The following is a 144,179-nucleotide window of genomic DNA, read 5'->3' on the forward strand; positions in this document are numbered from 1 at the left end:
ACCAAGTTCAATACCTCTTACCTGCAAAAAAACTGTTTACACTGTCTTCGACGCTGCATTATCATGAAAAAGAGGTGAAACACATGACCGTAACAACTTCTTTATTTTTAGTTTCCCTTACAAAAAGGTTTTACACTTTTACTAGGTACTTTTCCGACGTTTCGGTCAGTAGTATCAGTTTATAACGATTAGAAAGTTAACTAAAACATTTTATTTAGTAAAGTTGGATATTTAAGAAGAGAGAGTGCAACAGTTTCAAGTGTTTCTTCATCGGGAGTAGGTAAAGTAAATTGCAACTCTTTCCAACTTGTTGTTTTTTTGTCTGATATTGAAATTGTATAGACCTATCGCGTTTTCGCTTGACTTGATAACGATATTATGTAATATCATGTTAGTTATAATGAAAATCTTTGCAAGGATGCCTTTAAGATCGATGGGTCCAAGAATTGCATATCTACCATCAAGATTCGCAAGATAAGGCAAGTCAAGTGACTTAAGTAAGGAAGGAAGTCTATTTTTATCCAAATAAATGAGCAAATTCTCTCAAGACTTTATTCGTCATTTTTATCGGGTCCTAATCCAGAGACGTTGCGGAAATCGTTAGCGTAATAGTCACTACTGGAACCGACAACATTTTTCCATACAATTGAGCAGTTTTTTATTACAATTAACGTATGAAAAATGTTATTTAGATTTTTTTGGAACTTTATTGGTTTCCTCAGCATAAGAAAAGTTATTTATTGAAATAAATGACAACGCATATCCTTAACACGTTCTACAATAGGTAGTCTAGAAGACAATCACTGCTATAAAGTGATTTTCCACAACGATCGTCATTTAAATGCCAAGCCAATAAGAATTAACATGATCAGACAGACAAACACAACAACTACTGGTAAACATGTTTACTTCGTAATGACAATTGGTATTTGAGGCCTATTACCACATCTTAAAGTAAAACGATTGCTGTTGGAGCGAGATGGAAATCTACGCCAAGTATGTTCTGTCCTGCTTCCTCAACTAGTCCTCTTGCCCAGGTAGGCTTGATAAATTAAGTGTGAGATAAATTAGCAAAGTCACAGTCATACCGGATTCTCAAAAGTGTTTACCTTTACTCTGATACAGCTTTTACAATGTTTGTGTAACTGTAAGCAAGACTTTAACATAATAATTTGGTGTGAGGTAAACATTCAAGAAATTTTTCGCCGTCAACGATTATCGTCTTGATTATTACTTATTGGAGACAGTAAAATTGTACCAACTGGTTGGAGCTCAACCAAGTTCAATATCTGTGCCTTAGCAAGCTTATTAAACAATACATTTGATGTAAACCATTCCTCCAAGATTTAATATTTCCGTCGACTGTCATAATATAACTCATTACTTGACTCCTTATAAAAAGTATTTTCAGTTTTTGTAATCTAAATATATATATTATAGGAGTTATGCCGTACAAGAGGTCGCTGATTTGAAACTAGTTCACTACAATATGGAATCGCTAAATCACAGGAAAGGGAGAATAGTATTAAACATCCGTTCCTTCCCTGCATAGAAAGAGGCTAACAGTGGGAAATCTTCATGCGTTGGGCGACTCAGAAAGAAGGTCCCGGTCTAACAGAAATCTCACACATAAGGCTTAAAAGTATTAAATCATAAATTCAACATGTACACATTCATAATCAAAGCTTTTGCCGACTTATGGCCCAAAGCAGGACGTTGGCCTCTTTCAAATTGCTTTACGACGCTTGATCCCTCGAAGGGTTTATTGCTTGCTTTAAAAATAAGTCTCATGCCCACACGGCACCTAATACAAACCCACGCCGAAACTCGTTTTGTGTTGTGGGTTTACGAACTTTACATGCACTAACATGACATTGCACAGATATATCGAAGCAATTTAAAGGCCCACCCAAATATCGCTAAGTATAAAATCATGGTGAACATTCCTAAAAAATCAGATCCAATACAGTTTATGTCCCTGAAATTATCATGTTATCGCACGTATCCTTATGCATCACTCATTTCGAGCACAATAACGAGCAAAAATATTTATCCTGAACATAAATTGATATTTTACTGCCCAGATATCGCAAAACTATCACTCCTATCGGGCCCGAACGGACTATAAATTTTATAACAACAAAATCGAAACGAGTTGCCGGCTGCATCATCAAAGAACCTGTGATTTATATCACCAAAACGTTTAAAAAGCGCTATTATGTGATGCCAATGATGTAACATGTAAGAAAAATTGTGGCTTGAATTACGTTGAATTTCATTCTCTAGATAGGGAAGAACAAAAACGATTTCACGCAAAGAAAACCTGAGTACAAACAAGTTTGTTGAATAATCTGCGGCATAAAGGGCCAGTTTAAAAATATGAGGTCACGAGGAATTCGGCAAAGAAATTATTCTTGTAAAGTGGTGAGTTGTGGCATAAGGAAACTATTACGTACTGACTATAACCTTACGACAGTCAGTGTATATGTAAGTCGCATCTCAAAAAGAAGCTCATACAGTTAACGAGATGATTAAAATGTCCCTTACCTGTTCATGCTAAATGTTCTCATAATTGGCCGATTGTAGCACATTTATATCTAGCACTCGATCTTATATTTTATTGAACGGTGACAATTACTGCAGAGCTTCGATTCCGGCAATGTTTACACATTCTCCGCTTCCTGTTTAGATCGGAGAAGATATTTGTTCAATTCTCTCTTGTATAGCCCTCTTTCACGGAAGTAGGTTTCCCTCCAAACGAGGAAAATATTAGGTTAATACTAGATTGCTTACACCGGTCAGGTACCTACTTTATGAGTAGGTTTGGCATGTAGAGTGTTTTGCATCCGCGTGCCCAATGGATTCGCAAAATGTTTGAACTTTGAATACCAACAGAGGACCTCAATTAAAACCCATAAAGTTTACCTACTTGTAAGTATTTTAAGGAGGATACATTGCATGCTTTAGGTGTCTTTTGTCGTCCAAAACATGGCTTGGTAGTGTTGAGTATAAATTTACATGGTGGCGCCCACATCTCAGGAAGAAAACAATACATTACATGGTCCATCAAAAGATTTGGGGATACCTACTGATGGCAAGACAATAAGACGCCAATATACCGTGAAGGTGACTTGAAATTGCATACGTATACATGAATGGATAGTTTTCTTAAGACAAGTCGTTCTTCGATCGAGTCAACTAAAGTAGACTATTAACGCTAATAAACGAACTGAAATAAAGACGACTTGGGTTAGTTGGGGTGGCAAAATTACTTTGTAATTGAAATGATGAACTTAGCTACAAATTTAGTTTATTTACAGATGTTACAACTTGTTTATAAACGGAAATTGTGTTTTTCCATTTCTCTGAATGTTTACTTGACTAAATCTGATAAACTTAATTGAATTCAAAACTCCGATACCGCAAAATTTACGAAAGCATAACAGGCAACAAACTTAAAAATCGAAACTAACTAATAACAATCAAACGCATACTTACTTCACTTAATAGCAGTTGATTACAAAGACAATTTTTTGCTAATTACAAAGCAATACATTAGCGTCGAGACATCAAGTCACTATCAAAACTTCCGAAACAAATCAATCGGTGTTCTGTGCGAAATAAATTCGTATTTTACAGAATTGGTTAGTTTCGCACACAATTGCCAAACGTTTCATTTCTTCGGCCCCCCGTGCCTGGCCGGCGCTGCATGTTATAAAGTGCGGAGAAAGCACAGCGGTCGAACAGTCGCGCGCGTCCCGTCCGCCATTGTTGCGTTTAGTCCGTTTCGCGCCCTTTTCTGACGTGCAGTCATTTTAGTGTTGCAAAGTTTAACGGATAATTTTATTTGTGTATTACAATGGAAATGAGGTAAATATTATTTTTATTCTATTTAGTGACGAATTTATGTATGTTTGGGCATATCAAATATTATTTTCGTCCTATCTAAAATTAATAATTAAGTACTTATCAAAAGTTCGATTTTGCCGGTCAAGTATTTTTCCAATTTGAAACTTTTATTTAAACTCTAAATCGATATGTCATGTCACTTAATTTCTAGGTAATGATGAGAAATCAGTCGCTTTCTAGTCGCATTGGCAGTAATAGTGTAGAGGTAATGTTTCGTAGCTCACCTACGTGGTTAGCGTAATTTCTATAAACCAACCATTATACTTACGTTCTCGTGATACAACAGAGTGACTTGTAATTATAGAGTACACGCAACAATACTAGCTATCAATTTTTGGTCATTGCTTTGAAAGCTTACGAAAAACCTCCACAGTTGCCTGAAGTAAATCTCATTTCAATTCAAGAAATAAGGATTTAATAATATTTTTAATACCATTTTAGTGCTTAATACCAATTCGACATTGCGTAAAATATTCAGATTTTTATTTAATTAGTAATCCAATAAAGCAAATTCATAAAAATTCGGAAGAAATATTTTTTGATGCAAACCTTAAAAAGTGACTCTTAACATGATAAATATTTATTTCAAGCCTACTTAAGCTTAGTTCCTCAGCCCCAGTGAGGTAACAGAGATCAATATACATAACTATTCTACTTTCTAATTATTTCCTTACTCTTCGAGCCTGATAAACGTTTAAGATCGCTTACAATTAATATGCGGGACGGCAATATAGTTAGCATAACAGACTAGATTACACGTAACTAACAAATCTATTGATCTTCATTGATCCTGACGTAACTCGCTACCGGTTTCTAAATGAAGCTTGATCTAATAGCTACTGTATATAAATAAAAACGAATTACCTTGATTCCATATTAATGTCTAATCAGAGGACGAATTAAAAAAAAAAGATATTCTATGATAATAAATGTCTCATAATACGCCATAAATATGCATTCCATTTTCAAAAATTGTAACAACAAGAAAGTAGAAATGCCATATTTTTTTAATAGTGAAAACTCTAAGCGACTTATAAAAATGAAAGCTCAAACCTTTTTTTAACACTTGTATTTTAATGTTTTTCTCAAAGGCAATAAAAACGTACTTAACGTATAAAAATGGGTATTTCGACCGAGAAATTCGATATCATGTTACCTTTGTTATGTAATTATGGTCACGAGAGTTCGTGAGCTTCAAAAATCACGTGGCTTTGTTTGTGGTCGTCCACCTTACTGCTATTCAAGGATTTTTTGAATAAATTTGACTATAGTAACACTTATTAACTTACATAATAATATTTAAATGCTTATGAAGTTTCGATCGAAACTAAAAATAAACTGCCTAACGCTAATAAAAATACTTTTCTATTTATAAAGGAGAGCAAATTAAAAAGAAACTGACGAGTGACGACTGTCATCCGTTGCTGAAAGATTGATTAAATACTAAAATGATTGGACGTTATAGGTAATAAGTAAGTTTAGAGACCATTTACGTCCTTCAGCTTATAAAAATCAAAATAATAAAAACGGCTAAAACAGTAGCTCTGTGCCCTTCTGTCTTCTCTTTCCTTCATATTTTAATCTTCGATTGTACCTTCCTACCTAGCTAGACTAGGCAGACTCACATGAGTTCGTTGATACCAACTTCCTGTAGTTAGAATGTCTATAAGATAATGAGTTTCAACATTGTAATTGTCGATTAATAGTGAAAGGTGAATAACCCGTCGTTTGCACTTAAAGAAAACAAGTGAAAATCGCTTTACAAAACATGGAGACGATCAAAAAGTAGATCAATTGCCGTGAGCTGTCAAAAGTTGATCGCTAGCTTTATTTGCGTTAGCTAAGGTAGCCGAAACGTGTCTCTAAATTAATATTTGACGCTTTCCATTCAGCACGCATTAACACAGTTCAAACAGTATGACAGAGTCAAATAAGCTAATTACAACAGACAATAGAGAACAAATTAACATCGTTTTGTTGTCTCGCATACAAAATCGACAATAATAAACAAAGTGAAAGCAAATAACTTGTAATAACATTTTTAGGTCAGCCATTGATCGCTAGATTGAAGTTCTAAAAAATCTATTGTAGCATTATTAATTAGTTTGACGTTATTTGTAATAGTTGCATCAATATTATTGTAGCAATGAACTGGAAATATAAATAAATAGTATTAAGGATATTGGGAAATGGCAAGACTTAAAATATTATTATTATTTTATTAATATATGTCTATTCTTTTTATTTACTGTTATTATTTTATTTTTATAAGCCATCGAAGCACAAATTCAGGTCTTTAGGTATAACATAAGTTTATAGTTTCTTTTTTTAACATAACTTTTCGTTATTCCCTGAAAAGAGTAAAAAGCTAAGATTACAAATTACAAAAAATACGTATGCTAATCAATACTAAATTAACCCAAAAATATACCTATATATTCAGTTACTCAAAACTGACTAGACAAGCCGCAAAAATAGCCTCAACAATGTTTACAATTCAATGGCCTGTCTATGCAATGTTTCCGATGAAGAAAGCGTTTGCGTAACATCTCATAACACTTAACAAGTTCAACTTAGCATGTGCTTTGTATGCTAACGTACGCTTTGTTACGACTACTTTACACCGAACTGCGGTCATTTGCGTGTCATACAAGTGTCTGGGCCACACGACGTCACTTATAAACTTTAATTTTGTACGATTTAATTGTTTTATATGCAATTTTCATGCTATAGAATTAAGATTTATGCGATTATTTAGGTATGTCGCAGAATAGAGGAGAGAACTATCGGTAAAGGTTTTTGGACATTTAAAAATACTACATTAAAACGTGGTAAGAGTTTGGGGGTGCTATTACCAACTGTTAGGCTTCACAGGCATTTTACCAACTTATTTAAAGTAATGTCGTATTGTGTCCCATATTAACTTTACCTACTTAAATTAAACGGGTATGAGCAACTGAACGTACCATGTAGGTCGCTTTAGAACGGTATTTTACCATGGTATTCATATGGTGAGTAAGGCCCTTAACTACAGTATGTAGCCCACGTTCAACCATTGTGTCTACTTTGAGTATTTTACATACTGTTATAATCACATCTTAATGGAACTAGTAAACGTTAACACTTCGTCGAAATAACTTGCGGGTTTCTACATTGTTTTGAGGAGGTATTGTATGAAGAGTTATTTTGAAGAGGTATATAAAACCTTCTTCGTCTGTCTTCTTTTAAATCTATCTCGGTTGAGTTTCTAGGTATTGATTTCTGGACTACTTTTTCATTTAAAATAAGCAGTTAGTTAATCTTGTGGCTACAAGTAATCAGCAGAAAATTACCCAAATAGAGTCGTATTAAATTAAACAAAATTACTTTTCATAAGTCTTACTGCCTTCATTGTTCTTGAGTGTCATTTGCTTGGACGACTCGCAAGCAGGTCAGATCAATTAGGTTGCTCAAAGACATCAAAAGCCTCATGATTCTCGGGGACCATGCAATTCAATGATCTTGAGACCAAATTGTCTCGATTAATCTCCGACGGTTGCCGAATCGGATCGGTCATGTCCATTCGATTTATTCTGGCTACCTAACAAAGGATCGTCGTGAGGACATTGTGCGTAGTTCCTACAACGAAACGATTAGTGTTGTAATCGAGATGCAGCTCTTATCGATAGATGATGAAATCGATTAAGCGCTGGTCTTTAGTAAATCTTTAGAAGCTAATTGTGTATTTGTTAGGGTAATAAGTTTGAGCTTAATGAGGTTGCGGTAGGTCTTTTTAATAGATTTATTATGCTAAGTAAGTGATTAACTGTATGGTCTTTTATTTTCTCGTGTTGTAATTTGAATAAGGTTGTTTAGCAAATTGATAGTAAACTCTCCGTCTACTCTTGGCTGGCAGCCCCTTTTGTTCCTAAAAAACTTAGTGTAATAATTCAAGCTTTTACAAGTCAATGACAACTCGTATAGTTGCTATAGAAAATTACAGGAAACTCCATAATTATGCAGAATTTGGCATTCAGAATTGTTGAAACTATTTGATATCTCTGCATTAGTAGTTGTTGTAGTCCGGAAAATAATATTAACTACGTTTAAAATAATTACGGAATACACGCAACAGACAAAATGCTAGGAATTAGGAAGCTCATACACAAATTATTACTTCACTTTTGTAATCGATTTGTGCGATAATTATAATTGCGGACGAAAGTCATGAGTGTCATGTAACGTGAATTTATTACAAATACTTGAAATATAGCACTGTATTTTATATTTCTTTAAAGAAATTATGAAGCTCCACGGCCTACGCATAGGTAAAAATAAAATATCAGAATTATTAATTTACTTACGTGGCTTTTGTTGCTGAAGCACAGTTAGTACAGACTTTCGCCTTTATGGTTAAACATTAATTACCAAGAGGACTTATTAAGTAAATTACAAAACTAATTTTATTATCATAAAACTAAGCATAAAACACAATAGCCAATTGGACAGCAAGTACAAAAGCAGTATTATGGCATTAGAGAAACCGACTCACTTTCTTTGTAATTGGGTGCAAGTCACACTTGCCAAGAAGGCATAACATTATATATTATACAAGTTATTCACTCTATAATGTTCATAGGCCGTGTAAAGCACAGCGTCACAGCTTGGCGCAGATGCGGGGAGCTGTTACGCAACCTCTGTGTGAAAATGAAAACCGACTGGATTTACGACATCGGTAGCCCGACCAGTCTAGATTGGAGATAAAAATTAACGTGCGTGGTTAACTTGTAGAGAAAAACTACGGTTCCGTGATGTTGTGATTGTTTTCAAATGGAAAATTCGTTGAATGCTATCAAGTTTTTGTGTCCGCTTCCAAATTTTTGTACTTACTATTACCATCGACTTTCAGCTGCATTAAGCAAATGACTATGGAACCTCTATTAACCCAATTTCAATAAGTCAGTAATACAATTGCTCTGATTTCGTTGCAAATAATTATCTGGCTTTGTTGGAAGTGAAGGGATGGACGAGCGGTCGTCAATAATGAAAATGCATTTAACTACAGACTGGAACAATTAAAAACACTAATTTTCTTTAAGGTATTGCGCAATTGTCAGAAAAGATTGGCTCATTGGATATGCACAACAACAATTCTAATGAAAACGTGACAAGCCGATTTCTAGAAGACTAACCTTCAATTACAAGATAATTAATAGGAAATCTCACGCACATTAGACACGTGAGGAAATAGGATGCGAAACTGAAGGCGGGAAAATAGTTGAAAGCGAGTTCCGAAACTCCAAAACCTCGAGATTTAATGAGGATGTCGGAGACACGCGAAGCCAGGTAATTGTAGGCAGAAAACAGTAATCACTATTGGAAACAGGTGGAGAAAACTGAGTGACCCCGAGCTGATTGAAGAGCTCTTTGTTGTTCCTGGAAACTTGTTCAGAACCTCAAGGTTTATGTTTGATGATCTTTATAAGAAGTAGGTAGAAGGAATAGGTAGGTAGATAGGTGGTTAGGAGGTAGGTAGGACGTACTTACGCCCATCAAACATACTATTGGCTTCCTTGAATATTTCACTGGTAGAATATGCTAAGCGACATTGGCATTATTATAATCTACATACCTTGAGCATAGATCTACTTTCATTTTAGAGGAATAATGTCATCGGCCTTTCCAATAGAAATTACTTCAGGGTCATCTCATTCATTAGCTTTTAATGAGGCCAAACCGATACCACATCAACTGTCAAATCTTGCACCATCAGATAAATCATGGGTAGGTACTTAGTGAATTAAATTAACAAATTGGCTGATCAATTCATGGCCGATTTCACAATGGTCATGCGCAGTTGTAAACTAGGGCTGCATTTGTCAATTGTAGTCAGTAGGGTTGAGGTGACAACTGTTCCTTCTCATTTGAATATCAGTTACTGAAAGCTGACTTCCATCAGTTCCTCAACTAACATTTCGACCTTTAGGCATATGACTGTGTAGACTGTTGAATATTATACTCTATAACTATGTCTTATATTTTTGATGGTCACGCATTATTTTTCGTTGAAATCTTACCATGCCTTAAGTACAAATGAAAAACCCACAACTATCAAGCTTATACGGCAAGAACATTTCGTAAAGACCACTCTAGGAAACTTAAGACGGGACTTCGAAGCATAAATCCCATTTAAGTGAGGATGCCGCTCAGACCTTTGGTAACCCTGCCGGAGTTCCACCTGACCCGACGTCGTGACGACACTGACACACATGTCAAACATGTCACAGAACAGGTCCGACTAGATCCTCCGTGTGGTAACTCCATACGATTGTGCGCAAACATTCGGGTAATCGCTATTAATTGGATGATGTAAGTGTTGCATCAAGTTACGGGCTTGTGTGGTTGGACCTTGGTAGGGATTCTTCGAATTTCTAGCCTATTGTCTGGTAACATGTCAATAGACACCTGGTTATAATGCTACTTGTATCAAGACACTAAGTAATTGCTGTAAAATGAGCAATGATTTTGAAAACTGCCTAATAGTATGGTAGTGGCGATTTCTGTCATCGTACCCGTGCAGAATTATTAGCACATGTATTAGATTATGCTGTATCAAAAGTGTCAACTTTTATAGCTGTAGCACGACTCCTGTAGTTTCCACACGTTATAATGACCGGTTTCCATCACATAGGATGCAGATTACATCTTTGGCAATCACATCGAACCCCGTTTATTAAAAGCCACGCATCTTGGCTAATTCTATAAATCGCAGTTTGTATTGAGGGCAGTCGGCAAAATGCTAATATGATGGGAGCGAGTTTCCCGGAGGCGAGCCGCCGATGACTTACGTAACAGCGAGTGCAAGCCGATGCAGAGAAAACGCAGCTGTCAATGCAAGTGGAATAAATATGGATGAAATTCTAGATCGAAAAGATTGAGAGGAAAATACGTGTTACGCAATAGCTTGACTGAAAAAATTACGCAGTATTTTAGATACTCGTAACTTAAGGCAGAATTAAAGAACTCTATCACATGAGGCTCAAACTGGCAAAGCGTTAATATCAACCAACGCAGTCTGGACAAAGGTCTCCCCGAATTACGACACAGCTCATTCTACTCCTCCTCCGCCTTTCGCATCAAGCCCGAGCCAGCTCCGTTTTTAGGACAAGCGTCCTTCGGGCTGAACATCCATATTTTAAAAATCTAAATGAGACATGTATCAGACAGGCAACATGTTCCTAATTAGTACAGTAGTGATCACTGCAAGTCTAACCGGAATTTGCCTCTCACCCATTTCTCTAAGTGAACTTTATAGTTTAGACTTTATCGTAAAATTAGCGCACATTAAATTAAGGTCTAGTAAGTTGAAGGCAATTAAACGAAAATTATTAGTCACTTAAAATTTAAGATTTAAGCGTGTACAATACAGTGTAATTATGCTAAAGTTACACATACAACATAGTGAATATTTAGATTTAGGGTTGTCAAATCTAGTGTTAGAATATTATTCGGCTTAGCTTCATGTCACTTTATTAACTAAACTTTGATACGCGCCCACTGGAATGGGCCGTATATCAGTTAAGTATAAATATCCTATGACACTCACAAATAAAGTAGCTTTCTTTTAATAGAGGAAAAAACAAAATCAATTCACTATTTCTTGAGATTACTTAACTTCTTATGCTAGCATAGAATCGCGAAGGTTAATTTCAGAAAAACCTTTTATTACTATTATTTTTATACCACACAACACCAACTTGTATTTGTTCTATTATTGTCTTACTCTTGCTTGTAAGTAATACAAGGTATACATCGACTAACATCCACACTACTCCCAAATTAAGTTTCAGAACTAGTTATTATGTCACTGAATTCTTACGTGCGTTGTAGCTGATTAATTTGGCTAATGAAGCATCCGCACTGTATGTGAGGTTTGTGAGCATTCTAAAAGGTAACATTCTTCATAACTACGTGAGTGTGGCATGTTATGTGTAACACACTTTCTTTGTTTTCTCCAAGTCACAGTTCAATCAAGACACAATTGAAGCTTCATGAGAAAGTAACTAAGTATTTTGTTGGTTTCTATTGCTACGACTTGACGAAAGCTGATATTAATGAATAGGTACCAGGGCAGAAGGAGTCGACAGTACTTTGATAAGAGTATTTCTTAATTCAAATGAGGTAGGCATTGTTAGTAAGCCAAATTGTCGTTAATAAATTCCAAAACAAAAGACACACGTCTACAACGTAACCCATAGTAGACATGTTAATTAAAGTTCATACAAAAACTTCACACGCCAACGTATTATCACGTAATACAAAAAATCGTTACAAATAACCAGTTAATGACAAAAACGTAACGTGAACGTTATATAATTAACGGAACGTACAACCTTAACGGCTTGCCCTACACGTGCACATTCGGTGTTCACACTCGTGGGTGCGCCGGCGCATTCAATGCGTGGTAAATGGATCATATTAATGTCGTGATCTTGCACACATAGATACGTACATACATACGTACCTATGTATGTGTGTAGGTAGGTGTATCGTGTCGCAGTCGGCCGAGATAAACGAGATTAATCGACCTTTAGTGATAAGATTTGACATCGGCATTTGTTGCGATTTTGGCTGAATGTGCAATGTAACTAATGGTTTGAGATTCTTAATCGGATTGGCATATCTTAAGATTGTTTAATTCGCTGTGAATAATTTGACCACACGTGAAAGCTTGAATACTTTAGTTCAAAGTTACCTAAACTTTAACCAAATAATAACAATACGCATTTACCAAAGGGCACTCGAAAATAAGTTTAAAAAAAACTTGGCGAGGTACAATCAGTGCCAATTAAAAAAACTAAGTCTAGATTCATTACAAGGAGAAGAAAGAACTCTCATGTCACAACACATATTTAACATTTACTTAATTGTGGTTTAACATTATTATCTAAGTAGTTAGGTAATGACATTCTCTAAAATCTTTAAATTATACAATACATTTTGTTCGGAATACCGGAACAATTAACAGATGCAGTGATAAGTAATTTTCGCAAACAATAAAATTATTTTTAAAATAGCATTGTATTCGTTTTTTTAGATGGAAAGATTTAAACAGTTGCTCACATTTGCAAATCTTTGATCTCTCAAAGCCAGTTTTGTTATAAAATAAAATTAACAGATAAGTAATGATAATCCGGAACCGGTTATTTTAAATAACTTTTCTTTCTAAAATACATAGTTAAATTAGTGAAATGACACGAATCATCGCTGTTTTGTGATTAATGCATGTTAATTTGCAAAATTACACATCTATTTTCTTTCTCATTTTAAAATCTTCGGCTTATGCAAAACTATTTAAAACAGTTGTTTTGAAAGACATGCTAAAAGCTATTATGTCTTTAGTTCAATACTCTTTTATAGCTTTGTTTATTTTACGATATCCGGATGTAGGAAAACCTTATAAATTACTTTCGTTTTCCTTTCAATCAAGTATATCGTGGATATTTTACTTTTAAGTTTTAATAATTAATAGAGAAAATGACTAAGCTCAAGCGCATTTTAATAATTCAATTTCATTTATTTCATTGTTCCTGTGTTTTTCTATTTAAATGTTTTGCAAAATAAGGCTAGGTCCGTTTACGATAGGTAAATAATAAAATACTTGACTATTTTACGTGTATTACTTTACAAAGATTTTAGAATGGCAGTCATGGCATCTACAACCATATAGCAAATAGTAGGTACCTCAGCCAATACCTGTAGTAGACAAGTACTAGTCCCTTACGTAACAATGAAAACTCTTCGCCATGATTTATTGGCTTCCCTTTACCTGATCTACTCCACTTCTACACACGCACTACCGAGCTTAATTTCCGCGTACGCCTGTCACATTTCTTATAGCTAACAGTGGAGTGTTAAACAAGGAGGTTATTACACAATCGAAAGTGAAATCTTGACAAAATGTCATATCAGCACGCGATTCCACCGTGACACGCTTCTGTTTAATTAACGTAATCATGGCAGTGACCACGCAGATTGTGGGGACCGAGCTTTTTTGTAAAGGGCGCCTATATAAAGATGAGAGTAGGTACATTATGTCCAATAAGTCAATTACCTCATCATTTACTCAACTTTTAATAAACTACGCAAAAATGAGTGTCCAGAACAAAGTTGACTATCTTTGTTTTTGGTCAAATGAAGTTTGAGAAGAAGAACTCGATGGAGATAATTTAACAGAATTCTAAGGTACGATCCTACTAGCTAACACCTTAAAATAATTATAGATAGAGCTTAACAGTTATAGCTTCTAAGTGTCAAGAAATTAATACCTACAGATACTGCGCTCATTCACGCACCAATTTGAATTTTACTATATTCATAACTGACCTAAAATCGACTATTTAATTGCCTCCAATAGACATGTGAGCAAATATTAATGAATACAAGTATATGCGAACAAATAATTCATTGAAGTTGAATATAAAGGACCACTCCTGCGCGCAATTCATGTGTAGATTGTACTTACCGAATATTTGCATGTTAAAAGATAAATTACTGAATGAAATGAATGGGACACGTGTTCACGATCCTCGCATCCTGGTATGAAAACTGTTTGATACATAAAATATGAATAGGCAATGTTGTAATTGCAATAGCACTTACAGCATTGCCTATTCATGTAATGGGCAATGTTTTGTCCTTTAGCGCTCAGCTAATCTGTCTATTTTTTAAGTACACACTTAGTACGTGAGCCTTTACTAAACACCAATGAAACAGTCTTAGTTTGCGCTCAATATAAAGAAAATGGACCCACTTGAGGAATCTCCTTTCACACACCTGTTAGCTCGGTTTCGGCAGAGGCCAGTAGCCCAGCAGTGGACTATAACGGGCTGATAATAATGAAAAAGCTATACCTTCCTACGTACGTAGTTACACGAGTTTAAAAAAAGATAGTATATAAGTCACACTGCTCGCTCTATTCCCATAAAAACAAACATGTAGAGACTTTCTTTAATAACAATTACATACAGCAAAAGCTCTAATTACTTTTCCTACTGATGTAATACACCAAGTTTCTTTCGTTACACAAGTGTGTACACGCCTTAAAAATAAACGAGTCACCAGTTCTTTTTGTTGCGACATTTATTTCCGTAAGAGATTAAAAGCTGCCAATTCAGACTTAAGTAATAGAGCTTTTAATTTTTTGTTTCTTTTTTACAATTTACAATACTAAGAGAGAACAAACCAAAAGAGATTCTATCTCGTATTTCAGCACAGCCGAAAGCTCTAAACAATGATATATATATTTTGATAATTTGCTATTCATCTTATATCAACCCTAAGCTCCTGACAATAGCGGCTTCAAGAAAATAACAAACTCTGCTTTGCAATATTAGTATAGATAAAAGATTGACAGAAACAAACATTTATAAACCGCAATAGATTCATGTAACTCTCAAATCGTGATCAATTCACTTAAAATTGCTCCAAATTGCTTTACTGCTTATTTGCATAACGCGCAAAATATTTACAAAAATGGCGGAATTCAATAAAGCTGTTGTTGTCACGAAACATTGACGAAACTAATTCGTTGCGTACGTTACAGTTTACGAGACGTTGTGAAGTTAACTTGACAATGAAAGTGAAGCTCATGCGTCATTAGACTGCGCAGTGCGCGTGCGCAGCCTCTTGACCATAACTAGGTAATCGAAAGGAAAAGTGTTTGGATAACATAAATCAAGTTTACTGTCAGACAGAGAGTTTGAAACGGGAAGCTTTGCTTATTTAATGTCTCATATATTACTATAACTCGGTACGCTTTCATAATTATAACGATACGCGAGAAATATTTCAAATTATACAGAGAGTGGAATTCAAGAATTGAGCTGTATGATTAGAAAACTTGCAGACACAAATATTTACGTCAAAAAATAGCCTGAAATATACAAAAAGGACTATATAGACTTCTGATTGTCCAGGCAAAATATAAAACAATTAAAAAGAGCGTATAAATTAAGGTACCCATAATAGTATGTAATTATTACCGAGACAACTGACAGCCCTATATTAATTTGAAAACAATGAGTCATGTTACGCCTGCGCTTGCAAGCAATAGAGCTTTACAGCCTTCGATTAACGAAATTAACACCGGATAACATTGTGTCAGTTTAACTCAAGATTTTGCTTTATAGAATAACAAAAGCGGAACTCAATTAATATTAATGCACGTTTGTAAACGTATTTAAGATGGCGATCAATTTATAATTAAACGTTTGAAAGGCCACCTTTCTCTAAGCTTGAAAACCTAGTATCTAGTTTTAGACGCTTTAGACGGACTCGTGCTCGTTATGAGATATTATTATATTATGATTAGCATTGACTAGTTTTATTTAAAGGTTAATGTTTTTTTATAACAATCGAATCAAACTAGATTTGCAAAGAGATGAAAAGGAAAGCTCATTCATTTGTAAAGTGAGTGTCATGTGTTTTTTTTTATAGAATTGATCATTGGTATTACAATTTATTAAATATCGTATAAGATCCATTCAGTAGAAGATCCATTCCCGTTAAACCTTCAAAGTTTCTCAATTGCTATTTTTGTGGCAATTTTGATACAAATAACTCTTTTTCTGACGTAAAATTACAATTCTACTATAACACATAATTTCCTAATGACTCAGTGAACTACTTAACAGTAACCACAATCTACATCTCTGTATTACATTCTCAGATGAAGTTATAGAAGCGATTGCATTCTGCATTCCGCGGCAACACAGGGTGCATTAGCCAAAACCCGTCACGGCCCGAATGGTCAGCCATTGTTCGAGCAACATTTATTGCGTCGCGTCTGCAAGTGCGGTAGCTGCCAGCTGCCAATACGCAAGATCCCATTTCACGACTCGATGGTTTTGATCGAGAAAGCAGTGTGTTTATTTCCGATTGACAGTATTTCGAGAATATTTGGCAGTAATTGGTAACCACAGACCATAAAAAAGGCGTCTACATTTTCTTCCAGCGGTCAATGACCGGCATGAATGCGGGTTTAAGTATTACTAGCTTTACGCACGCGGCTTCGCCCGCGTCGGTGTTGGTTATATCGCGTTTCCAAGAGAACTCTTCAAAAGTCCGGGATAAAAACTATCCTATGTTCTTTCTCAAGGTCAACTCTATCTCTGTACCAAATTTCATTAAAATCAGTTCAGTGGTTTGGACGTGAAAGCGTAACAGACAGACAGACAGAGTTACTTTCGCATTTATAATATTAGTAAGGATTAGTAAGGATATGCAAAAGTGAACTTAGTTAGTAATTAATACATAAGTGAATTATTTTATTGGAAATAAAACTTAAACGAACTTAATTTTACTAAAACAGTTATAAGTCTCTTAACTAGCGTAAAGAATATCGACCAGCGAAACTGCAATAAAAATAATAAAAGAACACAAAACAATTGATTCACGTTTCTGCAATAAACAAAATGTCAAGTTCAAACCAATCAATATGAAAGTTAAATACAATTGTTAGCTTATAACAGTTTCCTTATTGTTTCAATTTATTGTTTTATTTGCAAAGAAATCAATTTATAACGACATACGTAATGTTATTTCACAAGTTAATGAACTGTCGAAAGTATTGTTATTGTTTGTTTTGCAATTAGGCAGTTTGAAGTGTGGCAGTAGGTTTATGATTGTTACTTGTTTTAATTAGTACAACCGCTATTTCATATGACTTATGACTTTCACTGTATTCATTTAACTCATAATTATTGGTGTAAGTAGTTTTCAGCCATTTGAGCTTGTTTGGTCCTTTGCTACGAATTGTGTAATAATTTTATTACAGGCAATCGCCAAAACCTGCTAACATCCATCATTAACCATGTGAGAAATTACGTAACAACATAAACTATCAAAATAACAAATTTTAGCAATGAACATGTTTCATCATACCTGCTTAATTGCATAAATAAATGCCAAAGGACCACACCTAGGATTACGATAAAGTAATGCAACTTTTCACTGTATATGTAGACATATCTGTCCCACTTAAAGTTCGGACGGTTATGTTCCCCGTATGGGCAACAACGATTCTTTTTCCGGTTATCGACAACTCGTTTTGGAGAATTATGCAATTCAGAATATGATACGTTAACTGACCTAAAAGGAACGAGATATTTTCCATTAACTCTGATATGTATTGCTACGATACTATATCCTAAGTGGTCGAGTAGAAAATGTCTACATATCAGGTAATAAAAAGAGCCAATGATTCGAATAACGACCTTTTTCAATTAGATCTTGTAGAGAAACGCCGATTGATAGAAGCGGAAGAACTCTTTACAACTAACATGACATCCTACAAACCATCTAGCACGAGGAAATCTTATCTATTACTTGAAGAGTTTAAAGAAACAAAACAAGATCCGACGCTAGAATAAATGTTCCTAGTCGGTCTCATCAGTTACGATGCGTGAATTCGAAAGTGCAAGTTTTCTACTTTTAAAGACATCGTCTGCACATAAACGTCAACGCTACATCCTAAACAAGACGCGGACAAGTTCACACATAAATTAATTGCAATACAAACTATCGGAGTTCTATCGGTATGTCTTAGAAATGCGAACCAGTTAGGACAGCATTCCGACTTTACGATAATTGTAGCTATTATCTTGTCAAGTGCCGTAAAATCCTCGTAATTTGGACTAAATACGCAACCTCATTGGTCTCACACCTGCTTCGTGCAAAATAGTTCCGCCGTCATCGAATGAAATCAACTTAAAGTTACACAATATGCCCACCGTCCACGGTGCAGTGTCCGTTTTGGAGAATTGTATTACATAACAGCAGCATGCTTCGCACTTGCTATTTAAAGTTTATAATAATGACGAGGAGAAATTTAATTTAATTCCATCTTCAGACATGATATTGGTGTGGTTAATTGTGAGATGAATGCAGGAAGAAACGAACTGGAGTTAGCATAACCACATGATTATACTTGTAGATTGGAAACGACGTGATTATTCACATTTTGATTATGAATTATACGTACCTACTTTCAAATACAATGTATTTGTGATATCGAACCTAGAAACTACCTAAAAATGTTTTCTAAATGTTTAATGCAAGTTTCATCTCAATCATGAGAAAAAGCAATGTCACCTGAACAAAAATGCAAAATCTATAATTTTTTGTCCTTCCTATCTGTCACTCTTTCTCCAACATGTAACTCGAGGCGGAAGAAGAGGATAAACACATATCTGAATGTCTAGATTTAAACCTTTACATTTGTTTTGTTTCAGGTGGAGGTATTTGTTGACGTTGCTCCTGCTCGCCGTGGCGTTCGCAGAGGAAGATGACAGCATCCCCGATGCCGGCGTTGATGACGACAGTGATGAAGTGTCGCTAAACCAGGAGGTAGGTTTACAACACATTTGTAAGATAGGAATAAAGCGAAGTAAAATCAAAAACTCAGGCTGACCTCTTAAAAATAGGTAATATAAAGAAAAAATCTAGTATCAAAAAGACTTAGTTAATTCATCCACAAAACTTTGTCCATAACTCCTTAACGAAATTAAAAAAAAAGAAGCCGTCCGCTCTCCGACATCCTTCATCTAGGTTCGCTTTCAAGCAATTAGAGATTCAAGATTAATCGATTATTAAGCATTTCATAATCGATAAATCTTACGATTTGGAACCTCCCTGATCACTATGCCTTATTTCCTAGCGCAGACCGCACTACAGTCATGCTCCATATATCTAGTTCCTCCAAAACAAAGCACAAGTAACACAAAATACAAGTGATAGTAATACTTTCTGTTTTATTCAAAAGAGTGAACGTTAACGTTTAATTTAAAAGATATCAATCACAGCTGTAGCAGCCATGTCTTATAATTAACAGCTGATCGAAGCGATCTATCAACAACAGCAAGCGGATTTCTGAGTCACGACTTAGCCTTGCTTCTGTCGCTTTTTTATCTAGAACGAAATCTGGACCTGAAATCTAATGACTCATTTCAGACATTTAGAAGCTTGATTTTGAATTTGCGAAATAATTTCAAATTTTATCTTTTGTAGTAAGGTCAGATCTATATTAGCTATTATGTGATCACCTTCATTGAGATTCTCATTTTTGTTACTGTTTATTTAAAATAAACTACAACTCAAAGTAGCTGCTAGTCTAGTATAAGCATCAGTCGATTCAGACTAAGTGGATCAGAATAAAAAACAAAGCACTTTGTAAGTTCAACGCCTTCAAGAGCTCCTTGAACTTAATACAAGTAGGTGCATCATTACAACGCTAGTTACGAAGCACATATAAATTCAATTACTCTAAAACAAATAAAAAGCGCAGAGCAATAAAAACAGAGAAACAGTAGCTGTAGCAACAGAATCAGTTTCCCCGCTTAAACGACAAATCGTGACCAAACGCGTTGAGTGTTACAAATCTAAAGCACTCTGTTACACGATGTTATTTTTATGCTTTATTTTATTTTATCAGGGTAATGTCCGTCTCACAAGGCCGTTGGCAACACTAGTGAAAGTCGAAAGTTATTCTATATTTTATTCTTTTTTTATGTCTGCTGTATCTATTGCCGTGCTCTTGCACATACGGGATTAAATGTTTTAATCAAAATTAAAAAAGAAAACTGAGGAAATTATTGTTATACTTCCAAAGAAATGCAAAATCGTACAAATTTGTGACCACCAAAATAGTGTCGCTTCACTCTGGAAATTAGTCAATAACCTTCTCATCCAAATACCTATAATTATTGTTGTAAGTAGGTACTATGAAAAGTTACGAAAAGTTGTCAACTTAGGATATTATGAGCATATCCACATATCGTATCGCAGTCTATTTTTTCTGCTTTCTTCGTATTCCATGACGAGGTCTTTTCGCTTGCAGTAGAAAGATAAGCTCATATAATTAAGGAAATTAATCATTAAGAAGTTACCTAATTCACGCAGAATGCTTTAATTTTTCCGGAAACATATATATCATCTGTTTTATTACATTCTCATACTACTTAAGTTCTCTTTTGTTTTGTGTAATCGCGTGGGAATTACTCAGAAGTAGTAGTCTGGTAGTAAAACAAAAATGTTGCTAACATTGGATGAAAAACCGTGAAATCGAACTTATGGAGCTACGTAATGTTGGTGAAGACGGTTACGAGTAAGTTTAATCTGGTAAAACTGCTAATTGTTCTAGTCAACCAATTTGTTTTGGTACCGTTAGTTTATTTATTTATTTTGTACTACACAAAGCTCATATCCGTCCGTGTCCGTTAGGTCTTTGGTGTCGAATACGCGAAAGCAAAATCATATATTACATTACATTACATGCATTGGCAACTCCTGACCCTCAATGTAATTGAACTGTTATAAAAGAACAAATCAATGTATCTGACTGAAAGTCTAATTAAGCATTAAAGAACCTCTCACCCGGATCCGTCTCCATGTAACAGTGATATAATACCCGATACCGACACATTGCCGTCGTCTCGCACGATCGCACTTCACCGTCATTTTTTCGCCGCCATAATATTACAGCAATGAAATTTGCACGCGTCGCCAACAATCGAAACTGTTTATAATACAAATTATACGTCGGTAATTGCGTAAATTATGTAATTTCACTATAACCGCTAGACTAACTTCCAGTTTTTTGTCGATTGGCTTCATAAAAACTGAATATTCGCAACTTTAATTGTCCGGAAAAATAATCGGTAAGTACGCGTTTTTTTGCCGCGCGTGATTGTATTGTCACATTAATTATACGTGTCGAGTGATAGAGTCCAAACACCTGCATTTAATTTTCAATTATACTATATGTTAACACGCAAGATCCTATCTGTCTATGGTAGTGGTAGATACTCTTTGCAAATTTCTTACATCATGACTCTTGTTACATTTCAGGAGTCCCGCAACCTTCGGCCGCGAGCATACACCCCCACAGCATATAACGCACTACCCAGCGGCTTCAGACCTACTGCATCCCTGGCTGAGCTAGCCGGCTACCAGCGCCAGGAACAGCAGGAGCAGCAGTACGTGCTCCAGCCTAGGCCGACGCAGCAGCAACAATATGATGAACCGAGACCGACACAGAGGGCACCTCATAGAAAGGTAAGACTTAATATACCAACATTAAACTAGCATATAATATGCATATCATAAACTAGCTGTTGCCCGCGACTTCGTCCCCGTGGGTAGATGATATATGTTATGATTTAGGTATACCTGCCCGGGTTTTTTCACACTTTCCATTATATCTTAGCTCCTATTAGTCGCAGCGTGATGGTTTATAGCCTAAAGCCTTCCTCGATGAATGGCCTATTCCACACAAAAATAATTTTTCAATTTGGACCAGTAGTTCCTGAGATAAGCGCGTTCAAACAAACAGACAAACAAACAAACTCTTCAGCTTTATATATTAGTATAGATAGATAACGAGACTCGAAAAGTAGTTGTTTAAAAAAAAATACAAATCTTAGATTGTGTATCCTTTGTGCCAACCCTGGACAAATCACGTCGCAATCCATCGCTCGATGATAATTTAATTACCATTAAATTTCCATCACCAGGACCAGCGCCCCGCAAGACTGCAGCAACAACCAGTCCAAGAAGTGGAAGAAGAGCTTGAAGATGAGAAAGAGGAACCAGACCGTCTGTCCCAGCTCCTGCAGCAATCCAAGTTCAACTGCGTGAGCAAGCCCAGCGGGTACTACGCCGACGAGGACCTTAATTGCGAAGTCTTCCACTACTGCCAGGACAATGTCAAGCACTCCTGGATCTGCCCTGAAGGATTCACTTTCCACCAGGTATTCATTGAGAGAACTGCTTGGAAATTTCCAAATTACATCGTTATTCGCGTGTAATTTAGAAAGAAAACTGATTAACCTGTCTCTACAAATCCAGTTGCTTAACTATGAAATACTACTATCATTATCTATATTATCACTTGAGCAACTCTACAGGGTTCGACTTATTTATCTGTCATCACTTATGCCATGTTCTCTTTTGGCACAACTCAACAAGACCTCATCTTTCACAGGTACATCTGATTTGCATGCCTCCTACGCACGACAGCATCTGCCAGAAGTCATCTAAGTACCACTTCGTCAATGAGTACCTGTACCGACCCATCAACGAGGAGGAAGTCCAGAGGAAGCCCAACGTGTCCCTCAAGTACTCCGACAGGTACTACCCCTCGGAGGTCTACAGGGATGACAGATACGACCAGGAAGATGAGGAGGAGGTAAGACACGTTTTATATATAAAATGATAAGCTATAAACCTAAAAGTTCGATGTTTGTGTTTAACTGTTAACATAAAGTTGACAAATTTAGCATTAACATGGCATAAGCTTACAGGAAGCTACAATAGAAAAATAACTGTGTAATAAATATACTTAGTACTGAAAATAGTAAGCATAAAGCTGCAGCTAAAACTTGCGAGAGGGACTTCATCTATTTTTAAAAAGGAAATATCTAAACTAAAGTTCAATTTCCAGGAGGAGGCACCTCGCCGCCAGCCAGCGCCCGCGCAGCTGCAGGCCCGGCCCGTGCAGAGGCCGCAGGGCGCGCCGCAGGTGTTCCGCTCCGCCGAGGAGGTCAACATCCCTCTGGTGCAAAGGCGCCCACAACGCCCCTACGACTTCGACTTCTAAGCCGCCTCTCCCTTTAGAAGCCATTGATCGTCGGTTATAAGCTCTATCGTTAATTTAATAAGCCATTTCTACTCAGTGGGTCTTTTCAAAACCAAGTATTTTAGGTTTTCTAAAAACTTTAACATCTTTAACACCTCATTGTGTTACTCTGCAAGAATCGATCTAAATTATATTTGTATACAATTATTTGAGATTGATTGTCGTCAATAAAAGCCACTGATACGTTATGTAACCAACAATTGTTGGAATACGCGGATTGACGCCTATTTAAAATGACTTATCATCACATTATGAAGTTAAGGTTAAGTTTTAATTAAACTTATTTATGTTTCTGTACAATAAGTCACAAATTAGTTGTAAGCTAGTCTTTGCGTAAACTAAATAAGTGAAATAAAAAAGTTAAAATTGTATTAGGTATCTTTTATTTTATATCCTTTCACTAGGTTGCGATCCAAAATATTGCCTCAATATAATTTTAAATGTCACCTTTTGTGTCCGTTACGTAACAAACACCATTTTAGTTTTACCTCGCTGTTCATCCATAGAAACTTTGGTTATCATTCATATCCACCCTTGAATTTATTTATATTTGTGGTTAATAATAAAATCTGTATTTGTTGAGGTCGTCTGATTGTGCTAAAAAATAAATGTTACTTGACTTATATACCGAAAGTAAACGTTACTACAAGAGACGTAAGATTTAAGAGTGTTTACCTCCTCTAACTTTTAGCTTCGTAGCACACGTGGTGCAGTCACAGTTTTTATCACAAACTGTTTCTTTATCAGCAAGTTCCCTGGCTACCATTCTTCCAAACTGGTCATCTAAAAATGCTTCATACTCTGCATCTACCATGTTATTTTCCATAAAGCTTATTTTAGTGGACGAGTATTGTGAGTTGCATTTTACGCAGCTTGAATTGGGGCCGTGCTGCGGTACCTTAAAGCTTTCGTTGCTGCACCTCGCACACGGTGGCTCGGGTCGCCTACACGGTGGCAGGGGCTTTAAGCATGGTGGCTGGGGTTGTATACACGGTGGCACGGGTTTTATACACGGTGGTAGGGGTTTTATACACGGTGGCAGGGGCTGTACACACGGTGGCAGAAGAGACCTACACGATGGCTGGGGCGACCTGCACGGTGACTGGGGCGACCTGCACGGTGACTGGGGTGACCTGCCCGGTGACTGGGGTGACCTGCCCGGTGACTGGGGTGACCTGCACGGTGACTGGGGTGACCTGCACGGTGACTGGGGTGACCTGCACGGTGGCTCGGGAGGCCTACACGGTGCCTCGGGAGGCCTACACGGCGGCTGGGGCGGTTTCATGCAAGACACCGGTTCTTTGGGCACACTATCGAAGTAAGGGCATAACACTTTTTTCACAGCTTCACACGAATGTTTACAAAATTCTTCGGTACTCGGTTTAGGCGTTATTGATAATTTGATACCCAGCATTTTTCTATTCATACTGTTTGACTGGCAAGGCCCCGAACATAGTGTGCTACTGTGATACTCGAGAAAGTCACAACCACTTCGTTTTATCGGACACTTTTTTGTACATGGTCCGATACAAGGTTTATTACCAAGATCTTCTAGAGATTCAGATGATTTGGAACATGACGCACTACACGAAGGTTTTTTCTCAACTTTCTTCTTGCAGCATGATTGAGAAGCTTTACAAGGATCAAATGAACATCCTGTATCTTCAGCGGACTTACAAAGCAGCACTGGAGAAATACATTCCTCTGAGGATTTTTTTTTGCAGAGTTTAGGGCAAGACTTGTTACTAGTTTCATTTGCGTGCTTTTTTAGACATTCTAATAACGAAATAATACTCTTGCTACTGCATGATGTGTCAGAAGAGCATTTAGAAACGTCTTTGTGCTTATAGCAAACAGGCATTTCATCCTTTTTGCCACTGCTTTTTGACCCTTTAGGCTCTAATCCTAAAGATTGTTTACAATGGTGACAAAGATTTTTATTTGAGGAGTCAGAAGGACAGTCTATTAAACAGACAGATTTACTTTTTGTTTTTTTACAGCGAGGGCATTCAATTTTCTTTTTTTCTTGGGTCTTAAGTACTGGCTTGCATGGTATGCAAATGGCCTGATTGGAATCTTTAGAGTGTTTGCAACATGTGGGCAAGCCTATTTTCATACAACGTGGGCAACATTCCTTTTTAGTCATGCAGCAAGATCTTTTACGGTTGCCAATGTTTTGAATATATGACCATGCCCGCTGTATTATGTTATCTGTGTCGGAAGATTTCTGAGGTTTCGGTGCAGAACAAGGCTCCTTTTTCTTGCAGCGATCACAAGTGCGTTTGTGCTCAGAAGTCAATTGCGTAAGATAAACCCGTGCTTGTTCAAATAAAGCCTCTTTGCAAGAAACAGACTCGTTTGAGCCAGTTGCGTTTAATCTTTGACAAGAGGGCCTTCGCGGAGGTGCCTCGCATCGAGGGCATTTGCTTTGGTGTTCTTCGGCAAGTTTTTCCAGATAGGCCTTCGCTTGTTGGAACAGGCCTTCTATACAAATACTAGTGATACTAGCATTTTTGTTGCATTGATTGCAGCGACCCGAACTCATTATTATTAAGCTCTTGTGGTTTTGAATATTTTTATCGTCTGAACATGCGCATGTGTTCTTAGTCGGAGTGTTTTGATCAGCCACTTTGCCTTGATTCCTTTTTACAATTTCTTTTTGCGCTGGCTTTTTGTCCTTGTTACAAGCAAGCACTGGACAATTTTTTTCACAGACCTTGAGCCCTCTCCACTCGCACCGTTCACAATGCCTTTTATTATCAGTCTTTGTTTTATGAAATATGAAACGTAAATTATCGCTGGAAGTGCTCTGGTCTTTGTGGCTGAATGTTTTTTCGATGCTTGGGGCAATAAATTTAGTAGTGATAGCTAAAAAGAAAAATAATAGTTAAAATCAATTCCAGTCCCAATAAACCATAGTAATGATATTTGCAAGCCGACGCGCGACGCTTCGTTACCTGGTTTCAACAATGTTTGAGTCGCTGTTTCACTTCGAGCTGAGTTGACAGCTGCTTTTACGATATTGGGCAATTTCCCGTCAGGTCTGGATATTGTGACGCTCGAAGGTAACTGGGCTTGTTTGGTTTGGTTATTTTTACTAAGACTGGTCGGAGTTTGAAAAGAATTCACTACCGTCGAATATGATTCAGTTTTGATGACATACTCTTCCTCATAGTATTGCAGTAGTTGATCATCATCATTCATCTCTCGCAAAATGAAATATCAGAAGCTATAATTTTGATTATTGTTCTGGATCAGTTCTATATTTTTAAATTTTCTATCAATGCTCCCCATAGTTGTTGCTATATTAGGATCATAGATGTACATTTTCTGTTTTCTGTTCAGACTACGCACCGCATGTAAATGAAGTTTCGCATTTCTGCTGCACGTCATGTTACTTGTTTTCAATATCACATTTTTGTCGTCAGAGGAAGAAACTGAAAATTAGACGTCAACAGAATTATGATCTTTAGCTAATAAAAAATAATTTTGTTATCCCTACTTAGGTATTTCATTTTTAGCAATCACAAACTTACGGAGCTGAGTGACTCGCATTACTATTTTGCATATTGTTAAAAACGCCGACTTAATCTTATCTAGAAAATACCACAAGCAGTTTACTGTAAATGATTTGGCAAGTTTTGTTAATTTACTTAGAGAATTTCGTTTCTCACATTGGTGCTGAAACACAAAAGAATTATGAAGAAATGTTAAAAATTTTATTTTAAGGTAGATATGCTTAATCTACCTAAAACTATGATCATACATGCTAAGGTAGATTGTTCTAGGTAAACCTGGTTGGTACCTACGTAAATATAGTCATCAACTTACCTCAATCAAATTGGTAGAACTGTCGGGAAAATTAGATTTTTTGCTTGAAAATAATAATAACACAATTAAATAAAGAAATTGCAGTAAATTGTAGTACTCATAGCAAGTAGAAATGCCAAACTGTGTTAGGTTGACAACAAGAAAATGCGCTAAGGTGTGCTGGAAAACTAATGAAAGAATATATAAATAGGCAATAAAAGCTCCTCCAATTATCAATAAAAATGTTTGACAGGCAAAACCATTTCCTAATGTTTTACATATGAAACTTTTAACTTTCCAATTTCTAACTATGTACTTCCGAGCAATCTGAAACTTTTTGTGTATTTTTTGCATGAAATATTAGTCTGTTTGAAAAATTAAGTCGTTATGGTAACTGATATGAAATTAACATGATAATTTAAATGGGTTTTATCCGTTTCTTTTGATATTGATAACCCATCGCGTTTTAAACAGGCATCATCTGTCAAACTGATTAAGTCATTTTGATACAGGACAGGCAAACAACAAGAAGATTGTTAAAGAATTTGTCTAAGTGTCTTCTTTATTAAGTGTTGTAACGAGCTTAAGTTAATAATATGTCTGTTGTAACAGAATTGGATTTCATTGTTGAACGAATTTCTTTCTATCAGTGTCATTATATCAGCTGAGTAGCTGACAGTGACACTCTATTGTTTTGGTTTTGAGGTTAGAAGTTATACATTGTTTATCAATGTTAACACTGAACACTATGAAAACGGTCAATTTTGTAGTGATACTGTGTTAGAGACTTACCTAATGAAGACAAAAAATATTTTCACGAACATTTAGTGCTGTAAGCTTTAGCGATGAACTCGACAGAGTATAAGAAGTACCATGAGTCGTTCATGCAGAATAACCACGGCTCCACAGCGGTGCACACCTTCCTGTGTATATTTTTCACCGTACAATGCACTATCTACATTGCTATTAAACAGAGATTCCCGATATGCTGCCAGTATGTCTATGAATACTTGGTATTAGTGCTGCCAATGATAATTGCTCACACAGTTATTCCCGAACATATATACTCGTTAAACATAATAGCATCTGTGATTTTGTTATTCAATCTTTTATTTTCTTATCAGAATGTGTATAAGAAGTTTATGCAGCAAAATGTCTTTCACAATGATAGGTTAGCTTTAATTTCATGTTTAAGAGGACTGACATACCTGATTACTGGGTTATGCATATTAGCAGTTGATTCCCAAGACTTTCCAAGATACTTGGCGAAAACTGAGCGGTTCGGATACAGCCTAATGGATACTGGTGTTGGGTTGTTTGTTATTGTAAGTGGATTAGTTCATAAAGACTTGCGGAAGGAAAGGTTAAGGAAAATTGTAACGGGAAATGTTAAAGTTATATTAATACTGACTATTCTTGGTGTTGGGAGGTTTGTATCTGTGAAACAATTGGACTATCAAGAACATGTCACAGAGTATGGGGTTCATTGGAACTTTTTCTTCACAATAGCAGTTTGTAAGATTATTTCAACAATACTTTTGTACTTCTCAGACCATACCCTATTATTGTGTATAGTTACCTCATTGTTTCATGAGTTCACTTTGTTCTTTGGTCTACAAAACTGGGTGTTTGGTGACAGCCCTCGAGATTCCCTAATATCAGCCAATCGGGAAGGAATTTCCTCCTCCTTGGGATATGTAGCCATTTACCTGTATGGAGTCCATGTAAGATCGTTACTATTACATAAAAGAGTCACTAAATATCACACTCAAATTCAGCTTGTAATTGAAACAATTATAGTATGGTTTTTGATGTATTTTGTGAATTTAGTCCGACCAACTTCTAGAACATTGGCTAATCTTGGATACTGCCTCTATACTGACAGTCTTTTAATATCAATGACAACTGTACTATATTTTGCTACAGTGCTGTATGAACATAAAGATGTATATTTTAGTGTACCATTATTACTTGCACATATAAATAAGAATGGATTATTATATTTCTTGATAGCAAACTTACTGACTGGTGCTATTAATTTATCCATGAGAACTTTATTAGTGCCTAGTATTTTAACTTTTGTGATCTTAAATATTCATATGATTGTCACACTGAGGCTCATAGTGTGTTTGAATTTTCTAGGAATAAGAATATAAATAAAAAAGTGAAGACTGTCGAAACTTCCTCCTCCTAAGTGTTACTTGTATTTAGTTCCGTAAGGGTATTTGAAATAAAACCATAAATAATAACAAATAAAATTTATTAAAATTAGCAATTGCAATTCATATACATTACAGAATACATTTATATAACACTTTATAACAAACTCTACTGACATAAAGTCAAGGCAAGAACAAAACGAAGGTATTAATGTTTATAATAATTAATATCTAAGTACATAGGACTAATATATTTTTAGTTTATAAATGCTTGCGTCATGGAATTAAATACATTCTGGAGCGGTTTATAACCAATGGCAATACAAACTACTAATATAACTGTGCTTGTTAGTGCACCAAAGAAGGGCAATTGAGCAAACAAGCAAATTCTTTCCTTTAATAGACTTCGAAATATATTGGATACATATTCTTTTGTAAACAAAGGAATTTGTAAACAAAACATTTTGGCGATGGTATGAGTTAAAATCTCGTGTGCAATGTGCATTCAAGTGAAGTGTACTGGTAAGTGACGTCACACAGGGTTACTTGCTAGCCCCTTGAATGCATTTAACTTTGTATTTTTTGATAGTGTAACTAATATGTATTAGTGGAGCGCCTGGTGCGTCAAAATCATAGAAACCTCAGACTTCAGTGAATGAATAATTTTTGGTAAACTTTAGTATAAGAAAGAAAATGCCACCTCAACCAAAAAAAATCATTCACTGTAGCAATTTGCCGAGGTCAAAACCCCCAGGCGCTCCACTGTATCCAAAGTTATGTAGAAATCTTTACGATAGATAAATATTATTTTTTTAACGTAAATATATTGCGCAAGCAGTCAAATTAGGCCTTCACCTTCTTTTGGGCATAAATTATCTGACCTGTTGTTTGCCAGAGACTATACAAGTGTAAGCATACATACATATTTAAAACAAAGTTGTTTATATAAAATTTGTTTTGCACATAGATTTGTTTGAACACACATTCTTTTTATAACTAGTCATAATCATAATTTATTTTCATGCTATTTTGATCTCAGTTTACAATTCCTAATATTTTCACAACAATTCCATAAATATTGTAAGAACAAAAAGTTCTCTTTTAACCCTAACCTACTTTAACATTTTATGAGCATTTATGAAAATTTAATCGTTTATCTATTGTGACTTTTCAAGATATTGATCTGGTAAATGCGTCGGCTTATAATTTATTGTATTACTGTAAAACTATTGTCTATACATTCCGTATTCTTGTCCTGTTTCAATTTTTATTATAATTTCAAAATTCATAAAAATATATTATTTTTTCTACTTACAGTCTTTTATTCAAAGTTCATTTTACCAATCCTGAAAATTGTGTAGGTATAATGTCCTTGTTCTTTTCTTAATAAATATTTTGCTAGGATTTTCATTCAGTTCTATAGTATTTTTTCTTGTGTTGCCAGCACTTGGGGAGGTATGGTAATACCAGCATGAGATAAATGCCCCACATAACATTTGGGCATTTTGATCAGGAGGCGGTGACAATTAACTATGATTTGTTTGGTTACTATTTGTGTCTACAATTAGTGTCATCTTAAAACCTTTATAAAGGAATAAACTGGATGTTTACATTACATTAAAATACAATACTATCAGCAGCCAAACACTCAATACAGGTATATAATTGAAGGTCTTAATATTACATGTTAAAAACTGTCCTGATAGTACAAGACAGACTTGGTAGATAAAAGCGTTTTTTTTTATCTTGCCCACTGTGTCCTACGGCTGACCAAAGGCCTACCCCAAATCTTTCTACGATTCTCTATCCTGGGCCCCGTGGAATCAAAACTATTTAAAGAAGATGTAGCTGATAACTGTATAAAAATACCAGTTACTTTTAAAATTGGTATATTTTAAGTACTGTCATGGTAATTCCTTTTTCTATTGTTTTTAAAACTGTTATAATCTGTTTATACTTGACTTTAGGGAATGTCTTTAAGACTTGTTTTGTTTTCCCTATACACATAGGTACAAAGCGAAATAAATCTGTTGGCGAAAATCCTGATATCGATTTTCCTGTCCTTTGAATTAAATTATTATTTAACTAAATTAAAATTCGAGTTATTAGACAGTTCGCTTGTCATTTTTTGGTTCTTTCTTTTCACAGGTTATTTTAGCCAATTAATTTATAATCAATAAAGAGACCATTTCTTAAAACATTAATTTAACAGCCAGTTCTAAATCTATTTTAATAGGTTTTTGTTAATTCCTTGTTAGTTAATTAAAGCTGCTTATTATTTGTAATCAATGGAATACCTAGATTTACTATTAGGTTTAAAGCAATTCCTTAATGATGGTTAGTAATGTAAATACGTATTTTAAAGCATCATGCATATTAGTCACAAGTGTTACAACCGTATTATTTGTCATGCTGCATGAGGCAGTTTCAGGTAGACATATATCTACAACCAAAAATTACTTTAACAACGCTATATAAAAAAAGTATGGTAAAATAATTTAAGTCATCTAAAAACGAATATCAAACCAATACTGTTATGCTACTAATATTACAACCGTGAAAGTTTGTATTTATGGATGTTTGTTATTCTTTCACGCAAAAACCACTGAATGGATTTAGACGAAACTTGGTACACAAATAGTTTATAACTGGGATTAGCAAATATGATAGTTTTTATCCCGATTTCATGTTACTGTGGGATCGTTTTTTATTTATAGCGGGCGGGCCCGCGGGCATCAGCTACTAGTTCAGATAAATGTTAAAAGTGAACTATGATTTGTAAATGTTACTCTTTTTAGTTAATTAAGTGTCTAAAATTACTACAGCGCAGTTTTTTTTACAATTGGTTTTGAATTCAATTCCCAAAAATTTTCTATTTTGTATAGAAATTAAGTCATCAATCATTTCAAGAGTCCAGTCTTATAAATACGTATTAAAACTATAGTCTATCTAAAAGAGGTGACATGTCAGGGGTCATGGTAAGATTTTTGGTTTGTCTGTGCAACAGTCGAGCGGCACAGAAGACCAGGCAGTAAATAAACAGTATGATGAGCATTACTACGTAAAGCATTAGGTAAGGGAACCTTGTTGAGGACCAGAACACTGTGTATCTCATGTGCTGGTTGTTGTTCTCTGAAAATAAGGGTTTGGCTTTATTAATGTTTGTGTATGACGTTAGTAGAATTTGTATGAACGTTGTATTGGAATGCCAAGCCATAAGTCACATATTCGAAGTAGTTGGATTCCCGGCACACATCAGTGGTTTTTCGATTTCATATACGTATTTTTTCGTAATTATTGCTAAAAGGGTGAGGGAAATCATCGTAAGGAAACCAGCAAACCTGTCTGACGTTACTTTTTCTAGAGTGTGTTATGAGACGGGAGATCCCTACGAGCAGTATAATCTCTAAGAGATTGTATATGAATCATAAGAAAATAAGAGGCACAAGTATAAATCATGCAGGAAACCAGTTCTTGAATTCTATCACATAATATCTGCCAGGGCTTCTTTTATTAAGTCCATTTAGAAAAATATATAGAATCCAACTTACCGAGTACCGCAGCGCCGTATCCAATGTAACTAGTCCCCATCCGGTAGGAGCACGTCGGGACATAGATCTCGTATAGTGTCTCCTCATCAAACGACATACTGAGGGTTGACTTCGGAGCGGTGAACCAGTTTGTGACCCTGTTGGTTAGCTCCTTGCTCTGTTTCACGTACTTTGACTCGTGGTCGTGAGCGCAGAAGAATATCTTTGGGTGAATGGCGTTGGATACCTGAAACGTTGAGTAAGAAGTTACATAATTGGGTTTGGTCATGTAAAACAAGTCATACCTGCATGATATAAGGGTGTTTTTTACTTTTACTTCGACTCTAATAATCGTAACTTAGACTTTTCGTTAGGAACTTGTAGCTGTTTGTTTGCGTGGAGCACTTAGAAAGTGGCAAAGGGCTGCTTGTCCCACAAAAAACACTTTACTTGCCTAATTTGTATAATCAAAGAGATTGTACCTTTTTTCCAAACATCTGTCTTGAAGTAACCGGGTAATGTGAGACAACAATCCTAAAGTTCTTCTGTGTGTCTTCATCCTCGTCAGTGCTTGATGGGAACGTGTGTGTGATAGCATTCACTTTATAGAAGGAAACATTCCCGAACGTTATCACGGAGGGTTGCTCGAATACGCTCTCGAACTCGGCTACCTTATCACCGCGAATTGGTTCGTTTTCACCGCCAATGTCGTTGTCGCCTGGCACCCACACTTGCTGGAAAAGTTAATTTAATTTTGTGATCTTAACGTATTTTCAGTTGAGTGCTTTTTTCCTTTTAAAACAGAAAGTGACTAACAAAATTAAGTATTGCTTACTTAGTTTCATGTCCTAAAATGGATGGGTTGTATCAAACCTTATAAGTAAAAACAGCTTGAATGTAGGTACCCTCCAAATAATTTTCTGTCTATATTATAATTCAAAAAATAGCATGGTATACCTGACATAAGTCACCAGAACCCTGACACAAAAACACCAGAAAGCTACTCAAGGAATGGTATAGTTTTATTTACTTCTTATTAGTTAGAGGAATACTGACCACAGCAGGATAATCCCATTCAAATATATTAGAGAGTCTTTTGACGTAACCATGGAACTGTGGCATTGTGGCGATGGAACCCTCATCCATGAGGTCTCCGAGATACACCAAGACATCAGGCTTGAAGTACTTCGCTACTACTTGGAATGTTGACTTTAAGTAGCTGTAATTTTAACATTAAAACAAAGAGAGTCATGAATGAACTGTTGGTACAATGATCTGTTGAAATTAACTAATTTGAATGGTTTAGCATATTGTTTAAATACTTATACCAGGGCTTTGAAGTGCTATGAAGAAGACAGTTTAACTTGAACCATAACAATATAGCTTAGGCGCAAATACTATAATATTCTTGTGTTCGGTTTTGAACAGTTACTTTAGGTAAATTAGATGTTTCCTCTATAGGGGTAATTTTGATCTGTTTCGTAAAAGTAAGTATGAAGTACATAATATTTCTCCGTACCGATCACTGTCCCAATTAAAGAGGTAGCTGAGAGGAGGAGGGACGGCCAAATCACCCTGTATCTGTGGATCAGCTATAAATAGTATCTTGGTACAAGTGGAGTCATGTTTACTGCACTCCAAGTCCGTCCAGTACTGCTGCTGAACGAGGTAGATGAACCATTCGCAGTAAATCACAGCTCCAAAAAACGCTGCTAATATGTACTTCACCGTCGTACTACCGTAAACAAAGATACATTAAAAATTATTTACGGTAACACAATTTAGTAAAAATCAACAGGTTCGGGACTAGAATTTAAGTCCGATAATCTTACCTTCGTCTTAAATACATTTTAAATAATTTTACGATCTATATCAATCTAAACTAAAACACTAATTCCATAACGAAAATTAAAAACATCCCTAAAAGTCTAGTCAAAACAACACGTGCGAATTTCATTTTACGTTATTCTTCATATACAAAATTTTCTTCAATAGCTACAAAGCTTAATGCCCCTGATATTCAAAAATGTGCTTAAAATTTTACACATGTAAAACATCTTTTATATGACACGACTTGAGCAATTTTACATAACTTTTTGTTAAGACTTCGATAACTTTATGCAATATAAAACTACTGAATGGCCAACGTATTGCAGCAAACGGAACGTACATGTAAAACGATTGTTGACATTGATATAGCTTCAATCATAATTAATGTACTGTAATTCGTAAACATTACATTATTTACCCAACAATTTAATATACCACCATCACGTTACTTCAGAGAAACATTTCCGAGATGCAAAACGTTAATTAAATTCAAATAACATTGAAATTCAGATAAGACTATGCTTAAAAATAAGGAGAGCCAGCGATAAAAAAATAATTTTGAACGCTACTCTATTGCGGCGATTTGACAGGTCAGCTTCGAGCCACTTTTTAGCTTTCCGAGTAGCGTATTTTCATTTTATTTTGTGTTATCCTTTCATTTACGCGTAATAAATAACATGTATGTAGTTGTAATAGTAGTGTGATTTGTTTATTAGACTATATATAAGTGCACTTACAGTGTTACATAAACAGTAGAGGGCTAATCGTTTCGGCAATCCTGATGCATATAACTACATAGTACGTCAGTGAACGAATGGTGGCATTAAGATAATGGATGTGGATGCTCCTAACATATTAAAAAGGTGCAGCAGTGCACCGTTAATCAATGAGGCAGCCTCTACGGTGGCCACATCGCCCACGACGAACGTAGCTCCCAGGTAAAGTAATATGTAAGGAACACGCCTCCTACGGAGCGATATAGTTGTTGCTACGCTGCTTACCTATTTTTGACAGCTGCTGAGGTCGCCAGTGGGTGCTGTGCCCGTATTTAGCGATGTTTGTGCATTATTCACAGTGTATACTATAATATTATCATTACTGGTTGATTGTATATTGTTATGGTAAAAGTGCTGTAGCTTGGCGTCATTTTTCAGTGTTGAGTTGCGGTGTATTGACAATGTGTAAGTATTGCACTTAATGCTGAGCTATCAACTTGATGTTGGTCTAAATATTTTGTGTGCTCCATGTTTTTAGTACTTAGCATTTTTTAATTGCCTGAACAATTACTGTTATCAAGCTTTAATAATTAAGTCCTGTTTGTGATAAGTGTTGGAGTATTTACTTTTATTTTTTGTGTTGAACTAAGTTTTTAATTAAAGTTTGCTCAGTGATTTACTGTCTAGGTATCTTGCATGACATAGTTAATTAGTATTTTTTCTCTATTTATAGACGAGCATGAGCATAATTAAGACATTAGTTTTAATTATTTTTACTGATTTTATTTGGACTTATGTTGATATAACATAAACAGGTTTAATCATAATTGTTATTTGCTTGCAAGTCCATCAATCATTATTAATTATTGGTAGGTCATTCTGTTCACAATGTAAACAAATGGAGTTTATTGCAAAAAAAAACAAGAATTATAATTGCAGTATTTTTAATGGAGTCTGAATAGGGAAGTATAAACAACATTGATATTAGAGTTAATAAATAGGAGTCACAAAAAGTAAACTGAAAAATCTTAATTGAAATGTTTACTTTTAAATAATGAAAACAATGATATTAATTTCCATATCATTCAAGAACAATTAAGCACTAAAATTCTTTAAATTTTTGCTCATTTCACCTATTCATTTGATTAAAAGTAACAACTTATCAATCTAGAGAATGCCGTCAAATTAACTATTGATAAATATCATATTCTGATAATGATGGCAGACATCTAAGAATTTGTCTGATAAATTCATGTAACTCATGAATTGTGAATAATGCTATGCATATTAATTTTACTAAGATACTCAATATTTGCCTGTATCCATATGCAATTTTCTGATAATTTTTTGATACAATTTGAAAAGCAAGAGCTGATTATGATTTGTCGAGTAAATGTTAAATAAATCCTGTACTAACCAACTAATGCTTATGGTACTAAAATACAGTCTGTAAATGGACCTGTGCTGGGCAAAAATCTCTTGTCTCATAGAAGAGTCAGTGAGGAATCAGTAGATAAATTTAAGTATTGTAAATACTCTATTTCTTCATTTATATTGTGTTGCATGTGAGACTTTCGTGGTTTACAGGCCAATGAGATACTTTAAATTCTGTCCTCATTTATAGTTAGCACCAATAATGGTACTAATACATTGATTAGATACATGTTAAATGATAAATCAGTTTTGTATGTGTTAGATGTGGCACTTGTCAAGAATGTTTCACAAGTTGGTGGTTTGTGGAAACAAGTAATATATTTTTATCCTACCATATTTTTCTCATGCCTAAAGATTGTTTGTGGTTTAAGCAAGAATTGCAGGGATATTAAAGTCTTACATCTTTATGTATTGTTTTCGACATTCATTCTACTTAATATTTGTCTGGCAAAACAATATTGGGTGCATGCCAGCATAGGTAAAGGTGTGGTTTGGCCATACTTGGAGGACATTATTTTAATCAGATTCTATAAATTTTAAGTCTACAGAATGAAGTGTCTTGTCTTTTTAACATTTCTTCTGCCCAATAAGTCTCAAGAGGTTTAACAAATAGAATAAAAAGCGGAAAATTGTTTTCTAGAATCATTCGATAATTTCTTATCAACCTTGTTTGCAGATTATTATTTTTTATTGTGACAAATAGGTGTTCCTAGATCTTTATATTGTTATTGAGATTTTTGACTTAATCATCAAGGTATAAACTAGATTTTCTCTACTTCTTCCCCCTTGTGTTCTTATGGTATTCTCTATCAGGAAATTAGGAGAGTACTAAGTGCTTCTCCCATTTGACGGTATGCGTATTGATAGTCTGTCAACAGAGTTATTTAAAAAAATAACTGAAAACCAATCTTTGTGCACGAAGATTTCACAGTCAGGTTTACAGGTAGTCTACATTCGTTGATCACCGCGTGACTTCACGCATGCACACAAGTGTCTCCATTCCGAGATCGTGACAGATAGCATGGCCAGTGATATAGATCGAATGGAATAGTATATTGTAAACATTGACTAATTGTTATTGCTGCACGCAACACTGTCCGTGTTGTTATTGTCCCACGACGCCGTGTGTTATGGTATCGGAATATACGTGTTTAATAAGCATCTAGTTTGTCGCTCTGTTTATTCAAATCTAGTTTAGAAAGCCATGTAAGGAGTAGTATGACATTAACACGCAGCGGATGGAAATACCAAGAGCTTCTATTACCACGATTTCCTTAATGTAACATTACGCAGTGCAGCTACGCTATGACCATCAGGACACACCGATTGGGGCGGCACCCATACGGCTGTATCCTGTTCCACGCTCTCATTGAATTTCGACGCGGAGATTCTATCTGACACTGTGTTTTTGCGTTGTTGAAATTACATGACCACATATCCAAAAACATTAGTTTCGTAGATCGATATGCATCATAGTTCACTTCACAAGTCATCAGGTGAACAGCTTGCCTATTTTAACTATCATATAAAACTAAAAACATAGGTACGTTTATTTGAAATTCTTTCCAGCCATAATGTAGAAACTCATTGTGAGGTAACTTTGGTGTTATCGCATAATTCTTAAGCGCATAAAACCGAGCCCTATTTCCCTGCGCCAATCGGGTCGACACAATTCTTTATGTTAATGTTCGTCGTAAAATATTGCATAAATATTATTTTAATTACGCATTAGTATACATGTGTTGTGCAACTGTTTTTGGTTTTTCTGGAAGCCTCGAAGTAGTTGAAAAATCTTACTTAATTTTGGCGCATTTTTTCGTAGAGGCTCGTTGTATATTCTGCACTTAGGCGACCTTAATATTTTATGGAACATTTCCGTATGGAGTTCGTCTACAAAAATGAACGTGACGCTTTATGTTACACTAAGGACTAATAAAAAAAATCGGATGTAAATTTATATGGGGGTACGACGCGGTCCGGATAGGATATAAAAACTTTGAGACCAGGCTTTCCTTGTATTTTACTAAATGGGCATCTCGAAAACAAAGGTTACATTTAGTCCATAATTTCAATTCGTTGTTATTTAAGTTAATTTTCGTGAATTTTCATTTCATTATTGAAATATCCTTTGATAAATTTGATTAGTAAGTATATCACCTTTCAACATTATTATTAGATGTACGTGTTTACAGAACGAACAATTGTACCTGAACAGTTTTCCAGTTTACGAATTCAGTGCATAAATTCGTCACTCATTCATATGGAAATACGAAATGTAGCACAAACTGCAAATAAATACAAATTGAGGCTCCCGTTCTCTGCGGAGACGTAAATCTAAATATTACTTTGTGTTTTTGTTCGCTGTTTCGCTTCGAGTTTCATCGTCTCAGAACTCTTTTCTACTCAAATAAAGATAACAACAATACGTGGAAAGTTTGTGAGTAACTTACCTCCTTGGAGAATATTGCAAATCATAGATTGTAGTTTATCATTCTGCTCTGGACCTAATCTTCAGAATCTTTTATTTGTTTTAATTAGTCTAAAATATCCTGTTGCTCGATTATTGAAACAATGTGGTTGTTTTCCTCCTAAGATTTCAGACAGCTATGAAATATAGATGTTAGTTATGTAGATAGTTCTATTTGCCAAAGTCCGATAGTCGATGTCCGATGTTACACGGACAGTTGCTTTGTAATCTAATTGAGTGCGCGTGGTTCAATTGTTAGCAATTCGCTCGCAGCTCGCTGGTGGTGTGCAAGATTGCACAAAATTACCCTCCGTCAATTGTCGTTGGCACCGGGTTCATAGTTCAGGGGCCGTGATATTAAGTATTCAGCATATGGCTCGTACACACAGTGATAGAGGAGGATGTACTTTTAAAGTAGGACTATCCTCTCCGGGACTTGTATGTAACAGGCAAAATTCAAAAATGTTTCATATTATTTAGGTTAGACTTGTTAACATTTAACAAGTTAGCTAAGTTAAATGTACAACCAAATAGCAATTGCAATAAATAATTGGGCAAAAAATGTAATTTTTAATATGTTTTAATTTACTATCAATGCCAAAAGACTCAGAGCAAAACCTATATTTAATGAAGGACGACTTGTTAGTGGTACTCGTTATAACATCGATAATCGAAATAAAGTTAATAGATAGGCATCAATATTATGATTGCGGTAAACGTGATACACATGAATATACTTCAGACACAAAAAATATTTTATCTATTTATTGTTTCAATAAAACCATTTTACAATATAGGAGTGTTCTCACAATTTCTCATGTCTTTATCACTTGCAAATGGACGAAATGTGGGTAGATTTGTTGTAAGATAAAATCGACTTAATAATTAAGAAACATATCAAGAATATGTTTCTCTCTGAATGTAATGAAAAATTAAGGATATGAAGTTGAGGTCTCTTTTTTTGGTTTTGTCTAGAACCAGCGTCTTAGCTACGAAAAAGAAGAACGAAATGTCTGAAATAATTAGGTACGTAACTTATAAATAAATATCCCTTGTTACAGGAATACGTCGATCTTCAGCATGTTCTCAAATAACAACCTGACGCGCACGCGCAGACATAGCGGCACTTTCGGACCTGTCACCTCACCAGTCAACGTAACGGTGAGTATAAAAAACCTTAGCCAAAAATAAAAGGAATGGATATTTACATCCATTTTTAGATATCTACTTTAAAACCTAGTATCGCATCTCAATTTATTCAGAAGGCAAAATAACTATTAGTTCTCTGTTTTCCCCTTTATACCGTTATTTTTCCAAATCAAAACTTAAGCCACCATCTTTCAACGGTAGACTTTGTTTACAGTACCTATCCTTTGTTGTCGTTGAACCTTTAGAACGACGAATCACTCACGTCAATCTTCATGACTAGGCCCCGATAGAAACTTATAGAGATTGACGTAAGAGCAGTTAGGTCACCCAGGATCGTAGAGCCTGACAATAAAAAAAAATAAGCTACCTAATAGAGCATTTTAAGAACTTTTGGTCCAGTAGTCCTTTTTCAGCAGTAAAATTTTGTAATGTTTATGTCATTTTAGTTCGCGTTTAATAACTACGTTAGTGATTTGATGTGTCTGCATGATTATAAAAGTGGAATGTTTGTAAAACAGGGTGGTTATTTGTTGCACACAGAGCTCGTGGGCGCGGATGGCTCCCCGCGTCAACCAGCTGCGCGCCGAGGAGTGCGCTGACGTCAGCAACACGCGTGAGGTCGCGCACGAGAGGGAGATCCATACCGCCATGCAGATGGGCCAGTCCTGCGAGGACCTCACCCTAGTGGGCGGACTAGCCAACTCTCCTACTAGAATACCTAGGTACATACTAATTTATGCTACATTTCTTTTACATACATACATTAATTTAAGAGATGACAAGCCTCAGTAGACCAAGATTACAACGCCGTTAGACTAATATCTAAGGAAGTGGTCTGCATAAAAAGTGGAGCAAGATTTTTTAGTTTACCCTAAGGTCAGGGTTTGTCTTCCTCACTAGACTATTTAATTTCGTCTTCACTCATCCCCACCGACAAAAGGCGCATGACTAGTTATAGTTTCGAAAACAAATACTAGGTACTTTCATGTTCGTAAATAATAGGTAAGTTATAAGATGACTTTTATCATTATCTGATTTCAAGCCCAACCTTTAAAACTTTGAAATGTATCTTAATACGCACTTACTCCTTAATATCGGTAATTATTATGATATTGATGCTATCAACGACACGTGAATACGAACAATTACATAAGATATCTGTTGTTATGCGACGAGGCCTACATTACTTGGTAGATTACAACAAGATAGCTGGTTATTTTCGGTAAAGCCAATTGAGGGAATGTTTTTACTCTATGTCAATGTCAGATAATGCTAACTTGACGTCGAGACTAGATAAGTAGTTTTGAAAATTTTGCTAATGCGACGCTAAAACCTTGCGATAAGTGACTATCAGATCGCACCAAACCATTATCAAGGAAACTGTCAATTGTACTTATTTATAAAGTTCTTTCTTCTGCCCTTATATTTTGTTATTAAAACGGCACATGGGCTTTTTTATGTATGCCAAGTAACACGTAATAAATTTTTATCTATCTATGTTTGTATGATGTTGGTACTTTCTTAATTATAATCTTAATATCGGTTTAAAGAACCAAGTACTTGAGCGCCGATAGACGTGCCCTGATATTCAGATGATTATCAGGGCACGTATCTACGTGTTCGAAACAATCCATTGCTATAGGAATGCTATCGCGAACTTGCAGGTTTTCTCCCGTGGTGTCGCCGTCGCCCACGCGGAAGTACACGACGCGGCGGAGCCTGTCGCCCATCGCGATCCGCGCGTCCAGCTTCAGCCCGGTGAGCCGGCCCTCCATGCTGCCGGGCAAGCGGCGCTGCGACGAGGCGGACTCGCCGCTGTCCAAGCGCATGTGCACGTCGGAGCGGCTGACGCCGTCCACGCCGGGCACGCCCGACTCCGACTCGCTGGAGTGCACGTTCCGCCCCGTGTCGCCGCGCGCGCAGCCCATGAACGAGTGCTCGCACGAGTCCACCGACGTCCAGGAGAACCACAAGTCGTCTAACCCTAGCTAATAGTGTCTCATCTGAGTGTTTCTCAGTTCGAGTTGACGGGTTTGCGTGAAGATCTTTTTATTATTGTATCGCTCTTGCCAACGTTCCCGGATTAACAGTCCAGTTATTTATAAAATGGATGTAAATCTTTAGCATCTAGACTTAGTAGCTTTTATAAATTTACCACATAAGATCTGGTTTTAATAAGAATATTTACGCAAAGTCGTCAACAAACCACGGGTTTTATTGGTTTACGATACTAAAGCATCTCTTAACAACGTATGTTATAGTATAGAAAGCGATTATAAACCTAGTGTAATGTTCATAGGGTTCAAATTTCGTGTATTTGTTCCGATACAGTAGCCTACCACGTTGGTTCCTAACGAACTTGAAATTATTAACGTAGTTTTATAGGAACGAACTGTAAAACGCTCTAATCGACACTTGGGTTATTCAGGGCATCACTATCATCATATTGGGCCAGTCACGTTAGTTGTCGTGTTCATCTGCTCTGAAACAAGGGTCGTGTGAGGCGGTCTTACGCGAGTGCCCTATTGTTAGCCAAAGCATCCAAAACTTTATTGTAAATATAATTAGATGCGTTCACATGTATAGAACGCGTAATGTATATAATTTATGTTTAAGTTAGTGTAGTTACACTCGAAGGCGTGTAGGTATTATAGCAGGACGCGATGTACTCGTGTAGTTTCGCTGTAGTCATTGGTATTAAGGGGGATATGTTCCGTGTATGATTACGCAATCTCATTCAATTAATTGATTTTTTTTATAATTCTTTAAGAATTACATAATTCTATCATATCATGTACATAATGTTTTATAGAAATTATCTCCTGGTAGCTTGTAATCTGTAGTCTCCTAAAGAAAGTAGGTAGGTGTGCCAGATATTCATAGGCAGTCTTTGATTAGTGATTTATAATAAAAATATATTCTGACAATAACTTGTGCAAGCATATACGGAACATATCTTTTGATAGCTTGATTTGCCCTTGTTGGCAAATATAATGCAGGTTTTAGTAGGCGAAGTTGTAAGCTGGTGTTTTGGACGATTCTGATGGAGCTTGTGTCGAATATTTCTGTGATTTGAGGGTATTTGTGAAACGGCTCGCATTACTCTGGTGACTCCGAAAATATTGATGATCTGCTAAAGAAAACATTTTGCCACTTAAAAATAGAAATAGATGGTGTAGACATGCCATTGATAAAGTATATAGGTTTTGTTTATATATCGAAGTGTGATTCTCCCGATATTTCATGTTATTTTGCACAAAGTTTTAATTGTAATATTTTGCGCTGGAAAATATGCGAGCTGGGTAGTAATGATTGAATTTATCCGCCGATTGTATTTAAGTTTAACCAAATGTCGCTATTACTGACGAATATGAGAACGTTCTTCTGTTACACTAAAGTCTATAAGGCAAGTCTGAAGGTAGCCAAACCGTTATGGTATACCAGAGAGGTCTTTCTATTAAGATCATCGAAAGTAACATTTTTACTACTGTTAACTTAAATCTTTTTAGTAGCTAGTCTAAATGGTCTAAGTCACCACCTTCGTAGATCCACATAGATACAAGTCAATATCAAAAAGCCCTCTAAAGCTGTTAAGGAACATGGCATTCGTGATTCGACTCAGGTGATTTCTTTTGAGATGCGCTATAAATGTTTGGTTTTTCAATGCTGTAATCCAGGTTAAAATACCTCAGTACTTCAATAGCCTATTCAAACAGTTATTTTCAATGTAAAAGATCTCAACTTTTCAAAGAGCTTGGGCCTATAAAGCTAATATTCTTTGGCCACTATTCGTATAGCAGCCATAGTAACTGTTTTGTTAACCATTACATTCACTTTCCACAAACCCTTATAAATTCGTTTAGATTTTAATTATAGGTGTTTAAAATTTGTAAATAATTAATTTTATTTATTCCGGCTGATCTGCCAGTTTTAGTGCAATATGTTTAGGCTCTGTGGTACATCTTAACGCGTATGGCCTCATATGCCTTATATAATGTTTCAATAGGAAATGTGATCTATATTATTTTAGCTATAGGTGGTCTAACTTCTATGCATCTTAGATCTATGCGAATTGTAATAAGTTCAGAAAGCGGAGAAAGAAACGACTGCTTCGAATCTGCACCGAAGTGGTGAAGGCACATTTATGGTGGAAAAGTTGTGATTTCAACACTGGTAATATGATATGCACGTCACGATTCAACGTAGTTTGAAAGTCAGTATAGATTTATTCACTTCAGTTTTACAGCTAGTACTGAGAAATAGAGAATAGTGTGTATGAGGTTCTGGGTTACTTAATAACTATGGAAATATGAACTTTTATATAAAGCAACTTTGGTGCAGATTTTGCAAACAGCCAGTAAACTTGTAATGCTTGTCTTTAAACAACGTCAGTGCTATGTTAATCAATTTAAGAAGGCGTCCACTGATATGATTCATCTCAATAATTGTAAATACGTTCAAATTGAGCCATGGCGACATGAATAATTAATTGAATATATATTGTGATAGATATTTGATGAATGAAATGTTATTTTTGTAACAAAACTAATTGCTAGTTGACGGAAATGAATCGTTTGTCTTGAATTACCTCACGGTTGCTATCGTGACCAAGGGGTGTTACGATGAGCTGAGGATTACCAAAGTTTACACTGATTTGTAATACAACGGCATCAAAACTTTTAGAAATGTCAAATTGAATTGCCAGCTTTTTGATAACCACAATCTGTAGGTAATGTAGATTTTTTTACTGAAGCCATCGTAAAGCCCCTGTTGATGCATTTTGTTAATATAGTTTGTGCTATGTATGTAAGTTATACCAACGTTTATGCCCGGCATCTTGTCCCACGAGCGTGTTTACCTATCGAAGTATAAGTAGGTATTGATTCGTAATTTTTTGTATGTATTAGTCAATACAGGTTTGACTACTGGAAAAACCATTTTGTTTTCAAGTGTGATTAAATCACAACATGAATAATTTACTTTGTTTTATTTGTTTGCGTTGAATTATTTGCAAGTACTTGATCTTGCACCGCGAGCCTTCCTATGATGACTATGACGAATCAATTTAGAATTTATGTGAAAAGGTGTTACATACCTACATGAAATTGTAGGGGCCTACGTATGAAATGATATGATGAAGTTATCATGTACAAAAATATTACGAATACTAATATCTTGATGCAATTTAAAGGGACGTCGATGGTATCGAGATCCTAACACTCACTTTGATAACGCAATCAGCCTTACATGACCTGCGCTATCTTATTATTGTTGCCTACGCAATGGTAATTAACAACTTATCCAGCATATCAAATTAGCATGACACATAAGTGACTGTCAAATCAAAAACATATTACCAAACCAAAATCACTTTTATTTACACGTCAGTTTACATTATCCTTGTATAATTAGACGACAAATGCTATAAAGAAGAAAACAGTTTTCAAAGTGACAATTATTCTAAAACTTATTATTAAACGAACAACATTATTATAACATTCCAATATTTTGTACTCTTTAAAATGTGATAAATTACAAAACATATGACAAATGATGCGAATAATCTCACAATAATTACTATGTAAATTAATTATATTAAAACATTACAAAATCCATTAATAATAATTATAATTAAAAGAGTAGCAAAGCTTGCCAAGAATACATAATATTATGTATAAAAACGTTTACACATCCGGCGCTAGTTGAACCTATACAGCAGTCGGGGACATAAGCGTGCCAGTGATCGCACTACTGTATACTCTTCTATCAAATCTACACACGCTATCTCCTTAAATACGATGGAAATATTTAAGCATCATTTAGTTCATTATGAATATTGATTTTTTGGTTCACACTTATGATCGCGACTGTACAGTCAAGGCTTACCTAAAGATTCTACAGATCTTAGTCGTAAAATAAATCTAAGGGTTGCATATTTATCGAAAAGCGTAAGTGCTCGTGTACAATATAAACGCTTTGACGTCTACCAAAAGAGTTACGCATTGAGATAAATAAATCTCTTCACTAAACAATACACATCAAAGTATCGTTGTTTGTACATTTGTGATAAATATACATTTTAATACATTTAGCCGATTAAAACCTATAATTCGCTATAGGAAGACAGCATTATTCTAATTAAATAACAAGCAGCAAGGTAATAAACAATATTGGAATGTGGATTTTAGGCATTGATTTTTGGTAAGATTCTATTGAGGTCAGACAGGACATGATGAGATTTTGGTTTTAGTCTTTATTGAATTTATTCAAACGCTCTTGTTTTATGGAAACTTAGTTTCGCCGTTCAACTGGTGTTATTTATTGAGGCTTCATCCTCTAGTCAATACTTCCGAGTAACGGGGTTGTTGCCATATCATTATATGGCACATATTCGACAAATATCGTGAGTCGGGTAATACCGACGCTCCATTCGTACATGTCAACAAACATTTCAGTCTTTATTATATTAATTTACCGAAAGTAAATACACTTCTCATAAACAACTCGTACTATAGTTTATAACACTTCACAATTCGTGTTTCACTTCACACAAACTCTTAATTGATCTAGATTTTCACTACCTAATCATTCACATACTGGCAGTGTCAACACTCGGGTCGGTTAACCCGAGGTAAATTGTCTAGTTTAGTCATACTACTTACAAATATCATGTAGTTCTAATGAGCCAGTGGCACCTTACATTTAATTTGTTTGTCGGACATTCGGCCCTTAAAGCTTGTTCAAGGATACATAGGCCCGATTCCTCTTCCTCTCATGAATGAGCTACGTGTAATATTGCGATCGTTCACACATCACAAACTGGACACGCATTACAAAATAATTAAGTAACACAAGCTATCAATTGCGATCTCTTAGTCTACGGCAGCGCGAACCGAGTTCAGTCTGACGCAAGATAACTGGCATTAATTTAAATTGTTAAAAATTCTAATCATAAAATAACTAAAAAAATATATTTAATCTGAAGGTCGAATGATTCACCTCCATAAATTTCATAAGACTTTTAAAACTGTGACAGTAAAAATGTTATTCAATTAAACCAGTTACTTTAAGAAAATACATTGACTATCACAAACAAAAAGTATAATACTAACAATGAAGAACAAGAGAATAATTTGCAGCACAAGCATGAAAATTAAACAACAAAATATTACATAAATATGAAAACAGGAAGCGTGAATTCTATATACATTGCAACTTGGGTCAGACATCTTTCGCCCGCCAGCCTCGAATTAATATACACACAACTTTACAAATTATTAGAAAATTTGGACCCACCTTAGAATAGTTTGTACAGCATGTAAAGCGCCACCGGACTTGCCTCAGCTGGAGAGAGCCGCGTCGTCGATCAGAGGTACCTTGGCCACTTCAAAGAAGATTGTGTGCGAGTATTTATTCCTAACTGTGCTGATTGCGGATTTGGGCTTCTTATGTAGAGTTGCGTTTTGGGCGAGCGCGATGGGGAGGATATCCTTAACGGTGTATCCTGTGTACACGACAATTAAATGAATATAATATATTCATATTATAATGAGAACCAGCATGTCTGAGCTAATCTTATACAGACTTTGACAAGAAGTCATTACATTGAATATGCAACAATATATCCGTTCAAACCAACGTAAAAAAAATAACGAACCTGTATAATACTGTAGTGTGGGCGTCCAGTTACCGATGGACTTCATCCTGAGCGCGAGGTAGAGTGCGGCTGCGGCCATCTTGCTGTCGGAGTGCTCCAGCAGGCTGTACTCCAGCAGGCACTGCTCCAGCACGAAGCGCGCCAGCGTCAGCGTCGGCATCGACACGCGGGCGCACTGGACAGATATACTCACTTGTAGAAATGTTTTATGCATAGTTCTTCCAGATTGTACATGAGGAAAAAGGTTGTGGTCGTTTATCATAATATCTTTACACATTTCACGAAAATGGCGGTAGCTAGGGTGTACGGTAGTTCGAGTAACCATTCAATAAACACATTTTTTATCATTTAATAATTTTTGACATAGTTACCAAAGGATGCTGAACTATCCAATAAAAGAGAGCTCAGATAAGCTTTTCCTTTCAGATAAATTGACATAACTGAATCTCAACACACTGGACCGAGTGTCGAAATTTATGGAATTAAGGTGCTTAATTAACAATTACGATAAATTTTGCAAATATATCTACAGATCTCTTACCCTGGCGTATCTCCTGAGGAACCGGTAGGACAGCGGGACGCCGAGATCGAAATCTACGACGCGCAGAATGTTCATCTCCATCTTGAGCAGCTGGCTCAGCGTGTACGCGCCGTCGCAGATGTACAGGAAGTCGTCCACGAGGGGGGGAATGCGCTCCTGTTATGGAACATCCATTATATTTGAAACCTTCCAAAGACTTGGGTCAAGGACATCAAATTAAAGTGCGAAAAATTGCGTTTCGTGTGAAAACCGAGTTATAGACGTAAATAATGAACAAAATCAGTTTTTTAGGTCATTTTATAAGTCAACTTACATCAAACTTGGAAGCAATAAACAATGCTGATGCCCCAAGCAGCTGCAGTTCCTCCTTCGTGAGGTGGTCCTTCTCTGGCTGCGTCTTAGAAGACCTGGTTAAGAACAGGTCGACAAGCTTCACAGCCAGATATAGAGTCTCGTGGTTGAGCTCAAAGCTCTCCTGGACCTCCACCATCCAGTCCACCAGGAGTGCCCGCATCCACGATGTGATCCCTTTCATCCGTTGCAGGTAATCGTCAATAGGGAACAGGTGCTAGAAAATGAAAGTGGAAACTACAACATAGTTCCAACTCAAATATAAATCAAGGCTTTTTACAACATCTTTCAACTGAGATTACTTTCTTACATTCAATGTTTATGATACTATTCTATTTGTCTGAGGGGCTGGATACAACAAGGTAAAACATGACTTGACTATCAAATATCAAAAAATACTCACCTCTCTGCTCTTCAAATAATTGAATATGTCCATAGCATAGTTTGACACCTGGAAAGTGTCATTCCAGTTCTCCTGGTCGAAGTCAGGAACATCAGAGGGTGGCTTGTGCGGTGTTTCAGTCTCTTCATCCAGGGACCGAATAGTATCATCCAAGTTGACCTTGTCCAACTTGTCACTTATTGTCTTGTATTCCTCCTTTGAGGTTTCTGAGGGGCTGCTGAAGACATAATACAGTTATAGACAAGCTATGTAACAATTGAACAAGTGTAAGATAATTACAGTGAGTATTTATTGGTGTTCTAAATGTGGACTGACCTACTTCAGTATGTTTAACTGAAATGTGTCTCTGTCAATTAAGACCATTTAAAATTTTAAACAAGATATCTATAATTTATACAAGATTTTTGTTTGGGAATTCAAATGTAAATGGTTTTTATGACAGAGTACTAATAAATTATAATTGATTCAAATCTGTAGCTAGTAGAGTGGGATGGTATTTCCCAGCTAAAGTTGAATAATTCAATACACTTCCTAATCTAAAGGTGTTTGAGAACACACAAGTTTAAACAAAAACAAATAGACTAACGTAGTTTCCAGAGCAGTCATGTACAGTGATGGTTCGGACACATCACTCCTTGCTGACTTAGCAGAGCTCTGGCTTTGATTCTGGTTGATGCTCTTGTCTTTTTTCTGCTCTTGCTGGTGAATGTTCTTCAGGATGCCATTCTGAGCACGAGTAGCCACTGGCTTGGGTGGATCCTTAGCAAAGTGCTTCTGTACAGCATCTAATGCACTTGTAGCAACCCTCTGGAATGTCTTTGCCTTGGAGGACTTACCATTCAAGGTGGTCTGTGGTTTGATACTCTAGAATAAAATTATATAGGTAATTATAAAATTGAAAACTCTAACCTGCCTATTAGTCTTAGATTCATTGACAACTCTTAATAAGTTTTTAGTTGTTTATGAGAAACCTTGTGATGTGATCCATAAAATAGAACAATCTTTGAAACTCCTTCACAGAACAAATTATTGTGAAAAGTGATGAATGAGTAGGTAAGACAAGTATTACTTTGAATCATTTAGCTCAAAGAAAAATACAGCTAATATTGCCTTCATTAACAACATGGAACAGTAGGTAATAAGTGGCACTAAAGAAAGGAAGATAAAAGTTGAAAACTTTGTTATCTCTCAGCTCAACATTTGATGACCTTGGCCTATTTTGTGCTCATGTTTGCAAAAATAATTAATAATAATGTAAATAATGTATAATGTAAATTTACATATTGATACCACAGGGCTCCAGCAATGCTTAAACAAGATGTAAGATATTAAAGAGCATGCATACACACTTGCCAAATTGGCACATTCTGCAAAAATCAGTTTTGGAGGGAAAGTTCATTGACCCATATTACATATGGCTAAATTTGTTTCACTAATATCTTATAAAGGGATTCTGAATTTTGCACACAATATAACAATAAACTATGATTATTTGAACTTATTAGGGCAAAAGTACCCTCAGATAATTAGTTGATAAAGAAAGTGATTCAAACCTTTACAGATGGAAGTATTTTGCTTTCCACGGTGACCTTCTTAAGCCCCAAGACTTTGTCTTTATCCTGGAGAGCGCTAGTCTTGTTAAAAGCGTTTGTAATGTCTCCAAATGCAGCCCTCTTAGCTGTAACATCTTTGAGAGGACTGTCAGCTTTCCTCTTGTTTGGTACTTTTAAACTGTCCTTGTGAGTTTTCAGAGAAGCTAATTGCTTACTCCTTGTCGTTATCCCATGCCCCAGTAAACCGTTCAAGTTCTCATTGACGCCGATCGGCTTCGATGCCAACCTGGTTGGCGCCATTATGGAGGTACTGAAACAATCCTACAATTATCACGTGCACTCATCTACGTGCTAAAAATAACACGATTTAAAATAATCCAACGCTTTTTAAATACAACAATTATAAAGTAAACGTAAACAAGCGTTTCAAACTCGTCACGTCTAACGACCAAAAATGGAGGCAAAACAAGCGAACATCGACACAGCGTCAAACGGTTATCTAACGTTTATTTCGTACTCACATTTATTAAACGGCTGTAGCCGTTTTAATTGAATATTGGTTACTTTAGAAGATGCACAGCTTGATATTGAATACAAAATGATAACTTTATCCAAATTTTAAGATAAAATTCAACAAGACACCGGACTGATGAAACGTCTTCAAAAACCGTTGAACTGCTTTAAAATTTTATTGGTCCAACGGTAAACCAATGGGAGGGAGGATGCAATTTACGTTCCGTTTGACGTTAGAGTGTCGGTATAGACTTAGGGAACTGTGAAACTGAGTTTCCTATGAGTAAATAAATTGTATTGATTCAAGTTATATTCAGAATTGATTTAATACGAACTTAACCACAATACTTAACGAAACTTAACCATTTTTTGTCATGGCTTATGTCCTTTAACTATTACTTTGAAAAAGAAACGTAGGTTGTCAATTTGCTATCGTTTTCGTTCCATTACTACTCTTAATTAGTATTTTAAGCATGACACGCAAAAAAAGTACGTGGAACAAAAATGTAAGTATTAGTTTTTGGATATCTTCTGGCTTTTTCGAGTTTTAGCTATGATTTAAAAACGTTAAAAATAGCTATAGTATTTTTTCATGGTTTCCGATTCATCCAATAATCAAAATATTTTTGGTTTTATGCTCAAGATTAGTAAACTTTGACAGATTCTAGCGAACTTCAATTATCAAGTTGTGGTCATACTACTTTGTTTTGGTTTTTAGTAAAAATAAATATTTAGTGATATCAACTTTTTAATTAAGGAGTTTATTCGTTGTTCGTAATTGTAGATGACGAATTACATTGCTTAACTTAAAAATGTTGGGTGGAGTAAAACTTAAAGTCACGTATGCCCATGAAAAAACTTGCTTCGCTTATATCAGTCCAAAGTACAGCACAAATAATGAGCAGGTAAGGATTAGGACAATAAAATAATAAAGTAATGCTTATAAAACGCTTGTAGATAAAATTATATTTTAATTGGCGTAAATTGTAATACAAGTTGAGGTTAGGATCTTGTTTACATAAAAGAAAATAATTTAATGAGAACAGATTGATTGTTGAGTGAATACTGATAAAACATAAATTACTTATTTGTAAATTTTAATCAATATATGCGAAATTTGTCGGCATTTTTAAATAGCCTCATATAATTTTAATTCAATTAGATGGAAATAAGCTGTATTTCATGTTGCTTTTGTTTCTTTTGAAACCCAAAAAAAAACTAGTATGTACACTTATTAATTTTAGTCATTATCTTAAAGATATTATTGACAGAGTTAAACAATATTTTTAGACACAATGCGTCCAAGTTCTATGCAGAGACAAGCAGATCCTCCTATGGGTGGTGTTCAACAGTGGCATCCAAGAAGGTTGTATAGCTTGCAATCCTATATACAGCCGTCTGGTGGGTCTGGAGGAGGGTGATGATGTCTTTGTGTCTCCATATGCTGACTTGAAGGTGCTGCCAGAGCTTTATGTGGAAACTGATAGTCCTGATGATCAGCAGATTTTGGTGAGATATTGAGAATGTTTGTTTGGCTTAAAAACTATGCTATTAAACCCTAGTGTTGCCCTTTGAAGTGTACTAACTTTTAAAACAATTAATAAAATGTAATTATGTACAATAATACCACCTACATTATAGATATTTGACATAAAGTTTTGAAATAATTTATAAAATAACAAAATTAACTATCTATAACTATATCTTGCTTTGTTATTTAGATCTTTATAATACAATTTTGATATCTATGTTTGTGTTCCAAAAAGTCTGTTACATGACAATGCACTAATAATTATATGTATGTAACAGACTCAAGGTCTTGTGATAAGTCTTGCAAATGCAATTCGCATACTGTTAGCCTTCCAAACATCACACATAGCTTAATCAATAGATAGATTCTACAGGGAATTTCTACCTACGTAATTTTGTAATGTCATCATCTTTGGGTTTCAGGAGCACAATGTAGAACTGCTACAATTACGCATCTTAGATCAATTGAGACTGGTAGTGGCTAACCAAAAGACGGTAGTCTGGATATCAGCATCACTCCCCATAGTATTCACTCCAAAACAAACCGGTATACTAGTGAACCACAGTCAAGTTATCGTAAAAATGGACGCCTTTAACAGCATACATGACTTCCCAACTTTACCAACACCTGCACCTAAAGAAAATGAACATTTTAAGAACATTGGTGCTATCAACAAGGGAATGCTAGCTCCATACATAAATGTACCAAAAAGATTAGTTCTAAGAGCGATACCAATAGACAGTGATGGTAAAAGAAACTTGATACATCCCTACACAGTATTCATCCATGAAGATTTCATTGAAGAAAATTATAAAGATTTGACAGTAATTTTGTCTACAATAACAAATGTACCGTCAGTCCTAAGTGATAATGATGATGATAGTGAAAATAATAATATAGCAATCAATGATGTGTGTGTAGAAATTGTTCCAATAGACAGCGTGATCTATAGAAGTCTGTGTCGTGAAGTATACAACAAACATATACCAGCAGTACTCATACCAAAAACTTTAAATTCTATAATCAACATAGAGAATGGCATGAGGATTATTTTGACTCTCATTGGCGAAAGCATCGACCAACCAGAACACATAGACATCATAACATATTCAGACCAAAATCAAACAGAGACTGATGTTATAGAAAAATTTAAGAACTGTGTTGTAAGTGGTACACACTCTGGAAAAAAGTTTCTAATAAATAATGGACTTATTAAACAGAATGTAGAAATCAGTACTGGCTTCATACAATTTAAACTAAAACCAGAGAAATTGAAATTTACGATGTTGAATTCGGAGTCTTTTAGAAATTGTACCATAGCTGCTAAGTGCTTGACTGACTCTGATATGACATTGCCCAAGCCTATAGTTTCAAAGCTAGATTATGACTACAAGAATTACTGTAGAACAATGAAATTAATGGAGTCGCTAATTGAGAAGGTAATGTCTCACGTGTATTTTGAAATACATCGAGAGGCGACGTTTAAGGGTGCTTCCGAAATTAAAAGTAATGTTTTGGTTACTGGTAAGTAACATCCACCTTCATTGTATTTTACTATAATATAATAGTCTATCTGTAAAATGGAAGAATTTTATAATATACTAGCTGACCCAGCAAAAGTTGTTTTGCCGATTTTTTTTTCTAGGTGTATGTATTTTTTAATGCCACATCATAAAAAAATAAAAACAAAAAAATTCGTCCAAAAAATAAAATATTTTTTTTAGTGTGGACCCTTGTCACTTAGGGGTATGAAAAATAGATGTTGTTCTATTCTCAGTCCTATCCAATATGTATACAAAATTTCAGTTTAAGAATCGGTCGAACCGTTTCGGAGGAGTACGGTAACTAACATCGTGACACGGGAATTTTATATATTAGATTATTTAGAATATTTTTTACCTGTTTATATAACAGTCATACAACAGTAATACATACATCAAACATGTGTCTTACAGGCATACTGATAAATCCTGTCGAAGTCATAACTTGAACCATTTCTCTGCAGGCTTAAGTGGCACAGGAAAATCATCAATCTGCCATATCGTCCAGAAAGAACTGACAGTTTGGTCTCATATTCTGCATTGCCGGTCTCTCAAAGGCCGTAAAGATATTCCCGAGATCCTTGGTAAGGCCATATTGATGTGCCAGGAACATAGTCCTGCGGTACTCATATGTGATGACGTGGACTCTTTGGTGCCGCCAAATGTTGAAGGTGCTTCGCCGCAAGATATAGCTTATTATCAAAGGTAGGTTGTTCTGCTGATAATGATACAATTTAGGGTGTGACATTTGATTTTACTTTTTGGTTTAAAGCTATAGTATTGTAAGAAGTCAAATCTCTGGCGACCAAACAGTGAAATATTAACCAATAAATTTTAACTGGAGTGGAGCGCAGAATTTATACAACCTTATTTCCTCAACTCCGCCTAGGAACTTCGCTTCCCGTCATTATCAGGCCTACACCTAACCATTGTTTTTTTTTGTTCAGATTGGCGGTAGTGATCAAGCACCTTCTACAGACGTGTTCGGGTGTGTGCGTGCTTATGACGTCAATTGACATGAAGGCGCTTCACCCCACATTGAGACAGTTCAGCGGGAAACCATTATTTACTGCCCATTTCGATATACCGGAATTAGAAAAGGTATGTAGAGAATCAAGAATCAATTGTAGATATTAAGAACAAATAATATTTGTATTATAAAGTATCTTCATTTATAGGGTGAAAGAATAGAACTCTTCAAGCACTTGCTGAACGACAAGATCCGGCAAGAGTTTGAAATTCTGGACGACGACGTCATCAAGCTAGCAACAGACACAGCCGGCTCTAACGTCAGAGATATCGCTGATTATCTCAATAAAAAAATATTTAAAGCTGTCAAGAAGAAAAGTAAGAGTTCAATTCCTAAATTTTCTAATTATAGTTTTCCAATTAACACATGCTAAAAACTGTTTTGTTGCAGAAGCTAGCCCTGACGATCCAAAACCACGCCTAGTTGAAGACGTGACGAAAGATTTGGAGAAAGCAAACGAGTTCGATATTTGGGGCCCCGTCGGAGGACTCGAGGATGTCAAACAAGAACTGACTGAGTGTATATTCTGGCCAATCATGGTAGATATCTTCTCTTCTTACATTGAACGATTTGCGGAACGTTCGTTACGATCTTCCTTCCTGATCCAACAGACTAAGGGAGACTGTGTTTTCGACCAGTGACATATTTTGATGTGTCAATTCAATAATAATATCGTTTATTTGCATAAAATGTTGTATAAGAGATGGTATAAAACTTTTTTTCAGAGCTAGACACATTCCGCGGTTATAAAACAGCATGCAAATGTTTGAGAAAACATCAATACATTTAAGCAATATATTTTTCCATATTCGTCCTTTTTAACATTTGTGATTATTTTCGCGTTGTGTTTTCCAAGACGGACAATTTCCCCTAGAAAACATCCGAAATGAAATGAAATGAAATTAAATGAAATGAAATTATTTATTCTGCAAAAAGGATATTTTTTATCACTTTTACATGTCTTTTTTGAGAACGATGGAGCCGACATTTCCTAGCTGACTACCCTAAGAAGAAATGTCGAAACAAACTCAGGGGTCGCAGTCTCTTTTAAAGTCCAGACAATTTTCAAATTCGAGTGTATAAACTAATGCAGAGTATTTCAATAAATTGATAATATACCTGCATAAGGTTTATACTTACAAACAAAAAAAAAATATAAAAAGATTTAAAAAATAAAAACGCAAATGAGTTGCATGTTATTAAATCAAATAATAATTAATATTAACAAAAATAAATTCATGCAAAAGCACAAAAAATGTCACATATGTATAAGATTATATGCAAAAGCACAAAACATGCCAATAATTATGTACACAAATAGCCGAGCCGAGTGATATTCGTTAATTTTCATTGTATATCCTGACTTATAGGGAAAGAGCTTTATTGCAATAATGACGGATCTATTAATAAAGAAGAATACCAACAATTTCTATTTTGGTACTCTTCTGTCTTATGTCTGACAGTCACCAACAACATTAAAAACCTTTTTCTTTTTTCTCCACCAGTACCCAGCGTTATTCCCGTCACAGTCGTGCGGCATCCTGCTGTACGGGCCGCCCGGCACCGGCAAGTCCCACATTGGCTCCTGCCTGGCTCGCCTCACCAACATGAACATGATCACTGTTAAGGGACCGGAACTACTCTCTAAATACATCGGACAGAGCGAGAAGGCTGTCAGGGATATTTTTGACAAGTTAGTGCACTATTCTGGAACTAGTTGTTTCTTTTTACGGTCTCTTTTTAATATATATTTTAAAACGCCTCGTATCTTTAAGGTATTTTGTTCAAAATTCTTGAAAAAAGAACCGTTAAGAAAATATGTTTCTAAAATTTCTTAATGTTTAAAAAGTAAAAATCTGTCTAGTATCTAAGTTGGATAATAAAAAGTTTTAAACACGTATCTTTGCCTTTTTTGAACAACAATTTTGTTCACTGTAACTTGAACAATTTATTATTGTAGAACAAAAAAAAATACGTATTCCTTATTTGCTTTAAACTACAGACGGACAATGAAAAAATGACATCATTCCTTTTGTTATACTTTTGTGTATTAGTTAAGCGCCTCGCAATAATCAAACGGATTGCCTCAAAAAGATGGTGGTTATGATTGGACTTAAACCATCCGGTCTTCGAGTAAAACCCAAAAAATACACATCGTCTTAAGTAAGGACTCCTTAAAATTACTTTTGTCATTTATAATTGATAAAATTGGTTGATTATAATTTAATAATTTAATGTTTTGTTGCAGAGCTGACATGAAGCGACCCTGTATCCTATTCTTCGACGAGTTCGACAGTCTCGCGCCCAAGTAAGTGACTATTGTAAGTGTCGGCGTCGCTTTACAGCCCATCTAAGAATGTGGTGAAATGCCCACAAATTGTTTCGAAAAAACTATGGAAATTAAGCTTCTTTAGAAATTATGCCAAAAAGGTGAAGTTTAAACAAACATTTGGACATTGTTGCCAAATAATTTTCAACGGAGTGGCTATGTATGAATTATTGTGGAAAAAACTCATAGTGTTTTCTACAATAATTCATAGTCTTCTGGTCATGGAAGTCTTAGTAAAGTAGCTTTAGTTGACTGTGTTCGACCCATTAGATTTTATATTTGTGTGTATCAAACCAACTTTGACCGGTCGCGATGGAGCGATAGTTGGAAAACGTTTACTCATTTAACGAAAAAGGGATTGATTATACAGGGTTTTTCAATAAGGGCTGGTAGATTTTGGAATGAAAAACAAGCTGTGTGTTAGGTTTTAACAAAACTCATATATGCCATTATGTATGGAAGATGACATTATACAAATGACCACCTTGATTTCTCTCAGTAGCACGGATACGAGTGGCCCAATTTTGATGACTTTTTCGCTTAGATACGGTTGAATTTGATCGACTCCTTGTGTTATGTTCGCCTTTAGGGATTGGTTTTATCATCTGTTCAGTCAGTCTATTAGCACTGTTCAGTCGTGAAACCTGCCGCGGTAATTGGGCATCCGATACTGAATAATAAAAAAAAGATGTCACCAAGCAAAATGGCCGCCACGGGCCTCCAAAAACTACCCGTCCTTTTTGAAAAAAACCTACATTTTGCACCTCGTGGATCTGGTTTAATGTCAAATAGTTACTGGATCGCGTCATAAGTCCAAAAGCCGTCATAAGACGGCTGATATTGACGTTGATGGCTGTTAATCTCAATAACATAATCGTAAAATGTAGTGATGGCAGAAATTTTGTTGTGAGCTTATGCGAAACTGAGATTAAAATGAGTTTAAAAGCTTAAAGATGAACGTTGCTTCTGGTTTCTGAAATCAAAGTTTTTGTATACGACGCGTACTCGAAGGTGTTTGGTCGTCGTTGGAGTTCAGGATTCGTCCGCGATGTTCTGATCGCGGGCACCAGATATAAGTTTGTGCGTGGTCTAGACGCGGCCACGACTCGACGGGCGTGACAGACCGCGTGGTGAACCAGCTGCTGGCGCGGCTGGACGGCGCGGAGGGCGGCGCGCGCGGCGCGGTGCTGGCGGCCACCTCGCGCCCCGACCTGCTCGACCCCGCGCTGCTGCGCGCCGGCCGCCTGCAGCGACACGTCTGCTGCACGCTGCCCGACCTGGTGAGTGCGTGAGGCCCGCGTGTCCACCAGCTGCTGGCGCTACTCCGAGAATCTGTATTATACAGAACGAGAACATTCAGGCCATGATTGAGACACCCCGCAACATCACTAGTCAGTGACAGCACTTGGCAGTAGGGGACGGTCCTAACCCGCACTTCAGCGTGAGACTGCGTGAGTATACTAGGTTATGACCAACGCAAATGCCAGTGATAGAGGAAGCAATGACACTGATGCAACCCTATATGGTATCTGATCAAAAACCCTTCTGAATTACGATTACTTTTTTACCATTAAATATTTCCATTTGTCTCGCAACAGCATGGTCGTTACGAAGTACTACGAACACTGACGAAGAATGTGCTCGTTGACGAATCAGTAGACCTTCAAGAGTTGGCGGAGAATACAGACGGGTACACACCCGCCGATCTCAAGTCAATACTGGTTACAGCACAGCTGACGAGGCTGGAAAAACAACTGGTAAGTCTAATAATTTGATATCCATTATTTATTTCATAAGAATTGCACATGTTATTAAGCGCTTTTTATTTTTGTTCTAAAATCAAAAAGTGAAAGTCATTTGTTCAATTTAGGCTACTAAGTAGCACTTTTTGAAAGTCAGGTATATATCAATGAAAATGTCTTTGGTTTGGTCGTTCACAGGCAGCCAATGAGGAAAAAACAATGGAGTCAGTAGTGGTATATAAGGAGGACATAGAAAGTGCCTTACAGGAGACGAAGCCGTCGCTGTCCAAACAGCAAATACAGTTCTACGATATGATGTGAGTATTATCCTTGCTTAATAGTCCACCCACGGCTACCCCAAATTCAACTCAGTAAGTCGCCTGCCTCTGTTATGAGGAAGAAAATTAATACCCGCATTAAATTCCTAATTTATTTCTTTTGTCTGTAACAAGAACAGCTTGACATTATATAATATGTTGCGCATGTGACAATTCAATGATACAATTCTTCCGGGCAGAGGCCTTAAGGAAAATAAAATAATTTCGTTTTTAATTTATTTTCCAGATACAAAAGATTCCGAGGTGAAAGTCTAACACCAGAACAGCAATCAATAACAAGTCAGCAGAAACAAAGAGTTACATTAGCTTAAATAGACAATTATATTAATTTTATAGTAGTTATAAGTAGAAAATAATAGCTTTGACCAAATTGTCGGCAATACACGTTTAGAGAAATTACGAGCTTAAATTACCACGCTTGTTTGCGGGTGCACAGTTTTAGATGACGATATCCTAGGCCAAGTACCATGAAGTTTTAAACCATAGCAATTTCCCAACTATGTTGGGTCCGGCTTCTAGTCTAACCGGATTCAGCTAAGTACCAGTGTTTTACAAGGAGCGACTGCCTACCTGGGCATGAAGTTTTAAACCTTTGGGCTTAATGCCGGCACTCGAGTTCTGTTTCAATTTAATTCAGATCGAGTTGGTTGTTTGGAACCCGATACTAGCGCCAATCCCTGCAGTGGCAGGAGGTGGAACTAAGCTAACAGTGAACGACGCATATAACACGGGAGAGCTACTCGATTTGGGTTCGGTACCATTTCAAAATCCAATCGAAAATTCGAAAACAAAAGCAAACTTCCTTTGGGAGTTAGCAAGAGGACTTTTTGTATGTAATGTACTGTCTCGTTTTCAAGACGCGTAGAGTCCTTTTTACAGCCAATAAAATTACGTGGTAAAAGTAAAGGGAGAATAAAAAGTTGGCTACGAATAGTATTGATTACAATACAATACAAAAATTATTTTATATTACAGAAGTTTGTACTTAAAAGCGTTCTTATGTATCCCCTCTTAATTTTTATAGTAGAACTAGTCGCTAAAGCTATTCGTCTTATTAACGTTTTAATCAAATATAAAATCACAAACTTTTATTGTAATTTTATGTACTTATAAGTATTTTATTTAGCCTTAGTAATGTAACAATGGCATATATTTTTTTAATTTGAATCGTTTGGCCGATTATTTATATAACATAAGTTCGTATGCCTCACAAAAATAATAAATAAAAATATATAGTGCTTTAAGCTTAAGCTGTGATTTTAAGGTTATTAGTAGGTGCTAGGGTAATATAATGAACACACTTAACTTGTATGGACTCTTCTCTATACAAAATGTTACTATAATAATGTCCGTTTCTTAATATATGTTGTTTAAAATAGCTTGAGCCTCATTTATGTTGGACTCATTTCAGTGTATAAATTCTGACTGGTACTCACTTCAATATTTTTTATACTTTAAGAAAAATAATACCCTGTTAGGGTCAATCTCTAGTGATAGGACAGTGGCTGTGAGCCGTGAGTGCGTGATCAGTGAGTGCTAGTAGGCTCTTGCAGCCTTCAAATGAATATGAACTTTGAACTTAAGTAGATAAGACTCAAAGTTATTTGTAATATAGATCCTTTAAAGACGCTGTCGGCCGTTGCTGTTTGCAGTTGTTCGTAACTACAAGTCGGGAACATTTAAAACAATACATAATTTTAATTTAAACTTCAATCAGTCAAGTGATAAATTCGTAATATTTTGTGTAGAGAAGTCTTCAAATGCGTAAGGTTCGATTTGTTTGTATATTTTGTTGCTATTTTGAATATTATTTAATTTTATTGAATGTTATGGATAAAATGGTTTTTATAATGCACTTGTTTTTATTTACTCTCCAACCGAATGTTTGTGTACCGAGTCTTTCTTATGACGGAGCAGGCGAAACAGGTAAGATGATGTGGAAGATAGATACTCAACTCACTATTCGACATAATATAAAAAAAGCAACTTCGTACTCACTTACCAAATCAAAATCCATTTGATTACACAATAGCACTTTTCGAACGTCATTTTTATTCTAGCCCACTGCTTTCCACTGTTGGGCAAAGACCTCCAACAACGAACGTCATAGAATCATATTATAGAGGGCACCCCGTAACGCCCTCCCTCCAGCCCTCCCCACCCACAGCAAAGCACGCTGTCACTTTTTGTTAATTTTTATGAAAATTAAAATTTAATTTTACTTTAATGAACCCAATTCAGCTGCACGAAGAGTCACCACAGATTATCAATAAAAAGCAACTTATCAAACAATACTCGTTCTAATTCCAAACTTAAAATACCCCTTCTGCACTAAAAACTCGATTCCACGATTAATATCAGACTTCCCGCCTAAAATCTCTTGTCTCTAATTATGTTGCCAGTTGATGAGCAAACTTTTATCGGAGCGGTAACAGCGAATGTAGGCAAGTGTTAATTAGTATTCGCAGGAGATTGAATATTGATAATATCTAATTGATAGCTCTCGGTATTCGTACGCGGTATTGGAACGCGATTAGTGATGTTACATCACTTAATCTTAACGGCTTCGACTTACAAATGACGATTGACGATGGTCGTGCCTGTAATAAAATTGTAAGCTATTGCGTTTAATTTTTCGGTTTTTGATTCAATGTCGATCTTTTTCAAGATTTTATATGATTGTAGGCTGTAGATACTCTGCCCTGTTTCATTCACGGTAAACATGATCCAATAGGTATCTACTATGTTATGTACGCATTAAAAACTTTTTTAAACCTTCAGTTCAAGTACCGTTCTTATTGCGATGAAAAACAAAACAAGAAAAAAGAATATTCTTTTAAAAAGGTGATTTTTTGTTTTATGTAATAATTGCCGTGAGGCGGATTTCGCTTAGAACCGAAACTTTCCGGGTTATTTCAAAACGCCAAAACATACAGCTCTTACATGAATAGGCAATCCATTATTAAATAACAGACTTCTGTCTTGTTTCTGCCTTGGTTTTTTTCGGATCGTTTCAAGTTTTAACTTACTAGGCATAATTATAGAATCATCTAGTAGTTACTAGATGGCGTTACTGTCCATGCATGTTGTTTCTACTTGCTGAATTTTGTGTCGCAGAGCTCACAGAGTTGTAAAAAAATATTTTCGCTTGTGCTTAGAAAACTTTCTCACTTAAACAGTAACGAAAATCTTCCCACAGCGAGTTTAAAAAGGTGAATTTAAACATAGGGCTCTTATATAATTACTCTAACAGTAGATAGAGTGCATTTCGATAAAATATTTCCAACATTAAACCAACGTAATATATATTTCCACGACTGTTTTCTTATCATTGTATGTGTGAAAATGTCAACATGATGTAGCCCTCAAAAACTTTTCTACGCCAACTAATTAGCTATTTACTTACGCCACCCCGCAAGATAAGCGTGTTTTATTGAAAAACTTAACTGCTGGCGCGCAGTTTTGATTAAGATTAGTTCATAACTTGCACAATAATTTAGATTGAGCGGTGATTTGGAACGCGCCGCGCTCGCGGGTTGGCGCGAAATTTCGCGGTACACAGATTATACATAATTTTTACTGGAAAGGCCTACAAAAGGCATTTCAGTATATACAATAAAAATGTCATCAGGAATACTACCTTGAAATAATAACGTTAATTTTTAGCAAACGTTAAATATTTTATTTTTTGTGAATCTTCCTAATATGACGATTATGTTTGTTTTTATTTGAAACATATCGTCCACCGTATAACTAAGAATTTCATGAAAAATATTTGACGGAGGTTTCTTAATTGCTAGGTAAATTTCTAGAACATCATTAATTTTATTGATAATTAAATAAAGTTTCCAATACGAACGATAGCCACATCCAGCATGACCCACGCTACACATCGCGCGATCCGTGTAACAACATCTTGTGAACTCTGAGCGCTGGTTAATAGCTTAATACGCGTTTGTAACGAGTTGTTTAATGAATTAAATCTGAATTTACTGGCTTCTCAGATTATTATATTTCACTTGCATACGCCTTCTAAGATAACCGACGCGATGTTATAAATTAGTGTTGCTAAACATTTTAAGTGATTTTCATTTTGTTTTGATCATTTAAATTAAGCTTCTGTGTTTATAATGAAATGGAAAAATAACTTTATTTAGATAAACACTGTGATTTTTTAGTCGTCTTACAAAAGCAGCCCAGTTTGTGTATCCTATGACTAGAACACGTTCATGATAAAAAAATTGGTGTTTATGAGATTTAAATAAATTTAAAATGCAATTTATTTATTCAATATTATGATGCAATTCGTAGTTTTAGAAACACAGCTCTGTTGCGGTCGGAGCCTTGTAACAATGGAGAGGGGCGCGGGCGGCAGCGTTTTTATCATTTTTAACAGGATTTTTCAGATTTCTCATGTTTCATTTCTCTTCGTACCTATTATCTTAGTTGATGATAAAAAAATAAAAATCGCGCCTTATGTCGTATACATGAACTGGGCTACTTTTGTAAGACGACTAAAAAATCACCGTGTATAGATATCACACACTGACATTAACACTTTGCTGCAAGTATGAACAGTACCTACATTTTCTTTAAAAACGCATTATCATGATTCATGATCTTAATGAATAGTCTTTTCCCCCATTGTTTTTGCAATTCCAATGAGAAACTCACAAAACCACAACAAAAGCAAAAACTCTGAGACCAATATTTTGGGCCATAAATATTAAATCTAATACAAAAAAAGACATAACTGTCATCTAAAACAAACAAGCTGAGTAGGTACAACATAATCACTATAAAGATCTGTATTCAAGAACCATTTCATAAATAAAAGAAAATAAAGCGGTCTTTGTAGGAAGGTCCAAAAGCAAGTTAGGAGAGGTGGCGAGGTGAAATTAGGGGCCTTGTCCGCGCCAAAGAAAGCACTTTTTATTCGGCTTAAAGTAATTATTGTGTTTTTGTGAAAGAGTTTGTTAGCGGACCATTCAGAGTCGAGGACACGGACGCTGTCTTCGTACAGGGACGGAATTGGACTGAAAAAGGTGTGTTTCTTATGAATGCATCTAAGTAGTAACAGGGGCTCTGCAGTACTCTCTTTGCTAATTTACGAAGTTACGACTAATGCTATTAAAGCACAAAACTTTAAAAGTAACTAGTAAAAACAAAAATAAATAGGTAATCAACATAAAAAAAATCATAAAAAACAAAAGTTGTATCAGAAACTGAAATAGGTATTTTTGGTAAGTTCGTAGAGTTAAAGATATGCAATACAACGCAGCAAATTTGTAAGTATGTACAAAAACGGATGTAAAAGAATTACTTGTTTAGAGTAAACAAAAAATAATTTTACAAACACCTTTTCCCTCAAAAGTTAAAGTGAGTTTACAGAAAAACAAAAAGTTTTTAATCAATTTTGAATTTTACTCCTTGGTCATAAGTAGAATATTATGATGAAACGACTTCCACCTTGTTACTCAATAAACCACTACCAGTCGATCTTCCTAACCTACATTTTAAGATATACTGATAAACAAATACAAACTAGACCTCCCAAATCCGTCCCCTTTCATTGCCCGGAATATTCTTGTTTTCCTCGAGTTTTCTCAGCTTTTCTTCGCGTTTTCTTTCGTTTGGTGCCTTAATTAGCTCATTCAGTGCCCCCTTCGCACCGCGTACCCCACCGCACCCCCTAAATTATCTTATTTATTGAAAGCACTTTTATATTACATTTTGACAACCCGAATGGTGTATTTAGTGAGCATTTAGGGATCGGTGGAGCCCAAAAAGCGAATAAGGTGATATTTTATTATCTAGGGCGATGAACTTTATTCATATTTTTTGAATAATCAAATATTTATAGGCTTCCAGTTTATGGATACGTATCTGCGGTATTTTTATTTGGAGTCGTTGAGCTGGTGCGAGTTTAATGTGGAAGATTGTTAATTCGTGTTCTGCTTGAAATAGGTCACTCCTTCCTTTTGCGGTGCATCTGCATTAGCTTGCCTGTAATAATATGCTAAATATGAATTTAAACCCGAGATTTTTTTTTATATCACTGAAAGTCATACTTAAACTTACCTTCTCAAAATTAGAGATGGAATTCTACAAGAGATGCTAAAATTCAATTATTTCTAAGTACGTAAATTGTAAGCGAAATCACAGAAAAGAATTAACAAATATAAGATTTTAAAGGCCTGTTGTTATTAAATACGAAACCGGTCAAAGATTGTGCAATCAATAAACAACACCTTTAAGAAACAGCACCTAAAAATTATTCTTCGATTCCATGAAACTGAAACCACTATCTCCACCTGAGCCAGACGTGACCGTAAAAGAAAAAGGGGCGAAGTCTTGCAGGAAGCGTCGCTGATAAGCCTCCATAATGGCGGCCGCTGATAACGGCGCTCCCGCCTTTTTCTCCCGCCAAAACAGGGCGCCATTGTCGTCACAATGGCGACACAAAGCCACTTCGCGACACAATGCGTTGTACTCACGACGTGAAGTAATAAATTTTTTGTAGTCTATTCAGAATTTTATGCCAGTTTTATGGCTGGTTTAGGTGAATTTGATTTTTCACACCGTATTAGGTGCGGTTAATAGATATCGAATGGTGCTAATTTTAAGCACACTGCCGTTAACGCTATGAGATATCTGTGATGCTTTTCGATCTTTTTTATTACATAACCTTAAATTACTGAAGTGAAAATATGTATAAATACTTATATTAAGATACAAGTATTTTAAAAAGTATGTTTGTCCATTTTCCAAATTGAATTAAAACTTTTACGATCTGTTTTCCACATTGTTACGGTATAATGATTGGGTGAGTAATTAATTTAAAAAAAATACTGGTATAGTAGAGCTAAGATAAGTGTACGTATAAAAAACAGCTCTACATTTTGAGTCGAAAGACAAAGTAAATAATGTACGTTTAGTAGTTTTGTGATACTAAATAAGACAATAACATGAATAATCACTCGTATTGAAAGCTCTTACAAAATAATATATTAGCGTAGCGCACATTATAATATCTACTCTCAGTAAGTTAATTTTCTTGGAAAGAACATAATAAAACATGGAGAGATTATTAAAATATTAATATAACCTTAACATACACACTCAAGGGTCTTCAATTTGTGGTTTTAATAAAATTTTAATTGACACGTATTAGGTTTTCAAGTAAATTATAAAGGAGGCAGAAGTGGCCGCTTTCCTTCGCCACTCGCGAACATTAGCGCAGGGGGTGGGTGCCGGGACAAATTTTTGTTTTTCACTCGCGTTAGAGACGGCGATAATAGGAACTCAGTGCGATAGAAAGAGACAACACCAGGTGCACACATTGCCTTTGTTAAAGAGCAAAAATAATAGAGAGAACGGTCGTTTATCTCTTTTTATGGCGGGAACGCTATCTTCCCGCCGACGCTATTATGGAAGACAATTTTGGCGCGAAAGAAAACTGCTTATTACTTCTTATTCTTGGTGGCTGGTTTGGCAAATTTTTCTTTTTTAAAAAACGTGGTACGGTGCAAGTGGGTCGTTTGAGTTCCGTTTTCGAATCTTTGTTGTTTGCACCTGATTTAGTATAAGCAATTATTTATATTCTTAGCCTAAAAGATTGATTTTATTCGTAATGTTTGGCGTGGTTCAATTTTTTGTTGCCATTTCTTACAGGATTTTTATTTGAAAGCATTTACGATGCTATGTTGTTTTTAAGGCTTTGGCCTAATCTTAGACTGTCCACAGTCTTCCCTTTATCCACAATTTTGTTTTTAATGTCTACAGATCCATAATAATCATTTATGTGTATACAGCTAACCACAATGTAATTTTCCTCGAACATATTTTCTTAGCAAATAACTCTACCTCGGCTACTGAAACACTTTATTTTCTTTGAAAACAGATAATTATTTCCAATAGCTTTGTCTCATTTCAGTTCGATGTTGGCTCTGTTCTCAATAAACCGAATTAATTGTTCGCTGACACTTTTGTGGTAACTGAACAATGGTCTAGGATAGCGTTTCATCTTGATACTTTAGCTTTAAATAAATAAATGCGGACAACATCACATACATTGATCTGAACCCAAAGTAAGTTGCTAAAGCACTTGTGTTATGGAATTCAGATACAACGAAGGTACCACAAACACCCAGACCTGAGAAAATGTAGAAATGAGAATTTTTACATTGACCCGACCGGGGATCGAACCCGGGACCTCAGAGCTAGCGACACCTTGAAACCGGTGCGTACGCCACTCGACCACGGAGGTCGTCAAGCTTTAGGGACTAGATTGTGTCATTGCTTTGAAAATGGAACAAAGTATTTTGATCAAAAAATGGTTGGAAAAAGCCTTTTGGCTAAGTAATAGAGCTTATGAAGTAACGGTCTTGTAGAGTAAGGGAGTTTATGTAGAGTTCAATCATGGCAGTTCATGAGATCTGATACAAGAAATCGATAATAAAGGAAACAGGATAGCAGAGAGTCCACAATTGAATTAATCCACTGGTATGAAATCCAAGTCACCGCATCTCCGTCGTCTCTCTCCGTCCCCGATAATTTTACATACGGAGAAATCATTATTTAGCGTTGGCAGCACTCATTGCAGTTTACCAATACAAAAACTACCTCGCAAGTTAACCAATAACAAAACCCAAAACCAAATCTCGCACCTACTTTATAAGCCGCAGTCCAATCCATCGTGTACCCATTAAATCAATTATCTATTTTCGAACAAATTTTTGATCACAATAACATCACCATACTCATCACTCAAGTATCAAAACATGTCGCACGTAGTCCCCGAGTCCGCCCGCTCCATTGTCGCACCATTCTTCTCATTTCTTATATCAGTGAATTAGATCGGTCCCGCAAATGGATTAAAACGTTAAGTATTTATTTATCGCGCGTTTTAATCTGAGATCGTGGCGGTTACACAAACAGACAGTTAAATTATACGCTTTGTTAATGTTAACGAGGGTTTACGCTTGATTTCGTTTGTCGATTTTTAAGTTTGTACAGCTAAGTGATAATGGTGGAGGTAATTGTGTTTGTTTGTGGTCGGGGTTGGTTGGTGACGTAGCGAGGTGGTAGGTACTACTTAGGTATATGGCCTAATGTAAGAGCCGGTATTATTGTTGTGCCTAATATTTTTGGGTTACTTATTCATTAGCGGTGAAGGATGGGCGATACGGGGCGCTGTCGATATAATTTATTGACATTCAAAACGAACCTGTGAAGACTTTAGAGTATAAGTTTAAAAAAAACGAAAAATCAGTTTACATACCTTCTACCAGAAAACGCTACGCTCAGCTTTAAAAAAAAATGCAAGCAAAAGAAACGAGGCAATGATTGGAGTTTCCCGTCACTTACCTTCCATTCACTCACTTGTTGACACGACCCGGTCATTAAAGACGAATCGTTCACCGGAAAATTGTCGGATAATCGTTTTTTAATACTATTACATTCGATTTTATTTGACACTTATCTGATTTTCCTCGTCAATGTACATTCGCGATCAATTTTATATTTAAGTCAGGTAAGGTGCTGTTGCAAGAGACTAATGTTGTTTAGATTTGAAACGTCTTAAGAAAGATGAAATTGTACCTAATCTATGTCATTTATCTCTCAATATGGAAAATCACCAGTTGGTTTTTGATTTTTGACTCTACTAAGTTGCATTGTAAGTGAAAACGCAATGTTCTTTTTCTTGCGCGATTCAATCGAATATTTTTTTTTCTTCAACAAGAAGATCCTAATTTTGGTTGACATTTGAATATTATATTATTATGTTATTTATAACTTTAAACAGTTCGAATTTCAAAGTCATCTTAAATGATGAGTGATGAGTGTGAGTAATGATTGAGTTTGTATGGAAACATAAGTGTGTACATAATATAAATAAAATAAATGTATTTACACTGTATATAGATAAAATAAACTGTGATTTGTCTGTTTACGCCGGCTAGGCATTTGGTTTCGGGCGGCGAGGTGTCAGATTGAAGTCAATTTAATTTGTACAAAATGGAAATACCCGTCTGCTCAATCCGAGGGGAGTGTGTTTTTTATTTAATCTTTTTTTATACGAAAATATTATATTTATATAGCTTCTGTAGCCGTGTCTACTGCATCATGTTTTAGGTACTTTGGTTTGTAGATTTGGTCGGCATGGAATAAGTTGGCTGTTAATAGCTGTTGAAGCAATGTAGTGGTGAGAAAGTATCTGTTGTTTCGCTTAGACATTTCCGTTCTACTGTCGGGCAAACCCATTTTCACTCTTTGTCTATCTCTCTCTAGCTATGATGAATCTTAGCATTGTCTGCGGCGAAGTCGTTTACGATTTAGAAGAATTAATTATTTGTTTAATATCAACAAATATGTACATAATGTAGTTAAACATCATTGGTTTGGAGGTTGGGGGCTAAGAGCAGGTATTTACGTATTGTCTATACATAAAAATACCCAAAAAATGCCGAAAAAACATTTAGGTTGTAGCTAAATGGAAACGAAATGTTTTCTTGACCTCTACTACAGGTAAGTCAAAAATAATTGAAAACGACTTTTCACATACTCTTTCAAAATCGGTATTTGTTCGAAGTCTTGCGAAAACACACGAGACAGAGAATCGATCGAAGCGTAATGTAATTTATAAGAAAACCTCGGCGTCTCACCGTTTTATGAGGAAAGCTTTACCACTTCATGGTATATTCAGAAGTGTTACTCTATTCAATAATTTATTTCCCACCCTTAACTATCCCAAGCTATTGAAGTCTACTAGTCTATTAAAATACAAAAATTCTTGAGGATTAAATTATCATCATCCAAGCCTTTTCCCAACTATGCGGGGGTCGGCTTTCAATCGAACGGGACGCAGCTAAGCTCCAGTGTTTTATAAGGAACAATTGCCTTTCTGATCTCCTCAAACCTGGGCAACGTGCATTCCGAAACACGGAGGAAATCAGTATGACACAGGTGGTCATCCATCCACGGGCCGACCGTATCAAGCGTAGCTTAACCTGTGATCGATGCAGTCTTAGTGCAGTTCTAGTTTAGCCACGAACTCTTGAGAAAGTAACTCAACAAAATAATTATATAAAAATAAATAAGATACGCACAGCACATATTAAATATTATGTTTTAAAAGTTTTAATAATTTATTGATCAAGAAATTCAAGTTTGTGAAAATCACAGAGAAACGAGTTAGTCTATTTTCAAAGTCCAGCTTTTAATCCATGATTAGTTTATTAACCTTCTGTATTCCCCACTCAACGGGAATGAGGTGTGACGTCGGATCAGACAGAAATCGTCTTTATCACCACAATTGTGGTTCTATTTTGCGCACGATTCATTTGAATGTTACACCAAGCACCGCAATTCATAACGCGAACTTCATGAATTGAATTTAATATATTTTTAGAGATTTTCACATCGACTTCATATTTTGTTTTTAACTTTCTCAAGGAATTTTTGATTTTATGTATATGGTTAAATGTAATAACTACTGTAAATAAAATAAATCTGTTCTATAAAGTTCTGCAAGGTATGAAAATTAAAAAATTGAATCTATTTGGCAACTTACTTTCATGCCAAGTCGCTAAATAGATTCTAATAATTAACCACGTTGTTTTCTCACGAGCAAGTAGATATAAAATGTAGAAAATAATATTTTGACATACTTATATCTGGCTTAGAAAATATTCTCTACGCCTTAAACTCAGTGCCCGACTGGCTTCGTGTCATAACTAAATTATTCGCATTCATAACCGTATTCTGATATAAACTAAACCGTGTCATCTAGAGACGACAGAATTACTAGCAGACAGGACACAATTTAGCCAGACCAAGCGGCTGCCTCCAGCGAAATTAAATGACGCTGCATTCGCAAAGAAAATGCAATCACGGCCCCGGTATATTCCCCGATGCAAATCTCAATTTCCGAGTCAGTGTGCCCCGCTATTCCTTACGCTAATAAAACGTGCACCAAACTGAGATGCTGTTTCGCTCGCTGATGAACGCCAAATGACGTTATGACAGCGCACGCCGCCATTTAACGCCTATTTGGTTCCAATTTCAAATCTCCCGCGCTCCCCTGCGGTTCCGGACACGAACGGGGCATTGATAATACCTTTTTGTTTTATTATTTCAAATTTTATTTCGACCAGATTTATTAAGATTTTGTAAAAAGTTATTATGCGTCCAGAAATTGAAACACGACATGACAAACTACATTTTTAATTAAAGCTGTGTACTCATCAAAGTTTGAAACATAAACCGCTTGCATAGGAGTTTTATCCAAATGAAATTTGGATAGACTGCGGTATGTGAATGGCGGCAAAATAGGAATAAAAATGGATAGCTTTGGGTGGAAAAAGAAAATGAAAGAAATCAATATGGCCGAAACAGAGAGGGGTAAGCCGGGACTCCGGGAGCTCGTCCTCCTGATACAGAAGTTATTTTTAGAAGTTAACATCAATGTACTTAGTTTGTTTGTGATTTTGAAAATATTTATGTCTTATTTGTTTTTTAGATTCCAGTTATGATAAGAGTAAATGGGATAAGATCTATCGCATAATCTGAGCTGAAAATTGGTAAACGTATTTATTTTACTTTTTTCTATAACTACATATACTATCATAATATTTATGAAACGTTTTGCATAAGAAGTCTGTCGATTACCTACCTAATATCTATAGTCTCATATTTGGACGCCGCTCGGTAGAATAAAATTGCATCGCCAGCTAATTTAGTGGAAATTTGCAGCAGAGTGCTTAATTAATAAAATTCAGGCGAGTAATGTTTCTAGAAATTATTTGACATTTATCGCGAACAATCTCGAGTCCCATGTTGGGCTCCAAAAGACAACGATCTTTAAATATTGAGTTTGGGAATAACTTGATCACTCGATTATCAGGCCATACCCACGCAAATAAGTTTCAAGTGCTCTTACGAAATCGAACATTGTCTATAGCGATTTCTTTTATTCGTAGCGTTGCGATCGCATTCCGAATCCCGATACACGAATATCCGTTCTGCCATTTTGGCGCGCGGGCGGCCGGAAACCCGAGGATATAAAGTTTCGCGCGCCTTTCTGCCCGCCATGACACTTTTCAATATTTTTACTCTTATTTACCGCTATTATTTATGTGTGCCATTCTTCGGGAGGGGAAACCGACCGTCTATATTGTCTGTTGCTTTTCTATCGCCGAGACTGTAATGTTTTGTTTTGACCTCTGTTATTTTGTTGGTTCGGTAAGGGCTTCGCAAAAAATGTTTTATAAACAACTTCGTCACACTTTTTGAAGGAAAAACGATGTTTCTTTTTATATTTACCTATTCTCAATCATTTTCATGAACAGTTTCAAGAAAGAAAAGAGGTATCGGCATCCAAAAACAAGGTTATTTGAATTTGAATGTGTTTTTCTACGATTCCCGAATTATTTAATAACTACAAACAATTTTGAGTATTTTACAGTTTCATTGACTTGCAGAAACTGTTATTTCTTTGGTGTTGCAAATACATCAAAATCTCATAGAGTAACAAGAAAAACGAATTAGCAAAAAAATCTTTTGTTATAATACAATAAGCACTACAGCCAACTGGCTACAAATCTAAATAAAGACATCTGTCAAGTCTGCTCTAAAAGATTCCCGCCATTCAAACATAATCGTATGGAGACTCAAAAAGCTAAGTTGCGTCCCCACACTGCCACTGCTTCAATACGTTTTTTATTCGCACAAAATGGCTCTTTTCACGTCCATTGCGGCGTAAGGTGGTCAGTTTTTGGTGTGGATCCCTGGATGTGGCATGAGCGTGGTAGGTGGTGAAAAGCGATAAAATATTTTCGTATTTTTATTGTGTTAGGTTTTTATTTTGTATTTTCAGACTTAGGTAAATAAAATTTAAGCAACGAAACGTCCTTGATGTTGTATTTACCCAAGTTTATTATAATTTAAGGATCTTAAATGCTGTATCAAAAGTCAGACATTAAAAAAGCTTTTATTAACGTTATTTGAAAAAATATCATAAAGCCTATGAAAACTTATAGGAAAAATGTTTTAATGAATTGTTTATAATTTTAATCATGTAGTTTTCCAACTGGTTCCAGCTTGAAACATTTAAAACATTAAGTTATTAACATTAAAATATTAAGTAGTAGTTTTAATTGTTTCGTTTTTTACTGTTGTACCTATCCCAACTGTCTTTTATTATACCCAAAGGTTGACTGGTAGATAATGCCTCGCGCCATTAAGTCCGCCTTATGTACCACAATTGTACGTAAAAGATTAAATAAATAAATAAATAAAACATCTCATAAAAATATTACTTCCAAAACATATACATCTTCGTCACAGGCATCGGGATACACAAATAGAAGAATGAGCACAAGACTTTTATACGTTCATCCGATTAGACTCTCGTATATGCTTATGAGCTCTTTGTCGTGCGTTTTTGTTGTCGCAGTTAATCGTACGATGACGGGCAGTCGTGCGACAACGCTTACCAATCCTCAAAGTGAGCACACAATGCCCGCTTTCTGTTATTTTGTATCGGGATGTTAGGATTCTGAAGTGATCACGGGTATTAGGATGTATGGTGAAAATATGTGAGGGACTTTCATTTGAGATTCAGATTATTTTTAGATGGGCGTTTTTTTTTCTGCTTTTGATTTTGGTTGTTATTTTTTTAGTGGAAAGAGGTTTTATACTGTCATCGGTCTGTTTTAAGAAGACTTGAAAATTTAATATTTGAGCTTGAATTGATTTTTAAGAATCACTTGGAATCTTTCACAAGTGGAGAGTCGCAAGTCAAAATTTACGGATAGCAAGAATTTACGGAAATTGTATAACAAATGAAATCTATTATAATAAGGGTTTATCAAAAAAATATTTACAGTAATGAAGTCTCGAGTGTATTTTTTTCCTGAAGTCTCCAATATTATATAGTTTCACGACTTCCCACGATTTTCTGGAAAGTAAACAGAATCCCGAAAACAAAAACAACCACAGTTCTTCACCAAGCAGCTAATTAACCACACACCACCAAACAAACAGACCTACCAAGTAGGCAGTAACACAATTAATCGTACAATTCGTTATAAAAGAGCCTTTATCGAATTACAGAGCGTTTTGCACCCCGCCATTATGCGAAGAATCGTCACAAACGAACCATTGTCAAGTACACTAGGTGCCATTGTCTGTGTTATCGCTCCTCGTCGGTTTTTGCCGTTTCTCTTCCGTTTAACTAGGATTTTGGGGAGATGTGGAAGTAGGTATATTACTTGGATTCTTGTGCTAATATAGATTAGTTTTGTTTAAAGTGGGGATATTTATAGCAGTAGTTACGCGTACTTTTGGTTCTGAAGAGTTTCGAAGTTGCTTTAAAACCTACGTTAAGTTATTGTTAAGTTCGTAAAAATGTGATGTATTGCTTTTGAAATCAAATATTTTATCGGATATGGCATTATATCGGAATCAATTAAAATTTTTATTTTACCTTTTATATAGGTTAGTTATATTTTTATTTAATAAAAATAGGAGAACTGTGACCTGTTTTGAAAGGGAAAACCAAAACAGCTTTCCTCATTGATGTTACATGGAAATAGGTACAAACTAACAATAATTTCATTATACTCTACCAAATAATATTCTCAGTCGTCATTGATTCTCGACCTCACGCCCTAACAAAAACTTATCGTGACGTTTGAACAGTTTTTATTTTCACTACGATAGTACCTTTACAAATATAACTTTACCACCCTCACAATTCTCTTCACCCGTAACGTTGTTGCAATAAGGTTGAAATTTGTTTGGTTTTGATCGTTTTATAGAAGGTTAATGTGGTTTTTTTATAGGTAGAGTTGCAACGGAAATAAGCTTCTTTGTGTGACACTATCGTATCGGATCGTCAACCGCTTCCTTTCTGGAGATTATTGTAGACGCCAGTGCAAATAATACTTATCGGCCAATGTTTGAATATTCGTTTTTTTCGTTCTTGTTAGGTGTTTTCTTTTGTATGTACAGCTGGGTGTTTAGTTTTGTTCTTTGGTTTTGAGCTGTTTTGTAACATCACGCTTGTGTTTTGGTAAGGTGTGGCAGGGATGTCTAAGTGTCTATAGAAATGTATTATTTTACTTGTCGACATGGCAAATGAAGTAAAAATTAAGATCCTTAACCCTAGAAAGATAGTCTGCGTAAAATTGACGCATGCATTCTTGAAATATTGCTCTCTCTTTCTAAATAGCGCGAATCCGTCGCTGTGCGTTTAGGACATCTCAGTCGCCGCTTGGAGCTCCCGTGAGGCGTGCTTGTCAATGCGGTAAGTGTCACTGATTTTGAACTATAACGACCGCGTGAGTCAAAATGACGCATGATTATCTTTTACGTGACTTTTAAGATTTAACTCATACGATAATTATATTGTTATTTCATGTTCTACTTACGTGATAACTTATTATATATATATTTTCTTGTTATAGATATCGTGACTAATATATAATAAAATGGGTAGTTCTTTAGACGATGAGCATATCCTCTCTGCTCTTCTGCAAAGCGATGACGAGCTTGTTGGTGAGGATTCTGACAGTGAAATATCAGATCACGTAAGTGAAGATGACGTCCAGAGCGATACAGAAGAAGCGTTTATAGATGAGGTACATGAAGTGCAGCCAACGTCAAGCGGTAGTGAAATATTAGACGAACAAAATGTTATTGAACAACCAGGTTCTTCATTGGCTTCTAACAAAATCTTGACCTTGCCACAGAGGACTATTAGAGGTAAGAATAAACATTGTTGGTCAACTTCAAAGTCCACGAGGCGTAGCCGAGTCTCTGCACTGAACATTGTCAGATCTCAAAGAGGTCCGACGCGTATGTGCCGCAATATATATGACCCACTTTTATGCTTCAAACTATTTTTTACTGATGAGATAATTTCGGAAATTGTAAAATGGACAAATGCTGAGATATCATTGAAACGTCGGGAATCTATGACAGGTGCTACATTTCGTGACACGAATGAAGATGAAATCTATGCTTTCTTTGGTATTCTGGTAATGACAGCAGTGAGAAAAGATAACCACATGTCCACAGATGACCTCTTTGATCGATCTTTGTCAATGGTGTACGTCTCTGTAATGAGTCGTGATCGTTTTGATTTTTTGATACGATGTCTTAGAATGGATGACAAAAGTATACGGCCCACACTTCGAGAAAACGATGTATTTACTCCTGTTAGAAAAATATGGGATCTCTTTATCCATCAGTGCATACAAAATTACACTCCAGGGGCTCATTTGACCATAGATGAACAGTTACTTGGTTTTAGAGGACGGTGTCCGTTTAGGATGTATATCCCAAACAAGCCAAGTAAGTATGGAATAAAAATCCTCATGATGTGTGACAGTGGTACAAAGTATATGATAAATGGAATGCCTTATTTGGGAAGAGGAACACAGACCAACGGAGTACCACTCGGTGAATACTACGTGAAGGAGTTATCAAAGCCTGTGCACGGTAGTTGTCGTAATATTACGTGTGACAATTGGTTCACCTCAATCCCTTTGGCAAAAAACTTACTACAAGAACCGTATAAGTTAACCATTGTGGGAACCGTGCGATCAAACAAACGCGAGATACCGGAAGTACTGAAAAACAGTCGCTCCAGGCCAGTGGGAACATCGATGTTTTGTTTTGACGGACCCCTTACTCTCGTCTCATATAAACCGAAGCCAGCTAAGATGGTATACTTATTATCATCTTGTGATGAGGATGCTTCTATCAACGAAAGTACCGGTAAACCGCAAATGGTTATGTATTATAATCAAACTAAAGGCGGAGTGGACACGCTAGACCAAATGTGTTCTGTGATGACCTGCAGTAGGAAGACGAATAGGTGGCCTATGGCATTATTGTACGGAATGATAAACATTGCCTGCATAAATTCTTTTATTATATACAGCCATAATGTCAGTAGCAAGGGAGAAAAGGTTCAAAGTCGCAAAAAATTTATGAGAAACCTTTACATGAGCCTGACGTCATCGTTTATGCGTAAGCGTTTAGAAGCTCCTACTTTGAAGAGATATTTGCGCGATAATATCTCTAATATTTTGCCAAATGAAGTGCCTGGTACATCAGATGACAGTACTGAAGAGCCAGTAACGAAAAAACGTACTTACTGTACTTACTGCCCCTCTAAAATAAGGCGAAAGGCAAATGCATCGTGCAAAAAATGCAAAAAAGTTATTTGTCGAGAGCATAATATTGATATGTGCCAAAGTTGTTTCTGACTGACTAATAAGTATAATTTGTTTCTATTATGTATAAGTTAAGCTAATTACTTATTTTATAATACAACATGACTGTTTTTAAAGTACAAAATAAGTTTATTTTTGTAAAAGAGAGAATGTTTAAAAGTTTTGTTACTTTATAGAAGAAATTTTGAGTTTTTGTTTTTTTTTAATAAATAAATAAACATAAATAAATAGTTTGTTGAATTTATTATTAGTATGTAAGTGTAAATATAATAAAACTTAATATCTATTCAAATTAATAAATAAACCTCGATATACAGACCGATAAAACACATGCGTCAATTTTACGCATGATTATCTTTAACGTACGTCACAATATGATTATCTTTCTAGGGTTAATCACAATTATCTCCTGTTAGGTCTTGTCCATTGCTAGTTATGGTAAAGTTTACGCACGAGCCAGTGGTTCTTTGTGATATTTTCATCCTTTTGTCTTTTTTTCTTAATGTATTGGTATTGAGTCTTTACGGTATAAGGTTTTTTAGGTCAGGTAAACTATAAAATAGTTTCCTAAATCTTGATCACAATTTTTCGAAAGGGAAACTAACCTAAATACATACAGCATATAATTTGAGCCCAACAATCGGGAGTCGAACCCCGAACCCTTTGATTCGCATTCCGTGGTTCGGGCCGCTCGGGGCACAAACAAATAACCCGACAAAGTGACTACAGAAATCGCTATGATTGAAAGCCGGTGACTATTACGTGTCATCATAGGTTGAGTTGGCTATCAAGGGCGAGCCAATTTTTTTTGTGCTTTTAAAATGTAAAATGACGTGCATAACGCACTTCTGTGTCAAAATTTACATTAAGGAAAAATTTAAAATTTTGTTTGAGGCGATTTACTTACGCGTAATCGGCATTATCCGACTGGTTTCAGACCGAACTAGAGTCTTAATCATGAGCTGAAGCGGCGACCTGGTCGCGAGTTAAATAAATCATTCTGGAGTAAAGTTGTCATCTTTAGGTAGTATATTTCATGACATTCTGTGTGAATCTAAACTTAAATGAATCTGAATGAATCTAGACTGTGTGAATAGACTCATCATAGAACTCACGAGTAATTGATGCCTAAGATTTTCTTTGAAGTACCTATTTAGTCACTTGGAGTCTTATAGTACTCTTATTCTCTTTGTGTTTTATAAGTGCTTAACCGAGAAATTCCCATCACCCTGATAGCAATAGCGACCAATTCCATACAAGACAAGTGATCCCTCCGTGGACTAAAATGCAGGTCACGCGCGCGACTGTCCAACACAAAAGCGTCAAATTTGCACGTCGGCACCCGTTTACTCGACATCTCGCATTCATTGCTTTGACGCTGGTATACGAAAATTGCCATTATGCGGACGCATGACAGTGACGAAATTTTTTTGTCTGTACAGCTATCTGTGATCTGTACTTATGGGCTCTAGGTGATGTTGAAGAGGTGTGGTGGTGTTAATGCGTGTTAAAGAAGATCTGAATTTTATCGCTATTGATAATCGTTGAGGGAAATGAGAGATGAATGAAAGAATAACTTGTATAGATTAAAGATTATTATAAGGTATAATTTATAGTGGTTTCTTAGGTTAACGCGAATAATCGACATTGAAATAAAAACTTTTACGGATTTTATCGCGGCTTAATTTTAGATTTTAGTTCCCGACGTTTCGACACCTTTGCAGGTATCATAGTGATTTGAAAAAAATATGAATAACATTTTCTACCTTTTGGTTACATTTTAGAAGATTTTTTTTGTTGTTAGCTATGGTTCTTTTTCGTAAATGATTTGGGTTTACTCAGTTAATTAAAACCTTTTGAAACTTGCATTCTCTAAGATATTTTCTTCTTTATTTTGAACTTTTACAAACTCTACAGTGATACCTCAAACAGTAATTAAGGACTTCAAATACAAAGCTATATGTGTAGTACTAGCAGGATTTCTTTGATATAATTTCCTTTAGTATAATTTTCAATTTGTCCGTCTGTGCCCGCCGGCGGATTGCATTTTGCTTCTAGTTTTATTTTTAATCTCACCGGCTTAACTAGGTTTAAACATATTTATTTAAATGACAAGATAGCATAAAAATGATGATATTTCTACCTATAGTAGACTTTATTTATGACACACTTTAAACTTTAGAAATGATAAAGACATGCTTACATTATTATCGTTTTATGGAAACTACATTATCTTAAATAGTAATGAAACACTTGTGATTAGTATTATAAGTACATAAGCCTACGAGAGCTGGTTAACTGCGGCCGTTTCTTAATTCTAATTTATCATCTAGCTGTCTATTGTTTAGGATAGATACGTAAACCATAAAAATGTATTTCTTATCAATACAAACAAGCGTCCAACATAAACTACACTTTAAATCGAAACATGTCCAATCGATTAAGCTTCTATCCTACCTAATAAATTCTAACAAATTCATCAATAAAAGATGAAATACTTTAAAATGCAGTAATACCGTCTATCGGGCGGTATTCCACAAATCTGTGATATCTGGTGATCGGGCAGCACCCGTAATACTGGCAATACTGCGGATTTATGGTGGCTGTAATAGACGCCTCCGCAATTAGTAGCCAAAGGGTGTTTGTTTGTGGGGTCGATAGGGACCCCCACTTTGTACGGTGTTTAGGATAAATCCCTATAGATTTTGTGGGAATTTGGATAAGTTATTGCTCGAATAAGACTTTTAGTTTAGCAAAAGCTAAAGACGGAACCCTATACTACACTGTCTATTCATCTATTCTTCATTTCTGCCTTTTTTTCGCTGTAACTTGACATAATATAAAAAAAACAGGATTATGGTTGTTTCGGTCATACATTTTAAGACAATTCCTCAGTGTCACCATTTTGATTCGCACTTGACTGATTATTATTAAAATTTATTGTCTATTTAGAATTTGGTCCGAGATCCTAACCCAGTCGCATTTAGAAACATGAAATTTCATTGCATTTGTTAAGTAGCACTCTTATTAACTGATCCCTCACTCTTTCTTACAGCCAAATACACCCATCTTTCAAATCAAAGTTTTAAACGCTTGTCCTTTTTGTCTCTGCTTTCAAATAAACAGTGACTAAGACGGCATGAAATGAAATAATTAATTCTGCAAATAGGATAGACGTTATCACTTTTAAGTACATGTCATTTTTTAAACTAGCTGGAGTCGACATTTCCTAGCTAGCTTACCTGAGAAGGCTACCATGACATCTTAATTCTAAGGGCGACTATTACCTAAGATGCTAAAGCAGTAAATCTCTTCTCATTCTTCCCCTGTGTATCCACCCTACAGCCAGTAGCAGTGACAGCCTGCCCCCCGCCGCGGTCGCACCTCTAATCGCCTCCGGCTGATACATAAACTGCGATTATTGTATTTTTATTGGACATGAATAAAATATTAATTGCTGATAAGTCAAGTTCCGTATCTAACGCGTTTTCATTTTAAACGGATTCTTTGCGACTTAATTTAGCTTGTAAATTGTTAAGATTTTATCGGGTTTTTGTGGTCTACGACTTAATATGTCTAAACCTTATATTTCGTTAAGAATATTTCTTGGTTAAGTAGATGTTGAACATACTTTTTTGTGTAAAATCCAGACAGACTGTAATGGTTTTTATACTTAGTGACTATTCTCTATACTTAGTTGGACCTTATGTTACTCTTCCACTTCAGAGGTAGTGGATCATGTTCAGAATACTGTTGGAGCTGGCCCGCACTCTGCTCACCAGGGATGCGCACCTCTTACGCATTGTTGCATAAAAACAATCTACTTGTGCATCTGCAAACATCCCAGATGCGCTACAAAAGCGAGGCAGCCCCACCAGCACTCTAAACGCATTATTATACTGGACGCGGAGAGCGTTGTATGTTCTTTGCGTATATCCTGCCCACAGGCTACATGTGTAGAAGTTAGTGCAGTAAGCTCTAAAGAGGGTGAGCTTGACCTTAAGTGAGCACCGTGCAAACCTGCGAGCTATCATGTTTGCTCGAACTGACAACGCTCTCCGCTCCCGCTCAATGTCTTCATCGTCCTTGAGACTAGGCGTTAACACATGACCAAGATATTTAAATCTGAATACTCTTCTCAATGCTGTTCCGTTGAGTATTAGAGGTGGTATATTATCATGTGTCCTACCCCTAGTCTCAAAAACCATGATCTCAGACTTTTTGCAGTTATACACCAATGATTGACTCTCACCCAGTTCTCAGGAGAGATAAAAACTTCGTCGAATATAAACGTTATTGGATAATAGAAATTGGAACCTACGTTATCTGGTGTCATTTTATTGGATCTTTTTATCAGGGTGTATGGATATGATCTGTATGAGAGATAAAACTTCAATAACGTTATTGAAATAGAATTGAACTACTTATCTGTTCATTTATTGTCTTTTTAGGTTATGATTATTATATACCTACAACAGGTGACTAGGGTTCAAAGTGGATATTTATTAGTCGGTGTTACTTAACTCTAGGTAGGTCTAATATGTATTAATTTCCCATTTTTTTCTGAAACAAGATTCATAGTTCGCAACCACATAGAGTCTACATTAATAAAACTACCCCTGTAACAGTACCGTTGTTAAATACCGTGAAATATTCCCCGTTGACGCCATGTGTCCCCTTATTGTTCGCACTTGAGTGTTTATTCACTGATAATTGAGTATGTACCGTGTTTAATCCGGTGCCCCTCTGTTTTTCAAGAAATACTCGCATCGATGACTCTTCGAGTGGCAGACTTGCCAAGGGGGACACATGGCGAACTGTTGATTAATCTTTTTGAAATTGTTTTTCAAGTTCTTATAGGTACTGTTAGTCGGTATGTAGTATGTAGTCTCTTGTTAATTAATGAATATTTTTGTTTGAATTTATTAAAAATACGAATCCCGCACTAAGGTATCGCGGGGCTATTTCACAAACATTTAAATGATGCATAAAGACACTCAGACTCAGAACAAGTATTTGTGGATCACAAAAATGCTTGCTCTACTCGGGTATCGAACCCGTGACATGTCGCGCAGTGAGTTTGGCGTGGTGACCTCAATAATTTATTTTGGCTATTCGTGTAGTCCAGCCGTGGCTATGGTAGTCAAATATTTTAAATCCTTTGTACTTGCTGAGATTATCTAACTTTAAACTTCGCAGATTTCTTGCTTTTAAGTTTTTAAATCAATTGAAAATGTCACAGTGTTTGTATTGTCCTATAACTAATATTCACTAGATTTTGACGAGATAGTTTCTGACTGTATTAAGTGTATTTAAGAGGTAAATTAATATAGGAAATGTTCTTGCCATTTCAGGAGAGAACTTAAGGAGATGACAATCAAACAATATAAATATTTTACCGTGATGTATTTATTATTCGTATCATATAAAAATCAAACAATCCTTGAATGTAACTAAAACTTAAAGAACGTAATAATATAAAACTTAAATAACAACAATAACATAATATCAATTAACAATGACATTTTTTAATAATAATATACAGATATTATCTTATAACTAACAAATTATAATCATAACTTAGTTTTTACAATATTTCGGTGGGTGTATAATTAAATGCAAAGTTAGACAAACAATAACCTAAGACTGTCACGTCAATTCGTATAAAAAAAACAACAGATAAACAAATGAAGTTCAGGGTTCAACATAACGGTTTTCTTTATTCAGAATTTCTTAATTCATATAAAAAAGGAGTAATATTTCAAATACGAATTGACATAACACAGATTAAGTAAAACAAAACACAATATTGTCATATTTTGCTCTCGAAATAATAAACAAATTATAACATTTAATTTATTACAATATCTAAACTTACAACATACTGTAGAGTTCAAGCAATCACCACCTTTCAAATTAAGACTCTACTATTGCAGAAGCAGGATGACAATAACTCGGCGTATAATCACCATCTCACTTCTACAAAGGTAACACGAGGTGAGTCTTTATTTGAGACGTGGTAATAGCGCCCCTGATAAGGATATCTGAATCTAGATCATGAAAACTGAGTGCCAGTGAAAGTCTCCAAGCTCCGTGATATCGTAAAGTCACGATACTTAAAAATCATGTTTGAGTATAAGAACAACTATTATTCATGATATTTATAGCTGTCAATATGGTACGGTTATCAACGAAATTTCGTTAGATATTAGATTTTCTAAACAGCTGTAGTAATTTGCAGTTTACACTATCAAATTCAATTTTACTGCTTTGCTGCAAAAATAAAGGCTTGATACCAAAAGATCTTAGTACGTACCTAAACGTAACGCGGCCGCGTTCGTTCATGAATAAGGAGTCCGGTTGGGTCCAAAACTAGTCGGGCAATCCCGATAAATTATACGCGTGACTAAACCGTTGCATTATTTAAGTATGTATCAGCCTTAAGAAAGTTGTCAAAAAGAAAACATTTTGTTAATTGAATTTTGTTGGTAACCGTACTTGTTATTGTGTTTTTGAGAAACTTTTAATTTAATCTATACTAATATATAAAGCTGAAGAGTTTGTTTGTTTGTTTGAACGCGCTAATCTCAGGAACTACTGGTTCGATTTGAAAAATTCTTTTTGTGTTAAATAGACCATATATCAAGAAAGGCTATAGGCTATATAACATCACGTTGCGACTAATAGGAGCGAAGATACAATGGAAAATGTGGAAAAAACGGGTAAAATTCTAACCACGTGGACGAAGTCGCGGGCAACAGCTAGTTTTAAATAAAAATAGTATGAATAGATCTAGATGAAGTAGGTACAGCAAGTGTTATGTGTAAAAGAAAACTTAACTAATTAAAATTAATTTAAATGTATTGTAATCTAAAAGTCTTGTATAACAGAATATTAATTAACTAAATTTAATGTGCCTTATAGTGATAAAAACAAAACAATTTAAGATTTATTTACAAGTGATATTTACAATGTTTTTAATTTACAGTATTAGTGCCGTACTCTATCGATAAATTATTTAATCGATTATCGATGTTTACTTATTAAGATTAATATGTCATAGGCGTTATTGTAAACTAAATAGGTATAATGTAAGTATATGTTGAGTCTTATTTATTAAACTATAATTTACATTATTATGTGGATTACATAATATATAACTTTATTGCACTACAGTTTATTAGTGATTACATGGTACGAATTAGAGTGGTGATATAGTTATTAATAGATCCGGTTTCGGTATCAAAAAAATAAAAAAAATCATTAAAGAATATTAATAGTAAAAAAGTGTGAAAAATCTTAAAATAATTAAAAAAGAACTCTAAATGTCAACTCAACAGCAAAAGATCGATATGAACTGAAATAGATACCTACACGATTAACATTGCACAAAAAGTCTTTTTTACAAAATTGACATTAATTTTACCTAACTAACGTCTAATTACAATGTTGAAGAGTAAATTCTATGATATGTTGTCTATTCAAAGTGCGAGTGCTCCTCACGAGTCGAACTAAGATACATTGCACGTAAACAGTAACACGATTGATTGCACATTAGGTTATCGCCGAAATTCTTGTGACGATCAGCACCATTCCGTCTTGAAATTGAACTTTAGGTACGTAATTTTTCAGGCCTCTCCGTAGGACAATACGATATGTATTAGAAATGCGTATTCACAAGCTCAAATAAAAACAACGTCCTATTATCACTGTCTATAAATATATACAGAAGCACTCAGGCCGAAACCAATTTGATGGCCGAATACGTGTCCCATCCCTATAATGTTGGTTTGTGTACACTAATGATAAAGTCCTTCCTCAGTCTTAAACACTGTCAGGTGAGCTGGATTCGCGCTCCTGCACGGAGGTGGAAGGTCGCTCCCAGTGGGAGGGCCAGACCCTCGCCGGGAGCGCGACCGGCCTTCAGATGACGTGTTGAGGAGGTTCCTCGTCGCTCTTCATGAGGACGTAGGCGACGGGGCGCTTGACGTCGGCGGGGGGAGGGGAGGGCGTCCTGCGCGGAGGGCAGCCGCAAGGCGAGAGGGCGCTGCTGTACAGTGCGCTGCTGTATAGAGCGCCACCGTATAGTGCCTGGAGAAAGAGGCGGGATTTAAAATAGGTACTAATTTAGATGAGGCGAGGCCATTATGTGTCGTGCTGTTTTTGTCCATGACGATTGAACATATTTGAACTAAGTGACTGCCTCACTGAGCTAAGTGCCGTTTATTTTGATTTTCTAGTCTCATTGAAGACAAGAGAAAATAGTATCCATAATAAAACTAAAACAGCATTTGAAATTTGCAGAAAAAAGGTTAACATCAAAGTGACTTTCAAAATAATTCTTAAATAAAAAAAAACTCATATCAATACCTTGTTGTAGATTACCTGCAAATGCGCCAACTCGGCAGCTAGCTTGCCATCATCAGAGGGTATCTTCGCGAAAGGGTAGAACGGGTAAGGCAGGGGTGGGAACAGCGCTCTGCTCAGCTCTGGCTTGTCTGGCAGTAAGTGGTGCGGCATGGAATGCAGCTGAGGATGTACCGGGTGCGGTACAGACGGCGTCACCAGTCTCGGTACAGGCGCCATCAAACCGTTTATGCCGAAACCGAATTTCGGCTCTTTCTTGACAAGTGGTTTCGGCTTTCGTCGCGGACGATACTTGTAGTCGGGATGTTCCTTCATGTGTAATGCCCTAGGGAAATAAGAAAGGGTAATTATTTTATTTTTTGAAAACGTTGTATAGTACGGTTTACAGTATAAAAATAACGGAAATGAATATAAACGTTTCTTTATCCACATTTACCCCAAAAATTCGAAATTAACCCTGAGTTTCGTACACGCAGTCTGTCTAGTAAACAAAGAAACAAATGATACAGTCAAAATATGATTGTCAATCCGTGCACGTACGCGTGTACGCCCCACCCTGGAATAATATACATTGGGCCGTTTTTCCTTCACACTTAATTTGAACACCCTACTTTTGAATAAACTTCATCTTTCACATCCTTCACATGATTGTTGATTCTCTCGTCGACGGCGACGTATCCTCTCGGCTCTCAAGGAAACATCAACACTCCGAGCATTATCAGCAAAAACAAACGCGGAAGATAGCCGACATCGCGAAATCGAAAGCATAACTCAATTCACACCACAATACTATAAGTTTAGCGTCAAAATGCCACAATGAAACGCCGCTGGGCGATATAACATTATTATTTATGCAATAAAGCGTGCAATTGTCGCGAACGCCTGGCCGCCCTTAAAACAACAATGTCGATTCAACAATGCGCGGATTATTGCATTGTCCCCGTCACAATCGGCATTCTGTGTATACCACGGCACTATGTGCGTTTGGTATGCATGCGAAACCGTATTGTGTAGGCGTGGAATAGAGTTCAATTTGGAGTGGGAGGACGTGTGTTTATGACGTGTAGTGTTGCGAATGAGTCGACACAGCGTCCGATTATGCGAGCTTTGTGATAGAATCGCGATTGTCAGCGAGTCGATTGTAATTATTCGAGTGGACCACGCCAGCGGATGATAGTTCGTCATTGCGCTGAGGTTTTGAATGCGAATGTTTGTACTGTCTGATTGTGTAGAGATTTAGCTTTATTTTTTGTTTAATTTCCGTTTAACGCTGCCGTTTAGAGGTGTTTAATTGGGACGCGATATTTTGTAGAACGATAGTAAGGAGTTGTTTACATAATCTTGTCTTTTTAGGAATTTTATTTGCACGTGCTTAAATGCTTTTTTATGTATGTAGCGTCAATCTACGAAGCGAAATTTAAGTGTTGGCTACCTGAGCAAATGGGAATAAGGTCAATCATGGCTTGTGATATATGAAGAGCATCTTACGCGTAAATATCGTGATAGCCGTAAAACTTGGTAATGTGCAATCATTCGGATAGTTACCTTTGAAACAAAATTATTTAAATCCAAACTGCAATGAACAGAAAGTATGAATCAATATGCAAATATTCCTGCATGAAATAAAACTCATATCAATTTGCATTATTTTTATTTTATATGCCAGATCTATTAAATGCTTTTTGATGCATACTTTAAACTTCAACCCAAAACTTTAAATAAAAGTCCAAGGTACACATTTCTTCTCAGGGTTTATAGGACCTAAAGGTTAAAACGAAAAAATGTTATTGAGGTGCAGCTATCCGTCCGTCCGTCACCAAACTGAATCTGATGAACTGTGTTAGTTAAACAATAAAAAATTTCGACAATCATATTTATGTGGTCGCTATAACAAAAAAAATAAAGATCAAGATTAGCCAATGGTTGTTACGGCTATAAATTTGTTGGTGGGTGGCATATTATTATTATTAGTGACCCATAAATTTCTTTATCACCCATCTTAGGCCATACAAGTTGGCTAAAGATAAACAACCGATTTGTTTCCAAGTCTGAAACCTGTGAGTCCGATTCGCACTTGACCGGCTTTTTTTAACTTTTGTGTTTTATTTCACAGTTCTTATAAGCACAACAAAACTTACCTGAGACTGGTAGCTACCTATTCACATCAAACATTCTTATCATTGACAGCGTCCTATCGTGACCAAAAATAAAGGTCGATGAACCCAGCACTATCATTTCTTTCATTGGTGTTTGTTAACCAAATAAATACGGTATCGCTAAGAAAAATAACACAATATCTTTGGTCAAGAAAAAAAAATCTATCTACTTTTTTATCGACACGTTTGTGGCGTATTTTTTGTATGAACTAATCGAATTTGGTAAATATATCGATATGATTCTCGATATCAAGCAATCGCTTTGTGTATATTGAATTTGGAACGTCAATATGAGGTTATTGGTTTTTTTTTATGAATGCATTTTTGTTACGAATAGTGTTGCGTAGTTGTATGTTCTGTCGAAATCGATTACGTCTTTTAAGATTGATGATTTTTGTTTCCTATTTCGTGTTTTGGTTATTACTTCTGGATTATTGAATAGATTGATAAAATATTCTTTAATGCACACCACGTAAGTATAGTTTTTTAGTAGTTAATAAACGGTGGACACGTAGGTTTGGTTCAATCAAAATCAATGTAGTAGGATTTGTTATGTAAACTGTTTGGTGTCGATAATATTATAAATTAATGATATTTCTTCTACAATAAAGTAATTGTATTGTATACCAAATTAAAATGATAACAATTCTTATGTCTAAAGATATTTTTATAAGTAAATCTCAGTTTTTATTATAGTTATAAATAACAATATACCGTTAACTCGGTTGAATCACTTATAATTAAAAGGGAAGATAAGACGAAGAATGTAATTAACACATTCTACATAATTAACAAAATTTTGACAATAGCGCTACACAACTTGACTGCACCGATAGCCGAGTGGTTATCATGCAAAACCCACTTTACGCGATGTGTCAAGGGTTCGATCACTACACACACCGCGCTTATGTTATCAATGAATAGTCCCGAGTCTAGGTTTCTATTTGCATGTGACTTGAATGTTTGTAAAATCCCCCGCGACTAAGATTTACATTATAAAGCGTGTTGTTTTTGTTTTAAATTACCCTAATTCAAACTATTACCAAATAGGTTATAACAAAATTGGCTTGGAGTATAACAGTTTTACCATTTGAAAACAACTCTTGTCACCATAAACTCTAGATCTTCAAATACAATTCAAAGGTATACGATGGTGTTGTTCCCATCTGTTATCGGTCAACTACAATGGCCAAGGCGCGGTATTTACTCCTCTACTTATTTTTATCGTTGTTTGATCGCTCCGTATAATCGGAGTCTTCGGTAACGGTCACCAAATAACAAATTCGATAGCGTTTGTCTGCCATTGAGCAATAGTTATCGAGAATTGTATAACTTCCCGTGAAAAGATAATATTCTTCTAAGGATTATTCAAGACACAATTTTGGTTGAGTTATTGTGATTGAAATGGTTAATCTAAGGCTATGTCTTAAAGCTTTTCAGCCCAGGTTTTGTTTATGTTTTAACTGCAAGTCCAGTGACTGGAAATGACTGAAAACAATTTTAATTATTTAATTCAGATGCGTCGACTGTGCATTTGGATACCTATTACTTGAACATGTTTCCTGAATGATTTTATAGCTTCTTTATTTTCACTTAAAGCTCAATTTAAAATGTTACTGTCTAAATATGAATGCAATACATCCATAACTTAATCGGTGGATGTGACTGATAATGCCATATGTACATATATTACTTTCTAAAATATTTGGTTTACACGAGACACTATTTTTGTTCTGAAATGAACGCATTTTAACGCAATGCAACAATAACGCTAAATTTTTTTTACAGGCACCCGCGCTATTTACTAGATAAAATTACAAAGTCCACATAATAAACAAAATAGGTCAAAATCATTGCAATAATACCGCTCTATTCCAAAAGCAAAGTTATAATTTCTTAAATACCTCACAAAAAATATCCAACATTGCCCTTCAAATACTCCAGATAATACACAAATACTCTAAATATTGTAAGCCCACGTGCAATTTAAACAATTCTTAACAATGTCCTACACATAACTACAAGTTATCTTCAACAAATAACTTAAGTTGTATTTAACAATGAGGTATTGTGTGTCGTGACGTCATCATATTGATTTTTCACAATAAAATCGTTCATTGTAACGTTATGTCAATGGTAAGTGAAGGATTGCCTGGAAAATGTATTTATTGAAGTTTTTTTTTTATATAACACGTAGGTGTTGTCATGAATGGAATGGAGTGATGAGTCAATAAGTCAGAACTATTCAGAAGACATTTTTTTCCTTTTTCATTAAGTAGCCCGCGGTGTTGTTTTTTAGCGCACTAATGGTGAGGCGAAAAGGAAAGGAAATGGTTTTGGCATCCTAGGTATATACGTATATTGGTGTTCTGTGGTTGTGGCTAAGGCTCTGCTGCTGAATTATTTTCATGTTTTGTCCTTTTTAGACTCTAAGTCAGGTTATATTTATTTTTTCGATTAGGTGCGGATAACTGTAAGTCTTAGGAATTTAATCTTTATGTTGTCTATGTTTCGCAAACATGTTAATCAAATGCACAGTGAATAATGCACATATGAAGAACAATATTGGAGTATCACAAGTACAAATATTTTTTAAATCATTAGGGCTGAACCAGGACCATACTGGTAGCCGACCCCAACATAGTTGGGAAAAGGCTAGGCCGATGATGATGATAGGGCTGAACCAGGAGTACTTCAACACAGCCTTCTATATTTACTAGTTCCAAATTTCCAATAAACCAAGTTAAGCCAGTGTTACATTTATTTTACCCCTACTAATAATGCATAATTTGAAATGTTCTGTTACCAAATGACTTTAAAAAACTACTTATTATTCTTGTTCATCACTCGGAGATAGAAAGTACCTTATTTTCCAAGTCAAGAAGTAAATTTATAAATAATTCGGGGTGTGTGGTTTTATGAGGTGTTATTTCATGACAAAATAGCAACATATCATTTATAAATATCCGCATAATAAAGCAGAAACCTCAATAATTCTATCTACAGATACAATTTTCAGATTGTTAATGAAAATTGAAAATTTTTCACCTGGAATTACGGTACCACCACATTTTATCGTGTATATTTCAACCAATTGACTTAAAATAGGTAACAAATATCACACACATCCGCAAGCTTTCACGTTCATAACATCAGTTTGTTTGAACCTCAGCAAGGAGTTTGCACCAAAAAAGTCAACCCTTTTCGCCCAACAAAAACAACTCGCCTTACAAATAGGCAACAAATCAATTTAATCTATCCACTAGAGGTCGGTGCGAGGCGACAATTATCTGTTATTCATTGTAATAATATCTTGCATTGTTGGCTGCGTTATCTGGGGTCGGCAGGACCATAAAAATGAGCTTATGCCTCCAGTCTAACTCAGGGCGGGATGCTATAGAGCTGTTGTTGCGAAAATCGATGCCATTGTCCTTCTGGTGTACAGGATTGTGTAGGGATGTTTGTTTTTAAGTGTTTCACCCTTTATTTGTATTGTTTATATTTGTTTTAATTTTGAAATATGATTTGATATCATGCAAATTATTGTACAAGTGTTTACGAATAGTGTTTGTCATTTATTGAGAGATCATTGCAATGTATTTTCAACAACCTTAAAAATGGGACAAGTTCTCAATTTGACTGAATTTTTCTATGTTTTCCCGTTAAATAAATAATTAGATAAATTATTGCTATTTCGTTTCTGAGGATGAATAATTATAGTGCTTTATTTTTTTGATGTATGTATAATCGGTTATAAACCTTATTTTTTACTTATAGGGCATTGGCAGAAGAGTTTTACCAATTTATTATTGTTTTGCGAGAATAAAATTAAACCTATTTTTCTAAATGATGCATGTTTTTATTCATTTTATCAATAATCTTACAATGTATTTATCTGTCTGTCTGTATATCCCTCTAAATAAATGTAAATATAAATACGAGTTCCCGACTACTCTACTACTCTACATTATCAAAGTCATCTCGATGGTTTATTGCTTCGGCGATAACATAAAAATGGATAAACTGAGTCAATATCTACTTTGTATGAGTCTAAATACATATATTATTAATAAATATTATATTGTCGCACTTAGGAATAAATAACATGTATGTTATTGTATTACGGGGTATTTTGTCTGAAATCCAAAAAAATCTAAGTAATGTTTGAGTATTTTCGGTACATTAATTTATATTAGATTATGGTTCCAATACTTTTACACGACGAAATCTCTCAAACTAAGCGAAGCTTGTATTATATTTATGAGTATTGTAGAGGTATCTAATGCAAATTATCAATTTCACTGAAATAATTGTTTATTTTTAGGGTTCTGTACAAAACGCATAAAAACCGAACACTAATTCTAATCCTTCTGTCTGAAGATCAGTCGGCCCGTCTGCCATACCCTATGAATCATGAAATAACTACGTTAAATTGTAAATTTGTTATAGTATATTATGTTTGAAAATTTACTACAGCTACAAAACCTACAAAGTTATGACACAATTTCAATAGTATTTTATATATAAATATGAAACAATTTCAACACTTATTTCATCCCTGTGTCGTATTAACATTTCTATATAAGTCAAACAGTAAGAATTAATTTGTTAGGGTTGAATTTAGTAGCGGGGTTGGGCCGGCGCACGCTACACGTCACAATTTATTTGTTATATCTTATTAGAGCACTTATACGGAGATTTAAATCTATTTTAATACATTTTCATTATTGTGAGATCCCGTTTTATAATGGGAGATAGTTATTAATATTTGACGATGTGTGAACTAAGTTTTTTGACAAGTTAAATATTTTTACCACACTTTATGTAAAAGATCAAATATAATTGTGTTAGGTATCCAATAAAATGGTTTATATCGGTCAAGCCGTTGTCGCGAGACGTTCCCTGTAAAATATCCCGTGTTTGTCTTTCTCTGAATGACTTAAGATTATGAGTGAGAACCCAAAATAACTCGAGAAATTTTAGTGTGAACATTTTGAATTAAACCGACAGCGGAATAAAACTGCTAAAATGCACGAAAAAGGAACTCTACAAAACTAGCTTATCCTTGTTGTAAATTTTCTTGAACCATTATTTAAAAATTATCCTTCTTATTGCCATGAAAAAAGGACTACTATTTCAAAACTAAAAAAATAAAATCCCATTCTTATTGCATGACAGGTATGAAAACACATCTTGTTTAATATAAGAAATAAAGAAAAGGCCACACCTTGATAAGTAGGCGATGATAACCAGTACAAACATCCGGCGGTGTGTTTACGCTTTTAATTGTATCGCTAAACGTTTCTTTGATTTACATTTAACATTATATGAACCTTATATTAATTTAATTAAGGTAGATTCTGCTTCTATCGAGCCTTTTCCCAATATTGCAGTTGCATTTAGTACATGAGCATCATTGCGACTTCTATTAGCGAGTTTGTACAATGGTAACTGTATTTCAAAATTTAAACTTAACACTTATGGTTTTTATGGTACCGATGGACTTAACATCATAGTTATTAGAAGGACTAGAAAACTACTCTTTACTAAGATTTTTCACGGCGTGCGTTGAATATCTACAGTATTTTCAACCAACCTCCGAGTAACCCTCAATTTTCAAACCATTTATTACCCAAAATAGTGTCACGCACTAAAGCTAGTAGTCAGATTTCGAATTAAGTCAAGAAAATAGTAGCTGGCTAAGCAAAGCTAAATATTTTGCTAGTTAGCGATTGAACATTGAACATTTTTTATAAGATTAACATATAATTATAGACCTTATCAAAATCAAAGCATAGTTATTCAGAGCTGTGACAGGCTTGGGTGGGTAGAGAACTGTCATGGCTAAACAAATTACAACTTTTTGTCACAGATAACACAAAACAGGTGTGTGGCTTTTGTTTCTTGTTTGCTCACAGATATGAAATTAAAAAAGATAATGAACTGCCCCAAAATTAAATAGTCACGTTTCTGTTTATTTAACGAATGAAAGAGGGAACTGTGTGTGTTCCTCTTTGTGTGATAAACTTGATTTTTTGTGGTGAAAACGTAATGAATTAGGGTTGAAGATAAATATTAGCGTTGTTCTTAATTGTGGCTGAGAATTTTGGTGGATTATTTAAATGTTTAAGTTAAAACTCGGTCAGAATGGTGTTATCGTAGTTTATCCTCAGATGGAAAAATAGAGCTATTAATGGCGTTTTTTATTACCTATATATTTTTGTGTAAGAAAGGAAATTCTGTAATAATTTACATGACTAAAACTTTCCCTAAAGATATACTTGATCTGTGAAAATATCAACTGCCGCAACTGATAGCTAATTATGGTTTATGGGATACGGTGTGATAGCGGATGGTCGGACAGCAGTGCCCCAGTAAAAGAGATTCAGTTTTACCCCGATAAATGTATTTTCTATATCACGTTTCATCGAGATCATTATGAAACGTATCAGACGCAGACCGAGTAATGTGTCCAAGCGATCTTAGTTAGGTATTATTTAAAGCCAAACAAATATCTCCTAAAAACCTCTTATGATATCTTATATCATTATTCGAAAAAATGTTGTGTTTAAAATATTATGTTAGTAACACATATTCTTATATCAAAGGCAGTGAATACAAACAAAAGACCAGGAATCTACTTTTTTACTATAGGTAGGTATACACGGTGATTTTTTAGTCGTCTTACAAAAGCAGCCCAGTTCATGTATCCGACGTTAAATACCCCTAGGCACGATTTTTTTTTTATCATCAAATAAGATAATAAGCACGAAGAAAATTAAACAAGAGAAATGTGAAATATACTCTCAGAAATGATAAAGTTGCTGCCGCCCGCGCCCCTCACCATTGTTACAAGGCTCGGACCGCGCTCGCTACAGTGTTTCTAAAAAACTACAAATTGCATCATAATATTGAATAAAAATTGCATTTTTTTTTCTAATCTCATAAATAGGTACCTATTTTTATCATGAACGTGTTCTAGTCATTGGATAGATGAACTGGGCTGCTTTTGTAAGACGACTAAAAAATCACGGTGTATAATGCAAGTCTGCCAAAGCAATTTACACAAATTATAGGTTTTGGAGTTTGGTTCATATTCAGTCCAATAAAGCTTATTAAAAATATGTTATTTTACTTGTAATGTCCTTGTTTCATTGCTACGTTTTCTACAAAAAAAAATTGTTATTTGAATTAGATGTTTGTAAAAAAATTTATAATAAAAACCGGTTAAGTTAAAAATAATACATCAGAATAAATCTATGGAATTTTAGAAAAAATAAAATATTCAGTTTTGTTTAGTTGTATCTGCAAGCTAGGTAGCTAGGTAGCTTAAAATATTAAGTAAGCCCGTAATTTTTTATGAATTTTCGGGCTATTTTTTTATCTATTTCTGCCTATTTAAAGTCGTGGATTTTGTTTTATTTTGGACTAGAATAAACGTTTTTAGTGTAATGAAATAAAATTAAACGGGTAGGAAATATGTTTATTTTTTTGTAACGAATAAATAAGACGCATTCTTTTTTTTACATGACAGTGGAGCGTTTGCAAGAGTTGCATCAAGTACCTATGAATTTTTACTCATTTATTTTGTTCACCAATATTTGTAACAGAGTCAGTTATATTTTTTTCATGTTTATATACACTCATTTTAACTTTTGTGACTAATTACACGAACGATCCGAAACGAAACTTCTGATAACAACTTTTAACAAATATTTTTAAATAACCTTCAGTTTGTCAGTTACACTGATTCCTAATGATTCCTCACCTGAGTCTCTTCGCCTCGTCGATGAAGGGCCTCTTCTCCATCTCGGTGAGCAGCTTCCACTCCGCTCCCAGCCTCTTGGAGATTTCGGAGTTGTGCATCTTGGGGTTGTCCTGCGCCATCTTCCGCCGCTGCCCTCGTGACCACACCATGAACGCGTTCATAGGCCGCTTTATGTGGTCATTCGGCTGTTTACCCATCGACATTGTTAGATCAATTTTGACTGATTTAAAAAAACAACTTTAAAACAATTAATTCTCGCTACACAGATCCGCGCGCATTATTTTTTATCCAAACTTGTTTAAGTTTCGTTACAGTTTTTGTTCGAATTTTATGTTTAATTTATGCGTTGCATTCAAATATATCGTACACCGATTAATTCCCGCGCGCGTTGTGAAAAGCTCGTCGAAAGCTCAATGCGGCGCTTTTCTTGCTAGTGTCATGTTAACGGCGAACTCTGCCTTGTCCCCCCTCGACCTCCCCCCTCTCCAGTAGCGGGCCAATGATGGCGGGCCGTGGGCGGCCGCAGCTCGCTGATTGGCCGAGAAGTCGTTTGTCTCGCGCGCTTCAACAGGTAGCCGTCGCGTTCGTGTTTGCGTGTTTATTAGCAAGATTAAATTTCTTTTTAAACCACAATCTTGGGGCAAAAAGAACGCGCCCGTTCGCAATCGAATGGTGATTCGATTTGCAGAGCGCGACCGGTGATTTGCACAAATTAATTGTTGACATTAGCCCGTGTTCACACTGTGCCAGGATAAGTTAAACGATTTGCTTGATCCGCATTTATGTTGGGTATTGGATTTCCAACATGCGGAAGAATTAAAACGTTTTCATGTTGGGTTGTTGTGTTATTACTTTACTCAATTACTTCGATACTTTTATTTACGTATGTTTAATGCATTATACTGTTAATTGCTTTTTCTATCTAAGCATTCTTAAGCTTTACTCATAAATAATTAATTTGGTAGATAGTAGATATACATTATTTTCAGACTCCACTGACATTCGAGAACAATAAGAAACAGTAACTTTTTTGGATTGTAAACAAGGTTGACTAACTCTACAGTGGCTACGATCACCAACATTCAGTTTCATTTTTTATAGGTATATTATAAATTGTTTTTATAAAAATAGTATGAAATGTTTGATAAAATTATCGATCAACTGATCGATTTATATTGTATCGAGAGCCGTATAGAATTTGGTACGTCACTAAATAATTTTAATGCGTATAATAAAACTTTTATGACGATATTTAGATCACAATACACCTGCCTTAGGCTTAGAACCTGTGTCTGTTTGAACATAATCTACAATCCTAACAAGAAGATCAAATTGGCATGCGGAATCAGATGGCTGTATGTTATTGTTATTCTGGAATGTTCCACTGTATTAAATATACGAAAAAACTAAGTTGCTGATGAATAGGGACATGGGGATTTTCAATGTCAGTGTTGTACTTTAATGCATAATAAGAGATACGTTTTTTTTATTTGTCCCGCAACCGAAAATACTTCAAATTACAGTGAATGAAATTTTGCGAAACCGTTACGTCACAAGCCCCTTTTCCTAAACTTTAAACCAGTTTTTCTTTGTCAATTTTAGTTTCTCGGAAGAAAAAAAATACTTGACAATATTTTTCAATTAGCCTATAGATGGTCCAAATAGATTTTTTTCATAGCCAGTCGTCATCCCAGTTAAATTTTTTTTCAATAGATACAAATTTAATTCTATGTATGTATAATTTCTTATACAACGCCACCAATTAAATCTAAATTCAACAAAATTAACTAAATCCTCTCTATTTCCAGCCCAACTCTATAACCTCGTAACTAACACGTACACAACACATCACACACTGGACTCAGACGGCATCCAATTTGCATGAGACAAGCGTCGGGCACAAACAATTCGGGGCTGAATGCTCACTAATGGCTACCTCCGTCCGTATTGGAGGGCCGACGTGTGTACCTCAAACTATCCTCTGTCAATGTGGTATTTAATAAGGGATCTGAGGTGGTGTTTGTTTCTAAATAAAGTGTATTATAATAAGGTATTGATGTTGTGTAAGTTAAAAAATAAATGCCCCTAAACAAAATTGCACTCTTAACTTTTTTTTCTACAAATAATCTACAGGTTAATATTCCACTGCAAAGGTTTCTGTTTACAGGAAAAACTGGTCAAGTGATAGTAGGACTCTTGACACTGAGTGTTTAATACAAATAAACTATGAAAATTTTAAAGTCTAGCAATTACGGTTCTTTACATAAAGCTTGATGACGGACCGACGGACTGACAGCGTTGCCGTAGCCATACTGATCCGTTTTTATCAACTTCTGCAGATTTTAAACATCTGTTTTTTTTTTTAATACGGAGTCGATTTCAAACTCAGCGTTGTCCGGTGCATGCGTAATACTTTTTTTTGAACACGTACTTATCATCTCAGGAAGAGTGTTCTGGTCATTGATTTGCCAACGTTATACTAATACATTTATTACGAAATATATAATTTTAGGCTTCCTTTCTTTCAGATAATTTTCATTTAACTTTTTTAAAGTACTTCCAAACGTTTGCCAAGAATATTTTTTAATATTTTTTAATGCTATAAAGTACAAAAACCCTTTTACAACATATTATAAGATCATTTTCCTTACACACCATAACGTAATATTAAAACCAAATCAAAAAAAGTAGAACCATGACATATTTAACATATTAATATAAAAATAATTCATCTCGTTAATATAATTTTATAGAGAATGTCATTATGGCGGTGTTGGCCATTTGATTGGCAAGCGAACGTGAAATTGAAACAGTGCGCCCGACATGATTCGGTTACCGACAGGTCAGAGTACACTCGAGTACACTGGTGCTACAGTTATTAAAGCATTTAATTTCGTCAGGCTCAGGTGTTAGAGGAAAATACAAAAGTAAGTGTAATATTTGACCCTGCATAAGGTATAAAATGCAGTGAGTGATTTAGAAGACCCATACGCAGAAAATGTTAAGTGACTGTTGTACAGACAACTTTCAAAAGATGTCTGGGATAGGATGCTGGATAAAAGTTGTAGAGAAACTTAAGAAAAGGCTAGAAATACCCTTAGAGAGATGGTCATGATTTCTTTTTTAAATGAAATTAATCATAACGAAGGAGAAGAATTAAAATTAATAATAAAGACAGCTTGGCGGTGTCGATGAAGGCGTTATAAAAATTCGAAACGGGCAAGTGCCGGTCGGACCTGCAACTTTGAGGGTTTAAAGCACACAGGCTTTTTAAAAACAAAGAAGTCGCCAAAATATCCTCCTATTTTCTTTTTAAAATGGCACCAAACAACCTGCCAGAAACACGGAGACACAGCGATGCCTCAACAATAGGATTCTATATCTACCCCTTGCTATCTCCTTTTTTTTTTAAGTCGGTTTAAAACTGGTACATGTTTAAAATATCCTTGTGTTTTCTAGAATGTTAATAAGTTAACTTATATAAAAACAACAAAAACACAGCTACTTAAAAATCTCTAATACATCAAAACTATCCAAATCATTCTGTGTATAGCAGTACAGTTAACAATTCGGTGTGTCGGCCACAATATCGCGTTATGTACCGTTTTGCCGCGTCGCTGCGTCGTCGCCGCGGGCCTCAGACACCTACCCTCTGTTCTACAATAACGGTTTATCACCCGTGTTCTGTTCAGCCGGGATTATCGCTGAAATCACCTTTATATTATGTTTAGAGATTTTTTTTTAGGTTGTAAATAGCTGTTAGTTTTTGTGGGATAATGGTTTTAGTAATGATTGTGGATGGTGTGGTGTTAAGATCATTCAAAATGAAGTGCTGGAGATATCATATCATATATTTTTTTATCATTAAGTTAGGACTTAATATGATACTGAAAATAAATATATTAAAGTGACAAATAGCTTTTTTTGTACATCCGTTATCAACCATCGGTTTGCTGACTTATGAAATATGATTTTTTTTACTGAATATGAAACATGTCAAGTCTCTGCCACTCAAATATATCAACACAACACCGATATCTCAGTTAGATTTATTCTAATACCCTAATTTTAAAACTGTAATAATGTTAGCATCAAAAGTCATATCTTTCTTAAAGTCGTAACTTTAACATTATTACAGAAATAATACAAATAGTTCACTTTTTCATTTATAAATTTATTTCAGACTAATAATTTCCAAAATATTAGTTAGTAACAGAGATCTTAAACAATGAAAATATGCAAGTCATCATAAGCCCTACCGGATTTATCGTATCAAAAAATATCATAGCTAATCCTACAAATAACCACATAGAAACACAGTGAAAATATGAAACACACACCGTCCATGGTACAACCACATAATGTAGTTGGGTGCAGCGGCGCGCGGCCGCACTCGCGACAACTTTGTTACCACACCCGCTATATTGGCGGCACACATTAATGCATTTTCACCTGCTCCCAATTGGGGCAATTCAATAGTCTAATATATGTACATGCCTAGGTTTATTAACATACAGTACTGTTGGTGGGTTTTTGTTGAGGGATGATATCGTGGCGGATGAGGTTAGGATTAATCAGATTAATAGAAAGGAGAAAGGAGTTTTTTTGTTCGATGGTATGCTTTTTATGAAAATGTTTTCTTTTATAATTCATATATGTTTCTTGTTTTTTTTTTCCACTTTTTTTTCACATATTTGTACAAAATGTATGTTGTTCCATGGGGAAATTAAAACGACTAACATAGTTATATATAATTTAGTTAATTTTCAAATGTAAATATATAAATGTAATAAATAAGTACTTAGTTATGATTTGTAGTGATTTACGGAGAGGTCCCCAAAAGCCTGCTGGATTATATGAATAAAGTCATTCAGATACAAATACGCAAATAATGGTCTCCGATTAAATTTATGATCGCACTAACCACTGCTTGTCCTTGATTTTTTATTCGTCTATTTAGCGGCACCGTAAAAATATCATATGAGGAATTCTAGCTACAACGATTCATGAGAGATAGGCTAGTGATAGACAGACGGATAGACAGTAATAGGGTTTTCTTACCTTTTGGATATAAAACCCTCAAAATTTCAAGTACCATTAACACAAATAAACTCGTTAATATATTTCTTTCATAATAGCTCTAGAGTTATACTAAGTAAGACAACGTTTTTAAGAAAGGCCAGTTCACACGTATACAATAAATGAATGCGGTCGTGTCCCTACCGCCGTTATTGTAGCTGCAGGCTACGCGGCTACGTGCTACGAGGCTACGTGGACGCTACGGCGTAGTTTCGATTGAAGCTAAGATTGTTATTGTGGTCCGTGGGTGTGTTGTTCCTTTTGTAATAATGACCTCATTATTGGGACGTTTACTGTCGTAATAAAGATTCGAGGTATAGTAACATAGAGAGTTAAATTTCAATACTTGACTACTTTAATTCGTATTGGAAAGTAGATTAACAAAATATGATTGAAAAACGAATGAACTTAATATACATAAGAACTTATTAAAAATATTTAAGCTCAAATACTTACTTCTCTCCGATTTCCATGTGACCTCCAGATGTAATGCCTGAACCAGAAAATATATATAATTTTGAGTATTTCTCTGACAATCAAGTGCATTGAAAATCGACCTGCTTCATGTATTATCAAATTAATGTCTTGCAATTAAATTGAATGCTGCTCATCCCCGTAATTTCCAAACACATCCCCACAGACTTTCAGTTTCATAAATAGATACATACAACACGTACGTGACCATACAGGCTGTATTTCTATGATATTATAAAGTTTTATGGTAAACTTGTATTGTGTCAAGTCTCGCCGGGTATTGAGCGGCGAGGAAATAAAAATATCGCATCAATAGCGACATAAAAGGGACCATCGGGACCGCTACACACGAGGTTGGGAGGCTGGGATAGATGTCAACGGATCGAGGGATATTACACTGAAGTTGGAATAAGATTTTACGCAATTGTTTTTCATTTCAAAAATTTAATATTAAGGCTTCATTTATTTATATTATATTTGAGTTGGTATAACATATAATACACTTCACCTTATCATATTGAAAATAAATCTGTTTGTTTATTTGATTCGTCATTTCAAAGAGGCTTATATGGAATTCAATTAAAAACTATGCAAAATTTAAGATTTTAATGAAATTCAGTAGTAGTCCCCGTCTTATATTTTTCCCAAGTTTCAGTCGGGTAAAGTTAAGTAATTTTTGTATCTATTAATTAAAATGCTAACATTTTTAGTTGTTATTAACATCCATTCAATCACATATGAATGCCAAACGTTATTTACGAATTTTCTTATTCTTAGCAACTTAACAATTATTTGGAAGACACATCCCGGGACCGCGCCCTCTCGTGCACTCACGTCCACAGGGTGGAGGAATAACATTTCACTCCTTTCTATTCGAGCGCATTATTTGTGTTTGTTTGTTTGTCAGTCCGTGCCTCGAATGCCGCCTTTGATTCCTTATGTAAAAGATATTTTGATTGATGCGGTGTAAGGGATTCTTATATGCTGTATTGTTAGTGTTCTAGTTCCATTTGGCTAGATTTTGGACTATAACATAATTGTGCCTGTCTAAGTTAATTTGGATTCAAAAAAATGATTTTTGCTTTTATTTTAATTTCTTTTGAGCAAACATAACTTGTAAAGTTCCTTCTTTATTTATTTACATAATAAAAAACATGAAAAACGTCCTAAGATATCAACTATAAACCAATCTATACAGTGCAATAATAATCCTTAAACCTTTTACAATAAACACTATTATTGTACAAACACAAGACCAGTACATCTTATCAGGCATCGTCCACAAACTGACCGTATTTTATCATTAGTCGCGGCACCTCGGCCTCAGGCGACGGTGACGTCATTCCTTGGCGCGTAGCCAATACATCTATACAAGTAAATAGATGCAGGCTCGCCGATCCCGCACATAAAACTAAGGCTTAAAACTTGCAATAACAATAAGTTTAGACTAAAATGACACTTTGTATAACACGACTTTTTGGTTAACGACACGACTATTACAAAACTCGTAGCATCTTTCGAGAAATTTAAATTACTTTGAACACATTCTGTTACAAATTAGATGGATTCAAGTAAACTAAATTCTACTGCAGTTATTTCATTAAAGTGGCACTGGTCACTAGCTATAGCAAGAGAAGCGCAAGCGCTGGTGCGAGAGCGAGTACTATATAGCAATATAGTTGTAACAATGTCAACAAATGTCTTTTGTTAAGGGTAAATTGCTTATATAAGTAGTTAGAACTGGTTTCAAGAAAATAAAAGAAAGATCTGAAAAAAGGATAAAGATCCTTTATAAAGATAAAGTTAACATTTGCTAACCAAAGTTTTCGGAATAAACTGAGTAATAGCTTTCTTCGAAACAAAGAAAGTCAGTTCAACATTTCTGTCAAAAAATGTGGAATTTACCATACAATAGGTGCACGTTAATCAAGAATAAGTTATAACTTAGTACCTATCTAATGCAAAATTCACTAGGTAATAACAAACAAATTGGTTGTTGCATGATATAATATATCTTGTTCAAATATTCGACACCTTTTTTGTTAAAATATGTTCCTAGTATGACGAAGCAAGCAATGGTTCACACCTTGTATTATCCTGCGTTCTTTTTGTAAAATATCAAAGGTATCAAAAATAAGTAGTGTTTAAAACATAGTTTTATGGGTCTTCGTCATGCTCACTGCTCTCTAGAGCTGGCGTAGAGCAGGGTGGAAGGAATAGGGGGTTAGTGTGAAGACCCTGGACGCCAAATTTGGGGAAGTAACAGAATCTGGAGTCCCCTGGATTCTGTGACTCTAACGCCGGCACTGACCGACCAACTACTAAAATACCAAGAGTATGTGTCCTATAAAAATTATGTAAACCATAATAATCAACAGCTAACTTAACAAAATCAAAAAAAATATTTTCAACCAAAAGATTTTCACAAAAAGTTTCCCAAAATCTGAGTCGTGTCGTCACCTATAACGGTCTCCCCGCCGCCCGCCTTACGACGGTCGGGGCGGGCGCTTTTTGTATTTTCCATTATGGCTCCAACGGTCTTATTATCATAAATATGGCGTTAAATACTCCCCTTTATGTCGCGCCGTGATTTACAAAGTCGCATCCTGTTGGCGACGGATTTACTTATCAGCTGATATTCAACTAGCTGCTTATTTATGTTCTTTTCTAAATCGAGGCGTTAAGGTTTTAAGTTATTGTGATTTTATTAAGGAAAGCCATTTTAAAAGAGTTACTGTTGAATGTTGTGTAGCAACTGATTAGGTATCTAATTACTTATGTAGATAATTAGTATTTTCCGGTTGAGGAGAGAAAATCTTCATTCATGTATTGCTAAAAGGAGCCATTAGTATAATGTCTCAAGTGGAAAGAAGTAAAATATTTATTAATTACAAAATAAGAGCCCAATTTTAAATGACAGCCCTAGAATAAAATTCACAGGAAAACGCATTATTCATGTGTTCATGTACCTAAATAAAAGATTAAGGTATTTTAAAACAAAGAATACCAGTTAAGTGTCAGGGAACCAGACTGTTCAATATTTTCTTATTGCCATTCAAATTCATACTTGCTTTCAACAAAGCTGTTTCCTCATCAAGTGTCTAATAAGAAACTACTAACGCCATCTATCGTAAAAGTCTATAAACTTTAGATCGTCCGTGAAGACTGCCATCTGTTGTCAAAACGTATACCGTACATTAACGTTACGTTGGGTTGCGGGTGCAATTCGAAGTGGTTTTGTACTATGATTGTAGGTGGCGCTATGAACAGTCTCAAAGTATTTCAGATGGCGGTTCATGAATTACGAATTCATTGTCGAAAAAGAATAGCGCATTTTTAAATGTTCAAGTAACAATTCGATACTATTAAGGTTTACTGAAATGCCCTTGTCGTTGTATGCCGTTTTATTGATCTTGGTTTTTTCTCTCTCATAAGTTTAAATTTAGTGAAGACTTTTCTTCCAGTATTATTATTTTTTAATGAAATAAAATATATTTTAAGGGACAGGAACAGGATACAGAAACAAACTAGCCTTTATTCGCAGTAGGTATTCAGAACAAAGACACACAGTACCATAAACCCATTCCTTTGTATCCTATTCATGATAAATCGAGTTAAATCGATGAATAGCCATTATGTTGCAAGGATTAGCCGCTCCTTAACTTTATTCTGTAACCTAACAATACACAATCACAACAACTACTTGTCTATTCGCAGTCGGTTGCAAAATCTAAGGTGTGGATGAAAACATAGTTGTACGGTGAGTAGCGACATCTAGGGAACATTGGTGACATTATTAGCTTTAGAAAAAATGTCCTGGCAAGGTTTCTGATCCTTATTCCTTATTAGGTAGTAGTGTCACGGTTATATAATAGATGGCTTTAATTCAAAATAGGTATTTAGATTGTAGATTATCGTGGCTAGCTAGGTAACTAAAGTTCTTGTTTTACATAAATAGGTTTCCTGTGAGCTTAGTTGTAGCAAGATACGTTAAAATAAATCAATTAATGTAAAATGAGATCTTACTTAAATCAAATCCGCGTCATAAGAGACAACGCCATCTGTCGATTAAAAAAGGTATAAATGGTTGTGTGTCTTAAAATTGTCAGAGTATTGGACAAAGATTAAAGTAATAAAGGGAGAGTAATAAAAGGTGGTATTGGAATAGTCCTGAGTTTTATCTTCAAGGTATTTTGTAATTTTGCTATGTTATATCCTTCACCGTTTTTAAGTCACCTTTTTCTTCTTTTTTCTGATAATAACTTGCTTTGAAAGTCATAACAGTTATTTTTATAGGAATATTACGTGCCAAAAATATTTTCATTGACAAAACCTAAAAGACCAAAGTATCGTTATTAAATTTCCATGAAACTTCCTAACAGCACCTGCAGCGCGTGCCGCACCGTGCACTTAATTTTTATTCGTAAACCACGATAAATTTCACACTATTAATCTTTGAATAAAATCAATTTGTTACATCAATTTTTTGTGCACCGTACAGTTAATAGATAGCGGGTGCCCAGGCGCGGCTTATACAAAACATCGCCGAGTATCATTTGACAATTTGCGAGCAATCAATGCATTGTCACCGCTCTTTATTCAACTCCAAATAATACATGGAAAATTGTCCATTCCAATTGTGATCGGACCATTGTTGGTCTAATGACACGATTCAGGCTTAGTCCGCTTTGAAACCGACCATCAGTGCATGTTCGCCCGCGTTAGAGATGGGTATTATAATGTCCTCAATACTGTTTAGTATTTAGAGACTGTTGTTTGCTTGGATATCGTCAAGCTGTGTTTAATGAACATAATTATACAGTGACAGAAGTGAACTGATCATGTTTTTGATAAATCACGGTAATAAGCAATGAAAAAACAATTAACCTCTGAAGGAAAGGTTATTACAATTATAACTTCTAAAAACAACAAATGAGGTAACATCCATGGCATATCAACTGGATCAGCAGTCGACGAGGCAGCCACCGAAGATATCCAGACATTCCAACCCATACCACATCAAGAGACCCATGAATGCTTTCATGGTCTGGTCGCGGCTGCAGAGGAAGAAGATATCTATGATGAACCCAAAGTTACACAATTCAGAAATATCAAAGCGTTTGGGACTCGAATGGAAAAGTTTGGACGAGACAGAAAAGAGGCCATTTATCGACGAAGCGAAGAGATTAAGGATAAAACACATGCAGGATTACCCTGACTACAAGTACCGTCCAAGGAGGAAGAATAGATTAGATTCAGCATCATTCGCAAATCCAGCACTTTACACGACCAGAGAGACTTTCGTAGAAGTGGAACCGCGTCAAGACGCCAATTACCAAGCTCTATCTTACCCCGACCAGTACGTGTACAACAATATGATCAGCTACTCAGTCCCTTCGATGTCACAGCCCACCTTTGTTCCAACGTCGATTAGGCCTAAAGAGGAAACGTTGCCGAGTCTGGATCTAAGGCCTCTTCCGTCTATTGAGAGCATATCTCCGAGACCATTTGCCGTCGTCAACCAGCAGATGATGGTGAAGGCCTACCAGGACCTGCACTACGTGCCCGGTGACGTCACAAGGATCTCATACCATTACCCGTTCGGAGTGCAATAGATTTGTTTTATAGTTCAAGTTTTATGAGGCCATAATTTTATGTTTTAAGAGTAGATAGAAATAAAGCTAACTTGTTGTTTCATATTTATTAAAGGTTTGTTTTATTTGTGTGGAACTTGATGTCTGCAGCAGGATAACATACATAATTGAAAAGAATCATACTCGTAGATTTATGATATACAAAATGTAAGTATTTCATCCCAGATAGGAAAGCTAACTATACTCAAGGAAATACACTTATTTTTTGCTTACTGAATATGACCAGCGTTAATTATAATCATTCTAAAAATAAATTTGCCAAATATTAGATCACAATCAGTAACCATGTCATTGATAACATAACCACTTAGGGAACCCTTTCCATAGACTCATCCCAGCTGCTGTACCCTGTTTTCCCCAGATCACCACCTCCCATTTTCCCATGGTTGTGTCACTCGCAAGGAAGCTGTGCGATAATGTGCCTTGTGACACCCCTGATTGATGGACTCGGCAAAATCCAGATTGATTCCCGTATTTGTCCCGAGAGTATTTTTGGAGACAATTTTTGTCAATCATTGTGTTTTTGAGGATCTGTTTATGTGGATTCGTGTCCGTTGAGTTATTTTTATATTTATCATTGCTGGGTAGACCTTGAATGAAGGAAATTTTATAGGTTCAGGATATTCAAGTTCTAACTGAAGTCCCATACGTACAGAATAAGGGAAGTGGAAGCAAGAACGCATTAAATTGTTCAATTATGTGTTATCGTTAAGAATTGTCCTGCGGATGAAAAACAAAACATTAAAAAGAATCAGTTTTCAAATCAAAAAACCCTACAGAACCCTTACAATCCGAATATAATTATTTCCAAACACAGTCCTTTTAATTAGTACATTTCCCCTAAAACAATAAAACCAATCACAAATTATCGAATTTCGATTCTAAAATCGTATACTCGGGATAATATCGGGAAATTTAATCTACGTCGTATAGAGATCACAGGGTATAAAGGGTTGTTTAATTAATTTTATTATTATGAGACCCCACCGGTGTTAGAAGCGAAACGATTTTTCTATAATAAGCTTTCCATTAATTGAAAACTTAATTGTTAAGGAATTATATGAAGCTGATGCTACTATAGTATGTTGGGAACTAAGGGACAATTCATATCCTGCTTACGAGAGTCAAGAATGATCCTAGAAATATGAATTCTGTTATTTCCAGATTTTTGCTTAGACCTTGGCTCTTGATGAACATTGAATAACGACTCCCGCATTTAGGAATGTACTCCTCGTATTGGTCGGGGTTTTCGGAAACATTCAACTCTACAAATAAACCCGAGGCAGGCATTCGTGGATCACATAAATGCGACGCGCACAGTGGTGTTGGCGTGGTGACCTCAACCACTCGTCTATCCGTGCAATAAATTAATTTTCTTCTTCTTTTACCATTAGCCTGTATATTATCAGCTCTATACAATTCGAATTCAATCAAAAGTCTTCTGTTATAACTAAAATAGTAATTAAAGAAACCTCATCGGTTTACCAGTAAATTGGCATTTTGTTTATACAATTTAACCCTACAACCTTCTAAGATCCAGTGTTGCCAGCGATTGGTTTGTCGAAAGGTAAATACTGTTATTTATTGTTTTTCCATTTTACAAATTAGTATTTATATTATTTTATGACAATTATGAAAATTATTTTAATAAATTTCAATATTTGGATTCTTAATTATTTATTTAGTTACGGGATCGTGAGTCACACAGCTTGACTTGTTTGAAATTTTCTGCAAATCATATTAAGTTATACAATATGAAAAATATTTTTTGTGTAAGCTTAGTCGTGTCCAAGCAAATTCTTAATTATTCCTTTCCAATGAACATAGTTTGTTACAGGTGTTTTATACCGTGTGTGGTTCTCTATTTGTTTTCTGATTTTATGTACTCATTAAGTGAATTTCAAGCCACAATAGTTGATCATTTGACAGTAATGTATCAGCTTTTGACGTAAAACTCTTCTTGTAACCATTCAGACCGATCCCTTGTTCCCGACTAACATTCACGTCTGCCGTCATTCAATATCACGACGCATTCATCCAAAACATCTCTGCAAGAGCCTTAAACAATGCTAGACAACTGTCTTACACCTATCTCACTGGGCTTAAGCACTATCCAAGTATCCACTGACAAATAACAACCTTATTCCTGTATGTTAAGGTTGTGTTTCCCCTGATAAAGATCGCGAGATGCAATCCTGATATATAACTGCTGCGTATTATCAAGGCTTCGTTACATTTATCTTTTCATCTAAAAAGATTATAAATCATGGCAATTGCAACCAAAATTTGACTTTAAAGCTTAGTGTTTAAGTTGGAAATTGCTTGACCGAATGCTGAAGTAACAGCATTCTAAAATGGAAATCTTCAACAAAACTGTTCAAAGCACAACAAAGTTAGAACGTTGCATTGATAATCAAAAAACGCATTTATAACAATAGGTCTAAAGGCGTCGTCGACAGCAAAGACCGTTGTCACACTGAAGCGAACGTCATAATCGTCACAGACGTCTTTCACACCGCACATGAAGAATGAATGATGGATGAATCGCAGCATGAGAATCCAGCTTTTTCAAATGTATGCTGGATACCAACTACTACATTCCATTCTCTAAACACGACACCTACAATTTTGAACCTTGTGATCTTAACAATAGAAGTGAAGGTAGAGTTCTTGGAGTGAACAAATAAGTTTGCAAAGCAGATATCTGTGTATTCACATGAGTCACAAATGGGCCAAAAGTTCTGTTCTGAATATGGGACGGACTGAGATGTAGAGAACTCTCGCAAGATACGACATCACGGGAATAATTGTCAGGCCCGAGGCCGCTCTAGTTTTATATTATCTGCTAAATACGGTACTGGAAGACAGTTCCCTTTGCGACAAATCATATCTCGGCAATTTCCATCCTTCTATTAGAATTTTCTTTCAAATATACCAACCACTTTTATGTACAACGCAAATTATATCTTCGCTTTGTATCTTCCTCTCAACTTACAAGTGATTGGCTATCGATATCCCCAACTAATAAAATGATACATTATGGAATAACCTCTTTGTTTTCCTTAGTTTTTTTTACTTTTGCACAAAAAAGGCTTTATCAGCCAGCCCAGCGTCGTTTCCAGCAGTGTCTCCTCCACGCTCCTGACATTTGGTCGTACATTCAACTTTGCCAGTTACACGGTATTTTTATTCGTTTGTCGCGCTAACAACTTCCCTCCGAGAGTGTACAAGCGTGAAAATGTTTCATACAATCATTTGCGACGGTTTAAATACACTGTTTACAGTTCGCAAGTGTTCTATACGTGTATGGGATTATGGCGCATAGCATATATGCGATAAAGTGAAATGAAAAGAGATTTGATGCGTGTAGAATGTAGAGTCTTGATTTTTGATTAGTTTTTGCTTGTAAGTCTTGTAGAGTTCCTTTTGAATTCTTATTGGGTGAAGTTAAGGTTTCTATAAAATTAGATTTTAATTTCTTAGTGATATTCTAAAATAAATGGTTTGAATAATCTCTTTCTCTTTTCAAGAGTCAAATACCCTATTCCTACAAGATTTAATGAGTAATAGTAGATCATGTATTATTTAGTTTTGTTTTATCGCCGTTTCCCAACTAAGTATTAAGATCTGAAAATTACTCTGAAAAAGTTAAGAAAGCTGAAAAATTTAAAAAGAAAAGTTAACTATACGTGTACTAAGCGATAAGGCAAAACTTTTCTATTCTTATACACTGTCATGGTCAAATTATGGTCAAATTACAATTTGACTGCACGGATAGCCGAGTGGTTGAGGTCATCACGCCAAACCCACTGCGCGCGACGTGTCGCGGGTTCGATCCCGCGTAGGACAAGCGTTTGTGTGACCAATGCTTGTTCTGAGTCTGGGTGCCTTTGTGCATGTGAGTTGTATGTTTGTAAAACCCGACACAAGGATTAAATTCCTTAGTGCGGGAGTAAGTTTTTAAAAGAAAGAAGAAAAAAAATAAAGGAAAATCATGCCTAAATAGTAAATACTTAAACTTTATCCAATTCTATGGAAGCCTCATATAAACATCCGGAAGCGTAACATTTATTATATTTATTTTCAACATCACAATGTGATCTAAAAGCTTCTGCACTGAGATCCCATTCATTAACATAAACCATTAATAAACGGACAATTGATTCTGCTACTTAAATAGTAGCAAAATAAGCTGTTATAGTATTATACCCTCTTATAAGCGGTCTGATGCCCACACTGCGCAGAAACGGGGCTGTTGTTAACAAAATGAATTGTGTACGGAAACGTATTAACGGCGTGTCAAATGACTCGGAACTAGGGATGGGGTGCCACGGGATTTTTCCTTCGGAACCTATGGGATGTTTTTTGTATTAGATTACCTACTTCTGATCCATAAGTTAGGATGTCGGTTATAGGTGAAAACTCAGATGCGTTAAATTCGGTTTGTCACATTGGTTCCGTCTCTACAAAATCTTAGTGTTTTAATATGTTTCCTTACTCCTCAGAGAGTATTAGTATTCACGACTAATTCTGGTAAAAAGTTACACTTTACATCTGATGCTGTCGTAAAAGTGTTTAAAATTTAGAAAAATCCATTTTTTTTAAAATTAGGTTTCTCTAAGACATCTTGTGGTAGCAGTTTACGATATTGTTTTTATAATATCTTGTTAATAAAATCATGGCTATTCCGTTATATCAGTTTGAACTATTTTTTAACATCCTACTCTACTTATATTATCATACCGTAATCAATTTCATAATCCCGCACTCACCATCCCTAATGTTAACTTATGTGGAGTGCCCGCGACCTCCTTGCATCATTTTTTGTATACATGTTTGTCATCGCGGGGGACTCCTACTATTTATTGGACCTCTAAAAGCGTGGCTGTGTCTTCCTCCCGTATAAATAATGGTTCATGAGCCGTGACGAATATTAAAGATCTTATGAAGTTTGTCATTCTATCATAGTTTTGATGGGACTACTATGATTTAGAACGTTAAGTGATATTTAAGTATGGACTAGTATGGATTTACGACTTCATAATAAGTTTATTTTTGTTCTTATTTTTCTGTTCTTTATATATGCTTATAATTCCTTTCTTTATGTTTATAATTCTGTTGACAACAAGAAAAAATATAATTTTAATGTATAGAAAGTGGTTACAAGTATTTTATACATTTTTGCCGCGATCTCTTGTTGTGTTCACTGGGGACAAAATGACAAAAAATATTTTAGTGCATTTTAGAATCTAGATACCGAAAATTAAAACACTTTATACGGCCTATATGGTTAATCACGTCGTTAATTTCAAACTGTAGTGTAGCGACCATAAACATATTCAAACATCTGAAAATAGATCAAATTAAAAAAAAACAATCATAGAAAGTACGACAACCACACCACATTTCACTTACTTAATAAACAAAAAACGCCCCACAACAGTATTACAGGACAATGAAATTTAAACACGGACCGCGACAGATGTTCAAACATGTTCAAACACGGACAAAATCAACACTAATTCTATTGAGCTGTGTTCCGTATGCTTTCAATTAGCCGTCCTAAATTATTTATTTCACACCACGCGATTGCTGTGCTTCCATTTGGTCTGTTTTTCGAAGGGCTGTTGTGTATTTAGGCAAATTAAAGTAGATAGGAGATTTATTCTTGAGATAAAAATATAGATACAAATATGGGTTTGAAACTAAAGAAGATGAATAGTATTAAGTATATCTTTAAAGGCTCTCGTCAAATATCTTTCTTACAATTGTCACCGCTCATGGAATCACCCTCCGAAAAGAAATGTATAATATATTTTTAATTTAACAGATTCTAGTTATTTTTAAGGTGTCAAATGATACTATTCTACAGGAAAAGACGATAAAAATGCAATGTTCGGAATTAACGGAGATGAATATGGGGGAAAAATAATAAAACCCAATTTTGGTAACTAAAACAAATGGATTTAGTAAGTATGATCTGTCACAAATCTAACATAAACAGACGCTAAATATTTACCCTTCACCATCCACGCGAGTCACCCCACAGGGCGATGCGATAGGAAACCCATTCAACCAACAAATCTATTGGAAAATTGTATTATTTCTTCCGAATCATTACAGCTCGCGACTACTTCACAATTACAAATAGTCACTGCAAGATTAGATTTGCAAGTAAAAACATAACTATTATCAAGTAGCTAATAGAGAGAGGGAGACGCTGCTCTATACCGTGTATAGTGCCGTCTCGCTTCAACAATACCAACAGGGCTATTTCAAGAGGAGATTGAAGGTCTATAATAAATAAACTTGAACTTTCTGAGTCGTTGAGTTAATGGATCAGTTGAAGTAAAATGGGATAATAAAGTGACAAAATGGCCGTAGTTTTGTAAATTATTGTGATATAGTGACTTGCTTGTAATTCATTTTAATTTAGGAACAAAGTTTGAAAGTTTTATTTTGGTGTCCTCAGTTCGTGCTTGTCTTTTTAATGGGTTTGATTGTGCGTGATCGTTTTGTGTTTTTGCTATTTGTTCGTCTATAAATTTAAACTTGATAGATAAATAATAACGATTGCCATAATATACATATGTTTCCAGTAATAAGAAATCCCTCTCTCTCTCCCTCCTTTCTTAAACAATTGTTAGAACCATTTAAACGGGAATACCATTTTTTTTATAAAAACTATTTCCTCGGTAATGATTTTAATCCTTTTATCGCGGGGGGTTTTGCAAATGTTCAAGTAATATGCACAAAGGCACAAATACTCAGAACAAGCAATCGCAGATCTGCAAAACGTCGCACATAGTAGGCTTGATAAGGTGACGTATAACACTCGGGTACCCATATGTTCCAATCTCATTACGGTCTATTTTGTGATAGTATCATAAGTAACAAAACTGCTCCAACTTAGTATCTTTTAATGTAGTCCCAATGAGCTTCTGCTCAGGTCATATCTAGAGGGATTTGATAGTTCGTCAATAGTTCAAATTGTTTCAAGTGCACCATCTTTTTATTAATATAAATCACGAATCCGTTAAGAATTAACTTGATTGAGTATAACTAATGAAACTACATTAATACCTCTTTGCCCCAGCTTTCTATAAAGCGTCGAATAAAACCTGGGTCCCCGAACACTTATCTAAGTAAGTCGGACAATTGCATTCAATGTATAATGCAAATGTCCCTCCGGGGGTTAGCGCGAGGCCAGCCAAGTGCCTTCAGAATATTTTAAGCGATCTGGGTGGAAAAGATTAGGAATATAGTCGTTTTGGATAGTCTTGGCGTAAATACTTAGTAATAATAATAAGAAATGCTTATTTCCGCATCACCACACAATGTTACTATACTTAAATACAGCCTGTTTACCAGTTTCGCACTGCATTATTTAGGTCATTCATCATTCATTCACAGACACATCATTTACCAATCTTATCAGGTCAGGTAATCAATGTTCAACAAAACGTATTAAGTTCCTCATTCCATGTTTTACGTTTTTTAACAGTTCTGTTATAAATAATAATCACTTATTTATAGTTAGAATTAATATAATTTGTTTATGTGTAAATATAAGCCATAATAAAAAAAATATCTATTTTTATTCTAGAATCAAAATCCTAGTCAAATAAAAGGTTTCGGCCAATTCTTAACTAACCCACTCCATCAAAGTCTGGAGTCATAGAAACAAAGTGATTGAAATGGAAGAAGCAAGTCCATCTTAACCCATTCACCGCTATGGTCTACTGTACCGCCCGGTAGTAAACTGTGCTTCAGCATGGTAGACGGTTAAAAGCCTTTTTAAGACGCACTTAACTAACATTGTGGGAACAGTAAAATGTTAAAGCTACTTTATAACTATGTTAAATGCTGATTGGATTGAATGGAAATTGTGTCTCGTGATTGATTGAGTTATGAGAAGTTTGTATCGGAATTGTTTCTTGATTATCTTCGTTTGATATTAGGTATTAAATAAATATGTTCGAGAATGTTTAATTTAATTAAAATTAAAATAAGAGTAGTTTTCGAGTGGTTGAAGTTACCAAGCCAAACCCCGTATGTGCGACATCTCTCGAGAAGAGTGTGTGTGATCCACAAATCCCCTGCAATATAAAAACTTAAATAAAGAGATACCTTAACGCAACTTGGTATCAGAAAATAATGCTTCATTACCGACATTCAATTCGTATACGCTATTTGTGACACTTCATTCATCGAAGCATCGATACAAAACATAAGTTCATTAGTTAGAATAAGTAGAAACTAAGTAATAGTGTAGCCAGTATAATTATTTTAACTAAAACTCCACAAATAACATTAAAACGTATTGTAAAATACAAAAGTCAGATATAAAACTACACGAAGTCTTAGTATTCTTAATATTAATGTGGGGGAACGCATTAGGGTCCGGAAATGGCGGCGTACACATTCAGTATTGTGCTACAGGAAAAATGATATAATATCATAACATCCTTTTATGACCATTACTGGGCTTGCCCGCCCTAACTTAGAGTGACAAACACAGATAGGAAAATTTTTGAGATTTGTTTTTTACCTAATTTAAGACTGCCTCCGTGAGGCATGCACAGTTTTTTTTTTCTTCAACGTTTCTAGCATAAAAAGTAAGTTTTTCTATGAGCTATAGTTCAATTATTATCAATAAACATCTCAGCTTAGAATTAAAGGGTTCAAGACCACTATCAATCTATCCTGATTTCACGCTAGATCTTAACCTAATGAAATACTTTAAGATTTCCTTCTGTTTCTTCATTTTCAAATAGCTTTGTGGTTATGAAGATACATATAATTAATAATTTATAAGTTATTCATAGCGTAATCGATAGCCTTCCTAAACGAATGGGCTATTTACCACTATTTTTTCTAACCCGTATTTCCTGATATTAGCACAAACATACATAGATGACATAGATATTATTAATGCAGATGAATGTATACGTACACCTATTTAATAGAAAGTATTATGTGTTTCATGAAAGCGTAACTTGAACTAGGAAATTATTAATGATTATATTTTATTTAATGTTCACAAAGATAATCCAAAGATTCTCATATAACAACACCTTGATATTGTGTGACGTTGACCATCTTCGCTAACAACTCTTTGGCATCGCCGCCCTACACGAGACAAATCGTCCAGTTGGCCATTTGTCAAAAAACCTGCATCCGCCCAATGAAAGCGGTATTTGACGACACGACAACGTTACTTATTCGCTTCTTTAACCCTTATCACAACCACATAAAGTTCAAAGTTCCATTAATCAACATTAGCTGTAGCAACAATAGAATTTTTCAGCAATTTGCATACGTCTTATTCCGATGTAATAAGGTTGATATTACTGTGTCACCTAACAATTTGACAGTATTTAATAAGAATGGTGAATGGTTACAAAAGCTTCTTTTTTGAAGTTTTCGGTTAAAAATGTGCGCGGGTGTGTCTCGTATTATGTTGGCTTTATGACGATATTTATTGTGGTCAGAATGATGCTGTTGTTAGATTGTCATATATTTTTGCATTTCAATTTTTTTTGTCATTAAGTTTTATATCTAAAAAATATGTGTCTATTTTCTTTTCTTGTTATTCGAAATGAAATGAAATGAAATGAAATTATTTATTCTGCAAATAGGATATTTTTTATCACTTTTACATGTCTTTTTTGAGAACGATGGAGCCGACATTTCCTAGCTGACTACCCTAAGAAGAAATGTCGAAACAAACTCAGGGGTCGCAGTCTCTTTTAAAGTCCAGACAATTTTCAAATTCGAGTGTATAAACTAATGCAGAGTATTTCAATTAATTGATAATATACCTGCATAAGGTTTATAATTACAAAAAAAAAAAATATATAAAAAGATTTAAATTCTTCTCAAGTTATGTAATTTATTCCATAAAACTGACATCCCAGAAACTAGGTCTTAGTGCATAGATACTACTTTTACCTACAGGTATCTTTGAGTGGTAGTATCGAATTACTCTTTGGCTCCCAACATATTGTTAACTTACAATATATATAGTTTTCTGACGCAGAACAGTAACGTTGCTATGGTAAATTTGACAGGCGTTGTCTATGTTTTGATATTAATAGAATAAAAGGTAGGTCCTTTTTCATTTCATTCAAATTAATCAGATCAGTATCATTCAGATAAGTGTGAATTGTATTTTTAATTTATTTTAATCCGAACGCAAAATTTTGTAAGTTTCAACCGAAGCTAGTTAAAATTTAAGTTCAGTAACATGCTTACAAACAATTTCACACAAAACAATTGTCTATCGATTTAAAATGGAACAAAAATGCGAAACATTGATTATCCCACAACAAACGATGTTATTCGTATAAAAACAATTCTGCCGGTTCTCTGCAACGGTCGGCTTGAATATACGGTGTTCGCAAAAGTTGGCTTATCTGTGACGTCACGATTTCGACGTCAACTATATCAGATTTAATTCACAGCTTACGTCTTTCTGTTTCCGATGTATCCTTTTTGAATGACGTTTTGTTTTTTCATCGAATTGAATAAATTGTTTACTGTCAATGGTGACAGTGGATTGTTACTGTTTAGTTTTTTGTTTTTACGGTATTTATGTGAAACTAGCTGTTGCCGGCGGCAAAATAATGCCAAAAACTTATTATGTTTTCATCCAGGTTATAAAATAGCTGTGTAACTACTTAATTCCGTCGAAATACGTTCAGTGGTTTTGCGTGAAAATAGTAACAAACATCCATTCATACTTAATTTATTTATTTATATAGAAATAAATAAATAAAATTAAAAACTTTCGTGCTTAATACATATTAGTGTGATTTATATTGAAAGTTGAGAAGTATCACGGAACAAAGGCGTATATTGAGAGACGTTTAATAACAATAAAACGAGAAGATGATACCTCAAATGATACGCTCAAATGTATCAAATCGGTAGTAGAAATAAGTCTTGATTAAGGCATAAAACTCCATACACGGAACAAATACCTTCATAAACGAACAAAAACAGCATAAACCTCATAATACCGTGAAGCAAAGCAAATCAACATTCACACAGACTCAATCATCTCGAATCACCCCTAATTAAACTCTATAGAGGTCTCAATATCTTGAAATGGTACTTCAATCGTTAACGGGAACATTTTACCACTGTTCTGACGGCCTACCAACACTCTTCAAGTAATATGTGGAACAGAGATGGCACTCTACAAAGTGTAGCGCGCTGTCACGCTCTAACTACTCCAATAATACTGCTTTAAGGGGCAGTGGTAAGCCCTTTGACCGAAAACAATACTTGTCAATGAAGCGGGCAACAAAAAAATGGCGCGATTAAATCTTTAAGTGGTCGGAGCGTTTCTCATGGGGCTATGTTGTGGTACTGTCGCTAGAGGGAGCCTGGGAGACTGGGGTGACTATGAAAGAAAGGTTTTGTCGGATAAATCATGGTTTTGTCCTAATGTCGAGACGTTTTTTGACTGTATGATATTTTGACATGTAAAAGTGATATGATTTATCCTATTTGAAGAATACATAAATACATTTTATTGCCTTGTGTAGGTACCTTACAGAAGCCTTCAATTACTATCGCATAGTAAACATTACAAATATAATTACTAAAGAGATTTTAAATTTACAATTGATGTGATGATATTGAATGAAATTTATAAGGTAGGTTATACCTGGGACTGAATTTACCGACTTTACCGAGTTGACTTTTGAAGTGAGCAGGAAACTAAGATGGACTATGACTAGCCCATTTTGAAAATCTTATATTGATGTTAAGTGTCATATTTTTTAATAAATGGATGCATCTCACCCGACCGACTTGAAATTTTAAATTACTAATAATTGACACTGCGAATATGTCAACTTTAGTTAGAGACCAAACAATAATTGCAGCTCAAGACAGGTCTTACAACAATATACACTGCACAAATAATACATGCAAATAACCCAATTATAAATCCAATTATTTTAGTTGTTCTAAATCAAAATAATTGTAGAGCAATTATTGTTGCACTCGTTGTGCTAATGTTGAGAATTAAAAATAATTGCATCGGCATAACTTGCCGTTTGTATAATTGTTTTAAATAAACATAATGTTTTTTTGTAATATTTATTGACTTTCCTACTTATGGTAATGTTGTGCAGTTGGTAATGAGGGTATTATCTCGTAATTGTTCAGCTATGAATATTATTTTAATATGCTCATTATAATGTCTGAAGTTGCAACTATCATCTGAGACATTTTCTATTTTAGTACTACTTTTTAAACGAATTCCTTTTATAATATTTTTCTTTTACTTAAGTCACCGCAAATTCTAAGTCTTTTAATCCTTGTATTGCAGCGGGTTTAAAAAACTTTAAATCACATGCAAAAGACACCCAAATCTAAAATAACTTTCGTGAGGCGGACACAAAAAATATTATTTTTAATGTTATCATGATAAAATACGCTACATTAATCTAAGGCGCGTTTACCGTGACTCTTCACTAATCTAAGCAAAATACCCAATACTTTGGATCGATTAATATTTACATAATTACACGTATATTAGTGTAATTATGTAAATATTAATCGATATGTTTATAACAATAACCAAAGTAGGTCTTTCTATGTACAAGTTACATAACATTTCCCAATCACAACCCAATATATGTGTCGTAAAATGGCCACCCTACACCGCGCGGACCTCTCGCGGTGTTTTCTCCCACGGGTGGTGTTGAGTTAGCGCTCAATTTGGCGTTATAACTCAATTAACCCCCGACTTAGTACCCGTCTGACCATAATTAACTAATTAGCTTTGATTCTTGCTTTTCCATGAGTTTTTTTTCTTGTCGTTACGTAGAGATCTGTAGGAATGTGGTTTCCATGGTATCTCGGCCTTTGGACTTTCCTATAAGTATTAAGTTGTTTTACGTTTCGTTTTATACCAGTATTTAAAGAGCCCTAAATAAAGTAATCTTTTTCTCACGACTATGAAAAAAAGTAAAGTTCTGTGTGTTATTTTAATATTAAGTTTATGTAATTAATAAATAAAAACGTAAATTAATACAAAATTACATTATTGTTCCTGAATAATTCCATTCTCAATTATTTAATAACGTAAAAGTATTACACGAACACAACACAAGTAACAAGGTGTTACGAGAGAAATTATTATTTAATAAATATAACAACATCGATTTGCGGGCAACTAGCACAAACAAACCGTTTCATAATACTAAACTTTTTCAAAGAGATTTCCACAGTAAAGCACTTTCTTAAGAAAGTTCGTGTTATGTAACAAAAAATTATACAATACAATGCCTTCATAATTGTTAAGTTAAACTTTTCTATCAAAACATTTGTTTCGATATCTCGCCTTGGTTATATTCCTAATAAAGTGACATTAAAAAAGTGCTAAAGCCGTTATAATCGCTCTAATGTAGTGGCATTTCAAGATAAAGTCACGCGACTTTTCAAAAAGAAAGGTCATTCCCAATGTCATATAGTCACAGACTTGCTATGGCTGTATCTTTTTGTTTTTCTGTAATAAAATTTTAAGCTAGTAAGAAGCTGTAGGCTTAGTCGAATTGAGATCGAGTTGGTACTCTGGGAACCGACACTAGCACCATTAAGTGCAGTGGCAAGAGATAGAACTACGCTAGATTGACATCCAATGACGGTGATGACAAGAGATCGTTGCTTGATCTTGGTTCTCGAATCAAGAACACAGTTGCAGTAAAAAACAACACTATTCATTAAATTAAAATAATAATCTAGACTATTTATCATAATAACAACAACCAAAATGTTTATAAACATAAAATAACATTTTGACATTAACAGCTCTCCACATTTTACTTCTTTAAAGAATGAGGCACTCTAATACCCAAACATAATTAAAAACATGAGGTTCAACAAATTCTTATCGTAACATCACAAAAACAAATAACATTTTTAAAGAAACCGACATTTAATGTTATCACCAAATCTCACTGTTTATACAAAAGCTGAAAAACAATATAAACTCAGTGTTCGTAAAAATAGGGGTGAAAATATAACGGTACTCGAGTGGAGAGCTCTCGAAAACTGGATGTAATCGATATTACGATTATATCGAATTCTGCGACTCGTGAAACGTCCGCACAAACAATAAAACAATTGTTGTGTAGTAAGTGTTCTGTGCGTGTGAGTTTCACGAATGCGGTTTCGCATTCCCGTTTCTTTAGCACCTGAGTTTTATAGAAATTAAAAGGAATTATGAGTGTAAAGTTATAACAAACAAATTTCGAACAAAACTTTTGTTTTAAATAAAATGTCAAATGAATGTCTACACAGTTTCGTAGCACATGTTATTGTAGCAAGTTGTAGCTGCAGCTACGCTCGTAGCGGTGTTCGATTAAAGGAAAACTAAAGCAGTTGGCAAGTGATGTGTGTGTTTTAAATAATGTTACAGGGACCGAACAATGCGCTGTATTTTAATACACTCCTACTTAATACAACATACTTATAATCAGTACTTTATTAGCCACCTTTTAAGCAACAACAAATATTTATCCCATTGAACAATAGAAGCGATTTAAAAACAGTAACGGGAGCCTGGTATTAGGCTAGCCGCACACTGGCACACAATGGCCAGGCCGCGACAATGGGTGCCGAAACAAACGCGCGCGCTAATTTGAAACGGCGACGAATCTGATCACACGTCTGTACCGCAAGTAGCTATTTGTTGGAGCGTGCGCCCACGCGGCGCGGGTCCACTGCGGGCTAGAATACGAGGACTAGCTGTAAACTTTGACAAATTCCTTTTTGGCCATTTTTATGTATCGTATCGTATTCTGTTTCTATCATATACATTTTTCTTTGGGAAATTCGCTGTTGCCCATTTTTAATGAGCATTGTAATTATTTTTATTTTCATTGATATTTTTTCTCGGATTAATATTACAATTTTCTGTAAGTATTGGTTAACTTTATTTTGACTAAGTACTTACTTGTGTCTAATTTAGTTGTATATGCAAAATTACAAAAACTTAAGGGTCACTCCAAAACGCGGTATAATTTTAGGTTTGCAAAAGTTATCGTTAAAATACAAGAATATCGTTAAAAATAACCTAACAAAAAACGATTTTTCAAAAAGTGCCTGACACAATCCACGTCACACGGATTACCAAATCCCGCGTACCAATGGACCCACGCCCACCTAAACATCGTTTACCAACATGTAATCATTAGCGAGCGCGTGTGAAAACAGGCAATTTTGTCGCAACGTCGCGCGACTATTGTGCCGCGCGCGCTCTTTGATTTGTCGCCAATATTAGTCGAATCGTTTGCGTTTGACTTACGTTTGCAAAATAATTGGCACTCTGTAATTACATAGTGTTAGTTCTAATTACATTCGTCTCGTATTGATTTTGATTTGAGTTTCTTGATCTAAATGTGTTTATGTAGTTAATGTGGTTTTTTGTTTTCGAAGTCTTTGAAAGAGTGTGCTATTTTGGGATGGATTATGACATTAAGTTTGATTGGATTTATAGAGATCTAATAAAAATAAAAATAAGCTTACATAACACAACTTTTATAATACTGAGTTTTTTTTTGAGGAGATGAATTGAACATAAGCTTTCAAATACGTTATTGCATGTCTTCAATCATTCGAAGAACTATGTCCAAAATTAGCATATTTGGGTAAATTATCAAGATTCCGATATTTCTCATTATCTTAGCTACTAGTGACTTGCAGATCGAACTGCACAGCCATATTAATTAGTGAGCAGGAAATACAAGTGACATAGCTTTAGCAAAATCCAATATATCGAAACTAAACGGTGACCGCATTCATCCGTCCACTTGTCGGCGACAATGCGTCCGCGATGTTGATCCACTAACCGGATTCGGCCGGCCCCCGCCGGATCGAGCCGGATCCGACCGGATTTCGGCGGATTTTAGACCGGTCACATTCGGATTTCGCTCCGATAGATACGCGCGGTCACCCGATGTCCATCCACCGTGTATTTAGCTACATTTCTAAGCGTATCGTGTTAGAATTTCAATTTTGTTTGCATACGGATTAGAATTTTGGAGTTTCAACGTGATATTCGATTTTGCATTAATGTTATGAGATGGTTACCGAATTCAGAGACACGGTGCTAGGAATATCTGTTATAACTAAGAACATGTTTGTATATTTTGATGAAAATAATTTGGTCGTTTGCTTCCAGTTGCTCAGCTCGTAAAATGATTCCGTTTAAGATTTGAATTAAACAGTTATAAAATATGAGACAATTTCGATTGAACCACAAATATTGGGACCGTGATGTGAGTTTAATAGTCGTTGAAGTTTATTTTCCCACGAGTTTTGGTCTTCGTAGTCCATATTTTATAGTGATATTTATAGTTGTATTCAGGCCCTAAATTTTACATATTATATTTTCTTTGATCGCGTAGTTTGCTCACAATGTAGGTACTTTTAGGGACCCCAATTTCTTTTACTGACCACTTAGAATGTCTATAAAGAATCCACCCTCACGTTTCAACCCCTAATGAGTATTATAAAACACAGTTGCCTATGAGCGAGGCGCGACACCGGAAGGGCTCAGGGCTGCGGCGAAAGAGTTGCCCGCCGGCGTACACTAATTGTCTAAGTGTATAATGAACTTGTTGGTGGCAACCCTAGAAGCCAACTTTGATATCAGGACGCAGCACACTGACGCTTACTTTGTTTTAATATCTTAGAGTTAAATTTTGTTTGACGAATGCTCTTGAGCGACACCCCTTAACAGATCAAACAGCTAGCAAATTTCAACCTTATTTCTTGTAGTTTAGATTTGAGTTTCGGTTGGTAATTTTTATAATATATTAAGGGGTATACGTCACCCTCGGTCTTTCAGCACGTATGTGTCGCATTGGTATTGTTTCGTCGGGTTAATTAGAAAATTGTGTCGAGCGAAAAATGGCGGAGTTCCAAAGAGATGTAACTTCGATAGTTAGATTGAGAAATAATAAGTTGAGTGTTTTAATTAAAATATTTTAGACGGACTTATCTCAAGTTGGGTCTCATTAAAATTAGTTAAGTAGTAAAGTTTTTGTGCTTTTTGCTTTTGTTTGTAAGGTTTGTTTACGTAAGATAAATATAAATATATATAATATATTTTTAAATATATTTTTTTGTGTATCAATATCCAATTAAATTCTATGCACTTTTCTAACTGCATAAAACAATGGAACGCCGGACTAGTTGTATACATACATAGTAATTATTTTACGGCCAAAAAGTAATAAAATTACTGCGAAAAGAATATATTTTTTGAAATTCAAAGTTTCTGTCCATTAGTTGAAATTAACGTAAACTATAACTAACGTGAACACTGTTATATCAACTAATTTTTCCAATGAAGCAAAAGTGAAACCACTTTTCGAATAATGTCGGTGAAAACAAAGTTAAGCCGAGTATTTCTTCATTTCAAATGAAATGTGACCTCTGGAACGAATTCCCTAATATATTTTTCCAAAACAATAATTATGCAGTTATTATCACAATTGTTCGACAGAAAATATTCTAAGAATCGAACGGGCACCCATCTCGGAAACAACGGTGCACAAAAACAGCAGACAGTTGTTCATTTGTTTTGACATTTGACAAAACTCATTGTTTTATTATAATACAAGATTTTATGACATGGTCTATCGCATCGGGCGTTGACTAAAGCCTCGTTTGATCCAAAATAATGTTACTTTTACAAACCGTTATTGAAAACAAAAATGTTTATTGCGGTTATGAAGACATTTTGTCTGTTTGTTTGTTTGTTCGTTTGTCGGCGTTTATTGGCTTTAAAGGACATTGTTTTGTGTATTGTTTGCTACTATTTAGCTGATAATGTTGGTGTTTGTTCTTCGAAGGATTTTAATGTTTCAGTTAGATGTTTACGACGTGAATTATACGGTGTGCGCGTGTCTTAAATAACGTTTTAAATAAGAAATTGCTGTCCCGTTTTAGAATATACTTTTCTGATTTTTTGAGTAGACGGTAACAGGTATTGTATGTTCATTTTTGGAGACGTGTTTATATAGTGATAGGGTGAATCATCATCATCAAAATACCTAAAAGGGTTTGTGGGTGGGTGTCGATTTTTATGAATTTAACGAAAATTCATAACAATATTCCTTTATTAAGAAGTGTGCTACTTATTAAGGGTATATATAACATTAACACAAGAATCAATTTTAAAACGTGACAAACTTTTATAGATACAAAACGAACCAGCATGAGACATTTCAAGTGTCCAAACTCAAACATAATTCTAAACTCTCACATCTAATCCGACAAATGAGGTATCACTATCACCTTTAAAAACAAAAAACACGCGACGTTCATTAGTTTATTAAAAAATCTATCTATAAATGAATTTTCGTAGTAATAATGCGAGCACTATGGAGATTGCCTCGGCGTCGTACGTTACAATGGACCATTATCATTGGTAGGCCATTAACTGAGCGCATTCTTGCTGAAAAATAATAGATTCAGTAAAGTAACGTATAGGATATAGGATGCAGGAAGGACGGGTTCAACCGAAGTGACTGGAGTTAGCGGTGGATGGTTTTTTTGAGGAGTTTAAGCGTTTGTCACTTGGATAGTTCTAGTCAAAGTTGATGTAATTTATAGTGAAACGCTGTTGTTAGAACCCTATATTTTCATAAACGTGTGAATTGTTTTATCTAATTTTGTTGAGATGTAGTATTCACAAGTAACATTTCTATAATTCCAAATGTGGAATGTACTACGCTTATGTGGAATGTACTGATATAAAGGGTTTTTCAGCACGTCTATAGCTGTAGGTCATATAAAGAATCGAGAAAGTTTCATAAAATTTTCAGCTGAATTTCTAGGCTTATATAAAAAGTTTTAATAAACATAGATTCATAGATCTTAGATTTTAAAGACCGATTTTAATAGTATAAGAATTGTTTACAGTGCATATTTTATTCAGTAATTTAAGGTTGAACATTAATCTTGGATCAATCCTAACAAACTTCGGTTAACCTACACATAATGAACCCGTCCTTTAAAAAAACAAACCATGATGGTATGTCGGGTGAAGTGTCATGGGAAATTTGCGTAAATTAAAATAGGAAGATGGGGCGAATAGGCTTAAAGCCTATATTGTGCTCACCCCGCTTTTGTCACCATTCGAAGCTCAACGGCATTGGAAGACTAACTAGCTAATACACCCCTCTCTTTTTATTTCAACGGGTTAGAGCGAGATGGAAGTATCCAGGTCATGTCTGCTGGCGGCTTTTGTTGCGGTGTTGAAAAATAAGTAATTAGGTGCGATGTATCTTTGTATCATATTTTTTATATCGCGTTATATACTCTTCTTGTAGGGTTTTAATTAATGTTATGTAATGTACATGTTGGGGGAGGCTTTAGTGCGAGGCGTTATGTAAGCATGTTATTAATGTGCTCTACCTAATTACGAGTTTACAAAAAAGGTTTTTTTTACATCGGGCTGCTTTTTGTTATTTTTTATGTGACGCTGTTTTTTTTTTCTAATTAAGTTAATTTAATTTTAGACATAGCTTATATTTTTGATAAGGAATATTTGATGTAAGCCTTACTTACTCTTTATAAAATTATGGGATAAAAGAAGGTAAAGGTAAGGCGCACTTTAAAAACAATTTTACTTTTAATTTGGGACAAAAGCACAATAATAAACAAGATTTTTAATATTTTAATACCTTTGACTATCTCAATAGCACGGCAACTGCCAAAGTTGTTTTTATTTTAATATTTTTATTACTTTATTTTGTTACCCTAATACGATTCAACAATGTTTCTTGACAATAATCGTTAACTTTAAAAACATATCTTTCACGCTTTGTTTTATGATTATATTTTTATTATTTTATATTTTAGACTGTACAGAGTTATAAAGTCTTGTTTTTATATTTTTAGTGAAGGTTCTGATTTTTATTGTAGGCTCGTGTTGGTTTTTTTATAATTATTCTTAGTGTTAGCTACACCAAGAAGAAGTACCATTTAAGTTTAGTAATGTTGTGTTATTACATACTTTAGTAACTTATCAATTGAAAATCGATAATATTTGATCAGTTTAGCAGCCGGGGGCAATAATGGGAAGAGTACACCAACAAACATGGATAGTAAAATTCTCGTAAGAACGAAACGGATACTTTTGTTCTACAAACAAACATCTCTGTTTTTAATTAACTAAGGAAATTGGTCCTTGTGATGTAGGGTTTTCACAAACATTGAAGTCGCGAATACACCCAGATTCAAGACAAGCATTCGTGGACAAACGCCTGTCCAGTGTTTGGATTGAACCACGACTCGTGTGGTACGTTTGGCGTGGTATGGTTATAAATCTAGTGATAAATAGCAATGGGTTAATTAATAAAATGACCTCGTAGCACCAGGTAGGATATTGTAAGAAATAAACCTGTGTGTGAGACAATTAGGTATTGCGGAAGCGACGGCCACGTTTGGCGGTGCCTAGTAGTAGGACCGATCTACTGAGTAAAGCCCCAATAATGCGTATCTTGCGTGTACTTAATGACGTAGCACATAGCTTAGATCATTTTGTTCTTTGAGTGAGTTCAAAAAAAAACAATGTACAAAATATGTTACGGTCAATAATAAAACTGAAATTGTGGCCACACTATTGAATTGGGGAATTCCTGTACCTAATGATAGTGATGATGAGTTAATAAATATATAAATCACTATAAATGTAGTTAATTAGGATATGTGTGTTCACATGAGAATGTCACTAAAGTATCTCAGTTAATTTAATATTCTGTTGAAAAAAGGAGTTACATTTCGCACATTTTAATGATTCGTGAAACCAAATTTTATTATTGAACTTTGTATTATAGGTACACATAAGGTATTTAGTTTTTACAAAAAAATTAAGTGACATCAATAAAGCATAATGATTGCAAAAAAAGCAATCACCTGTGTCGATAAAACGGACGGCAAACTGCTTTCGAAGCTTAACTTACGCGGCGCTTCGATAGATGGCGTTAGTAGTACGGTAAGATTTCAACTGTGTACTATTAACTCATTTGGCTTCTTTAACGTTTTAGTTCACTTTTGGTTTGGCGTATTGCCGATATTGTATTAAGACTCAATGATAACAAGTTTTAATGTATTTTAAAGTGACATTGAATATATAGTTTTAATGCAAAAATAAAACAAAGTTGAAATTGACGAGATTTTAGATTTTGTTAATTTGGTTTGTATATTTAATGTCTCTTAATTAAATACTCTTTCAATCTTGTTCTTGGTGAGAAACTTTGACTTAAGTATTGAGAAAAAAAACTTTAAAGAACACTTTAATAACATATAATATTATTAAATACATATCTTCTACAGAAAATCTCATAAGTTAGTTAAAACTAAACATAAAACCGAACTTTAATTCAAAATAACAATTATTTTAAAGCCAACGTCTAGCGAAGCTTCAGCCCAATAACTATGTGAAGACAAAAGGATTTAATCATTAAATACCATTCTCTATTTCTAAGAACTATTGAGTTGAATCGCGGACACTTTAAGTGCTAATAAAGTTCCAACAAAGCTCTCGAACAAACTATGATTTTCGCTATAAAATGAAGAAATTACTCACACACAGGTCTCTTATTATTTTATTATCAAAGACTTCATTTCTTAGAAGTACTTTTAGATCTTCAGTAAGACAAAAGGCAATCACGTATTTAAGCAACAGCTCTCGTAATCACGACTCTCTGGTAACATTTTAAGGTACAATTTATGTTATCAAGTTTTTGAGTTACGACTTTAAGTTTTATGTCAGTTGATAATGAAAAAGTCATTTTATGATTTGGGATAATGTTTACGAGCTTAATCCTAGGTACGGGGAACAATGGGGTGTCGTACGACGCCACGTCTATAAAACAATGATTCAAACCTTGTCCGATTCGCGCCGCGAAACGCCTATTTTACGACTGTCAGATATTTTCGATTAAAATTGTGAGAACTTGTGTCTTTGATCGATACTTAATGCTTTTTTAATAACACGTTGTTAAATATGAGTGCGTTTAAACGTTGGGGTTGTTTGTCTTTGTGTTTTTAGCGAGGAATTTTGACGGTAAGCTTACTTAGCTTACTTAGAGTTCACTTATTTAAATTTATTATAATTTGAGGTACCTAGCCACTTCAAATTATAATAAAAATAATATAGTAATAATAAGTCCTTCATGGTAAGAATCCTTTGAACTAAAGCAGGTTGATTATTTTAAGTAGTTAGGTTTAGATCTTTAGAGTTAAGTACACGAACTATAATTATCATTTTTGTTGTAAGCTTAAAGTGACTTTTAATAGTAGCCGGACCTAACTGTCGTAATACAGAGGATTACCTGATAAAGTTATGAGATGAGGAAAGACAAATCAGCCGGGTGACATAAACTCTCAAATTAATTGGTCACCAACAAATGTGTGACCGTTGCAATAGTTGGTTAACCTCGATTTTTATTTGTTGCTATAGCGGCAACACGAATACAATATCTGTAAAAATTCAACTGTTTAGCTATCACGGTTCACGAGATACAGCCTGGTGACGGACGGATAGACAGTAGAGCCTCATTAAAAAGGTTTCCTTTTTACGGTTTGGGTTCGTAACTCCTTAAAATATGCTTCATAGTGTAATAAATGTAAGCTGCTAAGTTAAAATACAGAGTTAGTCACTTTCCAACAAGAATACCTAGCTCAAAATACTTGTAGTATTTACTTAGGCTTATAAGAAGACTCTTCATTATTTGTGTATTTTGGTCGACCGAAAAAGCAAGTTCAAATTAAAACAAATATTAGGATCCAGAATATTATTTTGCTATCTAAGTTTAAGATCAAGCTAAATTTTTTGTTAAATATCATTTAAATTCAATTATAAACATATTAATACTCCAGAAATGTCAGAACTCTACAGAACATAACAAATTTTATTAAGAAATCATAGGAATGTTTACCAGTCTAGTGATGTTATGACAAAACCTTAATTTAAAACATTCCCAACTTAAATCAATGGCCAAAAAACCTATTTGTATTAACCCAATAAAGTAAATCTGTAAACACAACATTTTCAGACGATGTTATTATTATTTTACAAAAAAATAGTTCTTGAATAAATATCGAACGCCAATCCTAACTTTCCCATACTATTATTTCACACTAGGAATTACTCGTTTGTCTTAAAAAATAGGTAATAAAGAGCAGCCTACTTTGCTCTAACCCTGTTTTAGCCAATGAGAACTAGCTGTATCAAAACATATGATAATCATAATTATGTCATTACAATGATAGTCATGTTTCATGCCATAACGACTGGGGTGGAGCTCGGCGGGATTAAGTATTATCAAGAACATAAAACGACGTCCTCTAAACGTTTAACCAAACGGCAATAAAAATGTGCGACACAACCATTTATCCCTCAAAAGCTAATACGTTTTATTAGTAGGAAATATGATTCAGATTTCGCACAAAAAAGGTGATATTCAAACGTTCACTCGTGGCCTCTTTATATCAGCATTTATTTGGTCCACAACCAAATTCCACAATACAAGTGTGTAAAGTATTCTATTACTAGAGTTACATCATGCATTGAGCCGCATTCAGTCGCTGACATGGCTCCGAACAGCTGCATGCCTGTTCCGCGCCACGGCACGCCGCTCCATTGTTGTGCGGGAGCGAGAGGCTCGCGCCCATTGTGAGCGCGAGCGAGACAACCACAGCGCCAGAGGAGGGGCGCAGGCTGTGCTCGCCGCCCGCTGATTGGCGCGCGCCATGCCGCCCTAAAACCCCACCCCCCGCGCTCCGATACCCACAAGGCCCCGGTACAGACTCGCCAGTCTATCGTCCGTCTTCGACGCGACACAATCACCTCCTCGTCTGTGCTCATTCACCGCATTGTGCCATACAACACTATAGAGCTAATGCTCTAACAGAACTTACGACTTAGTAATTAAAGTTCAATCATTATGTCGACATTGAGTCATCACCCTTACGCGTTCTCGATGCACCCGGGCATGCTGCCGGAGTACCCCAGCGTGCCACAGCCGCTGCCGGCCACCTCGCCGCAGTCCGAGGGACACATCAAGAGACCCATGAATGCGTTCATGGTGTGGTCGAGGCTGCAGAGGCGTCAAATCGCCAAGGATAACCCAAAGATGCACAATTCTGAGATCTCGAAGAGACTCGGTGCAGAGTGGAAGTTGCTGTCAGAGATGCAGAAACGGCCGTTCATCGACGAAGCAAAGAGACTGCGTGCTCTACACATGAAAGAGCACCCGGACTACAAGTACAGGCCGCGCAGGAAGCCCAAGCCCCCCACGTCTGGAGGAGCCCCCGGCGCCGGCGCCTTCGCCAGCTTCCCACTGCCGTACTTCGCAGGGCCGGCGCCCGGCGTGGGACACTTAGACGCGCTGTCATACCCCGCCGTGCCGCCGTACTTCCCGCACCAGCTGGACCACCTGCAGTTCTCCAAGCTCATGGCGCCGGCGGAGAAGCTGCCGACGGTGTCGTCGTCGGCGGCGGCCGTGGTGTCCTCGTTCTACTCGTCGCTGTACACGTCGCCGGCGGCGCCGCCGAAGCCCTTCCCCTCGTCGCTGTTCCCGCAGTACGGCGCGGCGCCGGGCTCGCCGGTCTCGCCGCAGCAGCACAGCCCGCACGACGACCAGCTGCGGCGGCCCGTCTCCGTCATATATTGAAGACCAACCTGCCTGCCTTGAGGGATGACCGTCCCTCGAGAGTCGGCAGCCCCGCAACAGACGGACCCAGCAGTTTAAGTGCTACAGACTGTGAACAACATTCTATGGACATTATTTATTTTCTAGAGTTACAATTGATGATGTTAAGTGCGTCTCATATCAAGTGGCTTGTAAATATGTTAAGGTAGGCCCGAGATGGGGCGGATTGAGTTTAACTGTGATTTCTTTTGTTTTTGCGCCTATAAATATTTAAGGTAAAGTAGCGCCGAATCGTTAGATATGTGAAGTGAGATTGGTACCAAAAAGAGATTATTTTCTATAGGTGTCTCATGTAGCTGAATAGTTAAGTCGTGTATTGTCAACCCTGAATTTTGTTTTAGTAATAACATAACGACCGTTTGTTGAGTTGTTTGTTTCTTACCTGAGTCGTCAGGGTTGTCTCGCTTTACTTTATCCATGTATAATTTATTTATTCGTTCAAAGTGTAGTTGTAAATTTAAGAACTAGTTGTCTTAATAATAAGTCATTAGTAGGTACATCTCAAAGTGTATATAATAGTGTATTAATTGAATTATCGATGTCAGTACCAACGATGTATTATAGTATTTGAGAAAATAACTTTGTTAAATGCCATACAAAATAAACACTAAATTGTTTTTATTTTACTTTATCGTTTTAATTGACACCCCTTATAACGACGAATGAAGAAAACCTGGAAAAGACAAATGAAAGAGCAATGACGATGATGAATTGTCAAAAGAGGTTGGATACCAAACTATAGGCGCATTTATTTCTTCAAGTTTTCAAATCCCGAAAATAAATGCTTCGTTTTCGGATCAACATTAATTTAACCAGAATAATTTATTTGATCGCATAACTTTGATTATTTATTTCGAATTCCTCACTTTGTGATTCATTTTAATAACTCTTGATAATGTCATGTGTTATTTTGACAGGTTTAGTGTTAATTATGAGTGTACCGACTTCCGGGCCTCACTTCTTTGAACTTTTTTGTCCTGATATAATTAAACGACATTCAGAGCCCATTACCACTAATTGGTATGGAATTGATTTAATTCTGATTATGTTTTTGATATAAAACTGGAAGCTTTTGTTGGACGGATATTTGGTCGAGTTTCAATCGGTTTTGTGACAGGAGTACCACAATAATATGAGTTATTGATAGTAAATGGTCTTAATGGTCAGGAAATTGAAAAGTTTAATTAGTTTGACATTAAATTATGTTTTAATCATATTAAAAACTGGAAGGTTTGGACATTGACCGCTCTGCAACGGCAAAGTCGAGTAAGTTTTAAATAGTGGATGTTCATATGCAGCCAATTGAACATTTAAATTCTCCATAATTTATAAAAAAATAATAACAACAACCAAGTTAACATTTAACAAACATATTAAAAGGTGAATATTATTATATGACCAGCATTCCTAATTCTTCAATCAATGATTATAAAACTAAAAACATTTAACAATAATTTGAATACGCTTAAAATGTAGCGACGGCAAAGTTGATTCTTGTCATTTATTTTAAAACTTCATATATTAATATTAATTACCCAGTATAAAAAATGCATGTACGTTTGTTATCTATTAAATAATCTTAAAAGTATGAATAATAAAATAAATCATATCAACTTTGAAATTTATTGTTTCTTTTTTGAATTTTTTTACAGTACTCTACAAAATGAATTTTAACCGAGTATTCGACTTCTTAATTCTCATAGTTATTACCTATATTTTACTTGAGATAAATCAAAAAATATAAGTGTCTTCATACATATAGGTAATAGACCCACAGTTTTTTAATACATTTGAAATGACAGCTATGAGTCTATGATCATAGGAGAGTTCATATCTTGTGAAATTGGTGTTCAATTTGCATTTGAATCTTACGTCTTGCAACGCATGTCTAAAATCTGTACTTCTTTTTATGACATCTAATAGGCAAGTTTTCTAAACGAAAGAAGTAGTAGTGAAATAGATAGATTTTATTATTTTTTTGAAATGGGTAAGCATTAGGCACTAGTAACGATCTATTTTGATATGGAAAGTATCAGCGCTTTTGGTTTTAAAGTTAAAACAATTAGGAAGATCTACTGTTAAGTGAACCGTTTTGGTATTGGCTCCTAGTTTTACAGTCGTCAGAAAGACAGCTTTTTATATAAAGCGATTACCTCTATGTTATCTATATTAAATTCCTAAAGGCACGACTATCTTTATTTATTCAAATGCTAAAACACAATTAATATTTACCTACCGACACTAATACCTAGACGAGCTGTCTTTGTGTTAAAAATGGTCACCCATCCAAAAAACTGACCGCGGCAAGTGTTGTTTAACTTTCATATTTTTTTTCGTCTGTTTGTTTTTTAAATAGTTTTCATTTATGTCGTGTTCATGAATATTTTCCGCCACACCTACATTATCGAGTATAAACAAAGAGATATCTCGAAGGCTTGTTTAAATAAATTATGTGTCATTGCACTCTCATATTAATCATGATTACCTCTATATATTCGCCTTTCAATATTATTTTAAAGGCGATTTTTTACATTTACAAAAGAGCTTTAGCATTTTTTGTCAAGTTTACAATTATTTTCGGAAAAGATCACACAATAAGATTAATATGTGTACAAAGAGTTATTATGGTACGTTTATAATACATGTAATATATTTGTTATGTTGTTTTACTATGTATCATATATTTATATATTTTGGTCTTGGGCATTTCTCTGAATTTGTCTTGTTAGTCTTAATATTGTTTTAAACATGGAGATTAAACAATTGGGTTAAATTGTAGAGTTTCTTGAAAAACATATTAAAATTTAATTAATATGTTATTGGTATTTTGAAAAGATTTTCAAATATTTTTGTAATAGATGGCGTTACTAGCGTTCTTAGCAATATTGAGAAAGAGAAGATATCGGTTATGATAAGCCGTGTAACTATTCAGCTGTTTAATGCAGTTTTAAAGGATCTTGAAATAACATAACAAAAAATGGACTTAAAAATATAATTATTATTGTATACATAACTGTTAAAGAGATTTTCATATATTTAAGCAATCATGTGCTTACAGACTAGTAAACAAGACATAAAGAAAAAACAATTTTGGTCCACTTTTATACATGCGTGTCACCAATTTAACTGTCAATGACTAATACATAAGACAAGAAATTAATAAAATTAAATGTGACCTCTTTTTAAGAGATCTATGCATAAGTTTAAACGTCTTCACCTGAATTTTTCAATGTTACTTTAAAAAGCTCTTTGCATGCGACCAATGGGGTTCAAAAGTGAATATTATTCTTCGTATCTATAAATATAAATAGCTAAAACAATATCTAGATTAGTTTCTGTAGTCAAGTAGGTATTCTGTCACCCTAACCCTCCAATTGTGAGAGTAAAACACGGTTTTCAATTTAATAATTACGAACCCTTTTATGTACGGGGGCGTTTTTCAAACCAATTGTTTTATTTCATACCGTCCTTAGCTTTTATTGTGGCTAGTAAGTTAGCGAGTGAATGAAATGTTATGGTTAGAAATTAGTGTGATGAACGAATAATGAGTTGATGTAAGTCATAATGAGATAAGTAGATACAGTTCTATGTAAAACGGTTTTATTACGGGAGCTTTTTTCATATTTTGATGTTTGAAAGTGGAGTAAAATGACACAATCCTAATTCTACAGTGCAAAACTTTTTTTCGTTTGTTAGTTTACAATTTTGATTATAATAGTCAGTTTATTTATATCTAGGTATATCAGTTTTAAAGTTCTTTCTGATTATTCACACTTTCAATTCGGTTATTTCCGAATTGACAAAAGTGTAGGAAATAAAACTGAATATCCATAGCAAGGTCCGTTTATTCGATGTTGCACGCCGGTTTCGTGGCCCCAAATCGAAAGGAGCCCAACGACTTTTGAATTAATCATTAGTTTGGTATTCATTGTTTAGTATTGCGATCTTTAAAGGGTTTTGGCGATTTCGCTGTCGAATTCGTCAAGTGGATTTGTCTGTCAAAAAGTAAATTAATTTGTCAACTAATGAAGATTTTGTGTTAAATTCATATTTTAGGATGAATTCAAGGAATAAGTTTCTCTGTGAAGCTCTTAAAGTCTGTTGTTTGTTTGTTAATGAATAGTAAGTTAGATGAATGTGCTTAAAATACGAAATACTTATAAAGATTCAGGCGTTTCGTTTACTACTGAAATCGTTCCAGATATTGGTCGGTGCGTACTTTCATGAAAGCATAAAAAAGAAAAATAAATAAACCGTTATTTATTCAAGAGCGTTCTGAGAAACCGTGCATTATAATTGGTCGGCCGCCGACACAAAATACCCAATAATATTCAAATTTTCAAAAATGGAATCTCGAATTAAGCCCGAGTGTTGCCAGCCATCGAGCATTTTCTCCCGTTCGAGTGTGCCCCATTTTCCCCATTCCCAGCGCGGGTATTGTAGTGAAAATATATTTTGTATGGAGACGGCATCACAATGAGAAGTCCGTGTTATTTATTTAGATGTATTTCATTGTGCGGACCTGAGTTCGATTCCGGCGTACTGCCAGACGGGAGGCAATCGAGTCAGGACCACTGTACCCGTACAGGTAACGGATTGGCAAATAATTGAAATCTAGCCCCTGCTATTGTTAGAAAAATCTAACGAAAAATGTATTTGTGCGTTCTTGAGTTGAAGTAGCTGACTGAGATGGAGTGCCTGAGAGTATGTATTGCGTCGGTATATTAATACACGATTCATATCTTGTACTATGCCCTTGCTAACAAAAACAATATAGGGTCATTTTAGATTTTCTTGATAATTGACTAAAGATGCTTGATATCACAAGAGCTTCATTAATACTTAATCGAATATATCTCATCAACATTTAAGCTAACATACCATACTTAACGTTCACTTAGTGAAATCATAAACCATAAAGAAATGAGAGAACGAACAACGGCACAATAATCAATCAAAGTTATCATCAATTCAATATAAAATCAACACAAGCATTCTCAAATAATTCGCGAAACATTCCCAGTTGTCAGTGTTACACACAAAACGTCGTCAAGACAAAAGCGCTGATGGCCAGTGTTGCCTGTTATAAAATAAACACCAATAATGGGTATTTCTTGATCGTGATTCAATAATTTCTCGGATCGATAGCTATTGAAAGTGATAAATGATATTTTTATACACAATAGTGTTGTCAAGATTAATTAAAGTTAGTGTTGTTCAAATAGTTAGTTAACCAAAGATCGGGTAGCTTTGTGTACTATAAAAGAGGTTGCATGGCGGAGCCTTTTGTTGCGGCTTGCCTTGTGGGCTGGCATTTGTTTAAAATTGTTTACTTTGTGCCTAATTGTGAAATCTTAGTTTTGTACATGTTTTTTTTATGGATTGTATTCAAATATGTTGATAGCTTGAATCTTGCTTCATTGGTTGTAAAGATGTAGCAAGTCATCAGACATGGTGATATGGGGAAACTAAGATGGTGGTGTAAATTATTATGATAGATATTTATAAAGCGTGTGCGCGTTTTGGTATTATAAAGCACGCGCGCGATTGGAATAAATGTACGGATAGCCGATTGGTTGAGGTCACCACGCCAAACCCACTGTGCTTGTTGTGTCGCGGGTGTGATCCCCGCGTAGGACAAGCATTTGTGTGATCCACGAATGCTTTGTATATTTGTAAAACCCCCGCGACACAAGGATTAAATTCCTTACTGCGGGAGTCGTGTTTTAAAAAAAATACTCTCTTAGTTATCTTCATTAAAAAGTTACCTTTGTCTTGTAACGTAATTAAAGTAGCATCGGAGTCACTTCCAAATACATACATTTTGTAGACAAAATATGAAAAACATTTCTGAAACTAGAGCAAAACATACAAACAATTCAGAAACCACACAATCAAATTCCAAAAATGAAAATGAAACGTATTATCATTATTATTTCGAACACGACGGATTACCTCCCCCTACGCAAGAGAAAAAAAATAAAAATAGCTATTCAAAATACATACAAATAAGGCATACGTAATATTGTATGTGGCAACACTGGCAAATACTGGCAACCCTTATTTCGAGACTTGCTTTGAATTTAATACCATCGATTTTTCTTGAGACGTATTTGATTTCGCCGTGAGAATGTGTAATGAAATCGAAGGAGGTTTTACTCTGATGTGTGTTGTACCTTGTGATATCGAATTGTGGAAAATGTTTTTTTATTATTATATGTATTATATTCTTGGTTCGTAAGCCTTAGGTGTAGTGATAATGGTTTACGGGTAGGCGTATGTTTGATAATTTACTGATCATGAAGTAAAAGCGACCAAGTGCGAGTCGGTCTCCCGATACGGGAGTAGGGAGTTTGCCAGGTTCGACACAATTATAACATAAGATTGTAACATATTAATTTGTCACTTAACAAATATATGACCTGAACAACCGTTTTGCACCTCGTACATGCATCAAACTCAGAACTTCAATGGAATACAATGTATAATTCGGTGAAGTAGTCAAAAACTATAGTTATAACTGCAAGAAGCGAAAAAATACTTCAAAACAAAAATAAATCTGGAACATTTACTATAACTTCACCTTCCTTGCAATACCTTCTTACAAATAAACAACACACATTCCGTCGTCCATAAATTGTCAGCTCTTTGATAGACAATACTGTTCGTATCAAGGCTACAAAAGCTCAATTAAAATGCATTATTCAATCAACATTAACCAAACCACAATAACAAATGCATTGAGCTACAAAACCTTTGTCACCGAACGATTAAACTGTCGCGAATCGCATTAGTACCGCAAATGTGTCGCAATGAAAAATCGCAGTCATTATTGTGTACTACAATTATAATAATAAAAAATGTACCAAACGCATCCCTAACTTAATTGCGACAAGGAAATATCGCTCTTAAGTCATCGGAAATAAAACTTACCGTCCTTTTTTACAAACTATAAACCAACCATACGTAGTTTATTTGAATTTAAACTTTGTGCTTCAAAAGTTTGGGTTGAAATTCGTGTGTGCCCCGTTTTTTCGGCTACTGACCTTTGTACATGAATAAATTAATTTGTAGTGAGGACCATTGTGCTATAGTTTCTATTATTGGACGCTGTTAATTGTTAAAGTTCTCGGCTGACAGTTACGCGTCGGGTTAATGGGTATGCGGTGTTTCAATAGTTATTTATCCTATTGTTGTAATGTTTTAGGATGAATAGTATTCACTAAATTTGGGTCTAGAATGGTACAAACTTCGTGAGTGATTGACCCGGGGCACTTTTGATTTTGAAAGGCTTACGTGCATTCGACTGTAGGTTTATTATGTTGTAATCAGTATTGTGCTGGTCTACAATTAGATTTTGATAAATGTATTAGTTTTAATTGTGTTTTGCGTAACGTTTGAATGGAGTTTGTTTAATAGTGTTATTTAATGACCGTAGCTGTTTAAGTGATTGTGAATTACTATATTTCAGTTTAGCTTCTAACAGTTCAGATTTTATTAGTGAACATGAACTAGCACTACACGTATCATACAAGCTTATTTGGTCAGATTAAGAAAGAGGAGGAAACTAGTGCTAATTCCAACTTATTATAAATATAATGTTCTGGACAAGATTAAAAAATCGTAGAGCTGAACGAAATATCTCCCGTAAAACAAATTTGAAATCCATTCAACAAATTTTCATAGCACTAAAAATACATTACAATATGTCACCACATAAAACATAATTCTGTACACAGAAGAATAGCAAATACATTTCAACAATGGCTAATAGCAACATTAGTAACAGCAAAACCATGCCATTGTCATCAAATCAAATAAATATTCATAATTATCGCTAATGGTGGCAACACATACATGGCAAGCTGTGACGTCACACGTGTCCACATCGTCATAAACGTCACCGCCGTGTCTTGTGTGATTTATCTTTTCAACAATAATTTTTACAACGTTTCCCTCCTTTCCCCTCCACAGTGATTAATGATGGATGAATTCCTGAATAATTACCAAGACTTTTAATATTCAAGTGATTTCGTAAAATTTTGTTCAAGGAAATCTATACTTTATAGGTTGGTAATAGAATCGATTTTGCGTTGTTAGATTTAGATGACCCTCGAGAAAATGCTTGGGACTAAAAAAGCATGTGTGCGCTTTTGTAGCTAAATGATTTTTTGTTTCACGATTTGGGTTATAGAGTTCGTTTTTGATTGTCAAGTTGTGAGTAACCAACAAAAAAATGTGAATACCATTCAATGCAAATCTCAGTCGAGTTTTAAGGGTAGTGTGCGTAATTTGTTATAATTGTCCCCCCATACTCATGTTTGTTCGCATGTGGCATTTTTATTGCGAATTAGTCGCAATCATTAATTTTGTTTTTCTTTTTTTTTAAAGTTAATATATCGAGTGCTCTTATTGTGGTAAATATAATTAGAATGATTTTTATGATCGTTCATTGTGCGGGTCTTGAATGCAGCTATCGTTTTCAATGAGTCGCATTGTGGATTGTTTAGTCGGATTTATGTATGTATTGTGGGGTATTTTGTGTAGTACGTATTATTTTCATTAAAGAGCTTGTGTAACTTGATTGTTGTTAGTTTGAATTATTATTTTTTGTATAGCAATCATACTTTCTCGAGTAACGTGGGTAAGCTTTTGTTCTTCGCGTTTCTTTTTTATTTTTTCTTGTGTTAAAGATGAAAATACATAAAATAGTTATCGTTATATTAGCTACTATAACATTTAAAGTTCCCAAAAACCGCACAAAACAACGGGTTCTTCCATATATTTTTTTGCGGGCATCCCTCTTGAAAACCGGATGCCCGGTTCGCGCTCGGTTGGACCTCAATAAGGCCTCTAACACAAGTTGTATATCTTTTTAATAATATAATAAATACATGAATGATACCGGCGTGGAACAAAGAGGGTTAACAATAACGATACCTCTACTTGCTCCAGAATTCAATGGATTTTTGAGTGGTCTCGTTTCGCTGGCTTTGTGCTCTGTAAATGATATTGTGAATTATGAATTTTTCAAGTGTTCGGCATGACGGGTTGAGGAGTGAGCTTGTGTAAACTTTCAACAATAACGGTATTATGTCGCACTATTATTAAAAAAGGACTGATAGAGTCTTCTTTGCTGAGCTAATTTATATTATGTCTCTTAGGATGTTATTTTGACTATTCCTATCCTGATCATTTCCCAATACCCAATATTATAAAGTAATTCAATCATAAATGCAAAAAATACACGTAGGTGTACTTTGGAAAAGTCATCAGACTTTTTTACCCATTTAATTCACCTCCCTACCATGTACTTATGGATAAAAGGCGAACAATATCACATAAAGCGGTATACATAGGTTGTTATTCAGTGATTCAGTGGCACTCGGGGACACTTGGTGACAACTCGCTCGTGAACAATTTGTGCCCCCAGCCATGGGTCGTTAGCGTGATGTTATGCAGCTTAATGACGTAGCTGCGGTCACTCGGGGAATTTTCTAGAAATTGTAGAGCTGTATCTTGTTTTTGGGATGATTAAAAGGATTTGGGGATGACATCAGTCCACTTAGCGGCAGCTAGTCAATATAGCTTTTGGATTTTGATTTTTATTGCAAGAATAGTAAGGTGTAATTTGGTAGGCAAATTAAATATCTTGCCACTAACTTCTACTACTAGTTTTGATTGAAAAATTGCTGATCTTCAGAAAAAGTTCAAGTTGTGATCCAGCTTGTGAAAGCATAGAACTTATTTGAAACAGATCTATGCAGTAAGCTTGAGAAAAGGTTTTCACTGTTTCACCAGACTTCATATAACAGAACTCTTCTTGGACTCTACCTTGAATGTACTCTCTTTTAGGGAAATTATACTCAAAACAATTACCAAACCCCACCTCTCAAAACATTATAACAGAGACACGTGTAAAGGATAAGACCATTTCACGTATAAAGAGTCTGTTTATTCTGAAACCAAAACACGATCTCAAACCAGTACTTTCATTGAACGACGCACGAGCTCTACATATTACATAATAGTGCAGAATAACCCTTGCAGAATACACATAAATAACAACGTATCGACCAGCGTCAATTATATGGTGGCAAATACAATTAAGCAAATAAACAGACGTTCGTATACAGCTGACGAGGAGATGGGGTCCACGATTCTTATGCAAATCGGAGGGCCCCAGAGAATTGCAATAAAATTATCGCACGCCGAATTAATTTTGATTTGAGTAGTCGCTTTAATGATCATTTTTATGGGTTTTGGTTTATTTTACGGTTATTAACTGGTTATTGATACTAATTTGTTGTTATATTAATTGCTTTAGCGGAGTTTAATTATTAAATGCTTTTTAACCGCAATATGATGACTAAAGAATCAAATTTTGAATGTACGGAAATTAAACGCATCAATGATAATCTAATAAACAGTGGTTAGTGGAATCACAAGTCAATTTACTGGTATGTGACATTACACCACAATTTTACTTTACGATCTACAACCCTAGCAATACTCATTGGGCATATTTTATTTTATTTGACGAGTTATTTTTAAATACCATTTTAATTGGTCGTTAATATCCAAAATGGTGTAAATTTCACTTCTATACATAGGTACATTGAAAATTATTGATAAATATGTATAGCAAATTTGCTGCTGTTACAGCACCTTTTTTGTGTCCCTACATGTAGCCCGGAAACATTCCAGCGCTACCCAGATGTGTTGGAAATCAAAGCATACAGTTAATTGTACGGTTTCTTTAGTGTTGCCGTCTACAAACTGCATAAATTCATCACGTTCGACTTGGTTCAGGTTTCCTCACTCGCTTCATAATATAAAACGTGTAATTGAATAATTGAAAACTGTATGATTGGTGAGTTGTGATTCGTACTTTTATAATTTTGATTCAAATTATAATTTTATGGAGAAAGGAAATTGTTTGTGATCAGCATAATCGAGGTGGCAGTTACCAGGTTTTTCTTTCAAAAAAAGATCTTACAGAAGCAGTTGTCAAAATTTGAAACGGAAACTGAATATTTTTAATCTTTCATTTATCAATGTAGCTAACATTTAGATGTGAATAGAATGAAGTGTTTCTACTGAAATAGGTACTACTGCTATTACATTACTGGACTGCCAACACGACTGTTCTATAGCAGGGAATCTGTACATTTCCCCTGACCAACTGAATACTTGTCTACACAAACAAAATACATACTCATCGTCCATCAGTCGGAAACTTGGCTCATCCAAACAATTCAGGAGTTCCACAATGCTGATCCTAATCGAAGCTCACACCCTAACAATCTCCAACTATGCATTAAACGGAGCTGTACCCTAGAGACTGGACGGGCGTGACTCGACAGTTTATCCCCAAACGCAGAGCTCTATGCAAAAAGGTCCCTTCTGAAGATTGATTGTTTAACAGTTATATCAAGCTTATAGGGTTTCCTAAGAGCGTGCCTGGTCA

The 144,179-nt window shown here is 35.2% G+C and overlaps 11 protein-coding genes across 17 annotated transcripts; 6 read left to right on the forward strand and 5 right to left on the reverse strand.

The window, feature by feature from the left end:
• The first annotated feature begins 1,208 nt into the window (after positions 1 to 1,208).
• On the forward strand, positions 1,209 to 23,955 carry LOC113493084 (transcription factor SPT20 homolog). 2 transcript variants are annotated; one of them, XM_026870901.1, is made up of 6 exons: positions 1,209 to 3,870; positions 19,182 to 19,296; positions 21,796 to 22,002; positions 22,461 to 22,697; positions 22,931 to 23,134; positions 23,390 to 23,955. In XM_026870901.1, exons 1-6 carry the CDS (start codon positions 3,860 to 3,862, stop codon positions 23,543 to 23,545), a joined length of 930 nt encoding a protein of 309 aa, XP_026726702.1. In that variant the 5' UTR covers positions 1,209 to 3,859; the 3' UTR covers positions 23,546 to 23,955. The 2 variants fall into 2 exon arrangements, with proteins under 2 accessions (XP_026726702.1, XP_026726701.1); XM_026870900.1 differs by lacking the exon at positions 1,209 to 3,870 and having other exon boundaries at positions 18,152 to 19,296.
• Positions 23,951 to 27,870, reverse strand: LOC113493082 (keratin-associated protein 16-1-like). 2 transcript variants are annotated; one of them, XM_026870898.1, is made up of 6 exons: positions 27,416 to 27,870; positions 27,259 to 27,265; positions 27,121 to 27,180; positions 26,542 to 27,021; positions 24,260 to 26,452; positions 23,951 to 24,181 (listed from the first exon to the last, which is right to left on the reverse strand). In XM_026870898.1, the coding sequence occupies exons 4-6, from the start codon at positions 26,786 to 26,788 to the stop codon at positions 24,141 to 24,143; spliced, it is 2,481 nt and encodes an 826-aa protein (XP_026726699.1). In that variant the 5' UTR covers positions 26,789 to 27,021; positions 27,121 to 27,180; positions 27,259 to 27,265; positions 27,416 to 27,870; the 3' UTR covers positions 23,951 to 24,140. The 2 variants fall into 2 exon arrangements, with proteins under 2 accessions (XP_026726699.1, XP_026726697.1); XM_026870896.1 differs by lacking the exon at positions 27,259 to 27,265.
• An 85-nt stretch (positions 27,871 to 27,955) lies between these two features.
• Positions 27,956 to 30,863, forward strand: LOC113493083 (phosphatidylinositol-glycan biosynthesis class W protein-like). Its single transcript, XM_026870899.1, has one exon. The coding sequence runs from the start codon at positions 28,240 to 28,242 to the stop codon at positions 29,548 to 29,550; it is 1,311 nt and encodes a 436-aa protein (XP_026726700.1). The 5' UTR covers positions 27,956 to 28,239; the 3' UTR covers positions 29,551 to 30,863.
• A 1,350-nt stretch (positions 30,864 to 32,213) lies between these two features.
• LOC113493086 (uncharacterized protein C630.12) lies at positions 32,214 to 35,043 on the reverse strand. Its single transcript, XM_026870904.1, has 6 exons — positions 34,916 to 35,043; positions 34,603 to 34,818; positions 34,140 to 34,302; positions 33,566 to 33,817; positions 33,105 to 33,330; positions 32,214 to 32,685 (listed from the first exon to the last, which is right to left on the reverse strand). Exons 1-6 carry the CDS (start codon positions 34,930 to 34,932, stop codon positions 32,492 to 32,494), a joined length of 1,068 nt encoding a protein of 355 aa, XP_026726705.1. The 5' UTR covers positions 34,933 to 35,043; the 3' UTR covers positions 32,214 to 32,491.
• A 339-nt stretch (positions 35,044 to 35,382) lies between these two features.
• Positions 35,383 to 45,655, forward strand: LOC113493087. 3 transcript variants are annotated; one of them, XM_026870905.1, is made up of 4 exons: positions 35,383 to 35,851; positions 40,592 to 40,691; positions 41,220 to 41,401; positions 42,344 to 45,655. In XM_026870905.1, exons 1-4 carry the CDS (start codon positions 35,745 to 35,747, stop codon positions 42,669 to 42,671), a joined length of 717 nt encoding a protein of 238 aa, XP_026726706.1. In that variant the 5' UTR covers positions 35,383 to 35,744; the 3' UTR covers positions 42,672 to 45,655. The 3 variants fall into 3 exon arrangements, with proteins under 3 accessions (XP_026726706.1, XP_026726707.1, XP_026726708.1); XM_026870906.1 differs by lacking the exon at positions 35,383 to 35,851 and adding an exon at positions 35,867 to 36,094; XM_026870907.1 differs by lacking the exon at positions 35,383 to 35,851 and adding an exon at positions 36,101 to 36,316.
• A 377-nt stretch (positions 45,656 to 46,032) lies between these two features.
• On the reverse strand, positions 46,033 to 51,887 carry LOC113493085 (G2/mitotic-specific cyclin-B3). Of its 2 annotated transcripts, none has more exons than XM_026870903.1 (8): positions 51,706 to 51,887; positions 51,185 to 51,494; positions 50,218 to 50,495; positions 49,632 to 49,845; positions 49,191 to 49,445; positions 48,878 to 49,033; positions 48,337 to 48,511; positions 46,033 to 48,183 (listed from the first exon to the last, which is right to left on the reverse strand). In XM_026870903.1, exons 2-8 carry the CDS (start codon positions 51,482 to 51,484, stop codon positions 48,020 to 48,022), a joined length of 1,542 nt encoding a protein of 513 aa, XP_026726704.1. In that variant the 5' UTR covers positions 51,485 to 51,494; positions 51,706 to 51,887; the 3' UTR covers positions 46,033 to 48,019. The 2 variants fall into 2 exon arrangements, with proteins under 2 accessions (XP_026726704.1, XP_026726703.1); XM_026870902.1 differs by having other exon boundaries at positions 49,632 to 49,848; positions 51,706 to 51,886.
• Positions 51,888 to 52,364: 477 nt separating this feature from the next.
• Positions 52,365 to 61,797, forward strand: LOC113493089 (peroxisome biogenesis factor 1). Its single transcript, XM_026870908.1, has 13 exons — positions 52,365 to 52,602; positions 52,988 to 53,206; positions 53,651 to 54,752; positions 55,234 to 55,474; positions 55,717 to 55,870; positions 55,948 to 56,116; positions 56,190 to 56,338; positions 57,305 to 57,492; positions 58,048 to 58,107; positions 59,222 to 59,408; positions 59,727 to 59,885; positions 60,069 to 60,187; positions 60,435 to 61,797. Exons 1-13 carry the CDS (start codon positions 52,510 to 52,512, stop codon positions 60,517 to 60,519), a joined length of 2,925 nt encoding a protein of 974 aa, XP_026726709.1. The 5' UTR covers positions 52,365 to 52,509; the 3' UTR covers positions 60,520 to 61,797.
• A 20,381-nt stretch (positions 61,798 to 82,178) lies between these two features.
• Positions 82,179 to 82,664, reverse strand: LOC113493106. The gene has a single exon (XM_026870927.1). The coding sequence runs from the start codon at positions 82,662 to 82,664 to the stop codon at positions 82,179 to 82,181; it is 486 nt and encodes a 161-aa protein (XP_026726728.1).
• A 2,749-nt stretch (positions 82,665 to 85,413) lies between these two features.
• LOC113493090 (transcription factor SOX-14-like) lies at positions 85,414 to 97,139 on the reverse strand. 2 transcript variants are annotated; one of them, XM_026870910.1, is made up of 3 exons: positions 96,748 to 97,139; positions 86,827 to 87,148; positions 85,414 to 86,547 (listed from the first exon to the last, which is right to left on the reverse strand). In XM_026870910.1, exons 1-3 carry the CDS (start codon positions 96,948 to 96,950, stop codon positions 86,380 to 86,382), a joined length of 693 nt encoding a protein of 230 aa, XP_026726711.1. In that variant the 5' UTR covers positions 96,951 to 97,139; the 3' UTR covers positions 85,414 to 86,379. The 2 variants fall into 2 exon arrangements, with proteins under 2 accessions (XP_026726711.1, XP_026726712.1); XM_026870911.1 differs by having other exon boundaries at positions 85,415 to 86,547; positions 86,842 to 87,148; positions 96,748 to 97,136.
• A 9,510-nt stretch (positions 97,140 to 106,649) lies between these two features.
• LOC113493091 (transcription factor sox-2-like) lies at positions 106,650 to 108,582 on the forward strand. The gene has a single exon (XM_026870912.1). It carries the CDS (start codon positions 107,247 to 107,249, stop codon positions 107,913 to 107,915), a length of 669 nt encoding a protein of 222 aa, XP_026726713.1. The 5' UTR covers positions 106,650 to 107,246; the 3' UTR covers positions 107,916 to 108,582.
• A 22,680-nt stretch (positions 108,583 to 131,262) lies between these two features.
• Positions 131,263 to 133,563, forward strand: LOC113493095 (SOX domain-containing protein dichaete-like). Its single transcript, XM_026870915.1, has one exon. The coding sequence runs from the start codon at positions 131,942 to 131,944 to the stop codon at positions 132,668 to 132,670; it is 729 nt and encodes a 242-aa protein (XP_026726716.1). The 5' UTR covers positions 131,263 to 131,941; the 3' UTR covers positions 132,671 to 133,563.
• Positions 133,564 to 144,179: the final 10,616 nt, after the last annotated feature.

Source organism: Trichoplusia ni, chromosome 4, assembly GCF_003590095.1.
Source record: "Trichoplusia ni isolate ovarian cell line Hi5 chromosome 4, tn1, whole genome shotgun sequence".
Classification (NCBI taxonomy): Eukaryota; Metazoa; Arthropoda; class Insecta; order Lepidoptera; family Noctuidae; genus Trichoplusia; species Trichoplusia ni.

Excerpts from the sequence above, each read along its gene's own strand:
- LOC113493084 (XM_026870900.1), top strand. The coding sequence starts at position 19,144 with ATGTCTAGATTTAAACCTTTACATTTGTTTTGTTTCAGGTGGAGGTAT. Across the intron at positions 19,297-21,795 it reads AAGTGTCGCTAAACCAGGAG|GAGTCCCGCAACCTTCGGCC; the intron begins GTAGGTTTACAA and ends GTTACATTTCAG. Across the intron at positions 22,003-22,460 it reads AGAGGGCACCTCATAGAAAG|GACCAGCGCCCCGCAAGACT; the intron begins GTAAGACTTAAT and ends TTCCATCACCAG.
- LOC113493082 (XM_026870896.1), bottom strand. The coding sequence starts at position 26,788 with ATGAATGATGATGATCAACTACTGCAATACTATGAGGAAGAGTATGTC. Across the intron at positions 26,453-26,541 it reads TCAAACATTGTTGAAACCAG|CTATCACTACTAAATTTATT; the intron begins GTAACGAAGCGT and ends TTTTCTTTTTAG. Across the intron at positions 24,182-24,259 it reads GAAGCTAAAAGTTAGAGGAG|CACAATCAGACGACCTCAAC; the intron begins GTAAACACTCTT and ends TTTATTTTTTAG.
- LOC113493083 (XM_026870899.1), top strand. The coding sequence starts at position 28,240 with ATGAACTCGACAGAGTATAAGAAGTACCATGAGTCGTTCATGCAGAAT.
- LOC113493086 (XM_026870904.1), bottom strand. Across the intron at positions 34,303-34,602 it reads TTTAATTGGGACAGTGATCG|CTACTTAAAGTCAACATTCC; the intron begins GTACGGAGAAAT and ends TTAAAATTACAG. Across the intron at positions 33,331-33,565 it reads GACAGATGTTTGGAAAAAAG|GTATCCAACGCCATTCACCC; the intron begins GTACAATCTCTT and ends TCAACGTTTCAG.
- LOC113493087 (XM_026870905.1), top strand. The coding sequence starts at position 35,745 with ATGGATGTGGATGCTCCTAACATATTAAAAAGGTGCAGCAGTGCACCG. Across the intron at positions 40,692-41,219 it reads CCTCACCAGTCAACGTAACG|AGCTCGTGGGCGCGGATGGC; the intron begins GTGAGTATAAAA and ends TGTTGCACACAG. Across the intron at positions 41,402-42,343 it reads TCTCCTACTAGAATACCTAG|GTTTTCTCCCGTGGTGTCGC; the intron begins GTACATACTAAT and ends GCGAACTTGCAG.
- LOC113493085 (XM_026870902.1), bottom strand. The coding sequence starts at position 51,484 with ATGGCGCCAACCAGGTTGGCATCGAAGCCGATCGGCGTCAATGAGAAC. Across the intron at positions 48,512-48,877 it reads TCCTCAGGAGATACGCCAGG|TGCGCCCGCGTGTCGATGCC; the intron begins GTAAGAGATCTG and ends ATATCTGTCCAG. Across the intron at positions 48,184-48,336 it reads CACACTACAGTATTATACAG|GATACACCGTTAAGGATATC; the intron begins GTTCGTTATTTT and ends TCGTGTACACAG.
- LOC113493089 (XM_026870908.1), top strand. The coding sequence starts at position 52,510 with ATGTTGGGTGGAGTAAAACTTAAAGTCACGTATGCCCATGAAAAAACT. Across the intron at positions 59,886-60,068 it reads CGAGGCTGGAAAAACAACTG|GCAGCCAATGAGGAAAAAAC; the intron begins GTAAGTCTAATA and ends GGTCGTTCACAG. Across the intron at positions 60,188-60,434 it reads ATACAGTTCTACGATATGAT|ATACAAAAGATTCCGAGGTG; the intron begins GTGAGTATTATC and ends TTTATTTTCCAG.
- LOC113493106 (XM_026870927.1), bottom strand. The coding sequence starts at position 82,664 with ATGGTTTTTGAGACTAGGGGTAGGACACATGATAATATACCACCTCTA.
- LOC113493090 (XM_026870910.1), bottom strand. The coding sequence starts at position 96,950 with ATGTCGATGGGTAAACAGCCGAATGACCACATAAAGCGGCCTATGAAC. Across the intron at positions 87,149-96,747 it reads GACGAGGCGAAGAGACTCAG|GGCATTACACATGAAGGAAC; the intron begins GTGAGGAATCAT and ends TTATTTCCCTAG. Across the intron at positions 86,548-86,826 it reads TGCAGGTAATCTACAACAAG|GCACTATACGGTGGCGCTCT; the intron begins GTATTGATATGA and ends CTCTTTCTCCAG.
- LOC113493091 (XM_026870912.1), top strand. The coding sequence starts at position 107,247 with ATGGCATATCAACTGGATCAGCAGTCGACGAGGCAGCCACCGAAGATA.
- LOC113493095 (XM_026870915.1), top strand. The coding sequence starts at position 131,942 with ATGTCGACATTGAGTCATCACCCTTACGCGTTCTCGATGCACCCGGGC.